The 144,179-nt window shown below is 35.0% G+C and overlaps 5 protein-coding genes and 1 long non-coding RNA gene across 6 annotated transcripts in view; 2 read left to right on the top strand and 4 right to left on the bottom strand.

The window, feature by feature from the left end:
* Positions 1-2,925, bottom strand: part of LOC132545063 (sodium- and chloride-dependent glycine transporter 2-like) — a 9,993-nt gene extending 7,068 nt beyond the window's left edge. Inside the window, exons 1-3 of the mRNA XM_060208731.1 lie at positions 2,766-2,925; positions 1,907-2,038; positions 1,348-1,601 (exon numbers count right to left, since the gene is read on the bottom strand). Coding sequence (XP_060064714.1) covers positions 1,348-1,601; positions 1,907-2,038; positions 2,766-2,925 — 546 coding nt within the window. The remainder of the gene's footprint in view (positions 1-1,347; positions 1,602-1,906; positions 2,039-2,765) is intronic.
* Positions 2,926-26,011: 23,086 nt separating this feature from the next.
* Positions 26,012-48,169, bottom strand: LOC132545062 (von Willebrand factor A domain-containing protein 2-like). Its single transcript, XM_060208730.1, has 8 exons — positions 48,118-48,169; positions 46,472-46,632; positions 45,971-46,088; positions 43,414-43,527; positions 28,976-29,086; positions 27,887-28,170; positions 26,740-27,019; positions 26,012-26,598 (listed from the first exon to the last, which is right to left on the bottom strand). The coding sequence occupies exons 1-8, from the start codon at positions 48,167-48,169 to the stop codon at positions 26,012-26,014; spliced, it is 1,707 nt and encodes a 568-aa protein (XP_060064713.1).
* A 10,453-nt stretch (positions 48,170-58,622) lies between these two features.
* On the bottom strand, positions 58,623-65,095 carry LOC132545061 (collagen alpha-3(VI) chain-like). The gene is made up of 6 exons (XM_060208729.1): positions 64,957-65,095; positions 64,025-64,138; positions 62,848-62,958; positions 60,343-60,626; positions 59,457-59,736; positions 58,623-59,209 (listed from the first exon to the last, which is right to left on the bottom strand). Exons 1-6 carry the CDS (start codon positions 65,093-65,095, stop codon positions 58,623-58,625), a joined length of 1,515 nt encoding a protein of 504 aa, XP_060064712.1.
* An 11,570-nt stretch (positions 65,096-76,665) lies between these two features.
* On the bottom strand, positions 76,666-98,995 carry LOC132545077 (uncharacterized). Its single transcript, XM_060208747.1, has 16 exons — positions 98,944-98,995; positions 98,565-98,722; positions 98,317-98,428; positions 97,404-97,514; positions 96,018-96,128; positions 95,365-95,648; positions 94,663-94,927; positions 93,972-94,531; positions 88,991-89,051; positions 82,088-82,198; positions 80,654-80,764; positions 80,095-80,205; positions 78,986-79,096; positions 78,382-78,665; positions 77,392-77,656; positions 76,666-77,264 (listed from the first exon to the last, which is right to left on the bottom strand). Exons 1-16 carry the CDS (start codon positions 98,993-98,995, stop codon positions 76,666-76,668), a joined length of 3,306 nt encoding a protein of 1,101 aa, XP_060064730.1.
* An 8,997-nt stretch (positions 98,996-107,992) lies between these two features.
* Positions 107,993-123,929, top strand: LOC132545073 (F-box only protein 21-like). Its single transcript, XM_060208743.1, has 12 exons — positions 107,993-108,173; positions 109,652-109,894; positions 110,883-111,007; positions 112,451-112,585; positions 113,322-113,458; positions 115,138-115,271; positions 115,675-115,819; positions 116,387-116,566; positions 116,899-117,018; positions 119,732-119,808; positions 122,317-122,474; positions 123,156-123,929. Exons 1-12 carry the CDS (start codon positions 108,019-108,021, stop codon positions 123,320-123,322), a joined length of 1,776 nt encoding a protein of 591 aa, XP_060064726.1. The 5' UTR covers positions 107,993-108,018; the 3' UTR covers positions 123,323-123,929.
* Positions 123,930-133,683: 9,754 nt separating this feature from the next.
* On the top strand, positions 133,684-142,516 carry LOC132545082 (uncharacterized). Its single transcript, XR_009554027.1, has 3 exons — positions 133,684-133,773; positions 133,914-134,105; positions 142,503-142,516. It is a non-coding gene; the product is annotated as an uncharacterized LOC132545082 (long non-coding RNA).
* The last annotated feature ends 1,663 nt before the right edge of the window (positions 142,517-144,179 follow it).

The raw sequence follows: 144,179 nt of genomic DNA, 5'->3' as shown, positions 1-144,179 counted from the left end.
GCGATGATGACAAACAGTCTAGGAGAGTCTTCACAACTTCTTCATTACTTTGGAAAAAGTTTTCTTTCTTGAACTTGTCCCACTTCTCGTACTGCTCTCCTATTGTTATTCTAGAGTGAGCTTTCTGTCACTGGCCTTTTCTACGTTTTGTGTGCGATGACGTGACCCGTTTGCCACGGACACACTTCGACTGAGAAGCCATTTTTGTTTAGTATTTTTCAGACGCGTTTGCGCATGATCACATGTCAAAGTGTGCATAGGCGGCTTGCTAATTTGCATTTTATCGTGCCATACAGACGATCAGGATTTCCCATATAATCAATTTTAAAAAACGATGGAAAACACGCGCTTGTATCAATTTGTCGGCGAGGTTAGTTCATAACGATTATAGAACTACATTGTCACGGATAAATTTGTAACTAGAAAAAAAAAACAACAAACTTGACTAAATAGCCCTTTTAATCTCCATCATTACACATGGTGAACATGACCTAGTAGAACTATGATTAGCTCAAGGTTCGCTTTAGTTCATTTGTGATGTCACTACTTTATTGCGTCATCAAAGAAAGAGACATCGAATATCGCCAATACCGAATGTGTGTCAGTCGAATAGAATTCTATTGTTATAAATATTTGTATGTATCTGAGTTATGTGATTCGATATGAGGTTTATTTACATTCTACCTCGCCAGAGGATCGATAAATGACAAGAAAATCGCAGACTCGTCTCATCAATTTCATTTCAATAATTATTCCTGTTAGATCGGCTTTGTAAGTATGCTACATCAAAGAAAAAATAACTGCTAAAAATATCATTTTTATTTAAGTTAACTTGCTCCATGATAGCTTTAAGGGTAAAATGTATGTGATTCGTGTGTAATCATGTTCATATATTAGAGCATGTGAAGGTACTCAGAATGCTGGGTCGCGGCTTACCACATCTCCTACTTAAGGTCACTGTCTAGAGGATCGGAACTTAGTATTGATACTATCTTAAATCTCAGCTTTGTAAAGGGAATTTTCTTTATTACGATGCTGTTTCATCTTGATATCTTTTATACAGAGCCATAAAACAAAGGGAATAAGTATCGGCCAGCTACATTTCATACAGCACGTTCTTTTCTTATATATCTATCTTAAAGTTGATTGTGTCCTCGTGTGGTCAACGAATGCTAAAACTATCAAATAATACAAAACCAAAATAATGTCACGTATTGCCCAAACAACTGTACATCATATATTCGTCTCATTTTCAACTAGCAAAGAGTACCGATAAATTCCCATTTAATAGTAAACAGTTTATAAAGTGGATAGTAATACTATATATAGATACGGTTTAAATCTTACCCTTGTTTCATTAGACCAGACACCTGTCTCATTAGATTGTACAGTTCCGTAAAAGTTTGATAACGACGAATTCGCTGAGTAATTGGAGTTGTTAATGAAGATCGTACAGTTTGGTGTGTTCCAAGAATTATCACATGTTGTCCACGGTAACACCGTACTAAATGAGTTAACGAGATATTCTACAGCCCAGCACTGCACTATGTTATCAAATATAACAGTCAGCAGGTTGATTGCCGCTATAGACAGTCCGAAACCTGAACGATATATAAGGAAAACATCTTCCTTAATATTCTGCTAGCTGTTTGGAGAACATAGATTTATCAAAAGGAATAATAGGAGTCAAATGCAATGAGCTTACATCTCCAATTAAAGGTTGTAATTAGAACAAACATAAGATTTCACTTTTTTGTTTGTTTTATACACTGTAAAGGTGAATTGTCAGTACCATTTAGCCCCATTAAATTGTAGTTATTAAGTCGACGAATTTAGTTATGTTGAAATCACTAGATGGATTTTTCAGTTAAAATTGTTTGTTGGCAACCTTAGAAGGATACCTTACCTCGTATCATAGGACAAATATTCCAAATTTGCCATGGTCCGGCGCCAGCAAACTGGGAGAGGGCAAGTTCCATGAAGTACAGTGGGTATCCGCATAACAGAATTAAAAGGCCGTAAGGGATCAAAAATGCTCCTGAAAAAACAAATATTACACAACTACATAACTACAATGTCCTCTGAAATACTTTGGCTGTTATTTCTTTGACTAGTAGATGTATACAAAATTTCGTATGATAATTGAATGTGTTGATTTCATGTACCTTGCAACGAGAATCGTGAGTAATTTCAAAATTATTTTGAAACTCTAAAGTAGTGGAGAGGAATGTTACAAAAAATTCGCATAAAAAAACTTCTGTTCATGTTGTTGTCAAGAATTTACTCATTCAGTACAAAAAAACTGAAATGTTTTCAATATTTTGTGTGAAAAAAAATTTATTTTGAAGATATATCGATATTTTGTTATTATGGCAATTATAGGAAGTAAACTCAAACTCCAGAAAAAAGATCTCAAGATCTATTTGTCATTTTATGTAATATAATTAAGTTAGTGACTTTTTAATTCTATTGGTTATGCACTTCTCATTCTTCAAAAGTAGTTGAATGACATCTTACAAATACATTACAAAGATTTATGAAATGTAATCTCCAAGCATATTATTTCGATAATGAATGCAAAATTATGGTTGATACTCAATATGTTTATCTACAGATGTAGCCTTCATAGTCCTATCTATAAAACGCTTAGAAAAGGTCATAAAAGCATGTTCAACAGATAAATCATACACTCGGGATGATATTAAACAATATTGAATGAACAATTTGTTTAAACATTAAAACGAAATAATAATTTAGACACCTACCTCCACCATTTCTGTACACGAGGAATGGTAACTTCCATGTCTCAGGAAGCCCAATAGAATAGCCAAGAAGAACTATCAGCGCTTCAGACTTCGAAGACCATTTTCCTTTTTCCTCTGGTTTTCTCTCTGTTCCTTCCTCAAATAATATATCTTCATCCATATCATAAAATGGCTTGGTTACCTGCTACCACAAGAAGCAAGCGGTTAAATGCATCGTATGTAATAGATTCATAGAATACATGAATAAATGCTATTTGTCGTAATATTTATTCAATATGCAAATTTTTCTTCACATTTGGCATCACAATTTTTCAAAATGTAAATATTTTTAATATTTTTTTCGCGATAGTCGATTAAAAGTACCCTTTTTTCATTATATTGCCTGTCATTACACACTCGTACCATATATACTAATTAAAAACATGAATTTGCACGTGATGTCGGAGGTGAGGTTCAACATATTAGATGAGATAAGATATAGTTGAGATCATATTTCTATACTAATACTAATATTACATTTCGTACAACATGTGGCTGATATTACTGATATGCTTCAAAAAATAAAAACGAAACCAGTAAACAAAAAACAAACAAAAAACACGGATTAACATTAAGTAACCATTAAGTTGTACAGGTATTACAATCAACCGGAATATTAAAGATTCTCAGGATTTCAAATTGGTAATAAAGTAATTGGTAATATCAGGTCGTGTTGATCTTAAATCAGACAGAAGGCGAAAAGCAGTATGTCTTCATATAACTATCCTCATATGATGCAACTTTTCAAATTATGAAAACGGTGTGATGGAACTATCATTTTTGGATATATATATATAAAGGTGTTTGGTGGTAGACCTGTTAATCTGAAAACAAAAGTAGATCACGTGCTTCTTTTATACTGTGTTCCTATTTATTTATTTTGTTTGCATCCTAATACGGTACATATGGTTATAGTTGGCAGATATTGGTAGAAAAGTCATAACACTGTGAAAAATGAACGTCTTGGTCATACACACGGTGTTGTAACTTTCCGGTGGTGACTATAACTATCATCTTCAAACATTAGAGTGACATTGAAGGAGCATTGCGCTTGTCCATCTTCCCTGTGTTAAGATCCATATACAAACAAATCAGTTAGTCATAACAAAAGAGTTATGTTTAATTACACCGGAAGTTACAGTTGTGGTAACGCACAACTCACCAAAACTTTCGTGCGCAGATCGTGCGCACACACCGACGATACAGTATCGTGCTCACAATTGTGCGACAGGATCGCACATTTTGTGCGGTTTGGTAAAGATGTTTGGCTAATATTACGGATTGAAAATTAAACGGAAAATTCGTGAAGTTATAACTAAATAGCGATCACGTGAACATTAGAATTGATCGATGATTCTAAAAGTCATTTTTAATTCGACAGTTTTCGAAAAACCACTTGACCTGCATTGATTATTCTTATAGTATAAAGTTTCACACCTCAATGCGTGGCGAGGAGTGGTGCCTCAGGCAACAAAAGTTACCTGTATACGGGTATATACATGAAAGGTCCGGATCCGATCCGGCAGGGGCGCCCGTGTAAAACACAAAACTTAAGATTTACCTGAGCATACTTTTTTTTTACAAAAAAGAATGAAAAATGAGAGTAATACAAAAGTAACGGAAATAAAAAATCCTTTCTGACGGTATGCAATTTTAAACGACTCACCGCTGTGACATAAAGAGACGTCCATTTAATGTTTACATATATAATGTGTGTCCGTACACTAACGCCAGCCCTGTGTAACATTCAAAATTACGAGTGTATCTAACTATTCAGCGTGTATCTGACATATATACAAGTGTCCAAGCTATATACTAATAGTTTAATTAGGAAGTCTACTTAGCTGTATTTTCATATATTTAGAAAATAAATAAACACTATCCCACACTTATTTATAAGTCATTTCTAAATTTATATCAACCACGATAGAATCATGTAACGTTGTGCGATCTCACAGCTGTACATATCGTGCACGAAACCCATGAGTTCAAGTTGTTTTTACCACACAAGATACTAAATGTCGGTTAACAAACTCACGATGTGCTTTGAAGACTCCGTATTATGAAAAGAAGAGTTTCTAGAGATGACACTGGGTACTACAATGTATACCACGGTATATATACAGAAGATACAAATGTGATATGTGCAATGTACTACCAATTATATATATAGAACACAATTTGTGATAACACTCTTCAGAGACTCTTTGCGTTTATTTCGACAATTAATCAATTACGATGACGTCATCTTGAACAGAACACGAGTGTACAATGTGGTGCAGGTTTATGAATAAGTTTATTTATGAGTAAAATTAATCTGTTAAGCATGTTGTCTATTTACAGTCATACGTTTTCTGAGTTCATCACTGGTTCAATCAGGACAAATTTTAGCAGAAATTCTCCGATCTGCAAAGCGTCACATTTGGTTTAACTGTAAAATAAATTCCATTCTTTTAAACAAAAACAATTCACTTAATGAGTTCAGAAAACATGCCATACCTAGGTATCTTACTTTCGGACACTTCGGAAAGAATAATGAAATTATTAAATTAAAAATTAAAAAATGTCAACAAATGTCTCAAACAGTAAGGCTGTGTTCTACTTAGTAGACCTGTATGATTGTCCAACATATATCTCATACTGCCAAACAGGGTCTTAATTTTGTATATCTGTCTTTAAACACATAGTGCATGTCAGATTTCCTGTAGTCAAAATCTAAACCAATGTTCTGTCTGTCTGTCTGTCTGTCTGTTGCTCTTTTTACAGGACTTACAAGGTCCCTTTTCAATACAATTTTCGATCACTCCCGTGGATAATTCTTCTCTCACTAATAATAGTTACAATTTTCTATGCGAGATTAAAAGGAATATTACCAGGTTTGCATATCTGGAACGTTCACTGTAATTACGATAAAAAGATAAAAATGCTTTGTACTTCTGCACGTATTGAACCTAACAATAGACCAGCTGTAATCTTGTCACTCGGGCTTAGCTGAATGGACACGTCTAAAGTAGAATCGTACAGAATTGTCGACGTGTAGGTTAAATTTACTGCAAGGTCACAACTGATCAAATGATAAAGGCGCTCGTGATTAATTCTTTGTTTGTTCCGATATATCTATTTCTACCCTGGGATATATAGGGGACAACATGTAAGAACACTATAGTATTACATTATAAATATTTAACGTATATATAAGGTGTACCTCAGCTGTATAAAAGTATCTCCTGTTGTATATATAGATATGTCGTAGAGGACACGCATTATGCAGGAGACGTTATATACATATATGGATGATGTTCCAGTCGTTTCAGAATGGAAATATGATATGCGCCCGAACCAGACGAATAATATGGTGCACCTGCCTATTTGTAAAATGATAATAGGATTCAACAGGATAAACTTTTTATGGTTGATAATATCACAAATAAGCGCTTTATATAAAAGATCTGGAACGTGTTTTCATTTTAGGATGGGATTTTATAGAAAGAATCTGGGAAGTTTCGTTTTGACGAGAATTGGCTAGCAAAGATAAAAAAAAACTTTGAGACGACTTTCAAAAAATCAAACAGAAGGAACGATTTCGTTGCAGCATGTTTAAAACATGACATAACGTAATTATCGTAGAGTCATTGTCAATCGCATGACCTCGAAATCGGTTTCTAACTGCAGCTAATGTAAAACTCTCCAGGGTATATAACTCTTGAAAAGTATACGCAAAAATATTAAACATTCAATTCCACTGGAAAGCAGACGGATGATGTGATAGACAGACGGATGATGTGATAGACAGATAATGTGATAATCAGACGGATAATGTGATAGACAGACGTATAATGTGATAGACAGACGGATAATATAATAGACAGGTGGATAATATGATAGACAGGCGGATAATGTGATAATCAGACGGATAATGTGATAGACAGACGTATAATGTGATAGACAGACGGATAATATAATAGACAGGTGGATAATATGATAGACAGACGGATAATGTGATAATCAGACGGATAATGTGATAGACAGACGGATAATATGATAGACAGGTGGATAATATGATAGACAGACGGATAATGTGATAATCAGACGGATAATGTGATAGACAGACGTATAGACAGACGGATAATGTGATAATCAGACGGATAATGTGATAGACAGACGTATAATGTGATAGACAGACGGATAATATGATAGACAGACAGATAATGTGATAATCAGACGGATAATGTGATAGACAGCCGGATAATACGATAGACAGACAGATAATGGATAGACAGACGGATAATGTGATAGTAGACGGATAATACGATAATCAGACGGATGATGTGATAGACGGATAATGTGATAGACAGACGGATAATATGATAGACAGACAGATAATGTGATAGACAGACGGATAATGTGATAATCAGACGGATAATACGATAATTATACGGATAATGTGATAGACGGATAAGTGATAGACAGACAGATAATGGATAGACAGACGGATAATATGATAGACATACGAATACTATGATAGGCAGACAGATAATGTGATAGACGTTTAATGTGATAGACGGACAAATAATATGATAGACAGACAGATAATTTGATAGACAGACGGATAATGTGATAATCAGACGGATAATACGATAATCAGATGGATAATGTGATAGACGGATAATGTGATAGACAGACAGATAATGGATAGACAGACGGATAATATGATAGACATACGAATAATATGATAGACAGACAGATAATGTGATAGACGTTTAATGTGATAGACGGACAAATAATATGATAGACAGACAGATAATTTGATAGACAGACGGATAATGTGATAATCAGACGGATAATGTGATAGATGAATGATATGATAGACGGATAATATGATAGACAGACAGATAATGGATAGACAGACGGATAATGTGATAATCAGACGTATAATGTGATAGACAGACGGATAATATGATAGACAGGTGGATAATATGATAGACAGACGGATAATGTGATAATCAGACGGATAATGTGATAGACAGACGGATAATGTGATAGACAGTCAGATAATGTGATAGACAGTCAGATAATGTGATAGACAGACGGATAATACGATAATCAGACGGATAATGTGATAGACAGTCAGATAATGTGATAGACAGACGGATAATACGATAATCAGACGGATAATGTGATAGACAGACAGATAATGGATAGACAGACGGGTAATATGATAGATATACGAATAATGTGATAGACAGACGGATAATATGATAGACAGACAGATAATGTGATAATCAGACGGATAATGTGATAGACAGACGAATGATATGATAGACAGCCGGATAATACGATAGACAGACAGATAATGGATAGACAGACGGATAATGTGATAGACAGACGAATGATATGATAGACAGCCGGATAATACGATAGACAGACAGATAATGGATAGACAGACGGATAATGTGATAGACAGACGGATAATGTGATATATGTATAAATGTTTACGTAAACGCAATACTATCAAATAACTGACCCCAACTAACCGTATATGGCCACTTAGACCATAAACTGTACTTCTTGATAGATATATACATGTCCTTAAATGAGCCTACAATGCTTGATAGAAATGTCAATAAATAAAAGTAACAATAGCTCGGTAAAACTGATAACAGGAGATAATGATAAAACATGTCGCCTCTTACATATCTACCCCCGTCTTATCTCCTATATACTGCGTGAGCACAAAGGAAGAGAAAGGATCGTGGTTAAAGCCTCCATAACAGTGTATACATGTATAGTGAACTATTGTGTCATTGTAACGATATCTGTGTTTATTATTATCATTCTAATATCCAAAATAGCAGGTCATCATGTCGAGCTAAATTATATTCAAGGTGACCGAAAAGTTGGATTTTTATAATATTTTTGAATATAATAGATAAAACCAGTGTGTCTGGTGAAATATATCAAATTCTCTTAACCATTGTGAAGATTTTAAAACGAAAGTTTTCATGCTTAAATTATGCGTTGTTTCAATTATTTTAATGTGTAGATATTTACATTTTATATACATCTGAGGGCTGTTTCTCATAAGGAACACTATATATTTCCACGGAGTTAAAATGTAACAAAATTGAAAAAGCACACTTCCACAATTTAGAGTTAGATACAATAGAGCCCACGAATGACTTTAAGTACACTATACGGCTGTTTCGTCCTTCTAGGTCTCGTTACTGATGATAATGACTTAAATTCTGAAGTCTAGGAGGCGAATAAGGGAAATTCTAAGTAACCGAAAGAAGTCAAAATATAAACGGGAAGTGCATTATTAAATAAATTTCGAAATTTTCATAGATCAGATAAGTTTAGAACGGCGTCAAATGCACGTGTATGACTGAAAACACGACAGAATTATATTTTTACATAGTAATAGTTATTTTGCTACACTAAAAATATGTCCCGGATCGAGGGCGTGCAACGTATTATAAACATGGCTAATCTATTCACGCTGCGTCGCCATGATAGTTAAATACTCAATATTTAGTTCGTTATTTTCCGTAAACCTTTATGACTTTCAAACTGGTCATTGAACTCTCCTACACACAAAGAAAAGTTTACATTGCGATCCTCTATCGAAAGTTGTATTGAAGTTTTTAGGAACGGGATTTATATCTATACAAACATTGTACGTTACATTAAAATATCATGCTTCTATTCGAGTCTATTGGCTCCTAATACATATTGGAAAATTTATCGACTAAACAGTCCAAACATGTCACAACGAATAGACAATGATATCTGATAATGATTAACAGCCACGTGTGCGTGATTGCGGTATAAATGAAAATAAGCACACGCGCACACACATATATATACATATGTAATATATCATTAAAGTTACCATTACTGCGAGATATGACAATGAAAACGTTTAAAACAAACGTACCTGATTATAGGTGAAATTTTCCCTGTCTCCGATAGAGTCTCAGACGCGATACACGCACTTATAGACGCCGACTAAGGTGTGTACGTACAGAATAGCCATTCCCGTCGATGTCATGCATGAGCAAGTAGGTACAATGCTTGTTAACTTGGTAGAAACGCATTTCTATCTGTTTAACACAGAACGTCATTAAGTGTTAAATCATGTGAAAATGATAAAACTCGCCAAAACTATGTAACATTAACTATTTAAGCTATTTAATTCTGTAACGCTACGTCAAAGTTGTTTTGTTTTTTTTTTTTGTATTTTGTTCAAAAGTTTATAGAAACAGCTGGCTGCAAATATATGTCAGCGAACCATTCAGATAGGTTTGTCATAATATTTTTATTAAAAGTCGAACATTCACACTTACTTCGCGAGCTAGTGTGCAGCTTACAAATATGATATACTATAGATACTGCCACACTGTTAAACAATGATATTTATTTAGTACATCGATGTAGGTATATACCATAGAACAACACATCTCCAAGGTCAGACAACTTTTGCAATTCATCCATATTTTAAAAATAGAAAAAAAATCAATAAATCAAAGATCAATACCAAATTGATGTAACAGAGATCATTTTTCATCTCAATGCCTCCGCTGGCTTACTAGTCTGACGCTCAACCAATCGATCTAAAGAGAAGTTCTCCCTAGCCAAGTGGTATATTGCGGCTAGTATTTTACCAGGGTTAAATTGAACCGCCTAAATATTTAACATTGTTATACTGTTACATGGAGGTTCTATTTTGTGATAAAAAGAAACTATAAAGGTTGGTTTACTTTTATTTAAGACACGAATTTTCTTATTCCGAAATATCATTTACGAAGCAGAAAAATATAGGCGAAACCAGTTCTGTTGCTTTTTACATTAGGAACACGGACGCGTCAAGATGACAAGAAACATGTTGGAAGGAGAGACAAAAACATATTGAATTTTTAATGAAAACCCTTGATTTTCTGTAAATTTATTTTTTGCACTTAAAAAGGTTATTGTTGCTACCTAATTGTTATTTGATCTCTTAAAAATATTCTGAAATTCAACCTATTATATGAGTATAACACCGTGTCCTTGGATATCCTTACTAGAATGGTATAAAACGGTAGCTTTATCACCTTGATCTAATCCGTGAGATCTGGTGTCGACTTTCGTCACCACACTAATTACATGCGAGTCGACATTGATAAGGAGGGAATAAACATTAGTGTGACAGGATATAAAGATGTGTTATCTCAAACATCTCTCTGATAAAGATTCTAACAAAAAAAAAATTCCAACTGTCTGGTACTATCTTATATCAAACTAGAAAGTAAGAGAAGACATAAGACTAGATCAAAGGCTTACAATGGAACTGACTGGTTATATGCAAGATAATATCAATATACATGTATATTAATTAATTACTTAAAAAATTATCAGATGACAACAGGCATGAAGGAAGTTGAGCATCCCTTAATTTGTGATAGTCATAAAAGTTAATTTGCTATATCTGACATATACACCGGTCACAGAGTAAGGTGTCCTGACAGCTATATCTGACACATGCACCGGTCACAAAGTAAGGTGTCCTGACAGCTATATCTGACATATGCACCAGTCAAAGAGTAAGGTGTCATGACAGCTATATCTGACATATACACCGGTCACAGAGTAAGGTGTCCTGACAGCTATATCTGACATATACACCGGTCACAGAGTAAGGTGTCCTGACAGCTATATCTGACATATACACCGGTCACAGAGTAAGGTGTGCTGACAGCTATATCTGATATATACACTAGTCACCGAGTAAGGTGTGCTGACAGCTATATCTGACACATACACTAGTCACAGAGTAAAGTGTCCTGACAGCTATATCTGACATATACACCGGTCACAGAGTAAGGTGTGCTGACATATCTGACTATATCTGACATATACATATACACGGTCACAGAGTAAGTAAGGTGTCCTGACAGCTATATCTGACATATACACCGGTCACAGAGTAAGGTGTCCTGACAGCTATATCTGACATATACACCGGTCACAGAGTAAGGTGTCCTGACAGCTATATCTGACATATACACCGGTCACAGAGTAAGGTGTCCTGACAGCTATATCTGACATATACACCGGTCACAGAGTAAGGTGTCCTGACAGGTATATCACATATACACCGGTATATCTGACATATATCTGACATATACACGGTCACAGAGTAAGGTGTCCTGACAGCTATATCTGACATATACACCGACAGCTATATCACATATACACCGTAAGGTGTCCTGACAGCTATATCTGACATATACACCAGCTATATCTGACACATCACAGAGTAAGGTGTCCTGACAGCTATATCTGACATATACACTAGTCACAGAGTAAGGTGTCCTGACAGCTATATCTGACATATACACCGGTCACAGAGTAAGGTGTGCTGACAGCTATATCTGACACATACACTAGTCACAGAGTAAAGTGTCATGACAGCTATATCTGACATCTACAGCGGACACCGAGTAAGGTGTGCTGACAGCTATATCTGACACATACACTAGTCACAGAGTAATGTGTCCTGACAGCTATATCTGACATATACACCGGTCACAGAGTAAGGTGTCCTGACAGCTATATCTGACATATACATCGGTCACAGAGTAAGGTGTGCTGACAGCTATATCTGACATATACACCGGTCACAGAGTAAGGTGTGCTGACAGCTATATCTGACACATACACTAGTCACAGAGTAAAGTGTCATGACAGCTATATCTGACATATACACCGGTCACAGAGTAAGGTGTCCTGACAGCTATATCTGACATATACACTAGTCACAGAGTAAGGTGTCATGACAGCTGTATCTGACATATACACCTGTCACAGAGTAAGGTGTCCTGACAGCTATATCTGACACACTAGTCACAGAGTAAGGTGTCATGACAGCTATATCTGACATATACATCGGTCACAGAGTAAGGTGTGCTGACAGCTATATCTGACATATACACTGGTCACTGGGTAAGGTGTGCTAACAGCTATATCTGACATATACACCGGTCACAGATGAAGGCGTCTTGTCAGCTATATCTGACATATGCACCAGTCACAGAGTAAGGTGTCTTGACAGCTATATCTGACATATACACCGGTCACCGAGTAAGGTGTCCTGACAGCTATATCTGACATATACACCGGTCACAGAGTAAGGTGTCCTGACAGCTATATCTGACATATACACCGGTCACAGAGTAAGGTGTCCTGACAGCTATATCTGACATATACACTAGTCACAGAGTAAGGTATCCTGACAGCTATATCTGACATATACACCTGTCACTGGGTAAGGTGTCCTGACAGCTATATCTGACATATACACCGGTCACAGAGTAAGGTGTCCTGACAGCTATATCTGACATATACACCGGTCACAGAGTAAGGTGTCCTGACAGCTATATCTGACATATACACCGGTCACCGAGTAAGGTGTCCTGACAGCTATATCTGACATATACACCAGTCACAGAGTAAGGTGTCCTGACAGCTATATCTGACACATACACCAGTCACAGAGTAAGGTGTCCTGACAGCTATATCTGACATATACACCGGTCACAGAGTAAGGTGTGCTGACAGCTATATCTGACATATACACCGGTCACAGAGTAAGGTGTCCTGACAGCTATATCTGACATATACACCGGTCACAGAGTAAGGTGTCCTGACAGCTATATCTGACATATACACCGGTCACAGTGTAAGGTGTCCTGACAGCTATATCTGACGTATACACTTGTCTCCGGGTAAAGTGTCCTGACAGCTATATCTGACATATACACCGGTCACAGAGTAAGGTGTCCTGACAGCTATATCTGACACATACACTAGTCACAGAGTAAGGTGTCCTGACAGCTATATCTGACATATACACCACAGGTCACAGATATCTGACATATACACCGGTCAAGGTGTGTCTGACAGCTATATCTGACATATACACCGGTCACAGAGTAAGGTGTCCTGACAGCTATATCTGACATATACACCGGTCACAGAGTAAGGTGTCCTGACAGCTATATCTGACATATACACCGGTCACAGAGTAAGGTGTCCTGACAGCTATATCTGACATATACACACAGAGTAAGTCACAGAGTAAGGTGTCCTGACAGCTATATCTGACATATACACCGGTCACAGAGTAAGGTGTCCTGACAGCTATATCTGACATATACACCGGTCACAGAGTAAGGTGTCCTGACAGCTATATCTGACATATACACCGGTCACAGAGTAAGGTGTCCTGACAGCTATATCTGACATATACACCGGTCACAGAGTAAGGTGTCCTGACAGCTATATCTGACATATACACCGGTCACAGAGTAAGGTGTCCTGACAGCTATATCTGACATATACACCGGTCACAGAGTAAGGTGTCCTGACAGCTATATCTGACATATACACCTGTCACAGAGTAAGGTGTCCTGACAGCTATATCTGACACACTAGTCACAGCGTAAAGTGTCATGACAGCTATATCTGACATATACACCGGTCACAGAGTAAGGTGTCCTGACAGCTATATCTGACATATACACCGGTCACAGAGTAAGGTGTCCTGACAGCTATATCTGACATATACACCGGTCACAGAGTAAGGTGTCCTGACAGCTATATCTGACATATATACCGGTCACAGAGTAAGGTGTCCTGACAGCTATATCTGACATATATACCGGTCACAGAGTAAGGTGTCCTGACAGCTATATCTGACATATACACCGGTCACAGAGTAAGGTGTCCTGACAGCTATATCTGACATATACACCGGTCACAGAGTAAGGTGTCCTGACAGCTATATCTGACATATACACCGGTCACAGAGTAAGGTGTCCTGACAGCTATATCTGACATATACACCGGTCACAGAGTAAGGTGTCCTGACAGCTATATCTGACATATACACCGGTCACAGAGTAATGTGTCCTGACAGCTATATCTGACATATACACCGGTCACAGAGTAAGGTGTCCTGACAGCTATATCTGTTATATACACCGGTCACAGAGTAAGGTGTGCTGACAGCTATATCTGACACACTAGTCACCGAGTAAGGTGTCCTGACAGCTATATCTGACATATACACCGGTCACAGAGGAAGGTGTCTTGACAGCTATATCTGACATATACACCGTCATAGAGTAAGGTGTCCTGACAGCTGTAAAATTCACATCACCCTACACTGGCTAACAAGACGGCTTATGATTGAAAGATGACTGAAACTCCATTTTAATTTCCATTTAACCTTTTGGTCATTATTTCACATTTAACATGATTCATAGCTAAAATTATCTGCTTTATATATTTTCTCATAACAACATTTTCTATATACTGAACGACTAAGTCTATATTTGATATCTAAAATAGACATTTAAATGCTTCATGTTATACAGAGTTTTAAAACACTGTTCACTCGTTTATGTTTCTTTTTAAAATTTGAGTTGTTAAAATATTTCTTAACAAAGTTATTCATATATTCGTTTGTAGGTAGGAAATAGAAATTTACCTCTCTTTTTTTCTTTCACTTTTAGATGTATTGAAATATCTATCAATAAGTAATAAAACAGTAAGAAGTTTTCATATTCGTCCATTTCACATTTTCACTGTCGTTTAAATCAGCTAAGTATTTAAATTTCTTTTCATATTTAAATCTAAGAATTGAATACGACAGACAACGCGACAGAGGCCACATTCACAATACCTGCGAGATGTTTTTGTCCGTTTTTAAGAAATTTGCACAAGGTGATAACAAGCATTGACAAAAATGAATAGAAAGAGCTAAAATTGAATGGTTAGCTGGGTCTCGTTGTCAGAGACTATTTCTTCTGACATAATGCATTCGGATCCTACTATATTGGATGTCTTGTACAAGCTCGTCGTACGCAGATGATATGACTTGGATTTTTAAAAGTAATATCACAGGTTTACATAGTAAATAACATATACCAGTGATTACCCCATGTGTTACTGTTTATGATTACGCGAGTCAGCGTATAGACTGGCCAATAATTATCCTAGCACGTCTAGTGTGCTATCTCTCTGTTACATAATAAGTAAGTGGTCCTAACAACTGACTCACAGCGTAAATAAAGTATTTGAGATGGTGCTGTCACTTATGTTCAGAATGCGTTCTGTGCTCTTTCAAACTTCATATATCAGCGATATTTCCTTCTAAACATCAAATAAGAAATATATTTCAAATTTTAAAAAAATATTTTGAAAATTTCAATTATTTACATTTACGTTCATGTCAGGTAAAACGATATCTATAGGATCTGAATGTTCTTAACTTATCATTGTTAATTTCATCCGTTTTTTCTCACTAAAACACAGCCAGTTTATGTTATTAACAGAATGATTAACAACAGATTTTGATAAAGTCTTTCCGTCACAAAGAATCATATAATGCCCGAATTAACTCCTATATCGACGTATTTTAGCTATAAATTATAATAACAGGCCTTTTACAAGAAATATAAATGTATGTAACGTGATTTTTGGCGTAAACTACGATAAAGAATAAGGTATATATAAGTCACGTGGTCACGGGGACCCGTTTTAATACCCGAATTATTAAAAAGATAGTTGTGGAACGTGAACACCCGAAATTCTGGGTTAATAAAACAAAAAAACATCGGTTACACCGTTAAAGATCTATAGTCAGGTACATCAACACGAAAAAGTTCAGTACAATTCTAGAGAGTATGTATCCACATCACAAACTCTCTTATAACCTCTCGCTCTTTTCCGGATCGGTCTCTCCTGCTCTCATGGTCGTCTCTCCCTGTCATACTTTCTAAATGTATCCAAGCTCAACACTAGCCCGGACAAATACACAGATGGTAGGACACACAACGCATTGATCGTGAGGGCTGGCCTAGACGAAATCACCACTTACCTGCGCCTCGCTTATAAATGACCCTTGTTTCGCTTTCACTCTTCCGCTGTTTCCTATCCACACAAACTTCTGATGAGGAACGAAAATAGATGGCACTACCTTCAAAGAACTGTGACCAAATCCCAGCTGTAACGAGAGTCCGGCTTAAGAGACAAGTCTAGGAGCTGGGCTACCGTTAACAGGCCAACTTCAAATTTGTGTAAAGTGAAAGGGCCTATACAAATACACGGTTACTTTTAATGAGGAATACTTTTGTTACGTGTATTTGATGTTTTTGCCGACCAAAGTCATGCCAGGGTTTTTGGGGAATTTTTATCAATAACATAATAATTGGACGTCATTCGCTAGTCTGGTATACTCCAGACATTTCTACAAACAGTGACTTATCTGGACCTTTGGTGACGAAATAGCACAAAGTGACAGAATAACATTGTGCTGTATGGTGATGACTTTGGTTTCCATACTTCGGCATGTTCTTTGGGTTATATCTGAGTTTCGCCTTCTGTATTGTTTGTTTATTCATCTAAATTACATCCTCATTACTTTACTAGCAAAGAAGCTGTTTCGAAAAAAGCTGACAGAAAAAACAACTTCCGTTACATGTTTGGCTGGTACAGAATGCAAACGACAAGACGGAAGCGGAACACGGAACGGTAACATACTGCGCATTATCTTAACAATCCGCTTAAAGATGAGCAACGCAAGTCTATGCGAGTTGCATATTAAAAATATGGTAAAGACTTTTTTTTTTTATTCTGGCTGGCCCAATAAATAAGTATACAACCAACCGTAATCTCACTGTGTCATTGTGTGTGTGTGTTTTTGTGGAATTACTGATAAACATGAGTGTGATTATTGTTATCTATATTCATTAATAACTTAACATTACTAAGGTCTGCGATTTATAATAAATCTAAATAATAATTTCATAAATGGTCATGGAAAAAAATCAGCAGAGACCGCAGGAACAGACATGTGCTTTTTCCGTTGACATGACAACCGAATTGCACTCTATAGAATTTTAAAATGGGAAGAAATTTAGCAGGCACACTAGAAAGTAAAATGAATTTTAGAATACTTTGTTTATATATCTAAGGAGTGTGTGTGTGTTGGGGATGGAGGGGTGGGGTGGAGGAGGAGGGTGGTAAATTTCATGTACCAGAGTAACTGGTAAGACGTGTCTTATACATGTCAGCGGAGAGGAACACATAACGGTAGATTCTTGAGAGTGCCCGGATGAAAGTTATTGTCCGGATCACAACTTAAGGCACGTCATAGACTTAAACATATTAAGTAGACGTTTTATATTTTGTCGCAATAAGAAAGTCGTGCTGTCGTCTTAGAGAGGGGACATGTCAGATTGGTTTTAAAAGTCTTCCCATTCAAACACACACGTCAAGCAGAGCACTTGTCTGTCTCAAATTTATACCATACGTGAAGTTGTATTTCACTAAATCAAATCGTTCTACGAACGTTGGTAACAATCTAACTTAACATGTTGCTTTGAAAATACATTTTGGATACATTACAATGACAATTTAAACAAGTAACGAATTCGACATTGGCACGAACGAAACTACCAAACATACAGCGAGAATCGAAAATATCTACATTAATATGTTATCTAAATTTTCCAATGAGACCTTGATTTCAACTACTAAACGATATTTTTCCTCTTATCAGCACTGACACTTATTAAACCCGCTGGTGCGAGATATGTTTTTTCACGATACAGATCCAGATTGTAAAAAGGAACATTATTTTAATGAGTCCTTGTAGAATTAAAATTATTCAATAATTTGAATATTTTTAACAACTTACTTTACACTCCAGGTGGAGCGTATTAGATTAAATATATATTGACTTTTGTGAAAGATTTGGCTTGCCGATAAATCTCTCTGTTGTATGTTGAACAATGCAATTAAAAGCATTCATTAAAAACGATTTACGTAAAAATATCTACAACATTTGTAAGACAACATAAGATTACTTTACATTATATTCAAGTCAAACGAGTTTGTTTGATTCACCCGGAACGCGTTTACAACATAATGACAAACATCTCAGATTACATAAGCACTTAAAAGCCGGTCATGCTGAAAGATTTCCGAAAAAAAATGAATATAGAAAGCATTGATAAAATCTGTCAAATCACAAAATTGTTTGAGACGACCTGGAGAAGGAAAACTACATATTCAGCATTCACCAGGTATTTGTTAGATAACAACGTTATGTTACATATTAAAGCAGTTTTAAACGTGGTGTTCAACAAGGTTACACCTTAAGCGTATTGGTGTGCCCCCTTAATTACTACTGCCATTTGGCCATGTGGTATCAAATGTTATTACAAACACACATTGTGTTCTGTCTTTGTTTTGTAATTTTGATATTTTGTTGAGCGAATCTATGAACTTAACAAAACATTTAAAACATTTTTTTTAAAATTAGTGGCAGCATATAGTAAACAATAATTAGGTGAAGAATGAAATATATCACTGTGCTTTAAAAAAGCTCATGTGGTTGGATGTTGAACATTTAGCTAGAGGTCTGTTTCATCTGATACATCTACACATTACCAAGTCAAATTTAAAACGGTATAGATATTGCAGAAACATATAAAAACATTAGCCGAAACTGGTCGTGTAAAATGTCTTCCTTATAGAACACTACACCATGACACATGGTTGTGAAGCCGTTACCTGAACGCTGTACCTTGCTGTTACAACTGTATTTTGTTATCAGTGAAACGACATCACAGATATGCAGATCTCATTTTATTCATGCTATTCGCTTAGTCGATTTGGATTTTTTTTTACACGTGAAAGACTTTTAATGCTCTTTATACAATGATATTGATAAAACCCTATGTTTCCTTTATATGTATTTACATGACAGCTCTGAAAGTAGAAATGATTTAAGAAAACTCAAATATTTATTATCTACAATCATTTTTCTGTTTGTCTGGAAATTCAGTATTCTTTCTTTGACTATTCCGTTTCCATACGTTAAAAACATTTGATAGACAATAATAAATAATAAATAAATAATTTAATATCTGTATGCGTGTTTTAGTCTGGTTCTCTAATTCAAAGGCTAAGGAGTCGGTCAGGTAAGGTTCATATTCGTCCCAAAGTAAAAATTAAATCGTTACATACTGTTGGAATATATGTTCTACTTACTCGAAAAAAATGTGCTCAATATAAGCATGTGTTTATTTTTGGAATTACTTAGAAAATGGCATCAGAAAAAAATGAACTTTATTTTGAATAAAAACTCAAAGTAATACATTTGATGTAATGTTTAAATTTCGTGTCGTAAGATCCATAGGACCAACCTGAGAAATGACAAATATTGTTCTAAAAGAGTACGCACGTCGGTCAAAGTTAATAATAATATCTAAAACGAGTATTGGACGTAAGAGTCCGGAAAAATACAAATGCAAAATAGTTCAGTGTAATTACGGTATATATCTTACAACATCCATATAAAAGCATTATTGTATTTTTTTTTATATAATATAGAGGTGTCTTCTTTACAGAAACATCGAATTGCTCTGTTTACCTCAAATGTAACAACACTTTCGACAGAAAAGTGTAATTATATCTTGGTAAAACATTGATGAAACATTGTGATTCTATGCTTGATACATGACAATGACATCTGGGTGAAATTAATGCAAAAAATCTACACAAAAAATCTCAGTTAATACAGCAAATTTATTTATTTATTTTTTTTTTTTTTTTTTTTTTTGAATTTCATTAAAATCCCTCTGAGTGTCTAGAAAATGATAATATGAACAAATAGATATACCGCTACACTGTGTATCCCTAATAGCTATTGAGTAATATAGATTTTCTGGTCTGATGCATTTTGACCAATTCTGCTCTCAAATTAGAAATGTAAAATATTCGGGTTCAAATACTGACGATTTGCACATGTATTCGTTGTCACTAGGGGCAGAACGCGTGTGTTTGTGATCACAGACTCTATTTTGTTTATTGGGGTATTTCTTTAGGCTTGAATTTTCAACGTTTTTGATTGGCTAATATTTTTGGGATGTGTTTATTTGGGGGGGATGTATTTTCCCGTTGTAGGCATGATATAGTCAGTATTATTAAAATCTGTTATTAACTAGCGTAGACATTATTTGTCAGAGGATGTAGACCACATATAATTTGACAATTCGCTTGTCGAGTCTGTCGCTATTATTTCATTGATAATTGTAATAGCGACGGTATGGACAAGCGAATTGTCAATTTTTTTAGGCAACCTGTCCCTTTATCAAGACAAATATATTACATAACTTACCTCACATACGTAGAACATAAACACAAAATTATTAATCTAAATTGAGAGCGGTGGTGTAAATTTAGGTGTCTCGATACGCCCTTCATAACGGACAAAATGTATGGGAAATGGTGATTGAAATACCACACGTTTTATGTCAGTTTCGGTATGTTTTGCACTCTAGACACTGAGCGTATATGTGATCGCAACGAAAACAATTGCATGTCACACTCCGAGGAAAGTAGTCTACCGGTACATCTTGGCCTTATATACATATGTATATAATATATATATGTGTGTGTGTGTGTGTGAGGGTGTGTGTGTGTGTGTGTGGTGTGTACTCTATCTAAAGCTCGTCCGCTGAAAGACCGAAAGGTCGTAATAGTGACCGTAAAACCCGTTAAAATAAAAAATAAAAAATAAAAAGATAATACTATATAAGTGTGTAGGTATAGATAATAGGTGAACTGTACTCACAGGTACTCAGGATATCGGTCAGATATATCTCGCGCCGTCATATTACGTTACCAAACGGCATATATGGTATGTGAGGGAGCTGTCCTAATTGGTTGGTTGAGTGAGTAAGAATATGCGCGCATACTAAATATTTATCCATACCCTGCACATTACTCACCTAATATTATTCAGGACACGAAATCGGACAGAAATTAAAAAAAAAAAAAAATAAAACGAAGCCTGATCGTGCGGTGAGATTATATTATTCTTCTGCATATTCTGCATATTTTGTTATTACGTTTAATATTCTCATCGTGTACATAATAAAATGTTTAAGTTGATCACAGGGGTTATCATGCATTGATCTGTAAACAGTCTGAAACCTTGCAATCTTTTAACGAATACGGTAATTGCAGATATGCAAGTTAAAAGTATGTTAACAGCCAGAATTATTCAAACTTAAAAGCCATGGGTTTGAACAAACAAATTAGGATTTCAAATTATGTTTTTTGTTGTTGTTTATCTATCATCCTCAGCTGACAATAATAGCTACATTAGTAAATAATTCTAGATATTTGCTTTGGATTATTGACGCGTTCTCCATTTATGTAACACTATTCACAATTAATCCAGATAGAAAAAAGTTGAATGTATACCTATTAAATTAGCATATTCTCATAATAAAGCACATTTCCATTGTAAATTCCCCCCTGAACCGTCAAATTAGGTGTTTTACGTAATTTAAACTTACATCTGCATGTTTGTTTTTTAATGTTAACATTTAAAAGTATTGAAATATTCATTAAAGTTTGTGATGTCGTCTTGAAGTCAATATGTAGAGCATACAATATTATACAACGTTTTGTTTCCAGAAATGGACACATGCTTTGTAGGTACGATTATACTTACCTTAAACATGTTCTTTATTAGTATTGTACAAAGAATACACAAGTTAACAGCAAATTTCGACACAAATTAAGAACTGGATATAGTATAGTTGCAAATTGCACAAAACTGCATTATACTGCTACATCAGCAAAATTCAGGGTAAACATGTATATATATATATATATATATATATATATATGTGTGTGTATGTATATATATATATATATATAGAAAAAACTTGATTTGACGAGATGCGAGTAAATTATAAATAAAAATGATTTTTGACAAAAGAAGAAAGACGTTACATTTTGCAACGTAACGTCTTTTTTCTTTTGTCAAAAATCATTTATATATATATATATATATGTGTGTGTGTGTGTGTGTGTGTGTATATATATATATATATATTAGTTATATATAATGAGTTCAAGAAGGACGAAACAGTCAGGATGCTTACCAAAATAATTAACACTTAATCAACCACTATCAATGCATGATACTTTCTCAATATTTTGGACCAAAATAATGAAAAATGTGCATTTGTGATGTTTGTAAGGCGTTGACAAAATCTGGCATAAGAGTTTTCTTTATAAAATGAAATCATATCGTATATATGGTAAATTATTATAAAGGGTTGAACACTCTTCAGCAGAGGGTTTTTATAAAACACTTGACAAGTTTAAGGCCCCAGTCCTCTCCTTGGACCTTTTTGTCTCCTTAATCTATATCAATGACATAACTAAGGATGTAAATAGAAATTTAAACGTTTTGCAAATGATAATTTCTTAGATGAACTAAAATTGTATTACATCATAGTTAACAAGTGATCTGACTGTTATACATACATAGGCAAAACATGGGTAATACAAGGGACATATGATGTGATCAAACTAAAACGGGATTTACAGTTTTACAAGAAAATGGGAACCCGGACATCCACACATCTTGGTAATGATATAGACATTTTAATAAAAAATCCTAAACACCTTTGCTTAACATCTATTAACGACGGTAGGTTGACTCACCATATTGCTAATATTACAGAAAAAGCGTAAAAAAGATATACAGAAATCGTTGCAAAAATAAAAGACAAGATAAATTTCCTGAATACCTGACAAATATTTTAGACTCCGTGTACGATTATGTTAATGCCACATGCCCAATAAGAAATGATCTGATTTTCAACCCCCATTGTGTAAAACCGCAATTTACCCAAAACAGATTCTCTCCATGAACTTGTCAAGCTCTCAATATTCTTTTATCTAACATTACGAATGTCAGACCTGTCGTACCTTAAAACCAAGGACTAAAGATGACTGAAAAATATTAGAAAAGTGACAATTGTAACGATTCTTAGTCACATAGGTCTATGAACCAGTGTTTTTTCAACTGAATGCCGATTTACGTTTCAAAATGTGGAAATCGAAGAACTCTCTTTTCTAGAGTAAATATCCACGTCATTCCTATACACAAATACCGTTTATTTGCTTTTGCTTGTATCCATATAATATAGACTAGGATAGCAATTGCATATAAGTTTCATGTTTCAATAACTTTTACTTGTTATATTACAGAATGGGGTATACATATTCATACTGGGTATTTAATGTAGCCACATGGAATGCAGATGTAAACTATATCGTCGAAGCTGTCGTAATTGTGTGTAATTGATTATGACTTACATATATATCAATATGTGATTTCGAAAAAAAATAATAGAAAAATGTAACCTGGATCAGTGACTTAATTTTTTCTTATTTCAGTTCAGTTTAGTTTCTATATCTGGTACTAGGACCTATTACCTTTATCTGGATTGTCCTCAGGGACGTTATCATTTCGAATAAGAGTGGCCTCGTTAGACAGGTTTTTCCTGTATGTCACATGTATTTGACCTATTTTGTAGTTTGCCTGTATTGTTTGGGATAACTTTGGAGTCAGTTTAGTTTGACGTAATCACTGTAATTCCTTTAATAACTGGTGTAAGAAAAGGAACTTTCCATAGTATAGAATATCAAAGAGAAAGGTTGTACAACTTTACAAATTGGGAGGGGGAAAAAGCATATCTATTTCTATAACATAAAACATCAAATTACTCTAAAAAATCTTAATATTTCACAATATTTCATATTAAACCTTACCCGCCCTAAAATTGCCATTATCCCTATGTGTAAACTACAATATCACTAGGGTTAGAACTACAATATCATTTGGGTTAGAACTACAATATCCCTAGGGTTAGAAGTAAATCATATGACAATAAGTACTTTCCAAAAATGCTGAATATATTTGGAGTACTTGTAACGTTTTAATGAATATAACAAACCTAAATACTCCTAAAAAGGAATTAGAATATAAAGTCGTCAGAGATCGAGGAGAAAACATACGTGCATTTGTATACATTTGAATTGAGCATTAAAGGGAATATTAATACATTAATGAGTCAATTGAGAAATGTTGCTAGTCAGTTTAATAAGGATCTATATAAAGATGGCTTAAGAACTCCATCACATTGTCTGTGTGGTAATGCGCCTGAAAACTCATACCATTTCTTTTTTAATGTCTATCCTTAAAAAAAAGGCTGGTGTAGGATTTACCAAATTTGATATCGACTTCAAAAGTTTTAGATGTATATTGTGGCAATACTAATTTCTAGAATATGTATTTAATGGAGCGTTCATTCATTAATGCTAAGAGAAGATCCCGGTAGATAATTCAAAATGTTACATATAGTTAACGAGATTATTATCCATTTGTTATCCACTAAATAAATGTGATGTTCCTTCTACAACATATGTTGATATATTTTAATATTGTGCATAAACCAGAGTCAAATAATACCTGGAAACCACGTGCAGAGACTTCATATGGTCATTTATTGGTGTGATTTTGACGTATATGCAAATTAATGATAATGCTATATATTCCATAATCAATCGATTGCTATGTTCAAATGAATAGAAATATCACAAACATGATGTTGGTGTAATAAGGGTATTGGTTTATGTTTAACATCACTTACTCAATTAAGGACACGTAAATTAACTTAGGATTTTTTTTTTTTCAAATTTGCTTTGAAATTATGCCATGCCGTCAGAAAGGGATATATTCATATCTTTAAGACATAAACAAATTTATCACATGATATGTTGATTCTATTGTTTATTTATTACATTCTAAAGATACTGATTTGTAGCATATTCAATATCATACCCATCCTTCATACTATGTTATTGGTTCAAAATTTATTCTAATCCCAAAATACTGAATTGTTTTAGATTTTCTTTATACAATTATGTTTAAATTTGTTTTCTTCCTTGGCATAAAGCTATATGAACCTATGGTTTCTTACACATTAATTTGTCAGTTTACTTTATTCAGTATTTTAAAATTTGATTTACGTAGAAATTACGGGATTCTTCAGTGTCAAGGTATAAGTGTGTTCTCACTTCAACTTGTATTATATATATGTTTTAAATTCATTGAAATATTTGATGTTGTACTGGAGGTCTTGGCGAGAGCTTATATAGGCTTTGTGCATGTTCCCAGTCCTATCGATTGCCTAAGCAATGAAATGTATTTGGAAATAATATTAGGTATGAAGGAGTGCAAGTACCGAGGTATCATATAACCTCGAATGTTGAATATAATATATCTATAGACGAATATCAAAAATATTGTCAGGACACTCCACGTACGCTGTCTGGGCTACGAGAGCGTATAGTCGAACTAAGTCAGTGTTTTGTTCTATATAAAACACGTCGCTGGCTCGTTCTGCTACAGTAAACGCAGTTTCAAGGTCAGCCGATCGACCGACTGTTACAAACGCCACTGTCACATTGTTCATACTCAAACTCTCTCGCTGTTGTACGATTTCGTCACGGTCTGACCAACCCTCATTAGAGAACATCACCAAAATTTTTCGTGCATCTGAACGGCTACCAGTAAAACCAGACTCGCGAGCAAACTCAAGTGCAGCACTGACGTTAGAATTCCGGTTTGTTGATGACAGACCTATTTGACTGTTAAGAAGTATCGCATCTCTATCTGTATATTGATTCAGAGAAAATTTGAACTGGGTTGTGAGATCAAATGTTGCCATTCCAACATACGTGTTAGAGTTATATTCAGTTGCCTTGTACAGCAAATCCTTCACTGTATCCAGCGTCTGTTGTAGCAACATCTGATGTTTTGAAACATCTACCAAAAATAGAATATCTACCATGGTGTGAAGGGCACAATCTGAAAAGAAGAAAATACTAAATAGACATGTAGTCAACTGACGACTTTGGAAATCGGTCATATACTGAGTTTTTTCCATGAACGGCAGTCCCGTTTCAGCTTAACCAACACCATGATTAAAAAAGTGACATTTCGTTTTACCTGTACAGTTAGAGCTGACGGTTTCCATGAATATTACGTCGGCAACATTATCTTCCTTGCCACATGGAAAGACATATTGCGAAGCAGTAGCTAACTGCAATAATTCCGTTTGATCAACTTGCTCCCCATTTCCAATAGCAAGAATTTTAACTCCCTGACTTCGCAAAACTTGAGCGTCGTATACGGCTTCTGTCCTCAGTGTAGAGAGTCCGTCTGAGATTATGATGGTATACTGCAAAACCTGAGACCTGGCGCCAAATGTAGATGACGAAGAAAAAATCTGAAATATTAATAAATGTTATTTAAGTCAATTGGAACTCTGAAATTAGTTATTCGAAGGAATTTATGCAGACGCATTCATTTATTACATGCGACACCTGAAGTACGTAATGTCACATGAATGTCGAGGAATTGAAAAAAGCAGTATTAGGTTTCAGGCAGCGTAACTCTTGATTTCTACGGAACACCATTTGCATTGTCTGATACATGACTCTGATCCGTGGGCAGGGATATCTCAAGCCGAGTGTAAGAGTGAGGCTACTCAGCAGCAAGAGACTTATCGATTCGTGCTCAGGCAAAATCTGACATGATTGTTGAGACATCCCTGTCTACAGACTATATTTTGATATTTTTCTGAAGTACCTACAAATAAGATCATAACATATCGGAAATTATTGCGGTAAACCGTGTACAAATTGCCCATTAAATGGGAGGGTATCTTATCGCGGCATAATTACACTACAATGAAATACATCACAGGATCCCTTCTTCGAGTGGCATCAAAGCCTGCACCAGCAGTCCTTCCTCATTCCATGTGAAATTCATCGTTAACCATATAGAAGGTATGGTGGAATTGGAAGCGCATTTCAGTCACACTCGCGACTTACCCGAGGTACTACATTCAAATTCCGTACCTACATATAACTAGCTAAATATTGTCCTCACCTCTCATAGTAATATCTAGTGAAAATAATACTGATATCGTTGAATAATGCAAAACTTCCAAATAACACATAAATAAGGTCATATTTTGGAGCAAAAACATTTCAATATACCAAACACAATCATGTAAGAACCCCTATGTAATGAATGGTTACTGGTATACGTGTTTTGCATACAGCAGGGGACTACCAGAACATATTCCTACCTCCTTTGCCTTGTCCAATGCTTTGTCGAGATAAGAAGGTCCCGCAATGGCGGTTATGTTGTCTATAGCGGCTATCATAGCTGTTTTGTTGGTGTAGGTATTGAAAGAAAATTCCACACTGACATCAAAGGAATATTTCAAGATGGCTACTTGGAAATCATCGATTCCTATCGATAATTTGTTAACAATCGACGTGACAATTGCTTTGGAATCGCTGAACTGCTTTTCAGCCCTAAACGAGGCATCCATTATGAAAAGAATATCAGCTGGCCCCGGTCTACAATCTGTAATTTTTTATTGTAAGTATGGCATATAATTTTGACTGACTTATTCGGTTAAAGCACAAATAAGATGAAAACAGACCAATTTATTTATTTTTTACTTTCATAATTACTGAGATGCATTGGTATACAAACCTCAAACATTCCTACATCCATTACTTCGAAATTATGAGGGTTTTTTTTATATATTATTTCACTTTTCAATTTGTCTCTTGTATCTTGCTATTTTACAGTTATTGCAATAATTTTTGCCCGATATGAGAATTTATGGAGTTCAAAAAGAAATACTCCACAAATTCTCTATGAAACCATCTATCTCATATTTTACAAGCTTCTCCCTTGTTAAAAAATATACCGTTCGCATCTACAATGTTTTATGGACACTGAGGATAGCAAACGTATATGAAAAAACAGATCATATTGATACATCTGCTATGATTTTTCACATCCATACTTTAAGGGTATACTATTTGAGAATCATTCAAATGACACAAAAGTGAACTATATACCTAGATGTAAAACCCAGAAAGGAAAGAAATATTGATAATTATTGAATAAGATTCCATCAGGCGACAGTTTCATCGGCCAGGAAACGTGGGTAATACCATGACCATAATGGTGTTAAAACCCAGGAAGCGGTTGAGGAAAAATAAAATCAGTTTGAATTAATAAATTCAATCAAAAATCGTATAACTAAGGTGTACAATATCCTACTCATTCTTACACGTGAAATGTATGTTATTACAATTAATTTGTTTTAATAGATGTCACAACCCAAGCACATTAAGATGGGAAATAAACCTTTTACCTGTTTCGCAGACAGTTCCAATGTATCTGTTAGTACAGGAGCAGTCGTAATTAGAGGCGACCCTATTGCACATCCCACCATTTAAGCAAGGGTCACTCAAGCAGGAGTCATCTAGTGATTAAAACATTGAAATCACATTCATTATTTTAATTAAAAGAAATTGTCTCTTACTAAATGGTATTATATTGTTTACATTGCGAAAAACACAGCTCATATTTAAAGATAATTGATTTTCCCATGCTTACTTTGTCATTAATTCAAATATCCATCAATTAATTCACTTTGAATACAGATCACGTGACTCCTATTCATCCATAAAATCGAACCCATGAGAATGTATGTCTAAACATGGAAACGATGTGAAAATGTATCATGATTGATTATAGATTTTCGACGTATAGACCGTATGTTTCCTCAAATTAATAGGCACAAATGAAGACGTTTGTTATTACAGATGATGATATTCATATCACAAACAGCGGGAACTTTTTATGGAGTGGAAGGATATACATCTTGGAAAACAATGTAACTTATCTGTCAGATACCATAGTAGCTCATTATCATTATTTACTTTCTTATTGTAAAAATGTCGGGCATTTGTTTGTGATAAATGCATAGTGCCAACATTGATACTTCGTTTTAATTATGTCATTCAGACATTTGAATCTTGTCAAAAATGTGGGATATTCTTAATTTCCAACGGGAAGTAACTCTTGTAAACAATTTTGTCAACATATGTAATACTCCGTTTTGTAACTTCATCTGTGTATGTTCAAATGCTACGTTCTTCATTACATCATACCTTGTGAAAACAAGTTTCATTTCTTATCTAGCTAGAAGAAATTTATTATTATTCGCAAATAATAGAACTAGATAAGTTGTACATTTTTATTTCTAAAGTTTTGTTTAATATCAATTTCATATAAATCATACAATTAGGAGTTATGACTTTATCCGATTTCTCCGAAAATAAGTTGACCAAATATAAATATGAAATAAAGTTGAAAAAAAAAAAAAAAAAAAAAAAAAAAAAAAAAAAAAAAAAAAAAAAAAAAAACAAAAAAAAAAAAAAAAAAAAAAAAAAAAAAAAAAACAAACAAAAACAAAAAACAAAAAAAAAAGAACAACAACAAAAAAAACCAAAAAAAAAACCTTTTTATTTAACTAGCTCTAAATAGCACTTGTAGACATTAATTTCATGTTATGCGCATTTGACAACTTCTGATTTTAGTGAGCTTCAATGCAGAAGTGAAAGATATTGTTTGATATACACCAGATATTAAATAATGTCTTTAACGTTAAAATGCTTCCTCTCCCATATATAAGGGATTAGGACAAGAATGACCGCAACATGCTCTCTAACGTTCGTTTAAGTAAGGAAACCAAAATGATCACAATGTACTATTATCACTAGATAATACCACTAGATCAGAACCAAAGATAAAAATGTCTCTAGAGTAATTAATAGACATATCCCGGTCGTTCCTCTATTTTTGATTTTACGAAACGATTTTGTTAACTCGTCGATATATTCTAAGTTGTGTTTGATTACTTACCGTATTCACACACGGTACCATAATACTCATTTGTACACGAACACCTGAAATTCCAGCCTCCGGTGTTAATGCATGTACCTCCATTTTCACATGGCGAACTATAGCAAGGATTCTCTGAAGTGAAAAAAAATCAATAAATATTTTTGAATATTTATCAGAATATTATGGAAGTAATGCGATGGAAGAATTTTGCAAAGTTTTGCATATGATTGTATGTATTAAGACAAACTAACATACTTTGAATAAGTTGTCATAAGTAAATGGAATCCTTCGATCAAATTTTAGAATAGAGGAAGCGCATTCTCAATAATTCGAACAATTCGTGTAATCTAAATATATGACAGTTTAAAAGGATATCAAATGCAATAAATAGAAACAAAAACAACTACTGTATAGCTAAGGCTAATGGCAATCATCAAACCATCAATGACAAACCATATGGTTTAATCCGTACTTTAGGGTGACAGTAGCACTGGATTGTTCAAATGACACTCAAGTGAATATTACTTCATAACTTCAATAAAACATAAGTACTAAAGACAAATCATGAATCAAATTCCACAAGGCAACAAGTTCAGCGTCTAGGACTCGTCCTTGATTCAAGGGACAAATTTCGGGTTATAGTTGTATAAACCTAGGAGTTACATTGTACATGTGACTGTGACCCTCAGAACATGTTAAAATTGAGGTCAAAATCTAAATCAAAGATGCATGATGTTCGTCACATTCGTGTCATATGCCAAGCATATTTGTATAAGTAGATAAACACCAAAGACCGAAGAATAGTCAAATGCTGAGAACGTGATGAAACACATCACTGTTATTCGAATTAGTCTCTTCAGAAAGAGATAGTTTACCTGTTTCACAATTAGTTCCGATGTATGTGTTTGTACAGGAGCAGTCGTAATCAGAGGCGACCCTGTTGCACGTACCACCATTTGAGCAAGGGTCACTTACGCAAGAGTCGTCTTAAAATTAAAAAGAAAGAAATAACACTCATACTATTAATAAATGGAACTTCTCTCCTAACAAAGGGGATGATATTGTTTTACGTTTTAATTAAGACTACTGTTCTTTTAGTATCATGAATTATCCTGTGTCTCATGTTTCCGTGATTCTGATATTAAACAATCAGTTGGTTTTGCATATCAGATATAACGGATAAAGTGATTTCTATTCATCCAGGAGATTTTACCTATATAAATCTATGAAAATAAAACGAAATTTAAACAAATGAAAATGTATGATGATTAGGTATTCCTATTATCATCACTAATAACCTCTATCGTGAGAAATGTATCGCGTGGTACAATACACCTCATGGAAGTCAATCATATATCATCTTTATGCAATGTTTACATCGATAGAAAATGTTGCAGTTTTTCAAATTTTCTGGAAATATATCTTGTCACACAGAAGAGTATTTAAAGAACAAAGAAAAAATCACATGTCAACAGAATCTCAATTCGAAATCAAAATAGATAAAACTAGCGTAAATATCACCAAAGAAAGCATGCCGACCAAACAACTGAACGGAAAATAAAATAAGATGTTCTGCAAAATATATGTTTTCTGTTCCAGTGACGACACTCACTGAGCGCAATCCTGGTGTTTCACAGTAAGTAATGGCACGTTCACAAATTAATACAAAGTTGATAAACAACGAAACCCCAAGGGACTAATTTAATAACTGAACAACAATAATTGATCAAGATTTATATGACATGGCCGTCGTTTCACTGATTCTTAGATCGAGTAACGATTTTCTTAACTTGTCGATATGTTCTAGTTGTGTTTGATAACTTACCGTATTCACATACGGTACCATAATACTCATTTGTACACGAACACCTGAAATTCCAGCCTCCGGTGTTAATGCATGTACCTCCATTTTCACATGGCGAACTATAGCAAGGATTCTCTGAAGTGGAAAAAGAATAATATTTGAAATATTTTTTTAATAATATTGAAGTGATGGTATATAAGGAATATTCTCAAAGTATTATATACGATACAAACCAATATGATGAAATAGCATATATTTAGAAACGATGTCGATGTTCTTCAAAACTGCAATATACATCGTTAGGCAAAAATGAATGACCACATTGAAATTTTAGAAATAAATGGGTGAGAGGTAAACCTAACATGCACTTCTACACACTAGTTCAGGGTAAGATTTACACGATAACAAAGTCATAAATAAAGACTTTTGAGAAGATTAACATAGAGGAGAATAAACATTTACTCCAAAGATAATTATGTCAATCCGTTAAATGTAAATATAAGATGACATTAAAAGAACATCACATGCTTTAAATAAAAATAAATATTTTCTGTATAGCTAATGTGAAGATCGGCGATAAAACTTATTAAAGAAAAACTAATATGACAAAAGAGATCATATGCTTTAATCTGTACTTGAGGGTTACAGTATTACGGAATTAAATCAATGACTCGCATGTAAATAGTGCTTTACAACTTCAATACAAAATAAGTACTAAATACAAATCATGAATCAAATTCAACTAAGAAACAAGTTCAGAGCCAAGGACTCGCCATTGATTCAAGGGGCATATCTACAACCTAGGAGTTACATTGTACTTGGGACCGTGAATCGCTTTCAAATTTAAGGTCAAAATCTAAATAAAAAATCGCACGATGTTATTTACATTCGCATCATATACCAAGCACATGTGTGTCAGTAGATAAACACCAAAGCCCGCCCGGAGAATTGTCAAATACTGAGAACCTGATGGTACATGACATTGTGATTCGAATTAGGTTCTTTAGAAAGAGATATTTTACCTGTTTCACAATTAGTTCCGATGTATGTGTTTGTACAGGAGCAGTCGTAATCAGAGTCAACCCTGTTGCACGTTCCACCATTTGAGCAAGGGTCACTCAAGCAAGAGTCGTCTTATAATTAAAAAGAAAGAAATCACACTCATAATATTAATTAATGGAACTTTTATCCTAACGAAGGGAATACCATGGTTTAACGTTATAATTAAGACTACCGTTTTTTTTTAAATATCATTGACTATTGCCTCTCTTGAGTTTCCTTGATTCAGATATCCATCAATCAGTTGGTTTTGAATATCAAGTATTATAGATAACGTGATTTATATTCATCCATGAGAGTTTACATATGGGAATCTGTCACAATAAAACGAAATTTAAACAAATAAAATGTATGCTGATCATTCATAGAACTACCTCTTATTGACTGTAATTAATCTCATACAAACAAGCAGACATGCAGATATATATATAACTATATGTGTTCACATCATCATCACTAATATCATGTATCTTAAGTAGTGCATCTAGTGGTACAATTCACCTTATGGAAGTCAATTATATATCATCATTGCGCAATGTTTAACTTGATAGAAAAAATATTGCGGTTAGTTTTTCCAAATGTTCTGGAAATCGGTCTTGTCACATAAAAGAGTATTGTAACAACTAAGGAAAACCCACATGTCAACTGAATCTAAATTCAAAATTAAATAAGATAAAACTAGCTTAAATATAACCAAGGAAAGCATGCCGACCACAAAATTGAACGGAAAATAAAACCAGATGTTCCGCAATAACACATGTCTTCTGTTCCAGTGTCAACACTCACTGAGCGCAAATCTTGGTGACTCACAGTAAGTAATGGCGCGTTCACAAATTAGGACAAAGTTAAAAAATAACGAAACATCCATGGACAAATTGATCAAGATTTATATGACATGGCCGTCGTTTCACTGATTCTTAGATCGAGTAACGATTTTCGTAACTTGTCGATATGTTCTAGTTGTGTTTGATAACTTACCGTATTCACATACGGTACCATAATACTCATTTGTACACGAACACCTGAAATTCCAGCCCCCGGTGTTAATGCATGTACCTCCATTTTCACATGGCGAACTATAGCAAGGATTCTCTGAAGTGGAAAAAGAATAATATTTGAATATTTTTTTAATAATATTGAAGTGATGGTATATAAGGAATATTCTCAAAGTATTATATACGATACAAACCAATATGATGAAATATCATATATTTAGAGCACCTGTCGATGTTCTTCAAAACTGCAATATACATCGTTAGGCAAAAATGAATGACCACATTGAAATTTTAAAAATAAATGGATGAGAGGTAAACCTAACATGCACTTCTACACACTAGTTCAGGGTAAGATTTACACGATAACAAAATCATAAATAAAGACTTTTGAGAAGATTAACATAGAGGAGAATAAACATTTACTCCAAAGATAATTATGTCAATCCGTTAAATGTAAATATAAGATGACATTAAAAGAACATCACTTGCTTTAAATAAAAATAAATATTTTCTGTATAGCTAATGTGAAGATCGGCGATAAAATTTATTAAAGAAAAACTAACATGACAAAAGTGATCATATGCTTTAATCTGTACTTGAGGGTTACAGTATTACGGAATTAAATCAATGACTCGCATGTGAATAGTACTTTACAACTTCAATACAAAATAAGTACTAAATACAAATCATGAATCAAATTCAACTAAGAAACAAGTTCAGAGCCAAGGACTCGCCATTGATTCAAGGGGCATATCTACAACCTAGGAGTTACATTGTACTTGGGACCGTGAATCGCTTTCAAATTTAAGATCAAAATCTAAATAAAAAATTGCACGATGTTATTTACATTCGCATCATATACCAAGCACATGTGTGTCAGTAGATAAACACCAAAGCCCGGAGAATAGCCAAATACTGAGAACCTGATGGTACATGACATTGTGATTCGAATTAGGTTCTTTAGAAAGAGATGCGTTACCTGTTTCACAATTAGTTCCGATGTATGTGTTTGTACAGGAGCAGTCGTAATCAGAGCCAACCCTGTTGCACGTTCCACCATTTGAGCAAGGGTCACTCAAGCAAGAGTCGTCTTAAAATAAAAAGAAAGAAATCACACTCATAATATTAATAATTGGAACTTCTCTCCTAACAAAGGGGATAATATTGTTTTGCGTTTTGATTGACTACTGTTCTTTTAGTATCATGAATTTTCCTGTGTCTCATGTTTCCATGATTCAGATATTAAACAATCAGTTGGTTTTGAATATCAAGTATTATACATAACGTGATTTATATTCAACCATGAGAGTTTACATATGGGAATCTGTCACAATAAAACGAAATTTAAACAAATAAAATGTATGCTGATCATTCATAGAACCACCTCTTATTGACTGTAATTTATCTCGCATAAACAAGCAAAACTAGAAATATATTACTATATGTGTTCATATCATCATCACTAATATCATGTATCTTAAATAGTGCATCTAGTGGTACAATTCACCTTATGGAAGTCAATTATATATCATCATTGCGCAATGTTTAACTTGATAGAAAAATTATTGAGGTTAGTTTTTTCAAATGTTCTGGAAATCGGTCTTGTCACATAAAAGAGTATTGTAACAACTAAGGAAAACCCACATGTCAACTGAATCTAAATTCAAAATTAAATAAGATAAAACTAGCTTAAATATAACCAAGGAAAGCATGCCGACCACAAAATTGAACGGAAAATAAAACCAGATATTTCGCAACAATACATGTCTTCTGTTCACAAGATTAATACGACATGGCCGTCGTTTCACTGATTCTTCGATCGATTAACGATTTTCGTAACTTCTCGATATGTTCTAGTTGTGTTTGATAACTTACCGTATTCACATACGGTACCATAATAATCATTTGTACACGAACACCTGAAATTCCAGCCTCCGGTGTTAGTGCATGTGCCTCCATTTTCACATGGCGAACTATAGCAAGGATTCTCTGAAGTGGAAAAAGAATAATCCTTGAATATGTTTTAATAATATTGAAATGATGGTATATACGGAATATTCTGAAAGCACCATATACGATACAAACCAATATGATGAAATATCATATATTTAGAGCACCTGTCGATGTTCTTCAAAACTGCAATATACATCGTTATGCAAAAATAAATGACCACATTGAAATTTTAAAAATAAATGGATGAGAGGTAAACCTAACATGCATTTCTAAACACTAGTTCAGGGTAAGATTTACACGATAACAAAATCATAAATAAAGACTTTAGTTAAAAGCTAGGAGTTACATCGTACATGTGACTGTGAACCCAATAACTTGTCAAAATTAAGGTCAAATCTAAATCAAAAGTTGCACGATGTTCTTCACATTCGTATCATATACCAAGTATATTTTTATTAGTAGAGTAACACCAAAGCCCGGAGAATAGTCAAATACTGAGACACTGATGGTACATGACATTGTGATTCGAATTAGGTTCTTTAGAAAGAGATATTTTACCTGTTTCACAATGAGTTCCGATGTATGTGTTTGTACAGGAGCAGTCGTAATCAGACCCAACCCTGTTGCACGTTCCACCATTTGAGCAAGGGTCACTCACGCAAGAGTCGTCTTAAAATTAAAAGAATTAAATCATACACATGATATTAATTAATGAAGCATCTCTTCTTACAAAGGGAATAATTATTGTTTTACGTTTTGATTAATATATCTGTTCTTTTAAAATCATTAATTATCCTCTGCCTCAAATCCTCTCGATTCAGATATCCGTCAATCAGTTGGTTTTGAATATCAAATATTATAGGTAATGTTCGTCCATGAGCTTTTACTTATGGAAATCTAAGACAACAATACGAAATTTAAACAAATGATCATTCTTAGAACTACTTCTTATTTACTGTAATTTATCTCATACAAACTAGCAGACATGCATATATATATGATTACAGGTGTTCATATCATCATCACTAATAACATGTATCTTGAGTAGTGTATCGAGTGGTACAATACACCGTATGGAAGTCAATCATATATCATCTTTATGCAATGTTTACATTGATAGAAAAATATTGCAGTTTTTCCAACGTTCTGGAAATAGGTCTTGCCACACAGAAGAGTATTTAAACAACTGAGGAAAAATGACATGTCAACAGAATCTAAATTTGAAATCAAATTAGATAAAACTAGTGTAAATATCACCAGAGAAAGCATCGCGACCAAATAAATGAACAGAAAATAAAACAAAATGTTCCGCAACGATATATGTTTTCTATTCCAGTAACGACATTCACTGAGCGCAAATCTTGGCGACTCACAGAAAGTAATGACACATTCACAAATTAAAACAAAGTTGATAAACAACGAAACCCCAAGGGACTTATTTGATAACTGAACAACTTTGATTGATCAAGATTTATATGACATGGCCGTCGATTCACTGATTCTTAGATCGAGTAACGATTTTCTTAACTTGTCGATATGTTCTAAGTTGTGTTTGATTACTTACCGTATTCACATACGGTACCATAATAATCATTTGTACACGAACACCTGAAATTCCAGCCTCCGGTGTTAATGCATGTGCCTCCATTTTCACATGGCGAACTATAGCAAGGATTCTCTGCAGTAGGAAAAGGAACGTTGTGAATGATATTGGAAGACGGGGTATGATGATTATCCTCGAAGGATAGCATATTACACAAACGTACTTTAAGGGTATACTATAACAGGTTCATACATTTAATTTCAATAAACCAATAAATAAACACAATTAATGAATCGAATTGCATTGTGCGACAATCAGTTTTCCAGACTCATCATTAATTATCAGGGCCGATTGATGTTGAAACCTGAAGGTGCATGTAACAGCGAAAACCCGAAAATGTTGAAATTGAAGTCAACATCTAAATAAAAACATTGCACAATATCCCTTTCATTGGTACAATACAATAACAAACGCATTTGTATCCGTAGACAAACGTCAGAACCCGAAGTATATTCTGATGGTGAGGACATAATGAATAATATTATAGTGATTGGAAAGAGATATTTTACCTTTTTCGCAATTTGTTCCGATGTATGTGTTTGTACAGGAGCAGTCGTAATCAGAGCCAACCCTGCTGCACGTTCCACCATTCAGACAAGGGTCACTCAAGCATGAGTCGTCTTATAATTAAAAGAATGAAACCACTCATATGCAATTCATTTCAAGAATTTATAGAATAACAAATATAATGATGTTGTTTTACGTTTTGACTGGTTTTTAAGATCATTAATTACCCAGTAACATTACTTGGATCGATTTAAGTGGCCGTCGTTTCTCTGGTGCTTATTTTGGTGAATGGTTTTCCGAACTTGTCGATATATTTTGTTTAGATTAATAACTTACCATATTCACATACGCTGCCATAATACTCATTTGTACATGAGCACGTGAAATTCCAGCCTCCGTTGTTATTGCATGTACCTCCATTTTGACATGGCGAACTATAGCAAGGATTCTCTGTATTAAAAGCAAAAAAACTATGAATGTATGTGATTACTTTTACAGTAATTGGATTTAAAACTTATCCTCTCGGTTTGTTATGTGATATAAACTAATAACATGAAATATCATGTTTGGTAAGGCGTCGATGTTCATTGAAACTGCAAATATGTTCCAAGAAAAAATAAATTCCCAATATTGGAAATTCAAAAGTAATTGGATGACAGATATAATCAGTATGCAGTGTTTTAAAAGAAAATACAAAAAAAAAAATGATATTAGAAGCACGTTTTGATAACATCAGTAAAGAGGAAGAAGGTGAAGTAACCCCATAACTCCATCGATCCTGTAAAACATGGAAATTCAAAACTTGGAAGGAACAGCGAATTCTATATATAAAATAAGAAGTGTCGTGCTGGTTACCGCTAAAGTATGTGGCAACACCAACAAATTGCGAAGCATCCTTGAAAGACGTACAGTCAGTTTCCAACTTTTGAAGCATAAGATGAAGCAAACAGATTACATAGAACCTAGTTGAGTATTCGTGGTATTTCATGCCTGTGAGAGAGATAAGCAATTATGAAAAATAGTTTATAGTCACTAGATAAAGCAAACGATAAAAAAATTCACTAGTCAGGAATCCCTGTAAAAATGGACATTATTTATGAAATGGTATGTTTTGAATACTACCAATAGCAGAAATTTCAAAACTGGCTTGCAAACTAAAGTACATTTTAGGAGCATTCAGTACAGGTTTCGTTGAAATAATTTAAAGACTCTAACAATAAAAATTACGTCAATTATGTAAGTTTAACAAGGATGTCGTATCAGAACTAGATTTTTAAAAAAGGGAGGGAAATACAGTTGAATATTGAGATTGACGATTACAAACTTACTTACAAAACAGATCGTATGGGCTAATCTGCATTGATCTTCGACATGAATATTTTTGAGGTTATAGTATCTAATAATAGTTCAATTGACACGCACGTTAATAATACTTCTTCACTTAAATGGAGATAAACAAAGACAATCAACTTATCAAATTCCATCACGTGACAATTTCAGCTTCCAGATGCCTATCGGGGTTTTAGTGTTGACACCTATGAGATATATAGGACTGCTGAAAGCAAACCTGTTGAAATTAAGGTTAAAATCTACACAAAGCCAACACATTTATGTTAGTGGATGACAAACGTCAAAACCCGAAGCGTTTTCTAATGGTGAGGATATGATCAATCATATGGTGATCCTAATTTGTTTCTTTAAAAAGATATATTTTACCTGTTTCGCAATGAGTTCCGATGTATGTGTTTGTACAGGAGCAGTCGTAGTCAGAGGCAACCTTGTTGCACGTTCCACCATTTAGGCAAGGGTCACTCAAGCAGGAGTCGTCTTATAATTAAACGAATGAAACAGCTCTCATGATAATAATTATAAGATTTTTTTTCATAACAAACATGATGATATTGTTTCACGTTTTGCTTCAGACAACTGTTCTTTTGAGTTGGTTGATCATCCCGTGCCTCATGTAAACCATTTTTCGTTGATGCATCAATCAATGTAATTTGAATAGCAAGTGCCTCATGTAACCCATTTTTCGTTGATACATCAATCAATGTAATTTGAATAGCAAGTGCCTCATGTAAACCATTTTTCGTTGATGCATCAATCAATGTAATTTGAATAGCAAGTGCCTCATGTAAACCATTTTTCGTTGATGCATCAATCAATGTAATTTGAATAGCAAGTGCCTCATGTAACCCATTTTTCGTTGATACATCAATCAATGTAATTTGCACAGCAAGCGTGATTCTTTGTGTGGATAATTATTTTCCGAACTTGTCAATATTGTATAGATGTGTTAAATAACTTACCATGTTCACATACGCTGCCATGATACCCATATGTACACGAACATGTGAAAGTCCACCCTTCGTTGTTGATACACGTACCTCCATTTTCACAAGGCGAACTATAGCAAGCATTCTCTGTAGAAAAAAAAAAGAAAAAATCTGAGGATACCATTAAAGTAATTGAATGTAACGTTTATCTTCAGAATTCTGTCCATCATTCATACTAACAACATGACTAATATTTGAATTAGTTGTCACTGTTCATTACAACTGCAATATATTTCCTCAAGCAAAACTAAATTATCATGTTCGAAAATTCAAAATTAATTCGGTAAGAGGTAAACCTCATATTCCATGTTTAAATACTAGGTCTATACAAGACTTGAAAGAAGACAAATCAGTATCACCTTTTGCAGTATATTCGAAAACTTTAAAAGGACATCAAATGTTTTTTTATATAGAGGTTTACGGCTAAAACAAGTGGCATCAACATGAACAAAATTGCGAACCATTCTAGGAAGACTTTTAGTCATTTTAAAACTCTTAAAGCATGAGATGAAACGAAACGATTACATAGCGGCTAGTCTAGTATTCCACGTTCTTGCTGGAAGGAACGATAATCAATTATGAAAATGATTTCTAGTCGCTGGGTAAAGTAGGCAGTTCCAGATAAAGAAGCCAAACCTCTAGTGAGGAATCATTATGAAATTGAGTTTCTAAAGCGGAGCAATGCTTATTAAATACATCTAGTCTTAGAAATAAGAAAAAGCTAAATTACCGTTACAAAAACATCGTATAAGAAAACAATGCGAATAAGCATAAAGAAAATAGTGAAGCGTTATGGAAAGTGACCATTATAAATGCACACAAGAAAACAAGCCATTGCGTTTATCTGCATGCATGCCCTTAAGTTTATACTATTACAGTATTTTTCAATCAGAACGTGTTGAAACTTTGGTCAAAATCGAAATAAAGAGTAATTGGTATGATATTATGAGCTTATTTGTTTGAGTAAGCAAACGTCAAAACTCGTAGTATATTCAAATGGTGACGACGTGATAAATCATATTTTAGAAGTTCGACTTTGTTTCTTAAGAAAGAGATATTTTACCTGTTTCGCAATTAGTTCCGATGTATGTGTTTGTACAGGAGCAGTCATAGCCAGAGCCTACACTGTTGCATGTTCCACCATTAAGGCAAGGGTCGCTCAAACAAGAGTCGTCTTGTAATTAAAAGAACGATATCATGCTGACTATATAAATTCAAAAAACTTGTTTCATAACAATTGCAATCTCATTGTTTTTATATTTTGGATCTGAATTCAAATTGAATATCAATTATTCCAGATAATGTGATCACTATTTATGATTATAATGTTGGTAGAAACAAAACATCAATAATAAGTTATGGAGATTGACGATTACAGACTGCAATGATTTTCCACACCCGTACTTAATACTTTTAATACTTTTACAGGATCGTTCAAATGACAAAAAGAGAATGACGAACCTTAACAGTATAGTAGAAATAAGCACAGTGTCCGGAACAGAAAGTGTTATCTGTTTGAACAACGACACTCACAGTGTAAATATTGATCAATTGAAATAAGAAATGTCATGTTCCCAAATGTAAAGGCCCAACAACAACGAAATCACTCGGAACTACCACACTAACGTCTGTCTAGCGTGAATGAATAAGTTATCAGTATTCTGGATTAAGACAAGGAATCATAGCTAGATTAGGTACATAATTCATAAACAGCTAGCTGAAATAGATCATCCTCGTTGCTTATTTAATGATTATAAACAACTTTGTTCATAATATATACAATGTATGTAATAAGTAGTGATTGTATAGTGTGTCAGCTCTTGTATTTTGAATTAACTTTGTCTCCGCCTTTCATACTTTTAGATAATGTAAACGACATTCTAATTTCTAAATGTTCAACGGGAAGTAACTCTTCTAAACCATTTTCCAACATATGTAATTCTCCGTTACTTAACGTCATCCTTTTTCCACGTTCGTTATCTTAAATTTCGTGAAAACAAATAAAAGTTTTTTTAGTAGCTGTAATATAGACATATACTCTACCGTTACGAAAGATGGTAAAAAATCAGAGGACGATACCACGAACATACAAAGATTTTGGGAACTGCAACATGGGACTTTTCCGCGTATTCCTGTTTTCGTTTACAATAAGATCCCAAGACCTTCCATCTGGGCCAACAAACGTGATTCACATTGACTTAAAATGGTTATGGGTTAAGGAACGTATATTTGGCCACATAAGGCATGTTTCAAGTTTTGTCAGTGGAAACGCATGTGGCGGATTGTTCTACCAGTTCAATTTTCTAAATATTGCTGACGGAAATATCGGATAATTTTTCCGATATAGGTAAGGCATGAAAACAAAGATAGTTGCAAGTATAAGATGTTAACAACTTTAACGTTGGGGTTTAAGGCTATAATAACATAAAATTTATATAAATTAAACCATGAACAGCGCTGTTTTCCTGTAGGCCGAATGCAGCTTACGATTATATTGCCTCAAAACCGAATAGGAAAGTATTTTCTCACTAACATGATTTGTAAACCTGAGAGGATCGGTGGTACTACTAGAATGTCCATATCTATCCATCCACTTTCGATTTTCAAAGTACGTACTTTACAGCATGTTCATTATCAACTTACCATATTCACAAACGCTGCCATAATATCCGTAAGTGCACGAGCACGTAAAGTTCGATCCACCCTCGTTGTTACATGTCCCTCCATTTTCACATGGCGAATCATAGCAAGGATCCACTATGGTAGGGAAACATAAAACGCGATGTATAACTGTTCATAGAAATAAGGAGTTTTGCTCTCGATATAAACTTATAGTATGGACTGTCACTCCTGAATTAGTCGGTAAAATGGGTAGTTCATTTCCATAAGAACATTATGTCACAAATTTGAAAATTGATAAAGTGAGAAGTAAAGCGAGTACACGTACATGTATATGCATGTAAGTTCTATACGAAAAGAATTGTGAAGATATTACAAATGCCAATGACCTCCTCCCAATAACACACTTGCTTCCATCTATGATAAATACTCCTACTCAACATGCAGGTTATGTTAATGGAGTGGACACATACAAACTAGCATAAAAAGCATACATAACGTTCTAACTTGTACGACACTGATGTATGTGCAATCATCTATGTCACTGACACACATAATACTATATTTAACTTATCCTAAACATCCTTATGCCATATGAACGCTTGGCATATTTAAGTTAAACCCTTAAGCATATATAAAGGTGTGAACAGAATCAATTGTGTTAAAATAGTAAAATATTTTATACCTGTTTCACAAGTAGTTCCGATATATCTGTCGCTACAGGAGCATGTGTATTCAGAGTCGACCCTGCTGCACGTCCCGCTATTCAAGCAGGGGTCACTGAGACAGGAATCAACTTGCAAGTTAAAAAAGAATAATCATGTTAGACAAGGACAATATTGTCTTTGCAAGTCAAACAGTTATTACTGCGAAACTATGCATGTACTTTCAGGTGGCGTCACGTTTTTCTCGATTTTTTTATCACAACAAATGAATACGCTATAATTAATTACATGTGGCGCATAGAGATCATCTACTCAATAGATATTATGCTGGCAAACTAGATAAATTAAACAAAAACATGAAATCACATATACATGAAAAAATATGATGTTACAGCAGTTCAAACATACAAACATACATGCAATGATATTGCACCTTGGTGATGCTACAGTCAAACTTCTATGAATCGAACTTCGATTATTCAAATCTCTCAATGTATCGAAGATTTTGCCCTGTCCAGAATTTTATTCCTATGTATTCCTACTAACTAAACCCTTTATGAATCGAAGTTTTATAAATCGAACTTTTCGATGTATCGAAGGGTTTTCACGGAATGTAAGCTATGATAACACAGTCATTGACGCCTAGAAGAAAACATTTACCTGTATTGTACTGGTATTTACGCCCCGCGGCAAAATTTCACACATTTTGACGAAAAGTGCAATCCGACGATGGGATAACGATAGTCCGCTTTCATTAGCTCTGTGTTACGGAGCAAATTCATGACTGGACACAGCTTAAAATTGAACTACTTACTTACAAGTCATAATAATTAATCAAAGATAATGGGACGTCGTGTGATGTTCATCGCCGTCATTGCGGTAAAAGCATTTAGTTGGGTCTAATTTGCGGAATTGTGAAAACAATCGGTGGAAATCCTATCACTTGTATGATGATTTCATTTATTCACAAAGTTTCACTTTTCAGTTTTAAGCAAAAAAGCATGAAAACACAGGGATTTATTAGTCAACCAATCAAAACAACGGATAAAACGTCCTACTTCCGGGTATCTCAACAAACCAGTATATGGTATTATGTCATACAGCTGTGACAGCGAGGTAGTTTGATGGATTATAGCTAAAGCCATTCTTACGACATTTAAATATACCCGTAAATCTATATTTAAAAAAAGACATTTAAAGGTAATGAACCTTGGACGGATAATGATTGAGTATGTCTTACTGTAATACAGGTTGCGTTTGTGTGTTTTTCAAACCGAACAGGAAAGTATTTTAAAGCTCAAATGATTTGTAAACCTGTCGGTATCGGCAGAACTACTGGAGTGTTCAGATTTGTCCATTCACGTTCGACTTTCCGAGGTGTTTGATTGGTTTTACACTTTACAGTATTATAGTATCAACTTACCATATTCGCATATGCTGCCATAATACCCGGAAGAGCACACGCACGTAAAGGCTTGTCCACCGTCGTTGATACACGTTCCTCCATGTTCACATGGCAAACCAAAGCAAGCATTCGCTGTGGTAAAAAAAATGCAGAATGGTGAATAAGAAACAGCGATGAAAAAATGGTAATAAAGAGAAAGTAGATTAACAGAAAAACAGAAAAAACAACAAAACAAAGAGAAAGCCAAAAGACTTAGTCACCATACTTGATAAAGGACACAAACGTTTCAGCAGTTAGCTAACGAAGTTTTCAATCGCTGTATTAGGATCAACATCCACTCAGATATATAAACTTTGTTTCATATTGTTTAAAGCGATAATGTTTAAATAATCTATACTTTCATTTGACAAATATTGATCCCCAGAAAAACGATTTGATATTAGTATTTTTATTGATGTTTTCATAATAGATTATGTAAGGTATCTATTTGATACAACGTGAAATATATTACCAGAACATCCAAGTTCGAAGTGGGCGGGACATGGCACAGATAAATAACAGGTGTATCCAATCCCGCAATGTCCAGGATAAATAGCGCAGAAGTGTTCACGGTTCGATTCAACGTAATTCTGAAAAAATACATCATTGGTGTCCTTCAAGTGTCATTTTCTATACATAAGATATAAAGGTATACTGAATTTCATCTTTCCAAAATTGTATTTATTCTTTATTTCTATGGTATTGTATATCAAGATTTTATTTTTGTTGTCATAAACACATGTAGATATTAACCAGGATTAAAATCGAATACAGTTTTCAAAACCATGTTATTGTATCTTATTTCAGGAGCATTTTCATTTGAGTTAAACATTTAAACTCAAGTTAATGAGGCTTATATACTGTATTACAGTTAGCTATATCACAATAGTGTTTCGGTAATATATAAGATGAGAAATATGATACTAAATCTTGATTCAGTATACTTTTTACTTCTACATCTTCTATTGTTTACCATACATTCCATTTTATTGCTCTCGCAGTATGGTTCATTATTTTGACATTGAGTAGCGCTCCGGCGATTCAGCCAGTGATTCTGTGGAATGAAAGCCATAGCCATCGATTTCGAGAGGAAATGGTGACTGGCTTCCTTGTGTCCTGCGTGACCTGTTACCTCTATGATAAATAAGTAAAAAGATCAAACTTGATTATTTCATGTTTTCCCTAAGACGACACGATACGATATATTACAGAGCTAAACGTACGTATATCAAATCATCCAATATGACCCGATTACCTTCTTATTGAAAACAGTCCGCCCCATCTGCTGAATGAAAACAATACGAATCTAGTTTTTACTGACAACAATAATATCATCCAGTCTAACCATTGAATCAATCACACTTTCTGACACAACCATAGGGTCTGTTTATCCTAATTTTCCCTTTTGATTCCACCCAACTTATTGCATTAAACAGCTGAGCCCATACTACCCACCTACAGTAAAAAACTGTCTCCGCCCAGCTACTGACAAAAAACAATAGCGCTTCCCACGGTACTGACTTAAAACTTAAATTCCAGCTCATCTATAGGCTGAAAACTTTAGAGCATACCCTACATATTAAATGTAATCATTCGACAGTAAGCAGTCCGACCCATCTACTGACAGAAAAGAAAAGAATCAATCCTATATACCGACACAAAACAATAGCGTCCATCCTGTCTGCTGAGTAAGGGAAAAAGGATAAATACCACCTACTGACACAGAATAAAAGCCTCAATCCCATCTACTTAAACAAAGGAATAGGATCACTTTTACCTACTGACACAAAATGATATCGTCTATCCCACCTAGTAATAGTAGATCCCGCCATTTAAACTACTTGCACAAAACAATTGTTTCCTCACCCTATTGATTGAAGCCAACTGACAAAAGACAGAAAAAAAATAGAGTCCACCACACTTACTAACAAAAACAATAGATCTACTGACTAACATAGTAGAGACCAACCTATCTGCTGACAAAAATAAAAAAGAATGGGTCTACAAACTGCAGAGCAAACAGAGTTCGCCCAAGTACTAAAAAATTGAGTCCGCTCCACCTACTAAAAATAAACAGTGAAGTATGACACACTAAGTACAAAAACAAACGTGCAGAACATCCTATTCGACAATATAATAGAACAGATTGCTAGCAATTAAAAGATTTATAATGATACATATGACAACAAGAGTCAGCGTGATGGACGTCAGTCAACACAGAAGTGAGATATGATTCTCCGAGCAACACAATAGTGCTGATGACAATACCAATGTAGTATATAACACGCCCACTATCACGAAGATAAAGAGTAAGGAGTACCAGGTTTCATGCATACTTACAAAACTAATTATGTATATGACACAACGAGCCATCAGTCACTTAAACAACTTTTCGTATATAAGAGTGAGTATATGTAGCACATCATCGTTGTTTTAAAAAAATCTGTAATTAGGCCATTTTATGTTTAAATCCTATCAGAAAGTGAGACGACGTATCCATAATTTATTACGATTAAGACATATTTACTTATTTAATATCAATTCCTTCATTTTGGACATTATTTCATATAAGGGAGTTTATATTTGATACACATTTATGTTGTTTTTTATCTAACTTACCGGTTAACAAGCATATAACTGCTATGACAGTCATTTCTTTCATTGTCGACATTTCTGAAGGTCACTATCAAAAGAGAGCGTAAAGAAAAAAACTAATTCTGTTTTTTAAATACTCAATTCCAGTCAGAGAGTAAGCAAAACACACAACAGCGCTGTGTGATCGTGACAAAGGAAGTTGTAAGTCAACAGAAATACGATGCCATTACAGCAGTTTAAAGTATAGTACTATATTAAACAAGGTATACACTTTTTTACCGTTTAATACAGCTGTGTTGGATTTTTCTAATGTAATTGTTTATGGATTTAAAATCAAATGTTCCTTTTTTATTTTTCACATCACTAAGCAACAACTTAACACACAAAAATGAGTTGATCAGTACTAAAAGTACATCGACTATATCAAATGGTATATGCTGAAAGATTTTTTTCTAAATACTTTCAAATGCGTCTATTATAAGATTTTGTATACTTTTTCTGTAAACTAGTTACGATTTTTTTAAGATAAACGTTGAGAAATAAGTGTCTTAATAAAATTTATTTTAGATGTTTTTCATTTATTTCAGTATATTGTTATCTTAACCATGAAAATTTACTGAAAATAAACCTATCGAAGTATTTGATACCTTACCTTGGCGTGTAAAACGTCTGCTGTATAAACTGCTACACACCGGTAAAGGTGTTATATAACGGAAGACACTATGTTAGCTCGAGACGTACCTTAATATTTGTTTTATATGTATTTTTGCGGAAACTGTTGACCAATTATATTGTGTTACTAGTGAAAAGCTGGTTTTGGTTTTTCCATTTTCGCCTTCAACCAGGAAGATTTTAACACATGAATGACTTTAAGTGCTTTACTTATACATGGTCTTTCCTTTAAACACATTGACTAGCCGTACCAACTCAACTCACAAGATACAACTCGTTTGACAGCTTGAATTCGATATATGTTTATTTGTTGATAATTATTTTAGTTGTCTAGCAATCTAGTAGGTAGAGTTACGCCGACATACACTAAACGTTAGCTGAGTATACAGATATTTTTTCACTTACAAATATGTTTTGTAGGTTCTCTTTATTAGTTTTATTGACATCAGCCAAGTGTAAAATTTGCTCTTAGAACAAAACACTTTGTCCAGTTGATTTTCGTAAAACGCTTGATGCACTCAAACTTTTATCACTTGATGTGACACTATCAAGTAGATCACTCTGTTGTTAAACCGGAAATGGTTATATGAACAGGAAGCAGTATTTTATTGTATATAATGTTGGTTGGAAATTTAAAATATGAAAATAATAATTTTCATGAATTTATTGTTGTTTAATTTAGCTTATAACAGGAATTGAGTGTTAAATATGTACATAGTATATTGCACCAAATATGACCTTTACCTGTCCAGCACTGCATAGCCAAGTAGGGACTTATGTAAACAATGGTAGCCAGAATTCATATAAACAAATGTGATGTGTATATATAAACAGTGCAGTACAGTTAGAGTAACGATGATTGTATAATTATAACGTAAAATATTTCAAGGTCATGAGAAAATAATAGTTTAGATAGTGAATTGTATATAGCTGCTTAGTACAGCATTATGAGTATGTAAGGTAAACATGACCAATTTAGCAGATGTTAGGTTCTGCGTAATTGTTAAGTATTTGATTATTATATATGTAAATAGTGACCAATATGCGGTGGGTCTGAAGACTGGTAGTACCAATTGTCATTCCAGACAATAGCTTCCTGGGATTGGGGAATGGACCAATCAACGGTCGTTGCACTAAATGTGCATCCCCAATCCATCAGCACTTATCCCATACACAATAACAAATGGCGCCAAGATTCTGCATTTTGTGTCCAAATCGGTATGATTTTGACAGAATCTTGATATGGTTGGGTCGCCAGGATCAACCATTGTTCTTGAGGAATTTCCACCTGCGGAGTTGTCCGACTTTTGGCTTCCCCTATAAATACTGGGCAGTTTTCGCTGCTCATTGCACTTGGATCTAGGGATGCCAAAGGGACAACTTCCGGTTGTGGGACTGACTCTACGGAAGCGTGATAGGGAGCGAGCCTTCTTGTGGACTTCACTGTGCTATATAAACAACAAGTAGAAAGGAATTTGGACTTGGCTTTTTCTTCGGGAAACACAACGCGAGCGGGGGCACAGTGGGGTTACATTGATTGTAAATTGTATAAATAGAATACAGTAAAATGCGAGGATGAAACCCGGTTTGGGTGTAGCCAAAATATGTTATGTCATTTTTGGCAGTACTTTAATGTAACCGCCTCAACATCCAGCGGCGGACACGAGTTGTGAAGGCCGTCTTATACTGCTGCAGCATCATCAGTTGATTTCTTCCAGCAACGGTAACAGCAAGATTGGGTATGCAACCAGACTATCCGTCATAGGCTGAAATGTAACAGAATGTGTGCAAGGAGAATTTACACATGCCCTTTGTTTAGAAGACATCATCTCACCCATCGTTTTTATTGGGCTTGGCAACACTGATGCTGACTCTAACGGTGCTGTAACAATGTAGTTTTTGTTTGAGGTACAATGATGGGATGCAGCAAGTATGGTGATGTCGGAAGAAACGCTTGACAGACTGCTGTATAATCGAGCATGACCAACTTGAAAGTGGTAGTGTGATGATCTGAAAATCGAACCAGATTAGTCATTGTCAAATGTAATTTAAATGTCATTCAGTAATGAGACGAAATTTTAAACTCGTCGCAGTTAAGGAGCTTTATACTATGCTATTGTGAATTTTCTATTGTATCGTATATTGTGAGTTGAAGGTTTTCTGTTCTTGCTCGTTCCGTCGTCTGCCTCACCTTTTATATTTATGTCAAACCAGTCATGTTGGTCTCTTGTGGATTCAAATACACTAGAAAAAAAATTAGATTGTAAGACCGAATGTTATTCCGATTACAAGGAAGTCCTTGTTTAGGATATTTAACTTCCTTGTAATTTCCTCTCCTACTACTGTAGATCCACTATATCATTATCTTTATAGAACAATTATACAGACAATTTCTTTGACAACTTTGTCCTGCCATCTCCACGTAAATTTTTTTTCTCCAGACCACAATTTGTTTACACTATTATGTTCTCATCCAGGATAACCATTTATGTAAATATCAAAACAAATCAAACCCGAGGACTTCAAAAAACAAATAGCAATTTTAATATAATGAATATGCACCGTCAGGAGGATTATATCCATTGAGTACAAGAAATTTAGTCACTCGATTGGTTTCGATAAATCTCTTTTTGAAAAACAATTATTGATTATTAATCCATTGTAATCTTGTGATAAAGAAATTGATTCTTTCATTGATATCCATAAATCACTTGGTTGTTTTTTAAATATATGCTTGAAGTCATTTTAGATTTCAATTAACTAATGAGCTTTTGAATATTATTGTAGGAATCCCCTTTATAGACTGTGCACTGCCTTAACAAAATATGAAGACATGGTGTCTTTATCACTAATGTTTTAGTGTATTTTGTAGATCATATTTTAAAATCCCAAAGTGAAGTACCTGTTGTAACCATGTTTTCAATTAATTGTAATACAACGTTATAAAACTTCGAATTATGGGCACATTCACATATCGTGTATATTCATATATTGACTTTCTTTAAAACTTCTGTTTCATTTATTTTCTAAATAGAAGAAACCGCTATACATAACGCGCAATGAATATAATGTAATAAGGTGCATCTTTCATTTTAACATTTTATTGGTATCAATATCAAAGAAATCGAATAAGAAGGCTCAATGCCTATGTAATTTTTTTATCGATAAATGGACAAATATCAAAAACCAACATACGAATATGAACATGCAATGCACATGTAAATTTATGTTCTACCTGGTCATATTTCCATGTTAGATATAGGGAAGGACGACTCTTTTGTCCATTTCCTTTTTAGCGTTAGTGCAACCACTAAAGAAAGTATTGGATATATATGAAATTTTCCTATAATAATTGTTGATATTCGTCGATGCGACAAGAAGTATAAACATCATTTGTTATACTTGATCTCTTGTATAAAGTAGCCCTGAATGTCCGAAGTTGTCAAACGTACACACGTGAATAGTGACTAGCACATTTTGCACATATTTAGATAGATAGGACTTCACCATGCACTCGTCTCGTACTTTTATAATACTTTCAATTATGGTTCCTTCGATCAAAAATTTGGAAAACCTGAAGTTTAGTAGGGGAAACTAGATAGGATGCAAAATATAAAGAGATCTTAAGATGATGTAGGGGAATGTATTTATTCCTCAAATGACCAATAGGACTATTCTGAATATTGAATTTAATAGTACTACTTTTCATTAATAAATCATGCCGTCCTTGTTAACAGCTGGGGTCGGTGACAAAGCTGATAATTAAATGATTGTAACGTCTGTTACCATATGAGGATGCAAAATTATTATAAAGCGCCTGAACTAGTATTCATCTTTACTTTCATTTTATTTTTACGGTAATTATTTTACTGCAATTTTATTTCACTTTCCATCCTGTGGTTAGACACTAGCTCAGCATTGTTCTAACGATCACTTAATCAGAACAATGAAAAACAAAAAAGGACTGCCTGTACTGAGTTCACAACTTTACAGTGAATGCTGTGCTAGTATTTCTCAAAGGCATGTCACTCTTCCAACCACATCTTCCAGAGTTTACTTGGTATTGTTTCAATTAGATAAATGTAATTATATGTATTATATTCCTTTAAACAACATAGTTGAATGGAAAAGAGATCGCATCCATCAAATAATGGCCCCTGGAACACATTTTAATTTTTATTGATCAATCTATTGTGAAGTGTACGGAATATGGCACAGATGGATAACAAGTGTATCATCTCCCACGAAGGTCAGGAGATTTAGCACAATATTGTTAACGGTAGGTTTCAACGTAGTTCTGGAAAAATAAAACGTTCTCATTCAGTTCAAACTGTTTATTCTACCAACAAGTTTAACAAACAAGAAATATTTGCATGTTCCATCACGAAATTTCTTTTTTTTATCCAACTTTAGCGTTTTTTCTTCAAATATTTATAGTTTATCATCTTGTGACGTTGCGCACCGGATACCCATAAACATATAAACTCTCAATACAGAATGCAGCTGATATTTAACCAAGACATTGTATAAAGTAGTTGTCTGTAGATGGTCGTGAACTTTTATTGGAGTCTATTATTCTCTACTTTTTCCCCTATTTCAAAACCTGCATTCTTTCAAGAGTGTAATTAAAACCCATTTTTTTACAACACAGTTCATTACGATCGAAGTTCGTTTGTTCCGTGGATTGTGACGATTTTGCGAAATGTGTAATCTATGATAGGAGATACTATACTTCTTTCTAAGAATATATTGGAGAAAAGATCATGCATTTTGGTTTTAACATGAGACGAAATCGAATCAAATAAAAAATCTAGCGAGAAAGCACATTATCTAATCCCTGGTATATGCATTCAATCAAGCATACTAACACCAATCTAAAATAGATTGAATTTTAAAGTGATGTAATTATCGCAATATCGACTAAAGTCAAATAGAAATAAGATCTGTACAGTTTTATTCGAAATGTTCTTCTCAGCCATTGACAACAATGTCTATCTTGTAATGGAAACAGGTGTTTGTGCACTAAAATTGATTGATAAAACAAGGAATATTACAAAGAAGTTTTGAATATGTAATGGAAGACTAATCTAAAGTTATCGGCACGTTTCTTTCAAATGGATGATTCTGTCATATATACATATATCAGGGATTATTATCGTGTCTATCATGTTGATGATGAAGATCATGTCAACATTTTTATTACTAGAATATTCGTTTTGCTTTAATTTTTTATACATTTTATTTTTACTCTTTATTGATACAAATGATAAAGTGTTTTTTACTATTGTTATTGTGTCCGATAATTGGAGGATAACTAACTCCAGTATGTCTTAGTATGTAATCAAATAAACAATTGAAGTCTTTTTCAATATCCATTATACCAATGCTTCTGTTAGCAATGACACTGGATTAACATTGTTTCACAAAAAGTGAGGTTTAGTTTTTTAATGGAATTATAAATATTGTTGATTTCATTATTAATATAATCTAGGATGTGATTGTCAGATGGTTATGTCGTCTTAGGGCTTACCAGATATCCAACAAACCAGTGACATAATCACCAGGATGTTTGTCGTCGGCATTTACAAAGGACACTTTAATTCCTTTATAAAGAGGAAGATTATTTACAAGAAATAAAAGCCGTTGTAAAGATAGTTTACGCGAGATGTATTTAAAGCACAACATTTGATAGTCAATACAATATCAATTACATCAGTTTAAAACCCAGTGTCGAAAAAAGACTGACATTTGACTTCGATATTTAAAGAAAACTATAAAGTTTAGTGCAAAGAGGAAGTATAAGCATTCCTAATGATATATATATATATATATATATATATATATATATATATATCTGCATAGATTCGCACTTGGATTTTTAAATATTATATCGGAAGATTAGGCACACTCCTGAAAACTACTAAATGCATATTTAGAATTAAAACTGAATGATAAGACTGTTTAGTGATATGAAAAACATATTAATGTATATTTATATACTTGTTGAGTTTTCCTGGGTTTTATATTTGCGAAATCATTCTGTTATCGTTAGAAGGTTGACATTTGTTTTGAAGTCAAGTTTCCTCTTAAAGCTATGAAACCGTTAATATTATGAAATACAGGTAAAACACGTGCTTTGAGATAAATGACATATATTCTTGGTCTATATGTAAACGCATAGAAACAGCAGAACCCCTGACAACCCTTAGCGTAAACCACGTCTGCTTTATCATTAGTACATGAAACGAACCTAACGTGCGTGTTAATCTTATGTCAAGGAAGACGGTTTAGTATATGTATCTTTGTAAAACCTATAGAATAATAATGATAACATATTATCATTTATAAATTATGGCGTAAGCTGATCTGGGTTTTGATGTTTTTTCTTTGTAGAACCAGACGTTTATAATACAACAAATATTTGAAATGTATATCTGTGTATGATTACCCTTACGTGACCCTATATTTGATAACTTTAAATGTTTACTAACATGCGAGATTCTACTCGTATCTTGTGAATATTTATAAAGAATATTTTTCAGGTTTTATTCATGAAGTTTAAATTCGGCGTTTGGTGTTTGTCTATATTGTGATTATATTTTGATCTGTTATATAATTTAATGTTTTCTCAGTTCTATTTAACAAATTATACATTTGATTTCTTTTTAAATGCAAGACAGTATTTTGATATTCGCATTTTTCAGTTTCGATTTACTATAAAAAGGTCTCTTGATCAAAAGGGCGATTAATAAAGCACCCATGATATCCAAATTTATGTATTTCACATTGTCCTGCCGAAGGTACCTCACTAATTACACCGTACAATTGACTTATGGACATAATTAAAGAGAAATTACAAAAAAAAAAATCTCATTTTGAATATATTTTATAAGCGAACGCATATGTATACAGCCCTTTGTGTTTGGACTGTTGGTATCTGCAAAGATGAAATTTTGAATTTGTACTATAAAGTACATGTATATGTATTGAACATATGTCTTTGTTTTGGCTACCGATATCCGAATATTGGACCATTGGCCTTTTAAAACGGATACAATGGTATTACCCTGACGTCACACGGGATTCCCACAAGGTGTTATGGGAAAACCAGCGGAGTTTTAATGATAATACATATATATTAAAAAGCTTACGGTGCAATTTAATGCCAATTACCAGTAACGTGTATTTGATGTGTTTCTGAGTTATTTATAGAACTGCGAACCTCCTTTGTTTGACAATGTCTTGTCTGAACTGGTAATCAAGGACACAACACATTTGTTTACCTCGACCTTCACCTACAACGCACCCATTATATTTTCGTCTGTTGATCTATCATGCATAGGTAGTTAGTATATCAATATGTTAAAGCTGTAAGCTTCAAGGTAATATTCCTTTTAAAGGAAACGAACAGAGGCAGCTTTTCACACAGCTGTATAATAAGTGTGATAATCTTATATAATAGATATATTGACGAGGATTTCTTTTCCACCAAGTTGTGTTCCCAGGTTGCAGTAGATTTGTCATTCACATTGTTCTCATGTGACACTACTAACGTGGATTAGCATAGCGGGTCCCATCTATGAAGGAGATGTTGACACCTATATATATTATATTTTGATACAGTGTACATGAGAAAATGGTGAGCAATGCTTCTGTCATTTGGAAAAACAATACAATCTAAGCCTGATTGAAAGATGTGATAATGTTCTAATTTCAGTGATATTTTTATATTTCAACTCATTAAAATGGTTAACTGTTTATCAAAAATTTTATTCACCCAATTACCTGTCGTTTCTGCTACAACTTGCAGGAAACTGCCACTTGATAGAAACTGAAAAGTACAGAGTATCTGCTATTCAACTGACAGTGCGTGGTTTCTTCGTGGCTTTCTTCCTTAAATGTTTTCTGAGGAGGTGTTAGAGAAAAAAAATATTTTCCAAATCTGTATCGTTCCCTCAACTCGTGTTCTGTAAATTCTCCACCAAGAATTGCCCAATGACTGAAAACACTTTCTTTCCTTTGAGGGGTACCAACAACCAGCACGATGGCGGCCATATTTTATCACTCGTTAAATACTTAACAGTAGGTGCACGAGTGATTAAAGTTAGTTAATTAGTTAGTCGTTCAGTTTTTAACAATAGTCCACAACATCGTAAATTCTTAGCGACTCGCTATTGACCGATTCAGTGTAAAAGGTATCATTTAGAACTGCAGTGTAAAAGAAGAATGATTTTAATGTGCATTTTAATGCGTAGAACATGTTCTATTTTAGTATGCTGGAAGTTGCAGAACTAAATATACCGTATTCTCAGTATATACATTTCCACGTATATTTCATGTGTTTATATAACACTCGTGTGAAATCATCAAATAAAACTATTGAAATATTTGTAAGGGTTATATATATTAATGAAAAGACATTACATAATAAAAAGATAAAACCATTGTGTGCTGACTATCAATGAAGTTACACATAAATTAGAATACACCTGTAATAGGCTGAGGTGCAGACAGCAATCAGAGTAACAGGAACATAACTGCAGTAAATATAGTCTGGTCCAGAAGTGCAGGTGCATGACAACCAGTTTGCGATGACTGTCTCAGGGAGTATCACAACGATGAAAACCGGAGAATCGTCTCCCCATATGTCCCCTTAATGTTGTTCGTTTAGAGGGTATAATTAGATACAAAAGAACAAATAATGAGTCATCCATTCTCAAGCACAGTCAAATCAGGATTACAGTTCTATTGTGAAAGTAATTAGTTGTTGATATTAAAGAGCTACAAAGAACTTTTGAACATTCTTAAACATACTCTTTTATTAAAGTTATTTCTTTATTAACAACATTAGATTTGTCTACTCTGTAGACTACCACAGCTGACTTGGTTTCGTCTCTATACGAAGCTGAATTTATCAGGGAGCTTTTTAAAACAGGTCACAAAGACTTTGCATAGCCGTTCAGTTTCACTTGTAATATACTGATGGCATTTGTCTTTAAATATCAAGATATTTATTAGCCACGTGCATCGCACATACCCACCAAAATTGGAAATCAATGACGCGTCAGACTCTACTACATCACCCGTTTATCTCGATCTTTTCCTGCAATGCAACTAAGATGGACAGCTTTCTACCAATGGTTTCAATGTCCCTATCACGAATTTCGCATTTCAGGACAGCAACTTGCCGGCATTCTAAACCTATGGTGTTTACATGTCATAGTTGATTCGATATCCAATTACCTGTTCCTAATAGCACGATTATTGTACAAGATATCTTAAAAAGGAAAACTCATAATACAAGATTTGTATTTGTAAAATACTGCATATCATCTTCTTGATATATTGTTCTATATGTTATCAAGAATAAATAAAGCCAGTTATTATTATTATTATTATTATTATTGTAAGGTTTCAAGAGATACTGATTAATGAAAATAATTTCTTCAAGAGAGTAAAATAAATAAATGACGCTATTCTTTTTTATCAAATTTTGAAATATGTTTTATAATGTTGTAGTCAATGCTTTTTGTCAATAGCTACTGAAATAAGGTTCATGGTTTTATTATAAAAGCTTGGTTATTTTCTCGTAACGTTCGGATTACCTATTTACACATTTTGTATATCTTTAGTAAGTTAATTGAAGCACTAGAGATAGTACTGGACGTGTTAATGTATGAGTGGTGTGTAATCAATTATATTCAGTAATATGAAATCAGATCAATTGTCATATCACAAAGTTGGAATTATTGTAAATCTTGCATTGTCTCACAAACTAGATATGTCTATGCCAGAATATAATGAGGCACATGTACAAAGTTAGCATATAATTTCAAATATTGAGTACAATGATATATCTATTGACGAATATCAAATATTTCATCAGGACACTCCACGTGCGTTGTCTGTGCTACAAGAGCATACAGTCGAACCAAGTCAGTGTTTTGTTCTATGTAAAACACGTCGCTGGCTCGTTCTGCTACAGTAAATGCAGTTTCAAGGTCAGCCGACCGACCGACTGTTACAAACGCCACGGTTACATTGTTCATACTCAGGCTCTGTCGCTGTTGTATGATTTTGTCACGGTCTGACCAATCCTCATTAGAGAACATCACCAAAATTTTTCGTGCATCTGAACGGCTGCCAGTAAAGCCAGACTCACGAGCAAACTCAAGTGCAGCACTGACGTTAGAATTCCGGTTTGTTGAAGACATACCTATCTGACTGTTAAGAAGTATCGCATCTCTGTCTGTATATTGATTGAGAGAAAATTTGAACTGGGTTGTCAGATCAAATGTTGCCATTCCAACATGCGTGTTCGAGTTATATTCCAGTGCCTTGTATATCAAATCCTTCACTGCATCCAGCGTCTGTTGTAGAGAATTTTGATATTGTGAAACATCTACCAATAATAGAATATCCACCATATTGTTGAGAGTGCAGTCTAAAAAAGAAAACAACAAATAAACAATTGATCAATTGACAACTTTGGAAATCGGCAATTAAACTGAAAGTGTTTCTTTGAACGGCAAAACCGCTTCAGCTTTACCGTACTATAATTTCGGTATTCATACAAACCTATATCTGCTTACACATTATTTCTGCTATCATCTAAACCGACGAAATCAGGATTATAAAGAATGCAGTTAAACTTATACCATGTAACTTATGTCTTGTCGTTTTCGTTTTACCTGCACAGTTAGAGCTGACGGTTTCCATGAATATTACGTCGGCAACATTATCTTCCTTGCCTCCTGGAAAGACATATTGCGAAGCAGTAGCTAACTGCAATAATTCCGTTTGATCAACTTGCTCCCCATTTCCAATAGCAAGAATTTTAACTCCCTGACTTCGCAAAACTTGAGCGTCGTATACGGCTTCTGTCCTCAGTGTAGAGAGTCCGTCTGAGATTATGATGGTATACTGAAAAACCTGAGACCTGGCGCCAAACGTAGATGACGAAGAAAACATCTGAAATGTTAGTAGATAATTTTATACTAGTTATTACAATAGTTTTAGTCACAAACAGTTTAAATATCACATACTGGAATGAATTAGAAGATATAAGATTAGTTTAAGCAACGATTATTGTGTGACTGGTCGGCACAATGCGCGTGAAATTCCGATCAGCCAAAACTCTGACGTAATTGCTTAGATATCCTTATAAATAGAAATTATTTGATTATTTTTCTAGCACACTTACAAATGAGATCGTAACATTTTGTCAAGTTTTGTCATAACCCGTGCCAGCTGCCGAGCCAACTGTCCCATATATCCATTATTCCACATACCTACCAGGAGTTTTCTTGTAACTTTCCTATCTCTTCTACTACTATCTTGTAAACACAATGCTGATGATACAAATGTTTTGCTGAATATCATTTTAAAACTCCATGTCTCATGAATATAAAGCCATATTTGGATAAACTAATTCAAAATGCATTACCCACTTCTCTAAGATCGTCTGCTTATTGTGTAGTAAAAAAGTACACTCTCAATTGCCTTCTCTCGTATCGAGAAGGCTTACAGCTACACTTGTTTTGTATACAAACGGGGACTACCAGAACATATTCCTACCTCCTTTGCCTTGTCCAATGCTTTGTCGAGATAAGAAGGTCCTGCAATGGCGGTTATGTTGTCTATAGCGGCTATCATAGCTGTTTTGTTGGTGTAGGTATTGAAAGAAAATTCCACACTGACATCAAAGGAATATTTCAAGATGGCTACATGGAAATCATCGATTCCTATCGATAATTTGTTTACAATCGACGTGACAATTGCTTTGGAATCGTTGAACTGTTTATCTGCACTAAACGAGGCATCCATTATGAAAAGAATATCAGCCGGCCCCGGTCTACAATCTGTAATTAAGGATTCAATGAAAGCACTTAGTGAAATAATGAACAAAAGCAGAAAAAGTTACTTATTTCGTTTTGATAATATCAGGCTGGATTTGAGTTGTATCGATTTTTATGTACTAACAGGAATTTGTTTATATTCATTGTCTTGATATTTCTGCTTTCCGATGCATTATCCATGCTAGTGTCTGATATCAATTTTTATGTCGAGATACATGTCATAATCCACATAGTGATAGACGGCAAAAAAATCATAATCGAAAGGAAATTTCAAAGAGCATGGATATACGCTTAATACTAAAAAGTTGCAGAAACCTAAGAATAGACATGTGAATGATAGCTAAAAATTGTCATTATTACGTACGGGTAGTGGTACTGAAAATCATATGCACTAGGTTGTTTCAGAGATGTTGTACTATACAATAGCACAAGTATATATACAACATGTTGTAACGATTTTCAGCGTCAGTGAATGTTGAGCGATCAGCTGTTGTTATATCAAAGTTTTCCCTTTTTAGCATAAATCACACTTTTGATACATTTTAGATGACATTTAATTCTGCTCTATCGTGATGCCCCCACGGTAAAACTGTTGGAAATAATGTTTCGACCGATTCCATTGTTCTTTCTAAATACAGCTCGGAAAGGAAAATGGAAAATGATTACTAGTTCTTGAATAACTATAGAACAAATCTGAATCATTGAGTGATTGTAGTATGTGGATCGTTGCTTTTTTCTGTACTTTGATGTAATGCAGATGGCAGAAGTTAGTAAACTGGTTGTTCCTGCCTCCAAATCTTTTTATATTGTTATTTGTAGGCACCCAATGGGATAAAAAGCGGAACAATTTCCGCAAATGTAACGCTGTCCTTCCGTCATCGGATTATGTATCAATACCTCGACTAGGTTGTTACCGCTGTGTCCGTAGGAGTTACTTCCCTTGCATTGATTACACGATATATGGTTGCTATTTAGTATTAAAGTAAATAATAAATAATCCATTAATTTATTTCGATAAATCTATTTTAACAAACGATTATTAATGTGTTGGAGTATTTCATATAAATGTATTTTGTGTAATTTTATGGATTTATTAAAAGATATTCGGATATAACTCTGCATTGATAAAATTGATGCATTGATCAATTTCTATAAATATTAGGTATTGACACCTATGTAAGTACATTTGTATATGCTAATATCTAGAAATATCTTGTATATTTATCACAATATGTTTGAGCGTGATATTCTAATAATGAAATTGATACTTTCACTAATCTCCGTAAATCACTAGGTTGTGTCTTTGATATATGCTTAAATGATTTTAGTCACTGTTGTGTAAACGTAAATATACATATATAATTCAGCCTTAGAATTGTCACTATAAAGAGACAATATTAAGGTTTAACACAAATGTCTCTTTCACATAGTTGACTAATACAACGGTCTGTGATCGCGCTGAAGACTTGTAAGATGATATTTCGGAACATTTAGTTTGGGTTAGTAATGTCAATTAAAGTTCTTATAACACACATCTCGCACATCTAAGACCAAGTGTTTAACAAAGCGTAGCCGAACTGACTACAGTAAATTGATACCTTGTGTATTGTTAAGCTTATCATCACCATCCCGTCACGTTTTATTCGTCCCTAGTGTACACAGAATTATAGTACAGCCGGAAAAAGTTCGGCCGAATCTTTATCATTTTGCACACTACGGATATCATTACAAATAAAAAAATGAACGAACTAAAGGTGAACGTGATGTCATCAAAACTTCACATTCAAATCTTCTACCGGTTGTGTTATAAGAACTTTTATTGTATAAGACGTGAAAGAGGAATCCTGAAGAAGAGCCGATCAGCGATATTATAGAATACTATACAATATTCTATGAGGACAGATGATAGCAAAAACAGATCAATAGAAGATGCAAAAATTGCTTTTTATGCTATCGTATAAAACACATGAACTTGAAAAACGCATTTTAATTGAAATAAAGATAATATACTATTTATCAAAATAATGAATGAAAATGCATCATAGAGCTGTTTCATCTCTCAGGACTCATCAGTGTTGAAATCTTGGAAACGACTTCAGAAATTCAACCCTACTTATATGAAGAGACACAAACAAATCCCTGGAGCATATTCAAATGCCATGGACTTGATCAGTTATATCAGATGTGAATGCATTTCTGACTTATTTTTTAAGAACCCTGTTACCTGTTTCACAATTAGTTCCGATGTATCTGTTCGTACAGGAGCAGCTGTAATCAGAGGCGACCCTGTTGCACGTTCCACCATTTAAGCAAGGGGCAACCAAACAGGAATCGACTTTGAATTTAAAAAAAAATCACATCAATGTTTTTAAAATGGGACAAATCACCAATACATTGTATTACGACGTAATTAAGAGAGCTGTCGTATGAAGATGATTAATTTTTCCGCGTTGTTATTTTCCTTACCTCAAATTTCAGTAAAATTTATGAATTTATAATATTTATAATTGTAAAAATGTTCACTTATAGACTGCACACTACCTTAAAGAAACATTGAGGCATTATGCATTTTACCACGGATGGCCTATGAACCACACGGTGGAAGTCAATTGTTTATCGTTATGGATTCTGTTTACTTTTAATGAAAATGATGAAGTTTTCCCATCAATGTTTTATATACACAGGAACGTTCTCAGAGTTATTATTGTCACATTGAAGGATGTTGATACAACATAAATATCGATCTGTCAAAAGAATCTTAATTCAAATAATGCAAATCTAGGACAGAATAAGAACAATGAAAAGATGTACGTAGTGACCCTGAAAAGGTACAAGGGGATAATGGGCAGATGATATAGAAGACCAGGCGTCTTTCGCTTCATCAACGACACCATGCAAATCTCAGTGAGTAATGTCACGTTTCTGAATGATTAAATACAGCGGAACCAGCATGAACTATCAAACTACTCTCTGGGAGTTGAGCTAAAAGATAGGACTTTCTTAAATATCTAAGTTTAGAGATTAGCACGAAGGGGTCAGCGAACGATACTCTCGTTTAAGACTCTAAACACACAAAAATGGGGAAAAAAATCCCCCCCCCCCCCCAGAAAAAAAAATAAAAAAAAAAAAAAAAAAAACTCGACAAGCATCTATATTTAATATAAGTGAAATCGGTATTTACTAAGTATTTTATAGCGTTTCAGCACTAGTAATACAAATAAACGTTAGGGCCCCCATGCAGTCTTTTGTATCTGGTATATGATATTCTAAAAGATCAATAGGTAGTAACTCTTTACAAATGCTTTCAACCAATGTTTCGTTTCTGTTTTAACTTCGTATTTAGTCTACGTTCCATAACAATCCTACCCGTAAAACATTTTGATGGCGTTTCTATAACTTACCATATTCACACACACTGCCATAATACCCGTAGGTACACAAACACGTGAAATTCGACCCTCCGTTGTTACTACACTGTCCTCCATTTTCACAAGGCAAACCATAACAAGCATTCGCTACAATGACAAATCAATAACATCAATACTAACAAAATAATGGGATTACACAATATAACACATATCTAAGGTGTAAAGATCTGGTACAGGAATGTCTAATAATACGGCTTCTCATCTTTTAACTACTTATTAATAGCTTTATAATAAATGAGGCGAAACATCAAATGATATGGATAGAAAGCACACGTGAATACCACCTTTCACCAAGTTTATATAGATATATCCACACCATCCACTTTTCTCCTCATTTGACATTTTGAATAGTAATTTCTTGGGCAGACATGGATATTAGTTATTTCACAATTGATCAATTTGGTTTTTTTTTTTATTTATTTATTTATTTTCTCTATGTATATTAGACACTTTTCAAGAACATTTAATGAATGTATTTATCTTTTAATCGGCTCTACTGTTCATACAAAAGTCGTGGTTGGTCTATAGCAAGACTTATTACTAAACAATTGTAAAGGATTTGTGAAATACAAATGTTTTTCATATATTTCACTACTCCTTTCTTTTTATATTACTCGGTAAATAACCTTCTGATATTCGATATCACTTTTTTAGTTGTGATTTGGCGTCAGTTCGATGTGGTTCTCTTCCAGCAAATAAAGACGTAAATCAAAACCTTACAAATATATCAACACGTTACCAAGTTTGTCTGGATGTGTCTTTCTTTTGTATCGTTTAATGTAAAAGATATCATATATTGATATCAAATATTAATCAATAGAACATGCGTTCTATTGATCAAATATTGTTATTTGTATTGTTCAATGAGTCAGATGAATATAAATATGTCATATACATCACGATACCTGAACATCCAAGTTCGAAGTGGACGGGACATGGCACAGACAGATAACAGGTGTAGCCACTTCCGCAAAGACCAGGAGAAGTAGCGCAGAAGTGTTCACGGTTCGATTCAACGTAGTTCTGAGAAGACAAACCATTCATTCACTTTAAATGAAATCTTCCACAAATAAGATATTATTAAACATCTTTTGCGTTCATTAAAATAGATTTTCAATTTCTGATAATAGATCAATATAATACATATATCTATAGTTTATCTTTTCAGGACATCGCTTTGATATAAACATTTAGATATATCCATACTACAGATTCAGTTAAGTGTATAATGTCATACTATTTTAACCAAGACATTGTATAATGTAATCGCCTGAAGATGGCAGAGGACCATTACAAACGTGAGCGAATATCGCATGCATACATCATGATAATGTTACTTACATCTGTATGCATTCATGTATATATAAACTACGTTATAAATGAATACATCATTCGAACCGTATTTTTGTAGATAACTATTGGGTCAGCATATATCAATATCACATATCATTGAATTAGGTGTAATATGTAAAAAGTGATAACATTGCTTCACATTAAGGCATAGTGGTGTCTAGTATACAAAAAGTATAAAAGATAATTTGTATGAATTAGTAAATTCTAATATTATGAACACAAACCACGCAGTGTAAGAAAGGACAAACACCTACATTCCAAAGAGTCAAAAGGTTTGTTATTCCAATTTCCACGAAACAATGAAACCACACATCGTGCAAATCCCTTTCAGGTACATATTTGTTTAAACATTGTATTTAAGACCCATTTTCGTTCTATGCAAAAATAGGGTATGTGGGTCATAGGTAGTGTTTGCCCCACATACTGATACAAAACAGTAGTGTCTGTCCCACAAACTGATACAAAACAGTAGTGTTTGTCCCACATCCTGATACAAAACAGTAGTGTCTGATACAAAACAGTAGTGTCTGTCCCACATACTGATACAAAACAGTAGTGTTTGCCCCACACCCTGATACAAAACAGTAGTGTTTGCCCCTCAGACTGATACAAAACAGTAGTGTCTGTCCCACATACTGATACAAAACAGTAGTGTTTGTCCCACAGACTGATACAAAACAGTAGTGTTTGCCCCACACCCTGATACAAAACAGTAGTGTCTGTCCCACAGACTGATACAAAACAGTAGTGTCTGTCCCACAGACTGATACAAAACAGTAGTGTTTGCCCCACACCCTGATACAAAACAGTAGTGTCTGTCCCACATACTGACACAAAACAGTAGTGTCCGTCCCAAAGAATGATACAAAACAGTAGTGTTTGCCCCACACCCTGATACAAAACAGTAGTGTCTGATACAAAACAGTAGTGTCTGTCCCACAGACTGATACAAAACAGTAGTGTCTGTCCCACACCCTGATACAAAACAGTAGTGTTTGTCCCACAGACTGATACAAAACAGTAGTGTCTGTCCCACAGACTGATACAAAACAGTAGTGTCTGTCCCACAGACTCAGTAGTGTCTGTCCCACATCCTGATACAAAACAGTAGTGTCTGTCCCACATACTGATACAAAACAGTAGTGTTTGTCCCACACCCTGATACAAAACAGTAGTGTTTGTCCCACAGACTAATACAAAACAGTAGTGTCTGTCCCACATACTGATACAAAACAGTAGTGTTTGTGCCACAGACTGATACAAAACAGTAGTGTTTGCCCCACATCCTGATACAAAACAGTAGTGTTTGCCCCACACCCTGATACAAAACAGTAGTGTTTGCCCCACATCCTGATACAAAACAGTAATGTCTGCCCCACATACTGACACAAAATAGTAGTGTTTGTCCCACAGACTGATACAAAATAGTAGTGTCTATCCCACAGACTGACACAAAATAGCAGTGTCTGTCCCACAGACTGATACAAAACAGTAGTGTCTGTCCCACATACTGATACAAAATAGTAGTGTCTGTCCCACATACTGATACAAAACAGTAGTGTTTGCCCCACAGACTGATAAAAAACAGTAGTGTTTGCCCCACATACTGATACAAAACAGTAGTTTCTGTCCCACACACTGGCACAAAACAGTAGTGTTTGCCCCACAGGCTGATACAAAACAGTAGTGTCTGTCCCACACACTGGCACAAAATAGTAGTGTCTGTCCCACATCCTGATACAAAACAGTAGTGTCTGTCCCACAGACTGATACAAAACAGTAGTGTCTGTCCCACATCCTGATACAAAACAGTAGTGTCTGTCCCACAGACTGATACAAAACAGTAGTGTCCGTCCCAAAGAATGATAAAAAACAGTAGTGTTTGCCCCACACCCTGATACAAAACAGTAGTGTTTGCCCCACATACTGACACAAAATAGTAGTGTCTGCCACACATACTGATACAAAACAGTAGTGTTTGTGACACAGACTGATACAAAACAGTAGTGTCTGTCCCACATACTGATACAAAACACAAAACAGTAGTGTTTGCCCCACACCCTGATACAAAACAGTAGTGTTTGCCCCACACCCTGATACAAAACAGTAGTGTTTGCCCCACAGGCTGATACAAAACAGTAGTGTTTGTCCGACATCCTGATACAAAACAGTAGTGTTTGCCCCACAGAATGATAAAAAACAGTAGTGTTTGCCCCACACCCTGATACAAAACAGTAATGTTTGCCCCTCAGACTGATACAAAACAGTAGTGTCTGTCCCACACACTGATACAAAACAGTAGTGTCTGTCCCACATACTGATACAAAACAGTAGTGTTTGTGCCACATCTTGACACAAAAAAGTAGTGGTTGTCCCACAGACTGATACAAAACAGTAGTGTTTGCCCCACATCCTGATACAAAACAGTAGTGTCTGTCCCACAGACTGATACAAAACAGTAGTGTCTGTCCCACAGACTGATACAAAACAGTAGTGTTTGCCCCACACCCTGATACAAAACAGTAGTGTCTGTCCCACAGACTGATACAAAACAGTAGTGTCTGCCCCACATACTGACACAAAACAGTAGTGTTTGTCCGACATCCTGACACAAAACAGTAGTGTCCGTCCCACAGAATGATACAAAACAGTAGTGTTTGCCCCACACCCTGATACAAAACAGTAGTGTCTGTCCCACAGACTGATACAAAACAGTAGTGTCTGTCCCACAGACTGATACAAAACAGTAGTGTCTGTCCCACATACTGATACAAAACAGTAGTGTCTGTCCCACATACTGATACAAAACAGTAGTGTCTGTCCCACAGACTGATACAAAACAGTAGTGTCTGTCCCACATACTGATACAAAACAGTAGTGTTTGTCCCACAGACTGATACAAAACAGTAGTGTCTGTCCCACATACTGACACAAAACAGTAGTGTCTGTCCCACAGACTGATACAAAACAGTAGTGTCTGTCCCACATACTGATACAAAACAGTAGTGTCTGTCCCACATACTGATACAAAACAGTAGTGTCTGTCCCACAGACTGATACAAAACAGTAGTGTCTGTCCCACATACTGATACAAAACAGTAGTGTCTGTCCCACATACTGATACAAAACAGTAGTGTCTGCCCCACATACTGACACAAAACAGTAGTGTTTGCCCCACAGACTGATACAAAACAGTAATGTCTGCCCCACATACTGATACAAAACAGTAGTGTCTGTCCCACATACTGATACAAAACAGTAGTGTCTGTCCCACAGACTGATACAAAACAGTAGTGTCTGTCCCACAGACTGATACAAAACAGTAGTGTCTGTCCCACACACTGGCACAAAATAGTAGTGTCTGTCCCACAGACTGATACAAAACAGTAGTGTCTGTCCCACATACTGACACAAAACAGTAGTGTCTGTCCCACATACTGATACAAAACAGTAGTGTCTGCCCCACATCCTGATACAAAAGAGTAGTGTCTGTCCCACATACTGATACAAAACAGTAGTGTCTGTCCCACAGACTGATACAAAACAGTAGTGTCTGTCCCACAGACTGATACAAAACAGTAGTGTCTGTCCCACAGACTGATACAAAACAGTAGTGTTTGCCCCACATACTGATACAAAACAGTAGTGTCTGTCCCACAGACTGATACAAAACAGTAGTGTCACCCTGACTGATACAAAACAGTAGTGTCTGTCCCACAGACTGATACAAAACAGTAGTGTCTGTCCCACAGACTGATACAAAATAGTAGTGTCTATCCCACAGACTGATACAAAACAGTAGTGTCTGTCCCACAGACTGATACAAAACAGTAGTACAAAACAGTAGTGTTTGCCCCACACCCTGATACAAAACAGTAGTGTCTGTCCCACAGACTGATACAAAACAGTAGTGTCTGTCCCACATCCTGATACAAAACAGTAGTGTCTGCCCCACATACTGACACAAAACAGTAGTGTTTGTCCGACATCCTGACACAAAACAGTAGTGTCTGCCCCACACACTGATAAAAAACAGATACAAAACAGTAGTGTTGTCCCCACATACTGATACAAAACAGTAGTGTCTGCCCACATACTGATACAAAACAGTAGTGTCTGTCCCACAGACTGATACAAAACAGTAGTGTCCCACATACTGATACAAAACAGTAGTGTCCCACACACCTGATACAAAACAGTAGTGTTTGTTTGTCCCTGTCCTGATACAAAACAGTAATGTCACAGACTGATACAAAACAGTGATACACAATACAAAACAGTAGTGTTTGCCCAACACCCTGATACAAAACAGTAGTGTTTGCCCCACAGGCTGATACAAAACAGTAGTGTTTGCCCCACACCCTGATACAAAACAGTAGTGTTTGCCCCACACCCTGATACAAAACAGTAGTGTTTGCCCCACATCCTGATACAAAACAGTAGTGTTTGCCCCACACACTGATACAAAACAGTAGTGTTTGCCCCACACACTGATAAAAAACAGTAATGTCTACCCCACAGACTGATACAAAAAAGTAGTGTCTGCCCCACATACTGACACAAAACAGTAGTGTCCGTCCCAAAAAATGATAAAAAACAGTAGTGTTTGCCCCACATACTGATACAAAACAGTAGTGTCTGTCCCACATACTGATACAAAACAGTAGTGTCTGTCCCACATACTGATACAAAACAGTAGTGTCTGTCCCACATACTGACACAAAACAGTAGTGTCTGTCCCACAGACTGATACAAAACAGTAGTGTCTGTCCCACATACTGATACAAAACAGTAGTGTCTGTCCCACAGACTGATACAAAACAGTAGTGTCTGTCCCACATACTGATACAAAACAGTAGTGTCTGTCCCACATCCTGATACAAAACAGTAGTGTCTGTCCCACAGACTGATACAAAACAGTAGTGTCTGTCCCACAGACTGATACAAAACAGTAGTGTCTGTCCCACAGACTGATACAAAACAGTAGTGTCTGTCCCACATACTGATACAAAACAGTAATGTCTGCCCCACATCCTGATACAAAACAGTAGTGTCTGTCCCACATACTGATACAAAACAGTAGTATCTGTCCCACATACTGACACAAAACAGTAGTGTCTGTCCCACATACTGATACAAAACAGTAGTGTCTGTCCCACATACTGATACAAAACAGTAGTGTCTGTCCCACATACTGATACAAAACAGTAGTGTTTGCCCCTCAGACTGATACAAAACAGTAGTGTCTGTCCCACACACTGGCACAAAATAGTAGTGTCTATCCCACAGACTGATACAAAACAGTAATGCCTGCTCCACATACTGATACAAAGCAGTAGTATCTGTCCCACATACTGATACAAAACAGTAGTGTTTGTCCGACATCCTGACACAAAACAGTAGTGTCTGCCCCACAGAATGATACAAAACAGTTGTGTTTGCCCCACATCCTGATACAAAACAGTAGTGTTTGCCCCACACCCTGATACAAAACAGTAGTGTTCAAAACAGTAGTGTTGTCCCACATCCTGACACAAAAAAGTAGTGTACAAAACCATGCTTAGTTAGTTATTAAATATGCCTACCACAGACTGATACAAAACAGTAGTGTTTGCTAAGGACACATACTGATACAAAACAGTAGTGTTTGACACCCTGATAAAACAGTGTGTTGTAATGATAAGAACAGTAGTGTCTGAAATGTCGACCAACTAAACCAGTGGAATAATATCAATTCAAATCAAGGCATAGGACACTTAGCATTAGTTGTTTGATCATTGTTTCATTGTGATAACAAGGACTATGACAGTACATATTGCCTTAATCATGAACATCATGTCATCATTCTTGTCATTCGTACATTGGTTTGTTTTCGTCTTATGTATTCATTTCATTAACTGTACTTTTATGAAAACAAATTAAAGTGGATTTCTATATTCATATCGTGTTTGATATTTGAAAGATATAGACCTCTAACGTATTTCAATATCTAATCAAGTGAACAAATTGGGCCATACATCAACAACCATTTTATCCATATTGCCATTATCAATCATACACAATTGCTGTTACCAAACAGTAAGACTTAATACATATATGAAGATGAATACCAGGGTTTGTATGATAAAAAGGCTCTGTTATTTTAGAGCTTACTTACCAGCTAACCAACAAAGAAGTATCACAATCACAAGGTCTTTCATCGTTGGCATTTTCAAAGGACACTACAAAGCAGAAGGAACCGGCTTATTTATAATAAAACAATTTCTAAATAAAGGAAATCTAGTCAGGTGGAAAAACAAAAGCCAAATTTAAAGTAATTAACGCGAGAGACATTCAACATTCAGAGAGCCAATATATTTACGTAGCGTGCTGTTGTATTGATAATGATTCGCGTGATCTTTATCATTCAGTTATTCATTTAGTATTCTGTATTATGATTCCAACATGGCTTCAATCTTTAACTATTGCATTTTTAAACACATTTGCATGTTGTCAAAAGATTGTGCATACATAATAAAACTGTAAAATGCCTAAGTAGAATTAATAGTGTATGGAAACACAGATATTTAAATATGGTTTTAAATTCGATACGTTACTGCATTGAGATGCAAGTTAAAATCATATGCTATGAGATTAGTTATTTATAACCTCTTGGTCTTAATGTAAATATAGAGATAAATCGGAAGGCTAGACACTTCCTTACCTTAGCGTATGTAGTGTAACACGGCTGTTCAAAAACTCGTTACACATTGGCTGAAGAGAGCTTAAACGAAGCGCTCGTGTGCATGTTAATCTGGTTGTCAGTTCTGTTTATGAATCTTTGCGCAACACGTAATCAGTATGAGTAAGTTGATTGTGGTTTTAGCATAATTATTTTCCCGATAGACCCGGAAGTTCATAACGCATCATGATTTAAAAGGTACACCGTATATTTGATCACCCTGACGTGACCTTATAGTTTAAAATGTCAACTGTGTTCTTACATATTCTGTTTAAGGGATCCGGTTTCAATTCGGTGATAGGATTTTTTGTCGATATCCTAATTATATTTTGATTGATAATGGAATTTCATATTTTCTCAGCACCATCACCTCATATCTAGCATGTCACACGTCTGTTTAAATGCAAGAAATATTTTGATTTACGTGTTTGCTTTCATTATACTATAAAAAGGTCACTTGATTAAAAGGACAATAACTGAATGATATTAATTTATACGATCTCCTAAATATCCTGGGGCAATTACCCTACTATATACACTTTAAAATCGACTTGTAGCCATACTAAGATGAGACCAAAATGACAAATTTATACTACAAAATTCCCGTATGTGTATTAAACAAATATCTTCGTGTGGGCTTCCGATATACTTGGGTCATTTAAAAAAAAATTTAAAACGCTCTGTTAAGCGGCTATAATGGTATTATACTCTGACGTCACATGGGATTTCCATATTGTATTACCGGTAAACCAGCGGAGTCTTAATAAAGATATATGTACTGAAAAGCTCAGATTGTAATGCTATCTTTTTTATATTGACGATTACTTGTAACGTAAACTGGAGACAAGAAAACTTCTGAATCTGTTCTGGATATGTACATCAAGAAACTGTGAACCTTCTTTGACTCTATTTGGTGTCATACGAGCCTGTTTATCGAACATATTGTCAAATAGGTCACAAAGACCTATACAAGTATATCTATATCACTTTCAGACATATTTATGATATCTTCTATAGGAGCTTTTTAAGTAGACTATGACTCACCTGAACATATTCGCCTCTCTCTTTTCCTACAACGAATACATTTGATTTGCTTCTGTCGATCTGTCATAGGTAGATTCCGAGGTATTTTTATATGCTAAAACTTTAAAACTGTTTGAGATCATGTGATTGTATAGGGCTTGACTTTTGAACGAAATGAACAGCTTTTCAACAAGTTGTGTGATAAGCCTGATAAATTCTATCTAACTTCTATATCGTTTCCATTTCTGAATAAAGTCACTCTCTACCTTTCCTTCCACAACTTATCAACAAAGGTAACAATCCATTTCTTATTATCTGTCCCCCCTTTGAGTAGACAAACGATGTACTGTATGCAGGTGATTAACACACATGTAAAACAAATATTATAATAATAAATATTATACCTTTTCATCAAAATTCTGGAAATTTATGACTCAATCTATTTAACACAAACAGACAACCGTTTAAAAATTCAAATTAACGAAAGTGCACCCCCCTCCCCCCAACCTCCCCCCATGTTATCATGACTGAGGACATTTTTGTAAATTGGAAAGTCCAAAGAAGCATAGCTTACATCAAATTACTAACTAACTTCAAGTTCGGGTTATCTCTTACCCACTTGCTGACATCCCTTTTATCTCATACCTTGACACCGGTAAAAAGCTGTATATCCGGCCTCGTGTCGTGACAGCACTTGCCGGAAGTGTGTTTAATCTTGTTTACCTATACACACCTTTACAAACCTAAGTGGACTGGGGAAGTAAACCGATATCATTTATTTTCTTAATTCTTTAGATATAAGATTTAATTAAACAACGATGCTAAATCATAACTTGTGCACATCGAATGTATTTGGAGAAATATGGAACCTCGTGATTCATTCATGTTTTCGAGAAAACTATAACTATGGAAATATTATATTGAAATCTGGAGTAGTACCATGGTATATATCTTTGGAATGTACACATTTTGGCAAGAAAAACCTACAGCAAATTCCTCATCAGTGCTCAGAAACAGTAGACAGCGTTAGCAGGCTTCGTTACCCTTGTGTCGTCTGTTTTGGTTTAAATTAAACTAACTTGTAAATTTGAATAATGTGTCATGTACTTGTGGTAATCTTTGTGAAATTTTTTTTAATACTTTTTATTGTGTCGTCTTTATACTAATTAAAGTAATATTTTCACATGAAATTTCATTGCTTTGAATGTTGCATTCAATTTGGATGTAATTTTGTTTGGAAATCTTCATCTTACTGTCGACTTAGATTTAAATACCTTCAGACAGATTTTCATTTTAATTGTAATAATCATTGTAGATATACAATATATGTATATTTCCATGACGGTAATTATTTCCATATATAAATGTATATAAATGGTGCCTAATTAATTGTTCTTAGGATTATAATAAATATGTTTAAATCTATAGCTGAAAATTCTGGCAAATTTTAAACAGCTGTTTACTGTCTACATAATGTTATTATCAGAAATATCCAATCATTCAAAACTATTAAACGTTCATCTGAAATCTGACGTTGCATGGTATAGCTATTCTCATTTTACCTATATCTTCCACGGCAGCTGCTAATAGTCGTTAAACTTATGATGTCACAGTCGATAAAGTACCATTCAGTGGGAGTCATCCGTTGGCGGATTAGTAGTAGAAGGACAGGTAAAACTCGTACAATTAACACGTCTATATCTCGGTACTGGACCGGCCGATTTTGATGCGGTTTTCAAACTCTTTGATTTTTAATGATGGAAAGTAGTACTATATTAATTTCTATTTTGGCGCGAGGTAAACGTTAAGCATGTCCAGTGTACAGTGTATATACCCACTGGAATAAGAAAACAAGTACAGGACAGAGTTTTCTAGATCAATTTCTTACCTTGGGCTTCTACAACCCACACATTATCTGTTCGTCTGTCGATCAGTCATGCATAAATCAATATGTTTAAACTCTTAAACTGTTTGAGCTTTATGATAGTATGTTGTACTTTTCGTTCATGAGAATTGTTTGAGATGTTTGCACTCTTCATAAGAAGATTTATATAGACCAAAGCTGGTATGAAAGGCGTGACAAATCCGGTTTCACTTTTATAAAGTTTTAATTTCTAAATAGAACCATCCCCACCTCTCTTCCATAACGTATCTAAAAGGGTTATAAAAATAGTTTGCCGAGTCCTCCAATTTCACGTTCAGATATAATGGAGATATCTTGTCTTCTGAGCATGTCCAAGGAATGTACCCGCCGGAAAGAATTAAACAAGTAGAGGACAGACTATTTTATATCAGCCTTGACAATTACACAATTTCTAAGAAAGATGTCGACATCAGCATGATGAGCATGTCTCATTGTAGTTAACATTGTTCTCATTTTAGCATTTGACATAACTTACCTGGATTGATCAAGCTTTAAATGGCAAGTGTCATCTATGAATTACGGAACTTCTTGTCGTATAATCTTTAATAATTTTTAAAATAGATAAAACTTGGTATTCAAACCTTGAAAGGTGGAGAGCCAATTTTAACTATTTCATTATTCTTTTTCTAAAACACCTTTGTCGAAACGAAATAGGTTACCTGTAACTGGGCGAGATCGGTGTATCTCTGTCGAGGGCTAAGATCCTATAACATTATCCAAATCGAGCGTTAGCCGAGTTCAGGATGTTACATGATCTTAGCCCGAGACTGAGAAACCCCGATCTCGCTCAGTTACAGGTAATAACCTTTTTTAAATGTTAACATTTGGAAAGTGTCGCAAAAACAACGTTGGCCGCACTTACAAAACATACAACACATGTTACAGTGAAGATATTATTTTATCTAAAACGTCAGGAATCTTAGCAACATCAAAAAATACACAAAGCGGATAATATAAAGCAGATAGTAAATTTGTAACCGATTTCTATATATATACATTCCTTCACACGGATGAATACACTGATGTGTAAAAAAAATTCTAAAAAAAACTAAAAACCGAACTAGACAGATCGAGCGAGTTAGAACAATATATGATGGGGTATTACTTGGGATTTTTATTACATTTGAAGTGCGAGAATATCAGTGCTTGATATTAAGACAGGTTAAATACTTTGAACTCAACGATGAGAGTGAGGAAAGGCTTATCAAACGGTCAATATAGAAGAAACCTAAGCAAACATTTCAAACAGCCTTATATGATTTTGGTTAACGCAGAATACATAACGTAATCAGTCATTCAACTGACAGACAAATAACTTTATTGTATCCATCACGTGTTTTCTGGATATCCAACAGTCTTCTTCAATAGTGTATTTCAATAAACTGTGATAAGTTGATGATTGCATGTTGTATGCGGTACAAAAAGAAATGAAATGCAAAACATAAAATGCGTTTTCGTAATTGTAACACAAACACACACAACAACACCACACAAAAACACCTCTCTCTCTCTATCTATCTATCTATCTATATATATATATATATATCTAAAAGTTTTAAGTAAATCATAACGACAATATGTACTCAGTGTTTATCATTGTCGTTTAGAAAACAGATCAGAATCACATTCTACGTGAGCCGTTCGGGCTACCAAGGCCTTTAGCCTCTCTTCATCATGATCCTCCTTGTCTTGCCCAATATAGTAGACATCGCTGGCGTCGTAAGCTAAAGAATACACCGTGTCAAGATCAACAGAGTTTCCAACTGGAACAAACGCCACGGTGACATTATCCATATCCAGCACCTGTCTCTCGGACACAATTGCATTCACGTCTGTCAAACCTTCATTAGAGAACACTACAACAAACTTCCGACTAGTATCTCTAGCAGTACTTAATACTGATGTTCGAACAAAGGATAATGCAGAACTGGCATTAGACTCCTGGTCAGAGGAAGTGATGCCTATTTGACTGTTGACGAGTATACTGTCGGTATCCTGATTGTCAGTCAAGCTAAATATCACATGTTGACGAACGTCGAATGTGACCAAAGCAAACCTTGTATCGGAGATATATGCCCGGGTCTGTTGTATAAAGAATCTAATTATGTCTAGTGTTCTCTGCAGTTGATTGTTCTGGTGTTTAGACACATCTACCAGCAATACAATATCGGAGGCGTTATTTAGGACGCAGTCTGAAAAAAGAAAAGTGTGTCTATTGTGTTTCTGCTTTTACAATATATAAAGAACCGATAATTATATTTTGATGAAGGTAGTGTTTACAATGTCATGATTACATATCTAGATTACTGTATAATATACCTGTGCAACCCACGTTAGCGGTCTCCATAAGAACAGCATTGAGGGCGTCATTGTTGTCTGAAGTGAAGACATAAGGAATATCTGAGGCTATCTGCAGCAGTTCCTCTTGAGCTACCTGCCTTCCTATCCCAACGCAAAGAACCTTAACACCATAATTTCGTAGTAATCGGGACTGCCGTATGGCCTGTTGTCGGCGAGTGGAAAGCCCATCTGATACCACGAGGACATATTTCTGCACTCCTGGTGATGATTCGGAAATTAATATCTGTAAAATAATTTTTTTTAAAACCTATACAGTTGAATTTTTTGTTGAGCATGAAACACCTTTCTCTTGTGTGTATATTGTTAATGCATTGGAGCAGTATGTTTGTTATTCCATTCGAAACGTACATTCATCATCATGGCATCATATCTCTAATATAGATTCTGCATCAATATAGTAATCGGGACTGCTATATGGCCTGTTGTCGACGAGTGGAAAGCCCGTCGGATACCAAAAGGACATATTGATGCACTCCGAACAATGGTTTATGAGAAAGTATCTATACATAAAAAAATGTCGAAGACAGTATTTTTCAACATCAAGTTCTTTTCAATGGTGTGTGTATTGTATATACTTTGGAACAGAACATTTTTATCCCATTTGAAGATAAGTATGATATCAGTTGTGACGTCGCCAATATAGATATCGCATCAATATAGTAAAATTGTGTTTTCAAGGATGTTTTCAAAAGTTTGTAAGAGATGAAATAAACACAACCATACAGTCTTTTTCTTTTTATATGCTTTGTATGAAACATGTCACGAATGCATAAGTTTTGTCTCACGAGAACGGGAAGAAAAAAATAAAAATCGATTCATATTATCATACGTAATGAAAGGTCTGTGAGATCATCTACATCAATCATAACAGACATCAAGTAGTTATCGAAATCCTTTACACTGTTTAATGTTCGTGGTTACTCGTCAGTAAATCCTGTGCAGTCTTACCTCCTTGGCCTTCCTCAGAGCTGTGTGTAGATAGGATACGCCTGCCCTACTGGAAACATTGTTCATAGCAGCAAGTAAAGACGATTTATTTGTATGTGTATTAAACTCAAATTCAACATACACATCTACTGAATATGTAATCATTGCTACTCGGAAATCATCTGAGTCTATGGACAAGCCTTCCACAAACGATATGGCAAACTGTCTGGAAGAATTAAACACTTGCTCGGTGCTAGTTGAGCCATCTAATATGATAACGATATCGGCTGGTCCTGGTCTACAATCTGTAACAGCATTATAACCATTACACTATTTATACATTTGTTTGAATTCAATATTAATGTAAACATCTTGTTTGTTATGATATCAAACTGTTTTCTTGACACTTTCATGAACTGATTCCATTTATTCATTCACAGAAAATATTCTTTATGTGTGTACACACTGTTAAGAATATATACTTATTATGCATTAGTTAAATATGTATATATTAAATAATTTCCATATATCATCTCGTGCTAAATATAACGCTTGTTAGGTAATAATATATAGTAGGTTGCCAAATATCAAAGAATAACAATTGAGCATTCTGTTACACAAGTACCTTCGCTACAACGTGACCCAGTATAGCGATCTGTACATGAACAGTTGAAATTCGGTCCGACTCTATGACAGGTAGCGCCGTTTTGACAAGGCGAGCTGAGGCAAGCATCAACTGTACCGGTCAAAGGATATGAAAATATACAAATGGGAGTTACACTTTTGCATAAAGACATCCTTTGCCTTTCTTTATGTCATCAATATATTATCGATTTTTATGAAAAGTTTTATGATCACTGCAATGACATAAGAACCGAGGCAAAAGATTAAATATCATTTATCGTTATTGAGAAAATAACTTTCATTATAAACCAATGAGAACATTTATATCCATTCTCCTCCTTAATCTCTAACCTTTTGCTAGTCAAATAATAGCATTGATTAGCGAAACAAAATGCCGATTTATGTCGTATTGCATATTACGTTAGATTGCTATTGAGAGTAGTAAAAACATATTGGTTTAAATGATCAATTTCCAGTTTCAGGAAGAGGTCACATGTAGAAAGTTCTTTGAATAGAAACACAAATAAATAATCTGTAGATGTACAAACTAGAGTCAAGATATGTAATATAAAAATTGCTTGAACGGTTGGCTAGCATGTCCATGAACATGACTGACCTTTAGGTAAGATGTCATGTGTAGGTTAAAAGGTCAAAATTCTAGTTGTTTATGCTCTTGATATAATCTGTGAATACGTACTGTCATTTGTCCACCAGACGTCACAATAGCTTTTATTCAATATCATTTGATTAAATTTGGTCATACATTTTTCAAAATATTCCATATATAATATCAGAAAAAGGTTATGAGATATCCTCTCCTGGTTAACATAAATTTTCTGTATAACATATGTTATATTTTAATTAGGAGTTTGATCCGAATAATGCATTTTTGTGAATGATGTAGACAACTAATAGAATAGGGTTTAGAGAGAGACAAACTGGAAAAATGAAAGACCGATACAGCTTCTAGACATTGAAACAAGTTGGTTAAATATAATTTTATTCCCTAAGTATCTTCACGATTGTGAGCGTTCAATGAAAAGCTGCAATCATTTTGTTGTATATCAAACTATGGTACTATAACAACTTGGGATCTATATCAGTACTCACCATTTTCACAGTCGACTCCATAGAATCCGGAGTTACAGGCGCACGTGTATGTTGTCCCAGAATATTGGCACGTGGCTCCATTCTTGCAAGGTTGTCCATAACATGGACTTCCTGTTCGAGTAGATGCACGATATATTTCTGTCTTAAACTGATATCATATGACTATAATCACTTTTGACTTAAAACAGACATGATAAGATATAAGTTAATTTTACGAAGACATGTATTTATATAAACTTAATGTTTTATTTTACAACAACTGCTAAACAATCTATCACTGTATATTTGTCACTATTGTTGGCAAGGGAGGAAGCATGAAAGGAGTCTAACTGTGGTAGGTAACAGGAGTACCATGGAAAACACACTTGGTCTAAGTAAAATGCGAGTGCAATTGACAATTGTACCTTCGCGTTTATGAGCGATACGTTATCATAAAAAGATAAAATACTGAACACTAAATTAGGAAGAGATATGTTAGAAGAAACAAATTACCTTATGCATATTTCATAATGATATCGACATCTATATCAAGTTGGAGAGATATGAGAGTTTTACTTACGTTGCTGACAGGTTTCTCCTTGGTGCTCATTAGTACATCCACATCTAAAGTCAGAGTCTACCTTGGTACATGTTCCTCCATTAGCACAAGGATTGGAGAGGCAACCGTTCACTGGTCATTACAAGATATCAATTGGATCACTAGCTGTCTTTAGTGTAATACATAGACACGACAACCACAGTGGTGGGAAATAGAAACACAATTACCTTATTTTCCCTGCGATTCCACATAACGTTAAATTACATTTCAATGCTTATAACATATTACCAGACATCAGTTCTCACCCTGTTATTTTAGAATAATTAATTAGAAGGAGAGTTTTCAATAAAGGCTAGTGTCGACATGTAAACATAAGCATAATATGCAAAAATTTAAAGTTGATAAAATGACGAGAGGAAATTAGATGTTACATTATTTCAAATAATAATCTACATACAGATAATGAAAAATGCTTATGAAATGTCTAAGATGGAAACTCCATATTGATTTATATACACACACATGAAATTCTTAACATTTCTGAATAAGTCACGACTAGCAAAAACTACTGTTTATGCGAATGGATAATTAAATCATACCAATCTATACTTTAAATCTTATACGGTTAAGTAGTATATTCAATATTCAGTATTGTATAAATGTTTATAGCAGTACCGTTCTTTGCGCAAGGAAAGTACATTATATGTGGCATGTCAAGCTACCATTCATTCAAGAAGAAATGGTGATCATATGCTTTGTGGTTGATGAAACAAGTCTAAGATCATGTGCCAAGCTAAGATATTAAAAATGATGTGACGAGTTTAATTTAAAAAATATGGAAACGAATTTAAGAGATGCTATCGCCTTTATTACATGATCGATTATTCGGGCAAATACTATTGTATTTGTCTGTGGTCTCCATTATAACGTCACAATGTAATCCGTGAGAATACACCGATATTTCTCAACCAGACGTCACAATAGCTTGTATACAAAATCATCTGATAAAATTTAGGTCATACATTTTGTAAAATATTCCATAAATAATATCAAATAAATGTTATGAGATATATTATCCTGGTATATATGCGTTTCTTTATAAGATATGCTATATTTTACTTAGGACATGAGTTAGCTCGATAGTGAAGGGCTTGATCCGAATAATGTAATGTCTGTTAAAGATGTGAACAACTAACAGAATAGGGTTTAGACAGAGAAAAAACTTATAATGCTATAGGTTTCAGGATAGTCTCCATGACCTCAATGAAACATTCTATTTCTTATATCAACATCGCGTTTGATGTATTCAGTGTTTGTTAGTATGCGCAGTAGTTTCACTGTCAATTACCATTTTCTAATTTGAGAACGAGGCATTAATAACTTGGTTTTACCAACATTTACATAGAATATGTAGCCGATGATTTAAGAACTCCTGATCTTAGGAATACAAAATACCGTATGAGCATGTTGATCCGTAGTAAGCAGGCGTACACGTGCACTTGTACGTAGTACCGACTGTTGTACATGTGGCACCATTCTCACATGGCATTCCAAGGCAGGCATTTGCTGAAATAAAGAAAACTGAAATGACATGGTATAAAAATATATGATATATACTGTTGGTGGAACGCACAACATTGCATGATGTGCGATGTGCACACGATGTCTGCATGATGTGAGAACGATGTCAGCACGATGTGCGCAAGATGTATGCAAAATGTGCGCACGATAGGAAAATTGGATGGAATATGCTATCGCATATTTGTGAGCAAGCTGTGTGGTTCTACAGTGGTTGATATAAATTTAGAAATTAGATGGGATATGTTTTTTTTTTCCTAAAGGAGGAGTGCCAATTTGGGCCTTCTGGCGGCCATGACCGATATTTTTTATTTCTTGTGTAGGAATTCCTTGGGGTTAGGCGGTCATGATATGACATAAAATTAAGGTCAGATCTGAGCCATTCATTAGTTATGGGGGTAAAGTGGGGGGTAAAATTCATAAACAGCTCCATTATGACAAACCTACATTATATTTTTGGATTTTTTCTTCTTAATTTTCATGTAATAATCCATATCAAAACATTCATTAGTAAAAATTGATTGAAAAAAATATTCCATTGTTGAAAAGTAGGTCATGGTAATTAAGCTCATTAATTGCTAATTATATTAAAGATGAACTTAATTTTCTGCCTTAATGCACATAAAAACAATACCTTTATCATGTGTCATGCTTTAGTAAGATTTATTTTTGAATAATTTATAGAAAATGGAGAATTAATTAATGGGAGGGGGCGGGTTCACACTTTTGACAACTTTTGGTTGATATCAGAGTTGTCTGATGTAATTATATTAGATAATAAATATCTAATAAATAAATGTTAAATTGTACTGCATTAAGAACTGTTTAAAATAAATTGCTTGATAAATGTAGAGATATTTAAACCAGTTTGGTACGGCTGGTTGAGCTTTAAGCTAAAATGGCGGGATATAATGCCATCCCCTGACATATACCTTGTTAAGGATCTTTGTGTCTACCGGTGAGTATACATGTGCACCTTGTCTCAGACAGTTCATATACCCTTATATATACAATTAATACGTGGCAACTACACTTCACAACCTCAGCGATTTTAGTATACTTTCTTGGTTTGACTGTCACTGATATTGTACATATAATTTAGACATATAATTGTAATTCAACTGTTGTTAATAATTTTGTTCATCCACATTAAGGTTTTGATAAGGAGTGTTTTCTAAGTTTATGCCCTGTTTTCTTTTCTTTTATCAATATGCCAGTGCACAGGCAGTGCGCTTGTTGTAAAGCACAATATAAAGTAAGGCTCTGTTGTCTGAATAAAACAGACATTCTGTCTTACTTGAAAGCAAATATTAATGATGCCTTAAGGTTTGGTGACCCCGTATGTAAAAAATGCAGGGGAAGATACTACAATCACCATTCATCTACTGAACATCCTAGTAGCGATGTAGAGCACCAGCTTGAGTCACCTGAAAACAAAAAAATCAAACTTGACATTCCACGGGCTACATTAGGTGAATCTCGATGTTTCATTTGTAAAATGTTAAGAGAGGAATGTAAAAGTAAAATGGTAATGCTCTCAACAGAAATGCGAGTAAAGATTTTTATTAAAACAGGTATCCTTGTCCCAAACACCTGCAGATGTTGTTCTTCCCACATAGTGAATGGTGATTTCCCATCTGATAGTCTATCTTCACTCGCATATTCCAGCAAAGACACTGAACTGGATTCTTCTGAAATATCAGAGATCCTTTTGACACTTAGGGCAGCTGCTTCAAAGAAAAGTTGTTTAGACTTTGATTCCTCAGATGGATTAACTGATCAAGATTACTACCGTCTCACAGGTCTGTATAAAAATCAATTTTCTGACCTTTTACGATCAGTTAATCCCTCTCTTTACTCTACACTGAACAGAAGCGCAAGGACTGCATTAGCCATCCTGCTTGTAAAGTTGAGGACTGGCATGTCTTTATCAATATTAGCTTCTCTGTTCAACATGGCAAAGAGAATATGTGGAAAATGTATTCATTCAGCTCGCCAAGCATTGATGACCCACTTCGTTCCTTCACACCTTGGCCTGCAACACATCACTAGAGAACAAGTAATTCAAAACCATACAACGGTATTTGCAAGGAAGATGTTTGCCTCTGGTGAAGATGTCGCTATAGCTGTTGCTGATGGCACATATATTTATGTTGAAAAGTCCAGCAACTATACTTTCCAACGACGCTCTTTTTCCATGCACAAAGGACGCCCTCTCCTGAAACCAATGCTTCTTGTGGCCTCAGATGGCTATATACTGTCTGTCCTAGGCCCATATTTAGCAGACGGTCGAAATAATGACGCCAACATTACAAAACACATGTTGAAAACTAACACTGAGAACATCAAGGATTGGTTTCAAGATGATGATGTTCTTGTCGTTGACAGAGGCTTCAGAGATGTGACAGAACTGTTGAATGATGCTGGCATCAAAACAGAAATGCCATTTTTCTTGCCAAAGGGGCAGAAACAACACACACATACCGAGGCAAACGAATCTCGTTTTGTAACAAAGGTAAGGTGGGTTGTGGAGTCGGCAAATGGGCGGATTAAGCAGTGGAAGACCTTGGGACATGTTTTGCCCAACACTCTCATTCCAGTTGTAGGTGATTTTGTGAGAATTGTGTGTGCAATTTGTAATGCTTTTCGCCCCCCCCACCCCCCCACTTGCCTCTGATTCTCCCAATGACCTCGTCATTGCTGAGCGAATGTTGGCTCTGTCAAAATGTCCCAATAAATTGCAAATTCAAGTTGAAAAAGAAGGTTTGGCTAGGAAAAGAGCCATATGGGTCAAGCTTGATGAGGCCAGTTTGCCTGACTTTCCTCAGTTGACAGAACCGGAGTTGAGAGATCTTACCATGGGAGTATATCAGTTGAAACAGGCAAAGTCATATACCATGGAGCACTTGTCTGAAGATGGCCAGTATGAATTAATGGCATGCAGGGAAAAGCCTGGCTTAATTAAAGTTCAGATTCGTTCCAGACATGTTGCTTCGAAACTGTACAACCTGTGGATTGAGTATTCCCCTGGTTTGACTCCTATATCTGGTTGGTATTGCCAGTGTAAGGTTGGTGCCAGGGTAGTGGGCTGCTGTGCCCATATTGCATCTGTTCTCTGGTACCTTTCTTATGAGCGACACCAGCCTAGGATAGCACACCCAACTGCCTCATCAAGCTACCTCAGCTGTGCTGATGACGCAATGATGATTGAGGACTGGTCTGAGTCTGACAGTGACAATGAGTAACTAACTATGTGTACGACCATTGTATGTATAGTGGAGAGAAATGCAACACTAGAGGTTAAGATTGATATCTTTCATTAGCCATTTCTGTGTTAATACTTCGGTAAAACCACTAGATACAGACATATGGTCAAAGTTGTCGAACTAAAATTCAAAGCACCGCCTCTTCTTTGTTTTCTTTAAAGTATGCAAAAATATTTCTTATTAAAACATGGTACATGATAAAGGTATTGTTTTTTATGTACATTAAGGCAGAAAATTAAGTTCATCTTTAATATAATTCGCAATTAATGAGCTTAATTACCATGACCTACTTTTCAACAATGGAATATTTTTTTCAATCAATTTTACTAATGAATGTTTTGATATGGATTATTACATGAAAATTAAGAAGAAAAAATCCAAAAATATAATGTAGGTTTGTTATAATGGAGCTGTTTATGAATTTTACCCCCCACTTTACCCCCATAACTAATGAATGGCTCAGATCTGACCTTAATTTTATGTCATATCATGACCGCCTAACCCCAAGGAATTCCTACACAAGAAATAAAAAATATCGGTCATGGCCGCCAGAAGGCCCAAATTGGCACTCCTCCTTTATAAAAAGTACACCCATGTATATTTCCTTAATAATGCATTACTATATAGGTTGGACACTTTCAGATATATCAGATACATACTGAAGAGTTAGATACACATGTCATTTTCAGTGATTCGTTTACAAAGAGACACGCATGACCAGCCTTATTGTATGACCACAACTTATATGCACAATATATAATATTCGTACACATTAAATAGACGTCTCTTTACGTCACAACAATGAATCATTTAAAATCTCATACCGTCAGAAAGGAAATCTATTTTCAGCATTTCTTTATATCTTCATTTTTCATTCATTTTCTAAACAAAAGATATATGCTCAGGTACATTTTAAGTGTGGTGTTTGTAACACAGACGACCCAGCCGATACCTGTCAAGCCTATACCCGTATACAGGTAAACTTTTGTTATCCGAAACACCACTACTCGCTACTTTCTGAGTTGTGAAACTATATACGATCATACTAATTAATGCAGGTCCAGTATTACTTCGAAAACTCTAGAATTAAAAATTACTTTTAAAATCACCATTAATTTTACTGTTCATGTGATCGCTATTTAGTAATAACTTCACGAATTTTCCGTTTAATTTTCAATCCGTAAAATTAGCTAACCATCTTTACCAAACCGCACAAAATGTGCATTCCTATCCCACAGTTGCGTGTGTGCGCACGACGTTTTGGTGCGTTGTGCATTACCACAACTGTAGCATTACACCATAAGCGACCGAATAGATTTAAGGTCGCCATGATTAGTATGCAGAAACAAGTAGGGTTTGTTTGTCCATTTTGAATAACTTTGTAAAGGAATACATTTATTTAAGAATATTCCATTTTCACTATCAGTTACCCGTGTAGTTCTATGTAAGCCATGTTATTGTCACAAAATCCTTATTATTGTCATAGCATACGAGATTAAAAAGTTTGCCAACTTCACTTGCTAGACATCGATCTGACAGTTCAAATTACGGACGTAGAATTTGTTACAAACAAAATGCTGACATTTGCAAGAACTAGATTCGTTTGAAATGTCCTTAGTTATTTCATTCTGAAAACCACATCAGTTCACTCAAAGGCATGAAAACGTAAATAATTTCCAAAGAAACACTTCAAATCGTTCATAAATCTGACTGAAGGCTGCGCAATAAACTTATTTTATTTCAATCAAACGAATAACAATGAAATACCTTGATTATTCAAACAATTGCGATAGGTTATATTTTGATATTATTAATCAAGTTAAGTTTTTTAGTATAGTATTTCAAACAATAGTTATTTATAGTTTTTATTTATTTATCTATTTATTCATTATTATTATTTTTGGAGAGACCTATTAACAGATATGGCATACAGCTCATATGAAGCCAATCCGGGTGGAAAATAAATATAATATATAATTTGTATTTATCTACCACCCGGATTGGCTTCATATCAGCTATTTACCAAATTTGATAGGTGCTTATTGTTTGATTGTTTGACTGGAAAATCATAAAAAGGTGAAACTTTACAGATGTATTTGGCTCTTTAATGTCATTCCAAACATAATTTTATTCGCTTCTGGTAAGGATAAATATGTATTTACCGTAATCTGACGATTATGATTTTCTCCTATGTCATTCATTTCCTATTACACATTTTCTTCCCTTAAATTTCCGAAGTTCGTGAAAGGCATTTATTTGGATTCACAGCGTTGAAGACATAAAAATGTAAATATATAAGGTGAAATAACGTATGCAAAATATAACATATCCACATATGTACTATTTTTATATTGAACTCTTTTCCCAGTTAAGATATTTAAATTACCCCATCATAGGTTTTAATATAATGAAAATATGCTAATCTTTCGAGCATAATTAGTACTAATAATCACTTTGAAGACAAGTTTATAATAAAATACTTATAAGATATCAGAAATATGTATGTTACAGCACGTGCTGTCATTTTACAGCGTATTATTGGTGATCATGTTCTCTTATCTGGAACTGGATGAACATGAACACCAAAATACTGCTAACATTAGAAGGTGACTGGTACAGAAAGGATATTGAATCTATACATATATATTTTCAGTAGCACTTTAAGATAAGATATCTCAATCTTTCAAACCTTCTTCTGATGTTTAAAGGAGTTTCTATTACTAAAATGAAATTGTTTCCATCCTATTTAAATTTCAGGAGGAACTGTTGATTCGATTCTTTCACATGTGTTGTACGTAACTCACTTATACATATAGATGGGTAATGTGGTAGACAGGGGTGGGAAACGTAGCATGTCTCGTCGGACGGACAGATGAAGTATTGACACTGGTTTTCACGTACTCCCTCAGGATAAAGCTGGTAAATAGAACGCATTTGTATATTGTAAATCATGATATTATAAGGAGTAACAAAGCTACAATAGAGCAAAATAACGATCCGTTAACACCAGATAAAGGGACAAGGTATGAAAATACAGGGCAATATGAAACATTATGATAAGCAACTAGAACAAATAATTTGTGTATATTTTGTACAATTATTTCATGTATGTAATAAGTACATATCAATCCAGTTAAAAATTGTAGTATTTTGTTGATTACAAACATAGGTTGGTTTTTTGAAAGTGATCTATCCATACACTTACACTACATAACACAGCAGTACTTCTCTTGTTGATTCTGGAAGCGGTTAGGAAAGATTTAGCTATTTCTTCTTTCATAGTGTGCAGTAAGAGTGATTTGTCTTGATGGGAGCTGCACACTGGGTGTGAATAAAAAAATTGTGATCGTTGCATTATTTTTGACATGACATAATCAGTTAACAATCTGTACGACACCAAATTGTCTTCCTGATTTTTTGAGAGTGATCAAACCATGTAAGCACGGATGCCTTCACTATAAAGTAGAAAATATTTACGATAAAGATATAAAAATGAGTACATTTGCAAACTTACTTTTCAATAGTGCCAGCAAGAAATATAAAACAACCTCTCCGAACGTCTTCATCATAGGATCCTTGAAATGAAACAAACAAAAAATATCAACATGTTTACATAGTAATAATCTAACCTCTATTCCGTGAGAAAGTACAAGGAGAATAAGACCAGGTTACAATGCAGACCATAAAACTTCCCCATGATTTGCATATTTTGATAGCTTGGTTATAAATTTTTCCGTCAGTTGCCGACATCTTCGACGTAAATCGTGACATTTGGAAAATGTCCAAGAATATCTATAATCAACTGTAATATGTAAACACTGTATATATGAGAAACTATCAAAGTTAGTTTAGTTATAGGTAAAGATCGTTGACCAGCGATTTATCCATCGATCTAACACCAAGAACTTATTCATTAGCATTAGCCTTCGTTATTTGCTACATACTTAGATCTTAACCAATATAATAATTACAAAGGACAACTGACTTCTAAATTTCATTTTTTTTTTTATTTGTTTTAAAACAATTCTTTAATTTCATAGAGATTGAGGTTTCTAGGTACTACCCATACCGCCTGATGCCTGAATGTTGTGAAGTATGGATGGTGGAACGATCTGATATGACTTACTGTTAATTCAAGTCTCAAATTCATTAGATGATGATGATGATGATGATGATGATGATGATGATGATGATGATTTCGTGATGGTAATGATGTTAAAGATGGTGTAATTCGTAATATTATTGATTTGATTAAGTTATTACTTCTGCTTCATTTGAAGTATTAATAGATCCCCAACGTTTGTTGCATTTAGTAGTAAAAACCACCTTATATGGCACTTACCCTTGTACGCGCTGCGTGGTGTTCATTCAATACAATCAAATTAAAATCTTGTTGATTCAGATCTCATTTCACAGTAGCCCATAAAAACGACCTTAACATATCAATACATTTCTTAAAGTAAGATGTGCTTGTGACAGTTACAATTTATTGAAATGCAATGCACACAAACCGTTTATCGGTATCAGAAAACAGAAAATATATATAGACATCCATGCCTGAGAACAAAATAGTGACTTAACATCAGTGCAAATAATAAAACAATATCAGTTTTTGACACAAGACCTAAAGGGGAATATATCTCCACTATTTTTCCGTCAAAGTATAAAGTGTTACTTACATTGGTATTGTGAACTTTGTTCATATTATCACATGCATCCAAGATTACAAAGACTTTTATATAGTGTATAAAATTCAAATTGTTAGATTGTGATCTACAAAATAAATGTAAACCTACTTGTTAAGTCCGTTGTTCTTCTGGATCTGTGTTGAAATGATCGCATAGTATAATTTAATAAATCATTACATCACCTGATCTCACATATTGAAAGTATTAACATCTTACAGTTCATTTTAACGGCTTTAAGATCGTCGCAATACACACTATATGGTATAAGAATAAATGTTATGATCTCGGAAACGATTAAACTTCTAAACAAGAACATTGCTAATTATATATATAAATGGAATTAAAGTTAATATTCGCATTAAGCGAAGCTTTCCTGTCTTGGGCAACATGAAGTGTGATGTATAATATCCGGCTATCAGGCAACGTACTTGTCAACCCCGAGCTTTGGAAGTTTGTCTGTCTATCAGGAAGTGATACGGGGTGTGAGGTAAGGGGAAATCGATATGTCACCTGCATAAGAGGACAAGAAATACATGTCAAAGTGATCAAAACTTTATATTACATGAGAACGCATACATATTAAAGGAGAAAAGAGACATTACCTATAGATAGCCAAAGAATGGAAACTGATATACAATAGCATACCTCCTTATATGTCTTCCTATCTAGGACAAAGACATGTAATATGCAAAATTAACGTATCAGACACAAGAAATATTGGGTATATGACGTAAGTAACACTAACTATGCAACATGGAAATCGATCTATATCACGTATTCTAGCTACAAATACAGCCATAATCCCATCAGCAAATAACAAGACACGAATTGCCAAATCAGGCAACACATGATATAGCGGTCGTGGTCAAAAATTGTGCTGGGAAATGACTTTGATTAATTATTTGATATTCGCCAGTTACAAAGTAAAAACGCAAGACTCGAGAATAAAAAGTCAACAAAGCTGAAAGGAAATGAAACATTAAACAAAAAGTAGCTGAATTTTCATCCCAACCATAACCGAGTTTCTTGTCTAAATTTATATAAGCTAACCTAACCGGCTGTAGCTTGCTACTTATGGAAAAAGTGGCCGTTTAATTTCTGCAGTAACTTGATCAGAAGATTTGCAATATCGACTCCTTCAAATACATATATGTTATAGTGCATGATTTAGTGTTTTAAACGAATGGCGGCTTTGACGAGTCAATTTTTCGGCAAGTGTCCAAATGTCCACGATTTCAGACAATCTAATAAAGTCATTAAGTATCGAATCAGTCTTTATATTGTCACTAATTATAAGTCATTACAACTATAACATAAGAAATAGTGTTACTATATAAATACGTGTTTAATTACAAACTAGCAGATATTAAGATTTTCTATACAATGTATTTACTGTAATTTAAATCCGATGTATATAAGTGTGTTATATGCGTCTTTGCTTGAATGTCCTTCAGCGCTGTGTTTTAAGAGATGTCGTGGACTTTTATTTGTAGTCGTAAATCAAGTGGAAATATGTTCAGTCATCGTGATATCTCTACTTCCATGGCCTCTTTTAAAGTTCGTGTAAATCTCCTCTGCAAAGCCTGGGTTCTTTCCCCAGAAGTGAGGATTTTTGTGTATAATTGTAACGGTATAAAACTTTTACATGAAAGGCTATGAATACCACATTGATTTGCTTCCGTCTGAATACGTATATATTTCACAAAACTACATACGTTTGATACATCAATTCACTCTCTAATTCCAATTAAGATAGGTAATTGGTATCACTAAATGAATTCCGATATCATAAAAACCCCTGACGTAATTGAAAATGAAGCATTCAAGTTTTGAATATTAAAAAGACTTGTTGGTTCCCAGTTAACACCAAACAATCAAACAGCAGGTAATGGAAATTTCATTCCGAGAGCTGCAGAGGATTCCTTTTTAGTCGCTCCGATACGATTTAAACCGATTTTCTTACATCACATTTAAGCAAAGTATGAACGATCTTGATTAATTAATTAATCCGATGGTTTGATATAGCAAAAATATGTAAGCAATTTGTCGCTCTGTGTTTACGATACAATCCATTTTGTTAACTCCACAGTATGGTTCGTTATTTATAAAGTTCGCCCCATTTAATGACAGAAATCAATAGCTTACCGCGCCTAACGGGAAAAAAAGACTATTAATATTAATATATAATATAATATATAATATTATATTAATAAAATTATATTTGGAAGCAAAATAATGTCATGCACCATGGCTAGCAACAACAAAAAATGACGAAACATTATTGTAGTGCGTCACGACTAGCTAGAAATATTAATTGTAACAAGCATGGCATCTAAATAATACATCTAGCTACAAAACGCTGATGTTTGCACGCCTAGGAAGTAGTGTAGAGCTTCACAACAATCATTGCCTGGTTCGACACTAATGCCAATAAAAACAACGAAAAAGGACACTCCCGTCAATACGAAAAGCAAGGCTGACAGTGGGTGTGAGACATAATATCAAAGTAATTGGGTAATATTAGCATACCTATAGATACAAACCATTCCTCTCTCTTGGCTGTCTTATGCTTCTTTTTATTCGAGGCTGAGTTCATTAAAACTTTATCAAAGGCTATGAAATCGTTGGAAAGTCCTTAAATTTCACTTTTTCAGATATGCTGAAGACGTCTTGTCTTAAACTATTTATACTGACCATGTCCATCATACCCACCAGAATGGGAAATAAAGGGCCATCTACATCAAAAGCTTACATCGACCGTTTACTATAACGAAATCAATTCGCACAGCTTTCTAACAAGATAAATCGATGATTTCACTTTCATTTTGCAGGTTTCCATTTTTGGATAGTAACACCCCTGGTATGGTGTTTATATGTCGCAGTTAATTCGGTAGTCATGGGCTTGCTACAATATCACAATATTTGATAACTGACAAACTCACAGCACAGGAAATATGTACATTGATGAAAGCTTACGGTTCTCACAATGATCAAATTGGGAAATATTATATTTCTTTGTGTGACATGAAATTGATCAAGATAGACATGACGGTCGCAAAAAAAACGCTTTCATTTCCAGAACGGAACACCTAGCTTTATCCTCCTTGTTCTTCTCAGGACATTCCGTAAAAATCATTTGCTTATATTTTGCTTTGTCACATTGAATTTGAGTTTGGATGGGTCTGCTGGCTTAATGTTTTGTGTCGTGTTTGAATAGCTTATTTTTTATTTATCGGCTGAATTAGAGATCAAAAGTCTTCGTGTACATCATTTTTCAGTTCAAATTTGTCCTAGTTTCATGGAATTTGAGTTTGAATATAAATTCTGTCGGTGTGTAGTTGTATATAATTATGTATTTGTGAAAATGTAGAAAAACATAATTAGGTCGAAATTTTAAAAGGGAGCTGCATTAGTCATGTTATTCAATTTTCAAATATAGGACAATTTAAAAAGAACGTCAAGGGGACATATATTTACACTAAAACGCGTCAAAAATAGATTAGTTAAAATGTGGAATGCAAAGAGATGAATCTGCCTATTCCTTTTACAAATCTTTGTCGCAATAACCATAACTGATACCAGGATAGAGTGAAATCAACAGTAAGCAATATGAAAATCATTCATGAAGAAATCTGTGCAAACACTGACAAACAGCCGTATGATTGTGGTTTATTCACTGTACATAACATATACAGTCATGCATTTCGTGACAACTAACTTTAATTTCTTAATCATTATTTACAGGATAACACATATATGCAGTATTTATCACTGTCGTTTAGAAAACAGATCAGAATCACATTCTACGTGAGCCGTTCGGGCTACCAAGGCCTTTAGCCTCTCTTCATCATGGTCCTCCTTGTCTTGCCCAATATAGTAGACATCGCTGGCGTCGTAAGCTATAGAATACACAGTGTCAGGATCAACAGAGCTTCCAACTGGAACAAACGCCACGGTGACATTATCCATATTCAGCGCCTGTCTCTCAGAAACAATTGCATCCACGTCTGTCAAACTTTCATCAGAGAACACTACAACAAACTTCCGACTAGTATCTCTAGCAGTACTTAATACTGATGTTCGAACAAAGGATAATGCAGAACTAGCATTAGACTCCTGGTCGGAGGAAGTGATGCCTATTTGACTTTTGACGAGTATACTGTCGGTATGCTGATTGTCAGTCAAGCTAAATATCACATGTTGACGAACGTCGAATGTGACCAAAGCAAACCTTGTGTCGGAGATATATGCCCGGGTCTGTTGTATAAAGAATCTAATCATGTCTAGTGTTCTCTGTAGTTGATTGTTCTGGTGTTTAGACACATCTACCAGCAATACAATATCGGAGGCGTTATTCAGGACGCAATCTGAAAAACGAAAAAGTGTGTCTATTGTGTTTCTGCTTTTAAAATATATAAAGAACCGATAACTATATTATTCTAATAATGGTAGTGTTTACAATGTCATTATTACATATCTAAAATACTGTATACTATACCTATGCAATTTGTGTCTGCGGTCTCCATAAGAACAGCATTGAGGGCGTCATTGTTGTCTGAAGTGAAGACATAAGAAATACCGTAGGCTATCTGCAGTAGTTCCTCTTGGGCTACCTGCCTTCCGATCCCCACGCAAAGAACCTTAACACCATAATTTCTTAGTAATTGAGACTGCCCTATGGCTTCTTGTCGACGAGTGGAAAGCCCATCGGATACCACGAGGACATATTTCTGCACTCCTGGTGATGATTCGGAAATTATTATCTGTAAAATAATTTTTTTAAAACCTATATACAGTTGAATTTTTTGTTGAGCATGAAGCACCTTTCTCTTGTGAGTATATTGTTAATGCATTGGAGCAGTATGTTTGTTATTCCATTCGAAACGTACGTTCATCATCATGGCATTATATCTCTAATATAGATTCTGCATCAATATAGTAAATGCTTTCAATAATGTTTGAAAAAGTTTATAGATGATGTGATGATAAGAACCTTACATTTATGTCCATTGTATATGGTATGTCTGAGACACGTAACGAGTGTTTCCTTTTCTCTAGTCAGGACAGAAATTCAAACTTGTTTCCTATGAATCGGAACGCGTTTAAGATCATCATACCAATCATCAAAAAATTACACATATGGTCTTCACTGATTGTGTTATTAGTCGTGTTTCTTAAGTTAAACTTAGGCAGACTTTACCTTCTGGGCTTTCATCAGAGCTGTGTGTAGGTATGATATGCCTGTCCTACTGGAAACATTTTTAATAGCAGCAAGCAAAGACGATTTGTTTGTATGTGTTGTAAAATTGAATTCCACATGCACATCTACTGAATATGTAAGCATTGCTACTCGGAAATCATCTGAGTCTATGGACAAGCCTTCCACAAACGATGCGGCAAACTGTCTGGAAGAATTAAACACTTGCTCGGTGCTAGTTGAGCCATCCAATATGATGACGATATCGGCTGGTCCTGGTCTACAATCTGTAACAGCATTATGACCATAACAATATTTAAAGGCATTTATAAGCATATATCAGCCTCATGTGCTTTGTAACACCTGATTTAGTTTTTTATTTCTATGAACTTAGTTTACTTATATTGTAGTCCAAAGTATTTTCATGTGTTCAGAATTACATCTATTAGATATTTTCTATGTATCCCGTCAGTGTATTGTATTATTATAACACAAGTCCAATTATGGCATGAACTGGTATATCTCTAGTCTCGTATAGGACACTGGACAATGAGGTTTGTAATCAAATTAATATGGTAATAGATGTTTTATATGAAGTGTTAAAGAATACCAAGGACGTCGCAAACAACCAATCACTCATTCAATTTCACTTGTACCTTGGGTACATTGTGATCCAGTGAATCGATTTGTACAGGAACAGTTGAAGTTTGATCCATCCCTATGACAAGTTGCGCCGTTTTCGCAAGGCGATGTGTGGCAGGCGTCCACTATACTCGTTAGATACAAAGAGATGTTACAAAGTAAAACCATGTACAAGAGAATTATTCATATATGTAAAGACATCGTATTTTGATCTTCATCGATAATGGTATCAACAATAGTTTAATCTTTAGAGCACCAACGTAATACATTTTATGAACACTTATGTAAGCTTATACAATATATATATACATATATATATAGCAACCCAGGCGAAATTTGAAAGCATTAAATCCACTCTGACCAGCTTTTATAAATCCCCTCCTTAAAATGCTTGTTTTGCTAGTCAAATAATAATAGAACAAAAATCCCTAAGCTACCATCATTCTATATCTATTTCTCCTGCAAAAGCGTGATTTTTTCCCTCTCTTTAATCCAAGATCGCTGCCTGTCAGCCATTTTTTCCCTGATCAGTCCCAAAATTTAAAGATCATCGCTAGGGACAAAAGGAAAGATATATATCGTATTTGAGAAAGATCCCTACCATACTGAACACGAAAGGAAGATGACAAACTTTCATTTTCAAAATCCACGATGGCCGCCTCTAAGCCATTCTATTTTTTGTCAATCCTAAATTAAACGGGGACAATAATGGTTCAAGGGAAACATTTTGTCTTTGAAATCTGGCATGACAATAGGTTTTACTTATATATTATGTGTAATGTGCAAAACTTTTACAAAACATACTTTCACTACAAATCGTGAGTTGGATACATTAAACAATGAATTAAACTGAATCTTAAAGCTGTTTCATCTTTCTAGGATTCGTCAGTGATGGCAAGGGTCTTAATTTTGGAATCAAGGAGGTGAATTTGGTGTCGTAAGAAGTATCAACATCTAGATGAAAGGTGTAAAAGCCCCACGACTGACTGAAGTTCATATTTATATATCTGATATATGTAGCTTAATAAGAACATCATGTTATTTGTATAATTATAAACCGTACCACTATACACTGAATATCCAAGCAATTATCTAGTTCCACCCACATATCGCAATGTATATACATTTAAACTAATAATGATTAGATCAAAAATGCTCCATGAGCAAATGGCAAAACTCAAGCATCTTTGCTATGACCGTGTACATTTTCAATTGAGCAAGTGGTAAGTAACGTCGACTCTCTTGATATATACAGCGTGTGCAAGCTGATGGATCTTGAAAAAAGAAAGAATGCGCCATATCTACTTAAGATGTTACATACCACCTACTATGTTGTGACATTAGTTAGCTGAATTTGACATAATTTGACTATTATAATTTTGAAAATTGAAAATCAATACCGTATGAGCAGGTGTGCCCGTAGTAGGTCGGCTTACACGTACACGTGTAATTCGTACCGACTGTTGTACAAGTGGCACCATTCTCACATGGCATTCCAAGGCAGGGATTTGCTGAAATATCAAAAATCAAAATACCATAATATGAAATATAGAATATGAAGCTTAACCCCATAAGTTACCAAAACAGATTTTCCTTTAAGAATATATCTATTGTTATATCTCATTATGAAACCTTGCTGATGTATTTGGTAGTTTTATTTCCTTTCCAAAAGAAACATTATAATCGCCTTGATGAGAAAATTGATCTCATCTTCGGTAAAAATATGTATTTATTTACCGTAATTTGACAAGTTCACTACAGAGTCATAATTTTTTCTCCTGCTTTATCCAGTGTTTCACTACTCATTTTCATCATTACAAATTAAAATCATATATATGCGTATGTGCCAAATGTAACATCTTCCTTTCTTTATATCTATATTGTTTTATTTATATTATTGTTTTCAACAAATACATTTAAAAGCACTCTTATATCTAAAGTTAATGGATAAAATGTTAAACTTTTTAGCAAAGTTAGTACTGATGAAAAGTGTTTAGCATATCTCTATTTCATACTAAAACACGTTTAACGTATCCAAAATATAGAAAGGACATGTATTTCGGTGCACTATCTGCACTATCGTCATTTAACAGTATATCACTGGTAATGTCTTTAGGTTATCGCGTTCTATGATCTAGAACTGGAGGAACATGCACACCAAAAGGCCGGTGAAATCAATGGATAACCGGTTCTGACAGGATATTAATTCTATGGATTATATTTACGGTAATACTTTAAGATTGAATATCCCTATGTTCCAAATCTCCAATTCAATTTGATTCAATTATCTCACATTTGTTTTACATAACTTACGATCACATTCGGTTGCAAAATGGCTCGGACAGGGTGTAGACATGTAGCATGTCATTCCGGGCGGACAGGAAACGGATTGGCAGCGTGATTCACGTGTACTTTCAACATGTTTCTTGGAAATAGAATGCATTCGTAATATGGAATTAATGACATTGAAAGAAATAACAAAGATTAAACGTATTTTGTTGATAACGTTTCCCATCTTTTATTTTCCATTGATATTATCCAGACCTAGTTTTAAAACTTACTCGGCATTCGTCTTTATTCACCTCACAGTAACCCCATTCATCGTTGGCACACAACTCAGCACTTCTCCTGTTGATTCTAGAAGTGGCTAGGAAAGATTTGGCTGTCTCTTCTTTTATCATATAAGATAAGAGGGATCTCTCTTGATGGGAGCTGCATACTGAAGGCGATTACAAAATTATGATAGCATCAGTCATGGCATTATCTAAACAATAGACAATCTAAATACTTACAAATGCCTTATTTTCATTTTGTTACTTTGAGTATGGTTCCTTTAAAATGTCGTTATATTGTGTATAGAAGCACTAAGAAGTTCATTATAAGGTATAGAATATTTTGACAAATATATACAAGTAAGTACATCTGTATTTGTAAACTTACGTTTGAATTGTGCAAGCCAGAAACACGAAGCAATAAGCCCGAACGTCTTCATAATCGCTCTTGCAATAAATGAAAGAAACAATTATAGGAGATTTAATTATATATATTTGGATACAGATATATTTGCACCATTGAGAATAATTTGACGAACATTAAGACATTTTATTGTATATCCATTTTTTAAAATGTCACTCGTCTTTATTTGCTATCTAACGTCACTTATCCTCTTGTAACTTTTCCTGTTTACATATATAAATAATCCTCCAACATACAGATGTTGCAAGATTAAGTTTCTCTTCAAAGCAATGCCTTATATTCACACTGCTTAATGTGCACAACCAACTTCGCCTTCCAATTTCTGCCATTCGTGAATGTCACTGGTATTATAAAGCGCGGACATCAGTTTTAGTAGGAACTCTAATGATTGTCCAGACTGTCTTTTGCCTATTAGAATGATATTGACATAAGAACATTGTTGTATGATATGAGGAGCGGTCTGATATTATCCACTGTAGGCACTTGTAAAAAGTGCATTATATGAAGATAATGGTTGACCTAGATTAAAATTGCCTATGTACATATATTTTAATTGTGTTATTAATAATCATATCAACATACTGTCATGTGTTAATTAGTAAATGTAATTCTATTAACATATAACCGCATGTTAAATTTCATGTGGTGTATTAAAAAAGTAAGATTGAGACAGGGTAAAATTATGCACAGAACCGTTAACCAAGATTTGGAACAGAAAATAGGTACATGTATATTGATGTTCGTGCAGAACAACAAAGCAGTAACTTAATGTCGGCATGATTAATCAACAGCGATATCTGACTCCGGACAGACATACATCTCTACTAATCTCCCATTATGATAATCATAACATCTCTCCTGGTCTCACAGTATTATGATTAAAACATCTCTAATAATGTCACATCATTGTAATTATAACATAGCTATTGGTATCCTATCATAGTAACTATAACATCTCTACTGGTCTCCCACCATGCATATTATGACATCTCCACTGGTCTCCTATCATGATAATTATAACAATTCTACTGGTTTCTAATTATGATAATTATATCATCTCTACTGGTCTCCCATCATGCATATTATGACATCTCCACTGGTCTCCTATCACGATAATTATAACATCTCTACTGGTCTCCTATCATGGTTATTATGACATCTCAACTGGTCTCCTATCATGATAATTATAACATCTCTTCTGGTCTCCTATCATGGTTATCATGACATCTCTTCTGGTCTCATATAATGATAATTATAACATCTCTACTGGTCTCCCATCATGATAATCATAACACCTCTACTGGTCTCCTATCATGATAATTATATCATCTCTACTGGTCTCTCATCATGACAATTATAACATATCTTCTGGTTACATATCATGGTTATTATGAACTCTCTTCTGGTCTCCCATCATGATAATTATGACATCTCTACTGGTCTCCCATCATGCATATTATGCCATCTCCACTGGTCTCCTATCATGATAATTATGACATCTCTACTGCTCTCCCATCATGATAATTATAACATCTCTACTGGTCTCCCATCATGATAATTATAACATCTCTACTGGTCTCCTATCATGATAATTATAACATCTCTACTGCTCTCCCATCATGATAATTATAACATCTCTACTGGTCTCCTATCATGATAATTATAACATCTCTACTGGTCTCCCATCATGATAATTATAACATCTCTACTGGTCTCCCATCATGATAATTATAACATCTCTACTGGTCTCCCATCATGATAATTATAACATCTCTACTGGTCTCTTATCATGATAATTATAACATCTCTACTGGTCTCCCATCATGATAATTATAACATCTCTTCTGGTTACATAATCATTATAAAGTGTTAGTTCTATTCATTTTATGACTTTAAATGTTACACTCTGAGTGAACTTCAACTATTATATTATATATAATATACTACATAATATTATAAATCCAACATCCTCAATTATATTTTATAGTGTATAAAAATTAAATCATTATATTGTGATTTACGGACAAAAACTTACCAGTGAAGTCAGTTGTTATTCCGGATCTACATAAATGCATCATGTGTTGAAAAGATCTCAGAGTACTATTGATTAAAACATTACATACCTCGATCTTGCATATTGAGAGTATCAGCATCTTACAATTCATTGTAACGGGTTTGAGAACGTCGCATTGCACAATATACGATATCAAAACAAATATTATTTTGATGTAGGAAAACACATCCTAAAACAAAAACAGCAAAGGAGACATGTTATTAAGTTTTGTCATATCAATATATATAAAACGAAAATTAATATTTGTATGAATCGAAGCTTTCAAATCTTAGACGGTGTGAAGTATCATGAACCATTATTGGGCGTTTAGTCTCCCTACTTAACAACGTCGAAATGTGGAATAAAACTTTCAATCAGGAAGTGATACGTGTAAGGTAGAAGAGAGGTGCTATACAAACTTTAAGGCACAACCTAAAAGGGCGTATTTTAATAGTATTTTATACCAAAGTGTAGAAATGTCAGCAGAAACCTGTGATTCTGTATTGTTGCAGGCGGTGACTTGTTGGAGTGATACATATCTTATATTCCCCTTGACTTAAATCTTGTTATTTTGACCTATTTACAGGTTGTTTACAGGTCTCCTTTATCTAACGTTAATTGGTGATAAGATCTTGCAAAATGTTTGCCTTTACGTATGGAGCAATGTTGATCCTATACTGCACCAATAAAGGAGATCTGATCTTTCAAATAAAAATATATCTACTTTATGAGATAAGACATTGCTAATAAATAAATCATAGCTTGACAAACCTGTCCTCCACTGAAGAGAAATGATACCTGTCTCGTAGTTTGCATTTACGTTAGTTGTAATGACGTATTTACATTAATTACATTTGAGCTTTAAATTTTATGCTAAAACCAGTGATAGGGCAAGATAGTATGATAATAGTACTAATTACCTCTTCTTTGATTCTTTACGTATACGTCAAAAATACAAAGACGTAGCTTGCAAGTATAATTTTATAACAAAGATAGCTCTGTATCAGAGACCCATGCTACCCATGCTACTATTTCCCAGCTTCTAAAGAGTCGTGTAGATCGTCGAACCACAAATTTTGTATCTGCAAAGCCCTGCGAAATACAATGAAATACTTATTAATAATCAAAGTGGATTTCCTTTCCTATTCCCGCGAGAGTTAGAAATAATACACCGTTATTTGTCATATAACTCTTTTAATTAGCGTCTAATGTCAACAGATCAATACTCATTTGCTGTGACATATATCCCTCTTTCATTTTTTTTTTACTAATTTTAAATATGATTTTACCACTGAATTAACTGTAAACAAAGTTGAGTTGTTGATGAAATCAGTATGTCCCCCAACATGTAACAATCAAAGCACTTCTTTTAAAAATCATTATCATAACAAGATTGATAAGTACTATAAGACCGTATTATTGTGTTTAATGACGTCAATTTTGACATGAAAGACACAAGAAAAAGCAAAATTTGCAGGGATATGTGTGATATTTCTTATCTTGAACATTTGATGACAAACTTCACATATTCTATGAAAAACTAAAAGCCATCCTTTGTGGTTGTGCTTTAGCGAGAAAACCAAGTTTCTTTTTAGAAACTCTATGATTTCAAACACTGGACTTAGTGACTGTCATCATCGACGGTCATGAAATATGATCTTCGCAAAAAAAGATGGATACTAGTGCTTCAAAGCGCTCGGCGAAGCAAAGATGAAACAGGAACTGCTTGCCACACCATTCTCTGTCGCTTACATGATTGATGACATTAATGAGGCTTAGCGGGCACCTGAGAAATTCTACAGCGAGGTAAGAAATGATGTGATGAAATAAATGATGATGTTCCTATTAAACAGAAATTCCAAGGGACACTCCAAGCTCTTTTATGAACTCGGCAATGAATGAAAACTAAAAATTAAAAAAGACAAACCTACTATGGAAATTTGGAAAATGTAAATCTGACAAAACTGCCGAAAATTTAAACATAGAAGCATCGTTACAAAACATAAGAGGCATGTAATACAAGATTACGTAAGATTACCGTGAGTTGTGGAGACGGACAAGGGTGTTAAGATTTCAGACCAACCAACCGACCTTTTATTATCAAACAAATGTGATACATACCAGCAAAATATTAAGTTTAATAAAACTGCAAAAACAATAGACTCTGGATTATCTGATTGTAGTGGTTTCTTTGCAAATGTTGCTACAGATATTGGTAAAGATTCATAGTGTTCAATAAATGTATCCCATTTCAGTGTTTTAGTAATTACGAAAGTTTTAGATATACGTAACCATGAGAATATTTGTAATTTCAATCTTAAAAATGAATTTGAAATCAAGTGATATATTGGGTAGATTAATCTGAAGTAAATCCACTGATCTTGGTAATATTTCACATAAAAATACTACATCTAACTAATGACATTATAGACAAACTATGATTCATACAAGCTCTTTTCTAGATAAGCTGAGTATAGTCATGCTATCATCTACATTTTCAAAAAGGATGGTTCTGTAAGCATATGAATACGGTCGGCCATATAAAATGTTTCTGAGATAGGACGATAGCTGAGCAGTTGGAGGAATACTTCTGTAGGATCTTCCATTCCATTCCTACTAATCCGCCCTCAATGCACTCACCGAAGAGAAGACAACGGTTTTGGACAGCAGAAAGTGTGTTGCAGTTATTTTGATGCCCATCAAGGCCTTTGACTATTTCCTGTATCTCCTATTGGAGATGTGAGTATACGGATTAAGATGTCTGTAGAGTTAGACTTTTGGTTCGATAAGGTTTACTTGCTTTTGGCACTGACTTCTCATGTACCGACATATTGATTAGGATATGGTGTATACGCATGTGTAAGGTATACACCTGTGTTGATGTCGCATGTGTGTATTTTGATATGATTATCTTGTGCGAGATTTAAGAGTTCCTATATCTATCGCGATTTTACTTTTGTCCTGGCGGCGGTCGATAACTGGAATTCCTCCCTAGTATAGATAAACGTGAAATTTCAGCGACCAGTTTTTTTATATATATTACACAGCGACAGTTATGATTGATTTTTTTAAACTTCCAGTATACATTTGTTTTTGCAATGGCCGCCACCATACGAATTCTCTATAAACTTATGATTAAAGACAGGAAGCAACCTATATATATAAAAAAACATATGGTCAGCAATTAATTGATAAGAGAGAGTGGGCGGTACTTGTTATCGTTAAGTAAACAGCTTCTGGTGCTGCTTCTAAACACAACCACATAGGCAGCGTTACTATGGACAATTGTCAAAATAATAAGATTATCACAATAAAATTTTAAGACATGTATATTTTAATCGTACAACATCAGATCAGAAAAAGATAATAATCTTAAGAATTCCAAATTAACAAGAATCACTACTTATTAATATGCAATATCTGTACAGTGCTTATCGAAAACCTACTCCACATTTGTCCTAGTAATACCCATGCCTTCAGCTGGAACAGATATGTTTTAATATTGATCTGTATCTAGTAAAATGTAATATATATCCCTTTTCTTTTAGAAAACCATGCTAAGTTTGAGTGTATCGTTACTATTTCTACTAATTAGACGACTACAGTTTTCTCAAATAAATAAGCAAAAAAAATACCTTTAGTTTAGATAACATGAATATTTGATTCCCATAATGTAATATCGTTATTCTTGGCTGCCCGTTTTACTGATTACTCCAAGATGCTATAATAAAACTCTTCCAAATAGAGTTCCTGTAATCATATTATGGTGCCTTATAGTTTTTTTCCTTTTTTTACTGTGTGGGGCTTGTGCCCCTCGAGAGTTCCAAACTGGGGTGTGGGGTCTATCCACATTCTCATTCCAGTGACAAACTGCTAGTTGAGACATTGATAAATATTGATCTTCACTGAAAGAATTCTTTTGTCCTTGAAAATGTCCATTGTAATATTGAAACTTTCCACATAATACGTATTTCGAGCAAAGACATAGTTTTCTGGGTGTTTGTAGATGGCCAAATATTAGGATCAGCATTAAATTATCTGTCATTTTACTCTGCAAAAGAGTAACTGACGGCTCATACCATTGCTCTGTCAGACACCTCGCAGTAAGGTGACAATTTTCATGTTCATGGGGGTGATAATGCTGGATAGCATTGGTTAAAGATGTCCGAAGTTTTGTTGGATTTTGTTACCCAATGAAAACGAGTGCATATTGGCTGAACTTTGTCAATTAGTTCATCATACCATGTTTTTCCTCTCAGTTAAGCTGGTTCTTTAAATACATTAACCAGCGTCTTCTTCACAGATTTCACTGCATGCCAGGCATCATTTTGTGTAATTGTCATTGGTTGATGGTCCCTCACATATCTATTAATGGACAAGTTCAAGTCATGAGTATGGACATTTACGGTTACGTCCATGTCACCAAAACATTTTTTGCAGTTCCAAACCGATTATGGCGTTGTGAAACAATATCGTCAGCCTTTGTCACATGGATACATTAAAGTACTTTATATATTTGTTCTCCAGTAGCTACAACACTGGAATCTTTCGCATTTTCCCGTTAGCCATACCAAGCACCTGTCATTATGTCTATGTCTTGAAGGTGGTCATGCGTTCCAATTTCTTCCAAAAGAGCAGCCTCAACACTCTTATGATACTCATGTAGGACTGAAAGATGTTATTCTATTCTTTTTATTGATGTGCCCAAAATGGGAAGCATGGAAAAACCTTGTATATTATATAAGTAGCATTCCACCGCTCATAAAGTAATATATCACTCGCTGATTGACGAAATACGCATTGTTAGGTAAATATGGTGATGATGACCTAAGCATGGTGTGATGTTTTTCCTTTTGGCAATGGAATCTCACTACGGCAATATGTTCTTTACTGATTAAAGAGTTCTTTTTAAGGTTGCCATCAGAGTATCGAGAATGGTTTTCTGTGACCTCCATTAACTTTAGAAGCGATGATTTTGCAGCAATGAATATGGTTTGATCAGCATCCTTTCTTGACACTTGTAGGAAGGAAGACATGTTTGTGTTTGTGGATTCAATGTTCGACTGACGCTTGTGTTGCTCTATAAAGGCGTCCAAGACATATTCCAAGATGTCACCACTGTTTACTGGCCGATTCAACTGTCTACACAGCACATTTTCCACCTCGTGAAGTTTAGCCAATATGTCCGTTTTTCTGCTGGTGTCACCAGGTATTTCTATCTTTTCCTTGAAGTTTTTAAATCGTTGCTACTTTCCTTGATATGAATGGTGCCATATGAGTAGCAGCATGGTCAATATCAGCAGATTGATACCATTGTGTTTGATGGGTAATACAGCTTATATTACATTTCATAGCATTTATCAAAATTTGCTTTCAGTAATAGTTCAAACTTGGTTAGAATTATTAGTTTTAGCTGACAATTTTATGAGATGCACATACTGACCCCCAGGTTCAGAGAGACGGAGCCAAAAATGGGCCAAGTTAACTGAAATTTCAAAAATCTTCTTCTCAATACCCAGATAAAGTAGAACCAAATAGTCTTCTTGGGTGAAAGTTTTTTATGTTTCTTTACCAATATTATAAATTTCATGACCGCAGAATCTCTCATTTTTCTGTGGGGGTGGGTAAAATTTACTACAGCTTGTATTGAAAATTGCAGTTTTAAGCATGATTTGTTTTTCCCTTACAAATAAATTCAAACTTGGTTAGAATTATTAGTATAAGCTGACGGTTTGATAAGATGTACATACAGACCACGGCTGATCCCCAGGGACTGTTAGGCGGGGCCGAAATGGGTCAAATCGACTGTTGAAATTTCAAAGATGCTCTACTGTTCCTGGTTGGAAGATTTCAAGTCAAATAGGAAAATTCAATTTTTGAAAATAATGTCTTTTAACTTAAACTTGGTTAGAAGCCTTAGCTGGGAACAGCAGTTTATCATATGCACAGTTTACATGTGCATTACTTTGTACAATGTAGTTCATGTCATCTTACATTTTTTGAAAAATCATTTCTATGAATGTTTTAAGAAGCATTTTGACTCATGTCACCATTAAGGGCCTTGGGCCCCTTGTTGTACATGCATGTGGCGGTCATGTAAATGTTACAGTGTAGTTTAGCATTCTCAGAAAGGTGTTGTGAGAGTGCATTTGTCTACGTGCTAGTACTAAACAAGCAATGTCAGTTCGTGATTTGTATTACACCAACCAAAAATGATATCAACCGAGGTCGAATGAAAAATCATGAAATAACCATAGACTATCCTTTTGAATGAAAATAAATAAAAACTGGACGTTATAGAAGACACAATAAAATAGTTATGGTTCGTATTTCGGGGCGGGAGGCAATGATTTCGTGAATGCTGTTCGTCATATCGGGGTTAGAAATTTAAATCTAATTCCCACAGAGGTGGATATTGTTCTAAATTTGCACATTTGTTCTTGAAGGAGTCCCAATAATCCGCGCAATTGAATTTGAAGAAGAAAAATCTTTATTTGGGTTACTGTTCAGCTGACTTCCGACATTGAGTTAAAGCGCGACAACTCTATTTACATTTTGTGAACAAATCGGTTCGGAAACTCTTTAAATGCAACATTTCATTATAAATCGGAACGGACATGCAAATATTACTACGGAAATCAAAGCTGGTTAAAAAGATAACAAAACGAGGTCAACAGCCCGTCCTTATTTCATGAACAAACAAGGCTGGTCCTTACTCCAGAAAAATAGATGACTATAATTACAAACTGCTCCCGTACAAATTATGATACACATGATAAGGTGAAGTTCCAAGATAATAATTCCTACTATAGTTCACAACAAACTGATTGTTAATTTTATCAAACTATGAGAAGAAAGCATATCATTCTTATTTAAGTCGTTCACATTTGTTTCTGGTAATTATTATCACAGATCGGTCCCCAGTTTCGTAAACAACAAAGATGGCCGACACAGACGGAAAAGCTGTCCCGAATGTCGACTTCGCTATGAATTTTCTGGATCTTCCTCACGAACTAATAGACTTTATACTGCAAAATGACGTTTTAAATGGAAAAGATATTTGTTATATTTCACAAACATGCACAATCATCAATGGTATCTGTCAAAGTAAGGAGCTGTGGAGACAGAAATTGCAACAGAGGTATAAACAGCTGACGCTAATATTCGAAGTAAACACCGTGACATATATTTTGAACTGGCTTAAACAAAGTCCAATTGAAAGTCTAGTTTACGCTGTTTGGTATTTTGCAACGATTTGTAATAATCTGATCAGCATACAATTTTCGGTTAGAATGCCAGTGAAATTGAGCATTATTTTTGCCTTTACTTTTTTCTGAATGAAAACTATTGATCATATGGCAATACATTTGCAACTAAAAATTTGACTGTTCATAACGTAGTTGAAGACAACTAGAGATATATATTGTAGAGAGATATAATAAAGAAACCGTGCCAAATGGCGTTATAAACATTTGATCTTTATTCTCTGAGCCGTGAAATCCCTCTATTTATAATGTTCTTATGTAATCTTGTACCTGTGCCCGAATCACTTCAATGTTGTAGTTAGTAACTGACAGGCCTGGCTAGAGCCATTTTGTCGGTCAGCAAGAAGCAAATCTCATTCATAATAAAAGTGAAAGTAATAAATCAAAATGAAGTATTACACCAGTCAATCAGGAAATTCCTCAACTTTTCAATGCCATTTATTTAAAGATGGTTTTCTTATTTTAATCTAAAAGTAATATACAATATAGAATATTATTTCAGCTGTAAACATACCTTTTGTTTTATGAATATCAAATGTTAACAGATATTGTTTGTTACAAAAGTAAGCACAAGCAGTTTGAAAATTATTAAATTCTCTATTACTTTTTATTTTGTGTTCTTTGGGAGAAAAACGTTTTATAAATAAAGCAAGGCTAGTTAACTTGAAATTCTTCGCTATATCATTGCTTCCTTGTTGTCTTCACTCATAGATCAGTTCTTTAAGGAATCACAGTAGGATATCTAACAGTATTTAATAGAGCCCCATCATGTAAGGTAGTGATACAAAGGATATCATATCTTCTATATTCTTTATATTTGCAGCAAAGAATGCATCATATGTTTTACTCAGCCCATTCATTGATCCAATAGCCAATGCAACATTGTATATTTTACAGTTTTCATGGCCTATAGTTTTGCTAAAAATAGAACAGGTTGATTCATGCTCACTTATGACATTCACATTATATGCTCCTGATGGCTATATGCTGTAGTCAATGGAGAACAAAGTCAGTGATATAAACTGCCATTCAATATAAGCTCAGAGTTAGATAAAAAAAATCTAGTATTTCCGATACAAATATATACAATGTCTCATCAGCTTTTAGGTCATGTTATAAAAGTCGACATGCTTTTTTGTTGTGAATGATTAAGAGAAATTTACATTTTGAGTGACTAAGTTATTACTCAAAACAGTAACTATCACTCAAATGCAGAATTTATCCATGTGCACTGTTGTGCCCAACCTGTACTGAAGTATTTTGAAGGCCTTATTATTGACCACAGTAGTTTGAATAAAGAAATTCAAAACTCACCTTCACAAAGTATTGAGATACTGTACTTATGTATTAACAGATGGCCTGGTTTGTTACAACGCTACAGCAGATCTCAGCAATACGATTGGTCATCTGAATTCAGAAAGTGCTATATGGTAGGACAGAAAGTGCGGAGCATGGTGGAAAAATTGTCCCCAACATATTACAGCTGTGAAGAGGTCTCTGAGGAAGGCTTTGAAGATTTTATAAAACTTTTAGACGAGTGCAATGCTGGAGAAATTGTACTGAACTCATTAATGGAAATTTTCCATGACCAAAAAAGGTACATATAGATATACCTTTAACACAGCTATGAAACACACATATTATTTTTTTAGCCCACCATCATCGTATGGTGGACTATTCATATTGCCTTAAGTCCAAGGTCAAACAGTCAACAAGTTTTGTTATCATTATTTCTTCAGAAGTATTGGATGGATCTTTCTGAAATTTTGGCTTGAATCTTAGTTGTGCCTGTTTGAATTTGGGTCTGATCAGAAAATCAAAATTGCTGACAAGTGGCCATCATCGATTTCACATAGTAAAGTATGTTATTGCTATTTCTTGAAAAATACTCAATGAACCTCTCTCAAATTTCTAATATAGGTTTCCCATGATCCCTAGTTGTGTCCTTTTACTTTTGGGACTGATGAAATAACAAAAAGGCTGACAGACGGCTAACTTGGATTTGGACTTTGAAAGTTTGTCATTATTATTTCTTGAGAATAACTGCATAGTTCTTTCTCAAATTTCATGTGTAGGTATCCTGTGATCCCTGGTTGTGTCCCCTTGATTTTGGGATGGAGTAGGAAAACAAAATGGCGGACAGATGGCCATCTTGGATTTTGTCTGATAAAGATTGTTATCGCAAATTCTTATGAAGTACTGAATGGATCTCTCTCAAATTTCATGTGTAGGTTCCCCTTTGTTCTTAGTTTTGCCCAGTTGATTTTGGGACATCAGAAAAAACAAAATGGCTTCCAGTTGACCATCTTGGATTTGGTAGTTAAAGATTATTATTGCTATTTCTGCAAAGAATTAATGTTCAAATTTCTTATCATTAAGAGCAAAAAGAGAGAAGGGAAAAGATCAAACTTTTAAAGAACAAATAAAGATCAAACAATAGGGGGCACCAAGATCCCTCTGGGATCTCTTTGTTCTGAACATTTTCTAATCTTTGAACTTAAATGACTGAAATATCTTGTTGATTAAGAAACAATTACTTTAAATCTATTCATCACGCAAAAGACATTTTGTCTTTTTTTCTTTAGTCACTGCAACCTTACCAACAAGTTTTATGCAGCAAAAGTTTTAAGAAATATTCAGCACCATTACCTACAGAAGAAATGGATAACCCACCTTGACCAACATCCTAATGATCAATGGCTTGAAACCGGTAATTATTTCTCCTTCCTTGTCACCCCTATATATAGTTCTGAGGACCAGAGGACTTGTAGTCAGTGAAAACGGGTAATTATCTCCCCTTCCATGTCACCCCTATATATAGTTCTGAGGACCAGAGGACTTGTAGTCAGTGATGATAGAGAGATGATTACCCCTAATCCTCATCACTAATACTGTGCAATTCTAAGAATCAGTAGCCTTTTAACCAGTGACTAGTTTATAAATACAGATAATTATCTGTAGTCTGTATCACTGCTATATGTAGTCCTGAGGACCAGTAACTTTGTAACCCCTGACTAAAAATATATCATTATCTCACTCTCCTTGTCAATGCTCTATGTAACTCTGAGGACCAGCAGTCATGTATCTTGTGTCAAGAGAAAGAATCATTATCTCCCGTCCCTCATTATTGCATTATGTAGTTCTGTATTCATAGAATTGAGGACCAACGGACCTTTACCCTGAACTAAAAACATATAATTACCTCTGTTTGAACTTTCTCAATACTATATGACGTCATCAGGACTGATGATTATTTCCTGTACTTCATCACTGCTCTTAATACAGTGCACATAATCCTGAGTAGACTGACCCCTGTCTCTAGAATATTTAATTGAATGTTCAAATACAGTAAATATTTGAATTTGATCCGAGATGACTGCTTCCTGTGAAATCGCAAACACATCAGTAGTATATGACTAGTCCAACCTCAGGATGATTAGGCTCCTCAAGCTCATTTCCACTAACTAGGCAGCGTCTAATCTGATAAGCTGGTATTACTCTCACTCTCTTTACTGACCAAACGGCTTGAGTAAACCAGTAAATAGTGTTGCGGTCATAAACTCATGAATAGAAAGTCATTGAATGTTAGTGCAAGCAAAGTCTGTGATATCCTTTGAAGTTAATTGACTGATGGTTCAACAGAATCTGTTTTCATTTTTGCATACACTGATATTATTTTGTTTCAATGAATCAAACTCGAGCAAGAACATCTGTATCAATTGTCTTAAGGCAAACAACAAACAATCAACAGTTTTCACAGAATCGGGAGGTAAGCTTGTAGACAAATTCGGCATGGTACTTCTATAACTTCAGGGCAGGTAACCAGTTTACGTCCTGAGGACCTACAAACTTAAAACCTTAAATATTGATGAGAAACACATAATTGTCTCCCTTCACTTATTAGAGCTTTATATAGTTTGTAGATCAAGCAGACTAGTATATACAGCTACTGATACTTTTCTCCCTATTCCTTACCACTGCCCTGTGTGTAGTCCTAAATCCTGAGGCCAAGCAGCTCAGTAATCAGTGGCTGAAAGAGGAATAGAGATTTTAAGAAAGAAGACATTTTTATAAAAAATCTCCTTGATATTTACATGTTTGTGATTGACCAGCTTGAGGTCTAAGTGGGATATATCTCATTGTGTTTAAACAGGTGCAATCCTCTTGTCACAATGGTGTCAGCCAACAGAGAACATTAAAGAAAACAATGTGTATGATTTGCTTGACAAAATGACAGCACAAGTCATAGCCAAGTGCCCAGAAAATATAGCAAGTGTCTTCAAAAGAGGTACAGTATTCTTGACTAACTTTAGTAATTACACTGACATTGCTGATCACGATCTTTCTAAGTCCCTGTATAGCATCAACTGATTTATGTAACATAATTTTATTTAATTTTCTTCTATGTTTATGTAATGCATTTTTGCTCTTTTATTATTATTTGAAGCCTAGATAATAATTTTTTTTTGGTTCATGATAAATTTCATGTATATATACCTTGATTAATTTTAATTATTAAACTTTCTAATTGTATCTATTTGTACGATAATTAGTATAACCATAACATGCTGTGGTCAATATTTCAATATTCTTAATAATAATGTTGGTATCGTCATGCTGGTAAACATTTCAGCTTAATTGGTAATGGTATCTGATGAGCTTGAGTATAACCATGGTATTCTGAGGATCACATGCTGTGGTCAAATATCAGTCAATATTCTTAATAATAATGTTGGTATCGTCATGCTTGTGAACATTTCAGCTTAATTGGTAATGGTATCTGATGAGCTTGACTATGAATTTGATTAAGATTGAATACATTTATTAAGAATTAAAGCAATCCATTAATGAAAGTTTAGATGAAAACAGCTTCAAACATTGTGCATGGTACTGAAAACTACCTTGGTAGAGAATATAACAATTACTTAAATTTCTTTCAGTTATATCAGGTCTTTTAATCCATTAGAGAAATTAATCTTTAAAAAATGAATTCAATAGATTATAATATTCTCTGTCGCATCTAGAAAAGCATGAGAGGTCATGGAGTACAGAACAAGAGAGGACGTTGTTGGAGACCCTGAACAGTGTTCTGTTTGAGGATTACAAGTTACGGGGTAATTCTGAAAACTACTATGATGAACTCAATTCCTATATTCATCAGGTAAAAAACAATGTCTTTGATATTTTCTCTCTAATTTTTTATAGTTTGTGAGAAATTAAGTTGTGGAAATATGATGTGTTCTTCGGACTAGCGTGATACTAACACTACTTTTAATTGTAGATTTTTGGACATTTGTATAAATTATCAATCTTTGTATGCAGCAAAAAATTGGTTGCTTACTTGAACCATCTGCCAATGAGATGAAAAGGACATAGACTGAAAAAAGTGTAGCATATTGGCACACCTTTAGAATTTCATGTTGAACATTCAATATCCGACCATTAGAGATCAGATGATGGGCAATTTGATTTGCTGTTTGTCTGTGGTACTTAATTCATCCTCACTGTCCTTTAACAATTTTTTGTTATCATCACTTCTGTGCTGTAGGTACTGAATGGGTCTTGTTGAAATCTTATTTTTAGACATTCCTTGGTGCCTGGATGTATATAAAACAGTATGGCCGAGAGACCGGCATCATGGATTTTGACAATTATAATTAGTCTTCTAGTTATCTCTATTTCTTGTAAAGCACATATTTTTTTAAATGATATATGATGACTCCACTTGGTCCCTTGTTACTCTTGATACATATTGGGATTGAGAAGTACTGGCTGGATTTTCAAACAAAATGGCTGCAAGTGGCCTTCTTAGATTTTGAAAATTAAGGATGTTATCACTGCTATTTGAGAATAACTGGATGAATCATTCTCAGTATTTGTATCAAGGATCCATGGTTCAACATCAATCTGAAGTTGTGTATGGTAAATTTTAGGACTGATCTGAAAAGTAAAATGACTGAAACAAAGACAAATGAGAGGAAAGAAGGAAAAAATTAAATATTCAACTTATTGGCCGGGTTGCACATAGTGTAAATCCGGGTTATAGTATGGTGAATGTCGGATGGGCAGGGTGGTGGGTGGGCAGGGAAAAGGGGTACCAGTTTTGTAGAATCAACCTTCTAGAGTTTTTGACATAGAAGCTTGAAACTTTGTAGGATGTTTATATACATGTTGAAGATATGCACCTCCTATAATGAATTTATTCCAGACATTTTTTTTGGATTTTCTATGCTTTGGAACTTAGTCATTTTCCGCAGTTCGGCAAGGAAAAGGAGTACCAGTTTTGTAGAATCAACTCCTAGAGTATTTAACGTGGAAAAACCAAGATGGCAGTCTTTGCCTCTCATTGGTTGAGATGTTGTTTTGAGTGCGATAGCCTCTCATTAGCTCCTCTTCTGCACCAATTCATAAAAAAACAACCAAACTTTCTCTCTTTTAACAAATATTCTACATACTCAACAAATGAAACACCCTTAACTGTCTTATAAATACCATATAACATTGCACTCATCCCGCAACCCGGCCAATTGTGGCTTTGTCCCATTTTATATTTGTATAAGGCTACATATGTTGGAAGGAGGCGAGATATCTGTTCCATTAAATTTTGGTACCAGAAGCAGTTGTCAGCTGCTGACTTAAGATTTTAAGCCTTTTTTGTTGCCATTTTACCATATAGACATGAATGTAAGTAGTATATTGATGTTTCTGATCATTATTTTCTTGTAAAATGTTTCAGCAAGTTTATCTCATTAACATTTTGTAAGCACACTGTGTGTTGTATAAGTATCAGGACAAATATGGTACCATGCATTATTAAAACCATGAATGTATTGTATCCAGGTGTTGTCGAGAGGTCTTGGAATACCAATTACACTTGCCATTGTGTATGCTGTAGTTGCTAGGAGACTGGGAGTTACATGTCAACTGATAAACTTTCCTCAACATCTGCTGCTCAGATGGAAGGAACACCCATTGTAAGCCTTGTCACAGTTAAATTGCTTGTACTGCGAATTCTCACATTGATGTTTCTTAAACAAACTTATGTAGAAATAATGTCTGGAAAACCGATAAACTGTACTAAGGTGATATGTAGTCATATGTGTAGTGAAGATGTCTGTTACATTAACCCTATCCCTAAGTAATGCCAACAGAATTCAGCCTGTGCTGCCTCTTAAAGTTGTACAGTTTGGATGAAAAATATTAAGAAATATGAAAAATGAAAAATAATAATGTATGTTAGTGAGTAGAAACTGCTCATTATTTCATTTGAATCATTTAACTCTTGCTTGTGAAAGTTTCATATGTTTAGGTTGTGGATTTTAACTTGTTAGTTTGAAATCTAACTTGGAGGAGAATGTAAGAATATGTCTTTTTCAGGGCAACACCTAATCAACAGTTCACTTATATTGATGCCTTCAATCAAGGTAAATTCTGTACTACGGAAGAGCTACCTAGTGCCTTTGGATTTCCGGGAAATAGGTTCCTTTCTTATGAGGTTTTTTCTAGGATAGACCCTATAGAGGTGAGAATTTCTCAAAAAATTTTCTGTTAGGTAGATAAATATTGAGTACAGGTTCATGGAAAACAAGCAGTATTAAGTATCAGGTATACAAGTTACTTGTATCAGACCCATTTTCAATTTTTATAATAGATTTATTATTGATTTACAAGATGATGGTCAAATTAGAAAGGAAATTGCCCTATGTTTATTATGTATCAGTTCATTGATATGTGATTAATTGGGCCTGCTTGTCTCCATTCACATTTTACCCAATACAGAATGTCAACAAAGGATTAAAGTGTAGCAGAATTGACATAAATTTGGTAGACCATCTGGTAGATTTTAAAAAAATAATTTCCATATATGGACTAAGTTGTATTTATTACCCACTTCTCCAAAAGGAGTGACTTAAATTTAAAGATTTATTTCAATTACTTCTCCACAATAGAATTCATGTAAAATGTAAATATCTGGTCACAGATAAGGTAAAGTTAAGTAAAGGTTCCAAAAATAGACATCTTTACATACAAATGTAGATAGACAATATAGAAGTGTTGTAACATTTATATATTGATCCCTGTGTTTCAGGTGTACAGAAGAATGTGTCGTAACCTGATAAATATTGGTCGCCAGCAAAGCAATGTCTTGGATAGTCTCCTTTGTCTCAGAAATGCCTTAGATCTTGCCATCATCTTATCACCCAGTGATATAGATACACTACTGTTGAGTGTCCGCGTCAACCTTCACTTAGGTATCGACCTTTCTCGGGTGAGGTTCTTCAATGTTATCTCCCTATGGAAATGTACATTAATATATCATCGCTGTCTTCAGCTTGATGAGAGTAATTGTTCGTAAACCTGGCTGCAGTAGATGCCTGTTTTCCTTTTCTATTTATTTTTTAAAAACTGCTCTGCATACAATTAGGTATCCTCCAGGAACCCAGTAATTTCTCCAAATGGAAGTTTTTCTCGTTTGCCTTTTAACAGAATTGAATTCATTTTCCAGTCAAGAAATTAGATTCACATTATACTTAAACGTTCAAAGTTTAATCACTTTATGATGTTGTATTTAAAATGACACATTTTGTAATCTTTGACCAGACGTCGCAGATGCTTGAGAAGATAGTGGAACTAGACGCATCAAATGCCCAACTAGTGAATTATCTAAGTATCAAAGTAGAGGAGCAGGGAAAAGCATACAAAGAGAAGAAAAACAAAGAGGTACATTCATACACTCCAGACAATGTTGTGGTTAGATGTTTTAGGTGAAACATAGCTAAACTGAGTATTCAATCTATTTAGATCCATTTCATGATCACTGTTTGTTTCAACAAACCATCATATTAATTCTATCAGTCTTTTAAATACTGTATTGCGTCATGTGAAAAACCATTAAAAGTTTAGCACCCTTGTCAACATTCATCATTATCACTACGTGGAATTTTTCATCTGCCATACATGTTTATTGTGAGTGTATATAAGATTTTGATGCCTGTAAATTTCCTTGTTAGCTGACATATTTCTTATTCTAGTAGAACAGCTCTTATTGAATATTGAGGTCATGCATTTAGATAATTGTTTAGTTTGACTGTTTTACCCTTTTTCAGTTCACATATATTTCCTCAGTTCTTGTCTGAAATTCATATATTCACTGGTATTTTTCATTTGCCAACTGGCTCTGCCATATCAAATGTCACAAAACTCTTGTCAGCCATTCCATGTTTTGGTTAGTATCAGATGAACTTTATTGGTTGATATAAGCGGATTTCTATTTTAAACACAACAGACTCTTCTACATCTGCCATTTATCTCAATATTTCCTACAATACCAGTATAGACAGCTTTCCACAAATTGTCATCATTTCAGTTTCCCTACTGTGAATTTACCATTTCTAGATAGCAACAATCCTCAAACAATGTTGTTAACATGTCGCAGCTGATTTGATATTCACTGTCCTGCCCCATTATGATTTTTGTGCACGAGGTCGTCAACTGACAGACAACATCGTAACACAGGGTTTCGAAAGATGCTGGTTGATGAAAATTATCGGGAAATTTTATGGTAGCTATTGTGATATCATTCAGAAATATTCTACATTTTTGTATTTCTTTGTGTGACATGAAGCTGGACATGTTTGAATCTTGTTAGTTTGTCTGTTGGTTCTATTGTTGGATATTTTGTTTTCAATTGAGAATGTGAATTTATGTACTTGGATTGCTCAAGATTTACATGGCGGTTTTCACCGATGAAGCGAAAGACATTTACTCTTCCAGAAAACATGATATTATTTTAGGTAGTGAAATTTACATCCACCTTTTAATGAAACCTTAGAAGTTTTCACTGTTATTCTCCATCATATATTGACTGTGTCACTGAAGTATACTGACCTGACCAGTACTTGAACGGGAACATTGCTGGAACACTTATTTCATTTTTAGTTCTCATTTCACAAAGCAACTTACTTGTCTACTCATGATACATGATAACTATGGGATGTGGATAATTTTCTACCTCTGGTAAGGAAAGTTCTCAAACAAAGCAGTGGTTATCTGAATTCAAGCTGTACAAGACAAGTGTCTGAGAGGTTTGCATGCTTCAATTTTTATGTCATCTGAGACGAAGTATCATGTGACCTACTGCAATCACCTGTTGTCCGCCGGTGTCTTCTGTTGTATGTCATGTGTCCTAAACAATTTACATTTTTGACTTCTTCTAAATAACCTAAAGGCCCAGAGTCATGGTATTGTGCCAGTAGCATACTGAGATGAAGGGCTACCAAGTATGTTTTCTGTTGTTCTGTTTTAGTGAATGACTTTGACCATCTTTCAAGGTCACAGGGATCAAGTATGCTAAAGTCTTCAAACGACGTTTTCTCAATAACCAAGAGGTCCAGTGACTTGATATTGACTCTGTAGCATGCTGAAATATAGGGTTACCAAGTATGGTCAAATGAATGACCATCAGTCCATGGTCATAGGTTACAGTACAAACCTAAATACATTGTATTGGCCCACATTTCCTCCTTTGAAATGCATTCTGATCCATGATCAGTGCAAAAGAAATTTTATCATTTATATCATGCATTACAACCATAAATATATATTTTAATATGTTTAAACAATTCTTCTCCGTAACCAAAAGGCCCAGGCAGCGAATATTGGGGACTGTAGCGTACTGGAATGAAGTGCTACCAAGTTTGTGAATATGAATTACCTTGACCCACTTTCAAGGTCAAAGGGGTCAAATATGTTGAAATGCATGAGCAACTTCTTCTCAATAACCAAAAGGCCATATTGGGCCTGAAGCATGCTTTTTCTCACGAAGAAATTTCTGGAGTAGTGGCATTTGTGTAGTGCATGTATAAAGAATATGTTTTCAAGTCTGCAGAAAATGTCTTTATGAACCAACCAATGTCATCTATGTAAGCTGTATATAGTTGAGCAATTTATTTTAGGCCTGTTTGACCTCTTTCATGTATAGGCCTTTATACTCAGATGACCTTTAAGGACCTTGGGCCTCTTGTTTTTACTCTTCCTTAAGTTATATTCTGATTTTCCTGACTTTCTTTATGCCTTTATTTCAATACATCAAACACAGCATCTTTAAGTGCCCTTGTTATTGGCATGGTAAATCAAGATAATTGAGCCACACAGATAAATCTCTCAGGGTTTCATGGGAATTGCCAAAAGGTTATTTGCAGTTATATGGCTATAATTACATTGAGAAAACTTTGTTACTTTTAAAATGTATACAATGTACAAGTGGCACATATATATTATGATTTCATGTGCAGGATTTTTTTCAACATTGGAGACAAAGATCAAGAGTGATGATTGTTGGAGATTTTGCCAATACATTTATATATACATATGGTGTATTTATTCCTAGTATACATCTTGGGACACAATATTGAGGGATACTTTATTCTTTCAGATCATTCCAAAGATCAGATCTGATGGGAAAAACAAAAACCTATTGTTCTCTGTGGGCCTAGTTATGTGTCATAAGAGGTAAGACTGATTGGATTTAGTAAAAGCTGAAGAGATTTCACCACAATCTCTTATCATTGTATAACTTCATAACTCTGATATCTGGTTGTTTAACTCTTGTTAATATCACTTAATGTATCTTCTGTGCAGTTGTAAGTGGAATATCTTGGATGTGATGTATATGGTTATAAGTTAAACACTATGTACATTACAGTGTACCTGATGTGCAATTCCATTCCTTTCCTTTGGTATAAAAATTATGAATCAACTTAAATGTATCTAGCTTTTATGTAATTTAAAATGTAACTAAATGTGTGTGCTGCATGTTTGTAGAAACCTGTGCCTAAAACCATATAATATAATTCACAAAGATGTATTATAATGGTTCTAAATAAATCTATGGTTTTAGGTAGATGTATGTACCGGTATTAATGTATGTGTGTATTGTATGGTTTTAGTCACATGTGTATGTTGTGGCATTGTACAACTATATTTGTTTTCTGGTTTTAGTCACATGTGTATGTTGTGGCGTTGTACAACTATATTTGTTTTCTGGTTTTAGTCACATGTGTATGTTGTGTGGTTGACAACTATATTTGTTTTCTGGTTTTAGTCACATGTGTACAATTGTATGTTGTATGGTTGTACAACTATATTTGTTTTCTGGTTTTAGTCACATGTGTATGTTGTGGCGTTGTACAACTATATTTGTTGTATGGTTTTAGTCACATGTGTATGTTGTGGCATTGTACAACTATATTTGTTTTCTGGTTTTAGTCACATGTGTATGTTGTGGCGTTTTTCTGTTTTACAACTATATTTGTGTGGTTGATATATTTGTTTTCTGTTTTAGTCACATGTGTATGTTGTGGCATTGTACAACTATATTTGTTTTCTGGTTTTATATTGTACAATTGTTTGGTTGTCTATATTTGTTTTCTGGTTTTAGTCACATGTGTATGTTGTGTGGTTGACAACTATATTTGTTTTCTGGTTTTAGTCACATGTGTATGTTGTGTGGTTGACAACTATATTTGTTTTCTGGTTTTAGTCACATGTGTATGTTGTGGCATTGTACAACTATATTTGTTTTCTGGTTTTAGTCACATGTGTATGTTGTGTGGTTGACAACTATATTTGTTTTCTGGTTTTAGTCACATGTGTATGTTGTGTGGTTGACAACTATATTTGTAGTATGGTTTTAGTCACATGTGTACAATTGTATGTTGTATGGTTGACAACTATATTTGTTGTATGGTTTTAGTCACTTGTACAATTGTATGTTGTGTGGTTGACAACTATATTTGTTGTATGGTTTTAGTATATTTGTTTTCTAGTTTTAGTCACATGTGTATGTTGTGTGGTTGACAACTATATTTGTTTTCTGGTTTTAGTCACATGTGTATGTTGTGTGGTTGACAACTATATTTGTTGTATGGTTTTAGTCACATGTGTACAATTGTATGTTGTATGGTTGTACCATACTATATTTGTTTTCTGGTTTTAGGCACATGTGTATGTTGCATAGGATCATGCATTTTGTGTGGTTTTGTAAAAATGGTTTGCCAATATTATAGATTGAAAACCAAAATTAGTCTGATGCATCATTGGGTGAGGGTATTCATTTGAATTCCGAATTTTTATTCAACCCCTCGGGGTCAAGAAAGGGGCCTCAGTGGTAGAGGTCCTGAAATTAGCTCTGAAACCCTAATCCTCCTTTGATGGATTTAAACAAGCTTTGGTCTGATCCATTAGTTATGGCACGTAATTATTTCTTAAACTCTGAAAGTTGATTTGACCCCTAGGGACTAAAGGATGAGGCCCCAAATGGGGAAGTTAGTAAATATTTTGCTGCAAAATGCTACTCTTCCTTAATACTTGAATAGATGTCGATGAAATTTGATCTGAAACATCATTGATGATGGAGAATCATTTCTTTTATTCAGAAAGTTGATTCCATCCCTAGGGACAAGGCGCCAAAAGGAAAACTTACACAATATTTTGCTCCAAAACGCTACTCCTTCTGAATGCCTGGGTAGATATGAACCAAATTTGGCTGGAAACATTATTTGGGAGTGGCAATGGTATCAAGTGTATCGTGTGTATGTCATGCAGATGTCACGTACACATCGTGTCACGTTTTGCAAACCCACAAATGTATAACTGCATATATAGATTGTAGTAAGTTATAACGATGGTATGGTCCAATATTGGTACTGGATCCTAACAATGTTCGTTGAATGCATATGACTGGAATAGATATATAATCAATGAAGTAATAACCCCAGTATGGACAAGTGAATTGTGAAATGTTCGAGGCAACCTGCCCCTTTATCAAGACACAAATATTACATAAATTACATCACATACATAGAACATAAACCAGATATATATGTATATATATATATATATGTGTGTGTGTATATTGTATAGTTAAAAGTATAACTTTATATAATGTTGTATGGTTGTAGGTATAATTTAGTAAGTTCTGTATGGGTGTAGATATGATTTTATCTGTTCTGTTTGTAGGTATAACTATATGTGTGTTATATATGGTTGGGACTATAAGTGTGAAGCCAGTAAAGAATGGATTCATCAGATGGGAGTCCATACCCTACCTAACAAACAACACCAACCCTTTTACAATGTTCTAGTAGAAGATGGCTCCTGTAGATATGCTGCTCAAGGTGAGTTGTAGAGACCATTGCTTAATACTGGCCAACTTGATATTAACAAATATTAGTCACAAGTTCTGTTAAGGTCAATCACACACTTACACCAAGGTCAATAAGCCAGTCTCTGACAATCAATTATAAATCAGATATTTAAACAAAGTTGAGGTGTTTGTTAGAGTTGTTCATACTTTGTATCAGACTCGTTTCTGTTTGTTTGAGGAACATTCTGTGAAAAACTATACATTATGATCTATTTTGGACAAATCTATTAGTAAAAATGACAGGAAATGGATGTGAGCTGAAGCCAAGAGGTCCTCTCTTTCCTTTGTTAGAATTTCCTTCAAACAATTTTTCCTTTAGAGACATACAGTTTGGAGTCATACTTTTGGCTTGTATATCTTAAAATCCTTTTATATTTGTCAAATTACTGAAGTTGACACTTTTTAAAGTCACATGATCAAAGTCCTTGTCATTTATTCAGTATTAATAACTAACATTGAAGGCCGACCAGGAACTTTGTTATTTGTTGTGTTGCTTGCTAGCTTGGAGAGACATTGATTAATCTTGTTCAATGGAAGGAATTAAAAAATTATATAAAGAGATGGAATTAGGTTGGCTAGAGTTTGAATTTATTTGGCATCGTTCACATATCAAGACAATTGTCCTAACTTTGGTATTCATGTTGTCTTTCAGAAAATCTCACTATGCCAGAAACAGTGTCACCAGTCAGTCATCCTGAGGTTGGAAAATACTTTGAGAGTTTTACAGGCACACATTATGTCATGAACAATGAAAAGAGCAGAGAATACCCGGAGGATGGAGTAGCAACAGAGCAGAGCATCCTAAAGACTAACCACTGACAGAGGCAATGTGCAATAGGGGGAGGATTTGGAACAAGGGATTTGTGGTGTATGGACATTTTCATCAATCATGGTGATAGGATACGTGTTTTGGGACACAGAAAACATTCAAGGGGAATGATCATGTAGGACACAACTGATCACATGTGTAACACAAGATAGAGGCGTGGCATACAATCATGAAACAATGATTTGGATAAGTCCGGCCTCATAGTGATGGACTAGATGTTTACTCCAAGTAGAATGCAGAATATTGGTGTGGCATACAGACATGAAACAATGATTTGGATAAGTCCGGCCTCATAGCGGTGGACTATATGTTTACTCCAAGTAGAATGCAGAATATTGGTGTGGCATACAGACATGAAACAATGATTTGGATAAGTCCGGCCTCATAGCGGTAGACTAGATGTTTACTACAAGTAGAATGCAGAATATTGGTGTGGCATACAGACATGAAACAATGATTTGGATAAGTCCGGCCTCATAGTGATGGACTAGATGTTTACTCCAAGTAGAATGCAGAATATTGGTGTGGCATACAGACATGAAACAATGATTTGGATAAGTCCGGCCTCATAGCGGTGGACTATATGTTTACTCCAAGTAGAATACTCCAAGTAGAATGCAGAATATTGGTGTGGCATACAGACATGAAACAATGATTTGGATAAATCAGTTTACTCCAAGTAGAATGCAGAATATTGGTGTGGCATACAGACATGAAACAATGATTTGGATAAATCAGGCCAGATCACGAAGGACTAAATGTTTACTCCACACTGAGTGCAGAATAGGGGAATAGTGCACAGTCATCTAACAATGATTTTGAAAAGTCAGGCCTCACAGCGATGGACAGATGTTTAATTCAAGTGGAAAGCTGAATAGTTTGCTGTCTTAGAAACAATTGAATGCATACAGACTTTGAAAGGTCAGATCTCGTGGTAATGGATGAGACCTTTGGTACAAATGTTTCTCTTGGAAATCCCTACAGACTTTAACAATAATAAACTCTATAATAACAGTTCTGAAAGCACTAATGGATTGACATTGATATTCCTATCACTTGCTGCTGTTCAACAGACAGCACAATTAAGTAATTCTTGTTAGTTTGCTAGCATTTGGGCTTCAAAGCTGATGAAGTTACTTTCAAAAACAACAACAGTAATTATATTGCATTTGAGTGCATGCAAAATGAGCAGGGCTCACAAAGATATACATGTATGTATGATCAACCCTTGTTATTTAATTATTAAACAGTTTTAATGTCCACTATTATGGCCTTTTGGGCCTTTCAGCTGACAAACCAACCCCTCAGCTTTTTCCTCTAGTTGAAATCTATTAAGGGGATGATTTAACAATGCGTTTATGTGATACTTTGCACAAAAGCTTTTTACATGTTTTTCAAAAAGTTGTCTGTAGTGACATTTGATTCTACCCTTGACCTATGGCTGCCACAATTTAATCCAGTATAGAACTCCGTAGTGTGGTGCTGTAGTGTGAATATGAAGTAAAACAGTCAAGGAGTTCACGAGATATCTTGTACCCAAGGTTTTTTATTTGAGAAATGATCAAGGATGATTTTTGACCTTGACTGCCAAACTCTAATCAGGTATATACCAATATGAATTAAATCTGCGCTATGGTTCATGCGATATCTATACAAAAGATTTAATTTTAAAAGTGGTCATGGATGACCACCGATATCATGTCAGGTGAAGCTTTGGTGTGAACCTGAACTAGATATGAAGCATTGGTGTGAACCTGAACTAGATATGTACATGGTTTTATGATATCCCTTGTAAGTCATCACAGCCTTGTAGACTTTATAAGCCCACCCTTACCTAAAAAGCGTAAGTATGGGGTATGATAAGTTAATTTACAGAAACAAGGTTGTCATTCCTAAATTTTTTGATACAATTTTTATTGGATTTTATTTGGAATTGAAGGAATTAAACAATATATTAATGTATTCGTACTTTTTTTAAAACTTACATATTTGCAGCCTGTTATATTGTTATTTGTAAAGTAGTAATTTGTATGGCTGTTATTCAAGACAATGATTCACATATGAAGGACTCCATTGAAAGTATGGTTATGAAACAAATATGCATTTTACATTTTTTTTTGAGAAAAAGTATAGTCAGTAATATTTAGAACACAGATATTCATCCTTATTGAAATCACATTTTTCATTTCACACGTACCATTACATTTAACAACTCATGATTAATGAAAGATCTGATTTTCAAAAGAAAATGCTCGCCTAGCCTACATTATGAAAAAAGAAATGCAATTTTCAAAAATAATATTCAGGCTTATTCAAGAGGCAAAAGTTCATTAATAACTGCCCCTTTATTTATCTTCAACTGATGTATTAATACAGCTTTTATGTCTGGTTAATCATATAGCTGTCAATAACTGCCTACATCTAACCAAACAAATGTCCTTAAAATTTGGAAAATGACATGTGTTTTTAATTTGATACAAAATGTGCTATTTTGAATGTTAAAATAGCTTTGTTATTTATACTAACATGTACAGAGATAATATGTCTGTGATATTAGTGATGTTTAAAGAAATAAAACATCAGATTTCAACAAACAAAGCTTTCATCATTGTGCAGTTTTAGCCCATCATCACTTGATGGTGGGCTATTCAAATCGCCCTGCATCTGTCATCCGTCATCCATCTGTACTTGATGGATCTTTCTCAAAGTGCACATGTAGGTTCTCCTTGGTCCCTAGCTGTGATTTTCGGACTGGTCAAAAAAACAAAATGGCCGTCAGGCAGCCATCTTGGATTTTTTCAATGAAGATTGTAATCGCTATTTCTTGAAAAGCAAGAGATGGATCTCCCTCAAATTTCGTATGTAGGTTCTCCATGGTATCTACTTGTGCCCATGTTATTTTGGGACTGATCAGAAAAACAAAATGGCCAAAAAGCGGCCACCTTGGATTTTGACTTTGAAAGTTTGTTATCGCTCTTTCTTGAAAAGTACTGGATAGAACTTTCTTAAATTTCAAGTGTAGGTTCCCCTTGGTCCCTTGCTGTGCCCATTAGATTTTGGGTTTCATTAAAAATACAAAATGGCTGACAGGCAGCCATCTTGTATTTTAACTTTCAGCTATTGTTATTGCTGTTTCTTGAGAATTACTTGATGGATCTTTCTTAAATTTCATATGTAGTCTCCCCTTGGTTCCTAGTTGTGTCAGTTTGATTTTGGGTCTGATCATATAACAAAATGGCCAATAGGTGGCCATCTTGTATTTTGACTATGAAAGTTTGTTAACACTTTTTCTTGAGAACTACTCTATAGATCTCTCTCAAATTTCATGTATAGGTTCCTTTAGGTCCCTAGTTGTGCCTGTGTGAGTTTGGGACTGACCAAAAAATAAAATGACCGACAGGAAGCCATCTTGGATTTTGCCTGGTAAAGATTGTTATTGCTATTTCTTAAGAAGTACTGAATGGATATCGCTCAAATTTCATGCAGATGTTCCCTTTGGTCTCTCCTTGTGCTCATTTGATTTTGTGACTGATCAGAAGAAACAAAATTTTATCTTATCATTAAAGAGCAAAACCAGAAAAGAGATTAGAAAAGAAGAGAAACAGCCAGCTTTCAAAGAGCATATAAAGATCAAACAATGGTGGGCACCAAGAACTCTCTGGGATCTCTTGTATTATTTTCAGGTTAACACTATTTCAATAAATATCTACTACATCCTTAACACCAGCCTTCAGGTAGATGATCTCTTAATACGTAGGAGACATAAACGACATAGGTCATCTGTTTTATCTGTTATTATCGAGATGGATAGTGGTTGTAAATGTTTGAATATTGAAATATGCCTAAAGAGGCGATTCAGTCCAGTCAGAAGAGGAGATGACAGTAATAATACATGGACAGATGAGTTTGACCCGAAAAGTCTATCGAAAGGGAACTCATTCAACGGGCTTGTTTAGAATGCCAATGACGTTTACACATCCTCTATAACGGGTGTAGCATTGCTAAGATATGAGACAGGTTTCAAAGGTGTACCAAACGAGACGTACTGAAAACTATATGTCTAGGACCCACCAATATGGCCTTTTTCTGCAACAAACCTGGCATTTTGATTTACCCAAGTCACCTGGTGGTATCATCGACGTTTGAAAGCTTGGAAGTGTTCTCAACACTGCGTTTGGTTATAAAGGAGAACTGCGAACTCAAGCTACGTATCACATCCCTACATCTCATTCTTGGACGACTCTGCATTAGGTTTCAAAGCAGAACTGCAAACTTCAGCTAACTTTGTATCTCATCCTTAGATAAGTAGCTTAAGATTACAAAGACAAGACCTTGCGACAATCGAAGGAATATAAGAAAACAACGGGCAATGGTCGGCATCACTAGACACGATAAAACAGGCCTTATGATAATTCGTGTGCATGATTATACCTGCTGCAGGTTCGGAATATGCAACGAACCAATAAACAAATGCGTATTGATACATATGCATGGTCAATACCCACTAGGGGATTGAAGTTGGAGTACTTCAGAAAAGAACTGGGCAAAGAGTGAGTAAATCAGAAAAAAAGGTCTTAATTCAGTTTATTTCCAAATGCAGCATAGCATATCGGATATTCAAGATAAATAGATACATAATGTCCATGTGTACACGATGGCGGAGAACGTAATCGCAGACATTCCGATGCAAACCGATACATCTATTATAAACAAGACACTCATAAGTTTAATTGTTGACACAGGTTCAGTAAAAGTACAGTGAAACCTCGCTATTAAGACCACTTTGGGGACTGGACAAAAGTGGTCTTAATAGTGAGGTGGTCTCAATAGTGAGGTGGATCAGATGACCGCAAAGAACCATAACTCCGCTTGAAATAAAGACTATATATATCATTAATATATACTTAAAAAGTAACATTCCTTTCGATGAAGAAGGAATTAAGTAATTTTTTTCATATTCTTATTTGCAAATAATTCAGTTGTGGATATGGGCGCCGGTAAAAAGTATTTTTCTTATTTCTGAGTAAGCGGGACATAATGATGTATAGTGTGTTCCATCTTCAACGTCTCCTCTTTTACATTATAAACACAACCTTGGTTTCTAGGTATACCTTGGTATCTACTCTAATTTCGATTCTTGAATGGTGTGCTTGTGTCATAAACTTATTGAGAACATTTCCCGAATTTAGTAGAAAAAGATTTAGCACAATAAACATGCAGTTTAAATATATCAATAATGTTTTTACGCGATATTCACTTCTAAGACGAGATTTCAAAACTGTTTCTCATTTCTTGGGTAAAAACATCGTGCAGCCATTGAGTATATAAAGATAAAATATTTTTCAGTGGAGATTCACTTCGACAACCACACGTCATGAAATCCTAACATACCTCGTGCTTGCTTACATGATACATAAAATTCGTCTTACAACACGGCTTGTTTACCTTCAGCGCCACCAGTTCATTATAACATGATTTAAAAATGTAATTAGCAATATTTAACAATTTAAGTGAGGACCTTGTGACAGTAGAAGGACGGTAGGAAAAGAAATGATAATGGTCAGTGTCTTTAGACACGGTAAAACAGGCAAAGAACCGGTCATCAAATGCCTTATGATAATACTAGTGCATGATTATACCCACTGCATACTGCAGGATCGGAGTTGGAAACATTCAAAAGAGAAGTGGGCAAAGAGTGAGTCGAAAGATAGGTTTTTTTTTGTTTGTTTTATCTTTTATTTTTAGGAAAGCAGCCACCGATAAAGAACTTTTCTTTTTTTTTTCTTTTCTTTTTTCTCTCTTCTTTTTGGAACGATCGTTGTGATGACTGAATACAAACAGAATACACCCCCATATATTTGTATTCACACCAAGCCAGACATTGGCTGTCAGAGGAACCCGATTCGTAAATCATACATTGGTCAGTGCAACTTTGAACGCCATGGTCTGGACAATGAAGTTTGAGGTATGACCGAGTGCTTGGAGACCAGCTAATCGCAAAAATATGGAAAAGCATCTCATACCAAATCTCTCTCTGTCTCCCTCATTCTCTCTCTCTCTCTCTCTCTCTCTCTCTCTCTCTCTCTCTTCTCTGTCTCTTCCTCTCTGTCTCCGTCTCTGTCTCTCTTCTCTGTCTCTGTCTCTCTCTCTCTCTTCTATGTCTCTCCCTCTCTGTCTCTGTCTCTGTCTCTCTCTCTCTCTTCTCTGTCTCTCTTCCTCTCTCTCTCTCTCTCTCTCTCTCTCTCTCTCTCTCTCTCTCTCTCTCTCTCTCTCTCTCTCTCTCTCTCTCTCTCTCTCTCTCTCTCTCTCTCTCTCTCTCTCTCTCTCTCTCTCTCTCTCTATTGCATGGCTGGTTCCATTGTTATTGGTTGCTCATTTTGTTTTGTTTTCCACCTACATATCTTACATGAAAGCTTTATGGCTGTTGTGATGACGTCAGTGCCATGTTTAGAATAAAGAGAGTTGCACGGTCAAATCTACAGCGCAGTACACGAAAGCTTTACACAGGGACTTGAGAAGAAACCAATGTTTTTGTTATGATATAAATAAAGAAAATTGGAATTTTAAGCCTTTTCCGGTTTGCCTCTCTAAAGTTAAGGACGTAGCTATTTAATATATAGTTTTATCTTCGTCACATATGTTTTGTTTATCCTAGAACATTGATAACAACACCATCAGAATATGTGTACCTGGTAGTATCACCAGCCTCCTATGCCGTGCCAGTATAGCGCATAAAGAAGTATTTTTAACACGGAGAAGCATTTTCAGCATACGCCTACATCTGATGCCAATAACTATTACGGTCGTGTAGGCTATTGTTGTGATGGTCAGATTCAACGAGAGTGCATTAGAAATACATTTTCAGTTTCCTATGTTTGCGGAATCAAATGATAATTCTCTCCCTAAATAGTAACGATCGAGTGTTTGGATACTGGCGTTTAGTGTTATACCAAAACTCTAAAACCACTGAACCGCTATTTCATGAAAACAATCGTGATTAAATCTCTACCAGGCATCAGAGAGAACAACAGTTTTGCATTGTGTCCGTCCATATCTTGTACACTAGTAATGCCGAGAACTTAATACTTGTGACATAGCTTTGCCTTGGTGAAACGAGTGTCGCGTACAAAAAATTGTCCCTTTACCTACATGAAAGAAAAAGTTTATCCTTGACCTACAATGTACGTAAACGATAAAAAAAGCGTCCAGGCTCCATCTCCTACACTAGTAATAATTACTTGAACTTCAGTCGTAGTTGGGGCATGGGTTCATCTAAGTGCGGCGGTGTGTCGGTGGAGAACTGTAATTCCATGAATCGTCTTGTTAAAATGCGTATGTATCCCGGTGTTTATCCCCCCTCCCCTTCAAAAATTGTTTCTGTGATTGTGAATTTTTCATTTTACTGTTCAGTTAGATATGTACGGGACGGAGATTTGTCCTCCGCCACGAGGCTGTCGATGCTATGAAGCTACTGCAGCGTGATTTCCATCCAGACATATTCAAATATTTCATTAACCTTACTTAAAAGTGCCTGCACTGGATTGCTTTCCTTGCCTGAAGATCAATCAAGCTTGAGTGCTTTCGTCTGGAAAGCTGTTGCTTGGCTTTTTTTGAAAGTCAATCTTGAAGGTTATTGATACAATAAAAGAGAATTTCTGCAAAATAACTCAAGTTTGTTTTGGCTCCGTGATAGCTATAAACCGAAAACATCAGTATTGGTGTTTAGTATTTGATAAATAATGTTTGATATAAGTTCAATTCAATTCAATAAAGCTTCTGATAGCTGTTTCTTTGTATCGTCTGACATTTTTTATGACTACCTCAGTGAACATCATGCAGGAGACCCGGCATATGTTATCTATCCCAAGGACATATGAACGACAGTGCAGATGATGAGCCTTAGTCTCAGCTTCCTGAGAAACACAAATCACTCCGGGCAGACATCCAACCGATATGAACCTAAACTCGATCTTAGCATTTTCACCAGATATTGCTCAACCAGTGGGGATAACGTTGCTTCCTCTTATACACTGACGCATAATAAAACATGAATAGTCACTCGTGTCAAGGCAGGAATAACAATTGATTTAATGTAAAACCACATATGTTATATTTAATTTATTCAAGTCCATTTCTAGACCTGTAATGTTTGGAATCAATTAAATTCACACTATTTCCAAACGATCAAAAGGTTACCAACGTACATTTGTATATAGTAAACTCAACGAATAAAGGTAGCACCACTGTATGTTACGGTTCTTTATTCGGTCCCTTGTCAGTCATGTACGAATAAATTTAAAGGAATCGATCAATTAGGATACAACTGGTGTCATGATTAATTTACAAAATTCTGCGTTCAGTGACGTTTTGTTCGATTTTAAATGATGTTCGGGTCAATTTCAAGCGTAAGGTTACCATTAATAAAGAGTTTGATCACTTCATTGCGAGGTCAACAGCTGACGAACAAGTTGCATTGTTGTCGCATGAAACTCTTAAACCGGTGGTCATCGTTCAATGTTTGGACAAAATTCTGCAAATTTTGACGACCATTACCGCGTTGTCATAAAACGTATCAAATATGCTCTCAATTGGCGATTACATCTGTACATTATTCTGCTACAGGAAAGTTTTGTTTGTGCCGGATACATTGTCATATACAACATCAGAAGTCTGGTCCAATTTCCCCACAAATATTGCTAGAAAAAAAATGAATATATATATACACTTTCGCCTCCAAAGCAGTCTCATTCTGTAGCCATAGAAGTCGAGCTTGGTGTTTTCCGTTGTCGTGTTGCAGACCAAAGCGGCAATCGGGTGAAAACAGAACCTTGTCTCATTTCGTTAGGTCCGAGTATTCGGACTCCGGTCCAAGTACAATGACGTCGCTAAGAAGGGCCTTGTTAGGACGCCTCGCTTTCAACTTGTAATTGCCAGACACACGATGCCTAATCAATGTACTCGTCTCTGTTGATGCGTCACTATATGATATCGCGCGTTGTCATCCTCAACGGCCGTTTTTGTGGAGCGGGGTCGGTCGCGGATTCGAGGACGAGCGGATGTTGACCCAGTTTCTTCAAGCAATGTATCCTTTCCACTGTTTTTGTGACGGTCGGTAAAGTTGTTCAATAATACAGGCTGCCGGAACGGGGATCAGTTGGATTTTGTGAACTTCGGGCGAAAATATACAACAAGTTAGCCGCAAAAAAAAAAAAAAAAAGAAACAAAACAAGTATCTCGTGAAGCTCTGCCGTTGTTCGTTTGCTTTAAAAATCAATACATTTAAGCATTTTCATGAAAACGCCTACAGGGACTAAGGGCTTATGTAATATCATGGTGAAATATTGCATTATATCTATAGGTCGGAAAATATGTGAGGATATACTTGAAGACAAGTAAACAAATTGGTCTGCAATTTATAAAAAAAATCCTTTAGAAGGAAAAGAAAGAAGAAAATACAAAATTGCAATGGGGGTTGTGGAATATGTCAGGATGTGTGTATGTGTGTGTGAAAAATGTACGTACATCATAGATGATGATGATGATGATGTGTGTACTTGTAACTAGATGACGACGACGACGACGACGACGACGACGACGATGATGATGATGATGATGATGATGATGATGATGATGATGATGATGATGATTATATGTACATGTAACTGATGATGATGATGATTGTATACCCATGGAATAATGATGGGGTGACATGTAGGCTACAATTAAAATGATGATGACGACGACGACGATGATTTAAACAAAGTAAAGAATAAACGAAGTGAAAATGAAAAAAAAAAAAACAGTTTTATTCTATCTTTCAAAAATGTAAGCACAAGCCCTACTTTAAAATTGTGCATCTGCATTCAAAAGAGCAGGGACTACAAAAGCTTAACTGACAAATCAGAAATGGCTGAAAAGCTTTAATTCGGATTAATAATAATCATCATTTCTGGATGGCGATGTTACCTGAGCATTGTAGTACAAACACATATTAATTGTCATTACAGGTTTTAATCTCTAAATATTATCTTAGTATCTAAGACAAAGAAAATGATGTCATTCGCTTTCATTTTCTCGTGATTTACCCACAGCTGTCATACGAGTTGTTTCCCTTCATCCCTTTTTGTAAATTATTTATCGATTAGGCTACGTGTGATTTGTACCCATCAAGTTGGTAAGATGTACGTAAGTATTGTGTGTGTTAAGATAATATTTATTTAGGAAACCAATATATTAAAGTTTAATTCGATCTTTCATCAATGAATCATTTACCTTTTTTGGTTATTTTACGAGTCAATTCGACTTGTAAGATGTGTGCATGCGCAGTAATACACTTCCGGAGTAAGTAAGGAAGCGGCAGGAGAGGGCGTGAAAACAGCACACGTTTTGAGAACTTTGACACTTCATCGCGGGTTTGATTCATATGTAAAGAACCACAAAGGTATTAAGCGTTTGTCACGTTTTGTCTTTAATGCGTTATGATGGTCGGAAATGCATTTGCTTTACAGGCGGAGGATGAAATGACTCCCGACCCGGTGTCATTTCCTCCAGACGTGACACGATTTCTTTATCTGCTTTCAGATGAATTTCATGAGAAAGAGTAAGTTCCGGCATGTCTTCGGCAAGGCTCTGAAGCGCGACCAGTGCTACGACTGTATAAAAACTACTAAACAGTCATGGGACCGTCCGTTCGCAGCCGCCAACCCAAAATTCTTGGCTGTAATCACGGAGTCTGCTGGTGGTGGGACTTTCCTCGTCCTGCCCCTATCAAAGGTGAGTCAGCCTCCGAAACACATGACGTAGTGCGTTTTCCCATTGACAGTCGCCCACGTGCGTATTTAGTGTCAGATTTGGAATCAACAGCTCACAAAAAACTCCCACATATCGTTATGGTAAATACCGAGACAATAAACAATCGTACACATATAAAATAATGTGTACCATAATATAAGATAAGGTAAACATTTGCGGATGTATTTCAAATACTTGTCTGTAGATACATCAAAACAACATAAGAATGTTAGCTACAGTAATATATGTAGCTTCTACATCAAGATCTATTTAAAAGGCATGTCCAAAGACACCTATTCCAAACAGATTTATTCCACCAGGTTCAGGTCATCCTCTATTGAAATAATGCATGATTGCTGAAATAATAGAACCTGCACATGATAAAATAGTCTCTCCTCAATAACAATAGCTTTGTCCCACGACTTCTTGAAAGAAACAAATGGGGACAGTTCTTTGTGATGTTAAATGTGTCTGAATGTGGTTTATATATACATGATGAGATGAGGTTTATACTACTGAAAAGGAGCAAGCGCATGTGGCTTGCAATGTTAAATATTGTCATTCAGCTGACGGAGCATTTGTCTTTGGACCAGTAGATTAGGTCATCATGCAGAGACCTTGGTTCAATTCCAGTGCTGCAGTATTGTGTTTTTTCCTGTTCTTTTGCCTTAGAGTACATCAAGTTCCCAAAGGATTTGATATTTAGTGTCCTTGCTTAAAATTTAAGAAAATCTGAGATAAAGAGAGGGAGTGTTAAAATGCTGAGAAAGGAGCAGGATGACATGGGTTTAATATACACACTGTTAACTACAGTCTCTTTCACTGAGTTGAAGGAGCATGCTTTGATTGCACTATAAACTTGCATTCAATTTCCGTATAGAACACTTGGCAGGAATGTAGTTTTCCATAATCTTTTTCTCTACAATATGGATGCCTACTGTTGAGAACAAAATAAGGCTACTTTCTTACAAAAACTAGGAATTCTTTCTTTCATACCTGCCAGGGTAGAGGAGGAGGATAGTTTTAGATATTCTTGGTTTTCCATAAGAGCCGGTCGCCGGCCAATTTGACCGGCTACTTTGATCATTTGGCCGCCTACACCAATCCAGTTCCGTAATAATGTTCCGTACACGACTACACGTACACGGCAGGCCAGCCTCCTACTTTCACTACACAGCCTACTACTAACAAAATTATGGAAAACCCTGGATATTATTATCATAACCTTAAACAGAATAAATGGTTAGATTTTGTTATCTTTTCCCATGCATTTGATTTCCAGCAAGCATTGTAATACTGACAATTAGACTCCTTACAAAATTGTGACACTCTCTGAGAAAAATTGATAAAGATTATCAGCTTCAATTAAGACCTGTCAACACTTGCTGTTGTGTCTACTACTGATCACTGTTTTAATCGGGGATGGAAAAGTTCATCACGTGACCTTTGAGAGCCTTGTCCTTACTATGTACAGTTATGTAATTAGCCAAAACTTAATTTGCCAACCATGTTTCAGTTCTTACCTTATAAAATGACCTCTTGTTTTTTGAGGTGCATATGACCTGCAAGAGATGCAGTGTATACCAGGATGCGAGCGCTATCATCAGTAAATACTCCACCCCATCATGGGGCCTATGCAATTTATATGCACTTGACATTACTAATACTATGAATAGTCCTCTAGCCCGGACACAAACAGTATACAAAAATGTATGCTTACGGGAGCTGTAGAATATCCCGAAGTACTTACCTGACCCTGATCCTTGGGAGAAAACCTGACCATTGTTTCATTATCCCCAGAAATGACACACCATTGTTCCTCCACTGTCTCTTTATCCCAAATAAATAATCAAATAATTTGATGATTTAATTTCATTTATAGACACCCAAGTATGTTTCTTCTTCATGGCTGTAAGACTGCTGTCGTTGTATACAGATACTCAAACAGCAAAGGAAATCAGGATTAAAGTTATTTATAACAGGGCATCAGAACCAGATAACAGGATATTTACATTGGCTGTAAATTTTAAAGTCTTGTCTTATTCTCAGAAACAATTCAGCATCGAGCACTTCACTAGATAATGAGATTTACCATATAAACATTTCAAGTACATATTCAAGCATGTATAATTGATTACAGTGTTTCCCAAGATAGTGATTGTTATTAAAAACAATACATTCAAACTGAATTATTTGTACCAACTTATTTAATGAACTTAAGTGATCAAGTGAGCACTGTATTATTGTCATTGAATTTGTTTCTACTTATAATGTTGTAAACAAAACCTGTAGCTTAAACCAAAGATAATCATCAATGATCCAGTACAGGTGTCACCAAATCCTGACAAAGTGGCCCTTTACTGAAGCTTTATAACTAACTGACTAAAACAAAATATTTTACTGGTAAAAATCTAGTAAAGTATTACAAATGGTTTTAACATAACACAGGTCTACATAAGGGTATGTAACTCAAATTTAATACGTTTTACTCGTTATTTTTTAGTGGAAATCCAAGAATTGCAAGCAAGAAAAATATTCACTTGCTTTTTTAAGCGAGTGGATTCATCAGATGCATACTGTAATAATTACATAACATGTAAATGAAGACGTGCAGTTCGTGGAAAAAATGCATTTGTTGTTTATAATTTACCTCAACTGAAGCCTGTGTTAATCGTAAAATCGTAACATGCCAAAGCTGAAAATGAAAGTCACACACACCATTCGGAGCAACCCTTGTACATGCATGTAAACGTTTGAAACCTGGATGACCCAGAATAATATTACAAGCTTGTGTCTGATTTAGATTGGTGTTGTTAACCATGGTAGAAAATTCATATACTTAAAAAATTTCATGTTTTTTCAAAAGAAAAAAATAGTAGTTTGCTGATGAAGTGTTTACAGACAAAAAAAATCAAGAATGATACATCACCGGTACAGCCCAAATGCTAAAAATAAAACATTATTTGAAGATTTACTGTAATAGCAAGTAAAAAGTCATTTTAGCAAGTAAAAATTTATGGCACTTGCTGTTTTTAGCAAGTAACAAAAATATTAAATTTGAGGCCTGGTTTCAGTTGTGATGAAATCAGATACAGAGACATAATGCCATATCTCCATGGAAAATTTCCTTGGCCTGTCCGTCTTGAACAATTTTTTGTTATCACTATTTCTTGAGAAGTACTGGATGGATCTCTCTGAAATTTTGTATGTAGGTTTTGCTTTGTCCCTAGTTTTGTCTACCTTGGCTGACAGGAGGTAATCTTGGATTTTGACTTTGAAAATTTGTTGTCGCAATTTCTTAAAAACTTATGTAAAGATCTCTCTCAGATTTCATGTATAGGGTCCTTTTGGTCCTCAAATTGTGCCCATCTTATTTTATGACGGATCAGGAAAACAAAATGGCTGACAGGTGGCCATCTTTGATTTTGACTTTGAAAGTTTGTTATTGCTAAATTGATGAAAGTGGAACATTTATATCAAATTTATATGAAATCAACACCATGGAGAATGTATAGGTACATAGACCTGCACAGTTAAATGCACTTCATCTGTCAGGTATCTTCCTTTTCGTAAACACTGACTTGTCTCCCTAGCTTGACAGTCTCTAAGTTTGATCACAGAAGCCAAAGTATTTGGTATTGAATTGATGTGTTTGTTATGTTACCAGACTATTTTGTCTATTTCCCATTTTAAGACTGATATTTCTTTGATTTCTTGTATCCCAGTGACTCTTGAAAAGTTCTTAAAGTAGCATCAATGTGAGGTCTTACACACTACAGGATCAGCAGCATGCTTCTACCCTCATTAATGAAATCTCACACCACCTTTAATGGCTAAGTACCAGTTTCTAGTTTTAATTGTTCCCAAGCATCTAGAATTGAGTTTAAAAATAACTGGCTTTAATAGTTGTAGGTAATGTCTCCATTAGACCCAGTTTGATAAGCGATGGGAACACTTTTAGTGATAACTTTTAGATACAAATGCTAAAGTTTTTAGTATATTAAGATCTAAGTATGTCATTCATCTTATGGAAACCATGAACAGTTAAATTTGTGAGTAATGTAAAGAAATTTATATGTACATGTGCTCTCACACATAACATGTTTTCTGGATTTTAAGCCATGATTTTTGTCCTTGGCGGTCAGGCTTTCGGCTTATATACTGTAGATTTAATAAATCAAACCTTTTAATATTAATCACAATAATATCTTCTGAATTTTCCTTGGATGCTTTGGAAGTCATAGTGGAAGTTTACAATAGACTGTAGCATCTTTATATTGATAGGTCATCAGGTTATAGGTCAAATTCTAGATTGACTGCTGTGCTTGTTTATGATAAGAATGGCTTTGTGTAACTTACAAGAAATATTATGGTACTATATGAATTTTGTCAGCATGCAAGGGCCTTTTCTAATATTTAACAGTACATACACAGATGGAAATATTGTTCAGTAATGTCAGGATCTATATCTTTGCGTAGACAATTTTTGGAGGCTCCCAAGCCGAATTAGTTCGATAATTGTTATTTTGATCAATTGCCTTCCATTGTCTGTTATATCAATGAACTATGGTCAACATGATGGTTACCACATCGTCAGAAAGGATACTACTTATATTTTGGTGCAGCTGATATTTTGATCAGATCGAAAACATTATTGAAAATTGGCTTTGCTGTTTATATATCAATGTGGTTTATAACCCAGAAAATATGGTATATAACCTGATACGTCATGGGATACTTCAGGTGAATATATTTGTACACATGATACTACAAGGTTTTTCTTCTGTAGAATTTGGAGCCCCCATTCTCAAAGGCAGTACTTTTGGGCCTAATGGCAATCCAAGCATTGAAAATTTCAAAAATAGTTTTACAAATTGTCTTAAAATGACAGCAGTGGGTTAATAGGTTATGTTTAATAAATTATCATAATATGACAGTCCGCCCTTGGTTCATAGATTATGTATTTGCTGAAGGAAAGTATATTAGCAACATTGGAAATGAAGCTAAAGATTGTGATTGAACTTGCAGCAGGAAAGGGATTTAAGTGATGTCTTGTCACCAGTTTGTTATCTTGTACTACTGGAGAGAGAGAAATGTGTTGTCAGATCTGTATCATTCACCTAATATTGTAGTACTGGAGTAAGAGTCTTGAGTGATTAAGGATGAGATTCTGGATCAATTTACACATTTCCTCATTGGGTCACTGTCAAGAGTTTGGTACAAATGAACATCAGCTACAGCTTTCTATAGCGATTAGACTATAAACAGGAAGTCACAAGGGCCTGACACTTCCTGCTCTATATTATCTTTGTGTGGTTCCCGCATCTTGGCGCGATCTTCCTGTACTCTGTACATAAGTATAATAGCTATAAGAATCCCTCTAAAATTACGAATTAGAAATTGATGGGAAAATATTGTATGACTAACTGCTTATCACAACCAGAGACATATATATATAGTTATATTTGATCAGTTGTGTTAATACACCAGGCATCAAAAACTTCATGCATGCATCGTCCATGCATACATCATCCACACATCATCCCTACACACACACACACACACATGATACAATACCTAGTTCACAACTCAAGTATTTGTCTATCCAGTTTGCATCTGATAGATCTACATGAGTCTAACCTTTAGAAATATGAAATGATTGGAAAAAAGGCTTAGCTATACTTTTACATATTTTGAAAATAAATAAACCATATCCCACACTTATTCATAGAAAAGATTCTAAATTTATATGAAGCACGATTACAGCTGTATGATAAAACCGCACACGATGTACACATTTGTATGATAGCAAATATTTGTCCAGTTTTCCTATGGTGCATAAATTGTGCATACATTGAGTGCACATTGTGCTTACTTTGTGCACACATTGCACATCGTGTAACGGTGTGTGATCCTACAACTCTATAATGGTTTCATCATGAAGAATTAATTGTGTATAGGCACTTTTTATCTGTTTTGAAATTCCAGCAATATCTTCCTGTTTTATTTGTCATCAAGGGTTGTAACAAAAAAAAAAAATAAAGGAGATTCAGTAAAAAAATTAACAAATAAAGATAAATCATTATTCTGTTTAATGGTAGCACACATCTCTACCAACAATGTGTTGTCCTATAGGGTATATTGCAGGCTAAATTCAGTCCCAGCGCCAACTTTTCCACTTAAACAACTCGGGGCTCTCACACCCCATTTTGGGACTGGGGCCTGAGGCCCTTAGAATTGGGAAAAATAATGGTGTTTTCCTTAGAAATGGGAAAACTTCGGGTCTAAATTGGGAAAAAAGATACTATTTTGCATTGGGAATTCGGCCCCAAATCTGGCAGATCGAGAGCCCTGCAACTTATCAATAATCAGCAGACCTAATGTCATGATAATTGGTTGGTGAGTTCCTGGGTTGCTGGGCTGAAGCTCAACAAAGTTCGGAAAAGAAATGACCTTGACCCATATCCAAGGATGCAGGGGTCAAATTTGTTACAACTTTTAAACTGCTTCTTCTGACTAACCAAAACGCACAGAAGCTTGGTATTGACTGATAGGTTCCCAAGATGAAGAATGACAAAGTTTTTCAAGGTCACATTTGTCAAAATAGTTAAAATTTTGAAGCAACTTCTTTTTACTCACCAAAAGGTGGAGAAAAATAGCATTTAGGTGATAGCTACCTAGGATGATGACTGACAATGTTTGCATAAGGAAATGCCCTTGACCCAAATTGAAGGCCACAATTATAAAATATTTGAAACATTTGTACTGGAAAATGGTTAGAATTGATCGGATGTGACCATTTACCATTTTGAATGCCAATGGTGTACATGTCAATATATTTGTGATATTAACACAATGAATACCAAGTGAACGATGAAGGCACATTGGGCCTCTTGTAATATGGTTTCATATTGTGAGAGGAAAACTAGACATTGAAATGTATTTTCCATAATTATGTTGGTTTCAAAGTGCAAACAAATGGAATGATATATTGAAGTTTTACTTTGTATCAGACTATTGTTAATCATATATTGATAGATTTGTAGGTATGCTGTTAAATACTTTAAAAGCCCTGCATATCCGAAGGTGAATTTTGTAATCTTTTCGGCCGATATTCCATAGCATGCATGCGCACCTGTTGTCGAGGGTTTTTAATTGTTTTTGTAGTGATATGACACTCTCGTCATTGATTGAATAATCAAACATGTATCTATTCCAACTTTTTTACAACATATTCTCACTGACACAAAACTTAGATGAACTTTAACATGCAATTACAACACCACGTAAACGAAAGGACGTATGGCTAAAAAAGGATTATATGGGAGAGGGAACTGCCAGATCTGTAGCTTTTCACCACAGTGTACACTATACGCTTTTTTTAAGTTAAAAGACAAATGTGTTGTACGGAGTTTTTGTGAATTTATATGAAAAATAAAGTGTTGAAAGACTTTATAGTGACTTCATTCATGTTGTTACAAATGTCTTTTACCATGTAATACATTGACTGAGTTAATGTGTTTGTAAATTTATGTGAAAAAATTGAAAAATTAATGTTAAATTCCTATTTTCTGTTTTCTTTTATTCAATGTTTACAATAGTAAATATACATGTTTATTATGATATAAACTAAGGAATATATACATATATATACTTTTGTCAATTCACCAATTTTATCTAATTTACATGCATTTGATAAAATTAAACATTTTTATATACAATTTAGTTATTATTGTTGAAAAATATACGTGTACATTACTTAATGGTATATATGCAGTCTTTATTTTAAACAATTATGGTTTTTGGCAGTCAATATGATCCACCTCACTATTAAGACTACTTTTGTCCAGTCCCAAAAGTGGTCTTAATAGCAACGGTAACTGTATTATGAAAAGTTTATTTCAAATTCCAAATGCAGAGATTTTTATGATTTCTCATTTTTCAGAGGCTTGGTAAAATACAAAATTGACAAGTTTGTCAAATTTCAATAAATTAAATGGAAATGACAAAATCTTCTATGAAAGCGAAATGAGTGTAAGATTCTGTTTATGACAGAAAACTTTATACTTGTGCAATTATTTTTGTAAATAAAATTTAATTAGACTGATGCAAAATCAAAATTGATTGTAGTCATATTTTGTCATTTTTTTCTTTAATGATTTCAAAATGCATATGTTATGGTATGAAGTTATGACATCACAATGGAGACCATGGGAACTTTCAGTCAATCACTTCTCTGCTTGGTCATATTACACATGTGTGAAATCAAAATTTATGAAACGGGCAATAGTCTTAAACCAATAATATTTATTTATGTGATAAAAGAGCATGTCAATCAATGTGTTATTAAGTAAATTTACATGTGAAATTTGATAACAGGTTGGTCGTGTGGACGGCCGTTTTATTTACACCCCGCAGGTTACTGGACATCAGCTTGCTGTGCTAGACATTGCTTGGTGTCCACATAATGACAACCTCATTGCCAGCGCAAGTGATGACTGCTCTGTGATGTTCTGTACGACCGTTCCTGATTGTGGGCTGACTACAAATATGACTACGCCTGTTGTAGACCTGAAGCATCACCAGTTTTCATTGTTACAATTTTTTATTGTTTCATCCTGTGGCTGCCAATGTTCTACTGTCTGCAGGTACGTTTTTTTATAAAGGTTTTACAGCCTAGAATACTGTACAAAGCTTGATGTGGCTATTCCAGGGCACTTTCATAGTGTTGTCACTCTGCAATGTCACATTGTCATACATATGTTGAACATGACTCTTTGTTATCTATTTTCCTGCTGGGGGTGCTCTCGTTCCACCGAGCTCCGCCCTTCAGCAGGGGGTGGCTCCCCCTGTCCAGGTGCGTCCTGGAGTAGGGGGGGGGCAGCCCGACCCTGACTCGGCGCAGTCAAGGGTCGAATTGGCCGGTAGCTCTCGATAGGCGGCGGTGTTACCGTCGGAAAGGGGTGCCTGCGGGCACTTATTCCTGGGTCGCCCAGGCCAACCTGCGGATGGTTTTGGGTACCAACAGTTACTCAGCAGTTACGGGCTTAGCCTGTACATGTCTGGGTTTCCACCTGGTGGGAGTGGCGGTTCATCCTGGTCCTTTGGACAGGATGTCCAGCCCCAGACTCAGGCAGGCCATCTTGGCCAGTTCTGGGTCACTCCCGGCCCGCTGGACCGTTCCCATTCCCTCAGGGGTTTGGGTTTTTACCCCATGGGTCTTCACTCGTGGAACCCATAGGGGTTGGTCTCTCCTCTAGGAGATGTTATAGCAGTGCGGAATCCCCCCAATGTTCTGCTACTTCGGGGGCCTTGTTGGCCGGTCCTATAAAGGTTTGCCAGACCTTAAGGACTTCCGCCTCCAGCGCGGACCCGTCGGTCTCCTGTTCCCAGGGGTCGGCTTCGGGTCTCCGACCCAAGCCTACAGCTACAGCTGTTGGTCGCGCTGCGTCCAAATGCCATAAAGAGGAGTTCCCCTCTGCGGAGATGGCTCCTCTGGCGGCCCCTGTTCCTCCCAAGGTGACTTCGGTCTCTATTGAGGAGGAGATGGACATCGAGGGTGCGGGCTCGGCAGAGGAAGACGATGTCATTCATCTTTCTCCTGGGCCAAGAGGGTTCACAAGGGGAAGATGGCCCTGAGACTGCTGAAGCTGAGGCTCAGCATGTGCTTTCTGGGATGCGGGTCCTCCGGGCCAACATCTCCCGGATTCTCAGGGCGGAGGTTTGCCCACCGCCTCAGCATCGTCGGCGCCTGAATCCACCATCCTTCTGGGTTCCCTGGTGGCTCCTCGGGCTTCCGTTCGCTCAGATCGGTCTCTGCCAGAAGGCAATATCATGTCTTCGGTTCTGGCCACGGCCCGGGCTCCGGTTTTAGAGAAGGACTCCTTCTCTACCCGTGCTCTCGGGTTTGTCGGTCTGCAGCTCAGTGTTGGTGAATTGTCGGAGGCTTCAGCTTCCGACTATGCCACACATGATGGGCAGCTGGCCTCTCAACCAGCACAGCTGGAGTTGAGACAGCTGGCTGCCTGGCCCGGCAAATCAGTGGACCAGGTGGTG

The sequence above is a fragment of the Ylistrum balloti genome, unplaced genomic scaffold (assembly GCF_031769215.1).
Source record: "Ylistrum balloti isolate Yb309-2 unplaced genomic scaffold, AGI_CSIRO_Ybal_v1 Utg369822, whole genome shotgun sequence".
NCBI lineage: Eukaryota > Metazoa > Mollusca > Bivalvia > Pectinida > Pectinidae > Ylistrum > Ylistrum balloti.
The sequence above is the reverse complement of the archived record's forward strand: the minus strand, read 5'-3'. Positions and strand labels throughout refer to the sequence as shown.

Bases quoted from the DNA above. Each gene is read 5' to 3' on its own strand.
- LOC132545062 (XM_060208730.1), bottom strand. From the start codon at position 48,169: ATGTCGACAATGAAAGAAATGACTGTCATAGCAGTTATATGCTTGTTA. The intron at 46,633-48,117 runs GTAAGTTAGATA...TATTTATCATAG, and splicing joins AGTTATATGCTTGTTAACCG to AGGTAACAGGTCACGCAGGA. The intron at 26,599-26,739 runs GTAAAACGAAAT...TCTTCTTTTCAG, and splicing joins CGTCAGCTCTAACTGTACAG to ATTGTGCCCTTCACACCATG.
- LOC132545061 (XM_060208729.1), bottom strand. From the start codon at position 65,095: ATGAATGGTTTGTCTTCTCAGAACTACGTTGAATCGAACCGTGAACAC. The intron at 59,737-60,342 runs GTAGGAATATGT...CTAACATTTCAG, and splicing joins CATTGGACAAGGCAAAGGAG to ATGTTTTCTTCGTCATCTAC. The intron at 59,210-59,456 runs GTAAAACGAAAA...TTTCTTTTTTAG, and splicing joins CGTCAGCTCTAACTGTGCAG to ACTGCACTCTCAACAATATG.
- LOC132545077 (XM_060208747.1), bottom strand. From the start codon at position 98,995: ATGAAGACGTTCGGGCTTATTGCTTCGTGTTTCTGGCTTGCACAATTC. The intron at 80,206-80,653 runs GTAAGTAAAACT...CTACTCGAACAG, and splicing joins AGGAGAAACCTGTCAGCAAC to GAAGTCCATGTTATGGACAA. The intron at 77,265-77,391 runs GTATATTATACA...TTCTTTTTTCAG, and splicing joins CGCTAACGTGGGTTGCACAG to ACTGCGTCCTAAATAACGCC.
- LOC132545073 (XM_060208743.1), top strand. From the start codon at position 108,019: ATGAATTTTCTGGATCTTCCTCACGAACTAATAGACTTTATACTGCAA. The intron at 109,895-110,882 runs GTACATATAGAT...TTTTTTCTTTAG, and splicing joins ATTTTCCATGACCAAAAAAG to TCACTGCAACCTTACCAACA. The intron at 122,475-123,155 runs GTGAGTTGTAGA...GTTGTCTTTCAG, and splicing joins CTGTAGATATGCTGCTCAAG to AAAATCTCACTATGCCAGAA.